The sequence below is a fragment of the Mytilus californianus genome, unplaced genomic scaffold (genome assembly GCF_021869535.1).
Source record: "Mytilus californianus isolate M0D057914Y unplaced genomic scaffold, xbMytCali1.0.p SCAF_25, whole genome shotgun sequence".
NCBI classification, from domain to species: domain Eukaryota; kingdom Metazoa; phylum Mollusca; class Bivalvia; order Mytilida; family Mytilidae; genus Mytilus; species Mytilus californianus.
Genome location: NW_026262674.1, coordinates 738,168 through 882,346, shown reverse-complemented (window position 1 = coordinate 882,346; position 144,179 = coordinate 738,168). Strand labels below are relative to the sequence as shown.

Here is a 144,179-nt window from a genome sequence, read left to right as displayed (position 1 = left end):
TAAATAAAAGCAAATAGCGTTTATATATTTATAAAAAAAAAAAAAAATTTGTTAAGTTTTTGAAAAAAAATATTTTAGAACTTTCTTTCAATATTTCCCGCTCTTAGAACTATCTTCTGCCGACATCTCGCACGACTCACTATAAATTATAATACAGCCTCAGCATATCAAATAACACACCAAGGTAAGCAGGAAAGACGGATGTATATGTGTGTGTGTGTGTGTTTTAATTAACCACCTTTTGGTAAGGAAGTGCTTTTTCCGTATCCACGAAAACTTTTTTGCAAATTTCTGACGTCAGATTTTCAGGGGGACGGAAGGGGGTTCTATAATTTACAAAAACTTTCATACAGATCCAGTTCCTGTGCCATACATAATTTTTCATAAGGAAATAATGACCTTCGGTTCTTTTAACTTGGGGTGGTCCCAACCCTAGTAAAGTAGTCCAAATAATTATGACATACGTCTTGAAAGGCTATTTTAATTTTTTGCTGTGAGCCGTCCCCGTCACAGCAAAAAATGTTAAATAGCCTTTCAAGACATCATAATTATTTGGACTAGACTAGTGAAGATGATAATGACGCCTGTGGCAGAGTTCTCAAAAAGTGGTGGTCCGAAGGCTTTGACCAACAAAATTATTCAAGAACCAACACAATTTTTGTATTTTGCAATAGAAATAATAGTGAGGACCATCAGATTTTAATTCTTCAAGGACCCCCCCCGGTGGATCGCTATCCTTGCCGTGGTCGGGGGGCTTGCGTGTCTCAGTGACCCCAAGAGCTATGCCAGCTGGAGCTTCGTCTCCTGGTAGGGTTACCCATGCTGGACAGGTCGAAGGGTAGAGACCAGACTAAAGTGATCCGAACATCGTACGAGTTGCCCGATGTTTTGAATAAAATAGGCGCTCCAACCCGTTTGCCGTGGGTTGCTACCCGTGTCAGTGGTTGACGAGATCCTTGCGGATGAGGGCTGTAGCCAGACTCCTTACGGTCAGAAAATACCCGGACGGACAAGACTATAGTTCAATAAGCTGCTTTGGCTCCAATATCATCTAAACGGGAGGTCGGATGGACCCGGTTCGATCAATCGGCTGGTCATGTCGAGCCCTTTAGTTAATCCTCAACAATAAGCTTTCTTGTAACAATTTTCATGATATACACATGTGTTTTAAATAAAGCTATTTATATTTCGGATAACTGAAGAAGGCGATGGCTCATGGGTCAATCAAGTGGTACGCTTTCTATTTCGCTTGATGGATACGCTCTGCTTGAGTATACCATTCTTGGAACATCTGGTGCTTTCCGCAGTGGATCTTGGGTGCTAATTTTGGGGACCAGCTACGTTATACATGTTATACTTGGAGCTCGTTTTCAGCATTAGCACTTGACCCCGGCTCGCCACGGAAACACAGCATCGCCCTTGTAGGCACTCCGAGGTGGGTGGATGACAAGAATGGTGAATCTTTCTCATTTCCTATGGCACAACAAAACCAACCCTCTAAATCAGCTTTAATACATAAAAAAAGAAAATGTGATGATTCAGTGCCCTGTCAGGAAGATGACAGTTGGCCCAGATTTATTGTAATAAAAGGAACAGATGAAAAACCAATTTCCAAAATATCTCCCTTTGTGATTCACAAACAAATTCAAAGCGTTGCTGGTACTGTAAAAAAAGTTTCAAAAATGAGATCAGGCAATTTGTTGGTTGAATGTTCCAACAAAAGTCAATCAACAAATTTACTTACACTGACAACAATTACAAACTTTCCCGTTTCTGCCTCTCCTCACAACAGTTTGAACAGCTGTAAGGGGACCATTCGAGACAGAAGTCAATACATTGGTGACCTTACCGTGGAAGAAATCTGTGAGGAACTTTCAAGCCAAGGTGTAACTGATGTTGTTAGATTTCAAATAAAAAAGAATGGAAATATAATCAAATTAAATACATATCTTTTGACATTTAGAACTCCAACTCCTCCTCCATCTATTACTTTAGGTTGCTTCGGAATCAGAGTTGACAGGTTTATCCCTAACCCAATTCGATGCTTCACTTGTCAAAAGTTTGGTCATGGAAGCAAACAATGTCGTGGTACGCAGAGATGCTTCAAGTGTTCTGACGAAGGACACGAGGGAACAACCTGTAGCTCTGAATCTTCTAAATGCGTAAACTGTGGTGAATCCCATTTTTCATCATCTAGGGACTGCCCTGTTTACCTTAAAGAAAAAAATATTATCAAAATTAAAACAGAAAGAAACATCAGTTACCCAGAAGCTAAACAGATAGCTTCTGTTTCGAATGATCTCCTTGTTTCGAACAGACCATCGTACGCCAGCAAAGTTGTCCGCTCATTCAGTCACGAGCATACACAAACTCGCATGACCTGTCCAATTGATGCTGAGACATTTACAATGCTGCCTGTTGAAACAGAACCTAACGATAAAATATTAATTCCAAGAAAACCAACACCTTCTAAAACCAGTACTCAGTCAACTCAATCTTCCTTACAGAGCTCAATGTCATCATCTAAAAAAAATGAAAAAAAGAAATCAAATAAAAAAGATACAGTTAAATCAGACAGTTGGGGCGGTGAATCTGTCTGAGATCTTCCCAGCGACATAGATGATTCTTCCATCTCCAATAGTCCTCCTTCATCTGCATCTAATAAAACTAGTTTATCTTCTGCATCTAGTTCAAAGTCTTCTAAAGCCCCGTCTCCTCTTCGTTCTCCAGAACAGAAGGATGTCCCAAAGAAGCCAGCAAATACATCCTCTCAGAAGTCTTCTGATTCGAGGTCGCGGGGTAGGGGTCGAGGCGGAGTAAAACCAGCTGCGCATGGTCCTGGAGATCGACGACTCTCCTCACACAACAGATTTTGAACACTTAACGACGAATCAGAAATGGAAATCGAAAGTGTTCCGCCACCCGAAAGATTACAATCTCAGGGTGAGCGAAATAAGAATGCTGGCAAACTCGATAGCATTCGCCCGTCTATTAACAAATCATGACTAATATCATCCAATGGAATTGCCGAGGTCTTAAAATAAAATAATTATTTCATGAATAAAATGCGGCGTAAAGCAAACAACAATCAATCAATCAATCTTTTAAAAAATGAAGTAGAACCACAATGTATACCTTGTAACTGCAAGTATACTATTAAACATGTTTTAATCAATTGTATTGACTTTGCTGATATTCGGAAGAAGCATTTCAATGTCAATAATATGTATGATTTATTTAATAATATTCCATTTACAAATATTGTTTCATTCTTAAAAGAAATTGGAGTATATTATAAAATATAAAAATGTTGTTATATTTAAAACGATTTTAATTTTTATCACGTTATCTTAGTGTTGATTTTTATTTGTAAATAATCAATTTGCTTTAGTCTAGAATTTTAGTTTATTGAAAGACCTTTTGTCTGATTTTAAAAATATACCTTAAATTGTTATAATATTCGAATTAGCTCTCGCCGCGATATAGCCTTTCTGTGCTAATGCGGCGTAAAGCAAACAACAATCAATCAATCAATCTTTTATAAAATGAAGTAGAACCACAATGTATACCTTGTAACTGCAAGTATACTATTAAACATGTTTTAATCAATTGTATTGACTTTGCTGATATTCGGAAGAAGCATTTCAATGTCAATAATATGTATGATTTATTTAATAATATTCCCCCCGGTGGATCGCTATCCTTGCCGTGGTCGGGGGGCTTGCGTGTCTCAGTGACCCCAAAAGCTATGCCAGCTGGAGCTTAGTCTCCTGATAGGGTTACCCATGCTGGACAGGTCGAAGGGTAGAGACCAGACTAAAGTGATCCGAACATCGTACGAGTTGCCCGATGTTTTGAATAAAATAGGCTCTCCAACCCGTTGGCCGTGGGTTGCTACCCGTGTCGGTGGTTGACGAGATCCTTGCGGATGAGGGCTGTAGTCAGACTCCTTACGGTCAGAAAATACCCGGACGGACGAGACTATAGTTCAATAAGCTGCTTTGGCTCTGATATCATCTAAACGGGAGGTCGGATGGACCCGGTTCGATCAATCGGCTGGTCATGTCGAGCCCTTCAGTTAATCCTCAACAATAAGCTTTCTTGTAACAATTTTCATTATATACACATGTATTTAAATTAAGCTATTTATATTTCGGATAACTGAAGAAGGCGATGGCTCATGGGTCAATCAAGTGGTACGCTTTCTATTTCGCTTGATGGATACGCTCTGCTTGAGTATACTATTCTTGGAACATCTGGTGCTTTCCGCAGTGGATCTTGGGTGCTAATTTTGGGGACAGGCTGCATTATACTTGCAGCTTGCTTTCAGCATTAGCGCTTGACCCCGGCTCGCCACGGAAACACAGCATCGCCCTTGTAGGCACTCCGAGGTGGGTGGATGACAAGGATAGTGAATCTTTCTCCTTTCATATGGCAAACAAAAACCAAACTTCTCAATTAGCTTCAACAAAAAAAAGAAAATGTGATGACTCTGCGCCCTGTCAGGAAGATGATAGTTGGCCCCGATTTATTGTAATAAAAGGAACAGATGAAAAACCAGTTTCAAAAATATCTCCTTTTGTAATTCATAAACAAATTCAAAGCATTGCTGGTACAGTTAAAAAAGTTTCAAAACTGAGATCAGGGAATTTGTTGGTTGAATGTTCCAACAAAAGTCAATCAACAAATTTGCTGACCATGACAAAAATTACAGACTTTTCTGTTTCTGTCTCTCCTCACAATAGTTTGAACAGTTGCAAAGGAATCATTCGAGACAGAAGTCAATATCTGGGTGATCTTACCGTGGAAGAAATTAGTGATGAATTAACAAACCAAGGTGTATCTGATGTTGTTAGATTTCAAATAAAAAAGAATGGAAATATAACCAAATTAAATACATATCTTTTGACCTTTAAAACTCCAACTCCTCCCTCATCTATTACATTAGGTTGCTTCGGAATCAGAGTTGACAGATTTATCCCTAACCCAATTCGATGCTTCACCTGTCAAAAGTTTGGTCATGGAACCAAACAATGTCGTGGTACGCAGAGATGTTTCAAGTGTTCTGGCGAAGGACACGAGGGAACAACCTGTAGCTCTGAATCTTCAAAATGCGTAAACTGTGGTGAATCCCATTTTTCATCATCTAGGGACTGCCCTGTTTACCTGAAAGAAAAAATATTATTAAAATAAAAACAGAAAGAAACATCAGTTACCCAGAAGCTAAACAGATAGCTTCTGTTTCGAGTGATCCTCTAGTTTCGAACAAACCATCGTACGCCAGCAAAGTTGGCCGCTCATTCAGTCATGAGAATACACAAACTCGCATGACGTGGCCAATTGATGCTGAAACTTTTACAATGTTGCCTGTTCAATTAGAAACTTCCGATAAATTAATTATTCCAAGAAAATCAAAGCCATCTAAAACCAGTACTCAGTCAACTCAATCTTCCTTACAGAGCTCAATGTCATTATCTAAAAAAAATGAAAAAAAGAAATCAGATAAAAAAGATGCAGTTAAATCAGACAGTTGGGGCGGTGAATCTGTCTGGGATCTTCCCAGTGACATAGATGATTCTTCCATCTCAAAAAGTCTTCCTTCATCTGCATCTAAAAAGTTATCTTCTACACCCAGTACAAAGTCTACTAGAGCCCCGTCTCCTCTTCGTTCTCCAGAAAAGAAGGATGTCCCAAAGAAGCCAGTAAATACATCCTCTCAGAAGTCTTCTGATTCGAGGTCGCGGGGTAGGGGTCGAGGCGGAGTAAAAGCAGCCGCGTGTGGTCCTGGAGATCGACGACTCTCCTCACACAACAGATTTTCAACACTTATCGACGAAACTGAAATGGAAATCGAAAGTGTTCCGCCACCCGAAAGATCACAATCTCAGGGTGAGCGAAATAAAAATGCTGGCAAACTCGACAGCATTCGCGTTTCTATTTTCAAATCATGACTAATATCATCCAATGGAATTGCCGAGGTCTTAAAATAAATCTTCTCGAGTTAACGCTTCTAGTTCAGTCATTTTTACCTTCTGCATTTTGTCTTCAAGAAACTCATTTAAAAGAAAGTGACAATGTATCTTTAAAAGGATACAACATGTATAGCACATTTTCTAGGGTAGATGAACGTGCTGCAGGCGGATCATCCATTTTTGTGAAGGACAACGTCATTCATAGCACAGTCCAACTCACCACGGATCTGCAGGCAGTTGCAATTCGTTTATCATTAGATAAGACAATTACATTATGTTCTATATATATTCAACCCAATTCAATTATAGATAAAGCTAAACTCAAAAACCTCACTGATCAATTACCCTCACCATTTATACTTATGGGCGACTTCAATGCCCACAACCCTTTGTGGGGAAGCAAGTCTCATAATATCAAAGGTAAGATCATTGAGGACTTTGTCTCTCAAGAAGGATTATGCATTTTTAATGATGGATCTAATACTTATCTTCATTCTGGAAACGGGTCTTATTCTGCTATTGATATCAGTATTTGCGATCCCTCTCTTCTTCTGGATTATTCATGGCGTGTTCATGATGATTTATGTGGAAGTGATCACTTTCCAATAGTACTTGAACATCTTTTTACTTCTGCCCAACAGAGAGTACCACGTTGGAAACTTGACAAGGCGGACTGGTCCTTGTTTGAGAATCTCTGTCAAGCGGAACTTCAGTCAAAGATGTTTGAGACTGTACAAGATCCAATTTTAACTTTTAATACAGTTTTGTTGTCAATTGCTGACAGAACTATTCCTAAGACCTCGGCAAATCCGAAACATCCCAGCAAACCATGGTTTGATGATGCTTGTGATCAAGCAATAGGTGACCGTAAAAAATCTGAAAGACGGTTCAATCAACAACCAACGACGGAAAACTTGAGTAATTTCCGTGTTTTTCGCGCTAAGGCACGGCGGACTTGCAGGCAAGCACGACGAACGTCTTGGAAGAAATTTGTCTCGGAGATAACATCTCGCACTCCGATGACAAAAGTATGGAACATGATACAAAAGATAAAAGGTAAAAATTCTAAAGCCACAGTTAAACATTTAAAAAATGGCAATGATTTATTAACATCTGAAAAGGATATTGCCAACAAGCTTGGTGAAACTTTTGCGAAATCTTCTTCTTCTAACAACTACAGGGAAGATTTTAAAAAAGTTAAAAAACAAAAAGAAAAAATTAAATTAAACTTCAAATCAAAAAATGGTGAAAATTATAATAAACTCTTTTCTCTTGAAGAACTTAAAACATCTCTGTCAAAAGCCCATGATACAGCTTGTGGGCCTGATAATATTCACTACCAACTGTTAAAACACTTACCAGATTCCTCGCTGGAAGCTCTTTTGCAGCTTATGAATAACATCTGGGAATCTGGTGATTTACCATCAATCTGGAAGTTTGCAACCGTCGTGCCTATTCCAAAACCAAGTAAAGATCACACGGATCCTATTAATTATCGGCCAATTGCTCTTACCAGTTGTGTCTGTAAAACACTAGAACGGATGGTCAATGATCGCCTTGTTTGGTTCCTGGAATCCAATGGGCTTTTAGCCAATATCCAGTGTGGATTCCGCCAAGGTCGCAGTACTCTTGACCATCTTGTTCGATTCGAATCATTTGTCCGTAATGGTTTTGCGAAAAATGAACATGTAGTGTCGGTCTTTTTCGATCTAGAAAAAGCCTATGATACTGCATGGAAGTATGGTATTTTAAAAGATCTCTTTGATATGGGGTTGAAAGGCAATATGCCAAATTTTATTTCGAATTTTCTATCTAACAGACAATTTAATGTTAGAGTAAATTCAACCATGTCTGATCTGTATGATCAAGAGATGGGTGTCCCTCAGGGCAGTATTTTATCTGTTACATTATTTAGTCTTAAAATCAACAGCCTTGTTGAAGTTTTAAAAAGTAATATTGAAGGTTCATTGTATGTTGATGACTTTTTAATATGTAATAGAGGCAAAAATATGAATAACATAGAAAGACAACTACAGTTATGTCTTGGAAGAATTGAAAAATGGGCCTCGGAAAATGGGTTTAAATTTTCCACTTCAAAAACGGTCGGGATGCATTTTTGTAACAAAAGGAAATTGCATCTTGATCCAGAACTCACTTTGTACGGCAACCCAATTAAAATGGTTGATGAAACCAAATTTCTTGGGTTAATTTTCGATAAAAAGTTAACCTTTCTACCCCATATCAAAATGTTAAAATCGAAATGTTTAAAAGCATTAGATATTTTAAAAGTTGTCGGCAGCACCGACTGGGGTGCTGATCGCAACATTTTACTTAATTTATATAGATCTCTAGTTAGATCTAAACTAGATTATGGCTCTATAGTGTATGGCTCTGCAAGGAAGTCCTACATACAGATTCTCGATGCTGTGCATCATCAGGGTTTGCGTCTCTGTCTTGGCGCATTTAAAACCTCACCAGTTGAGAGTCTGTATGTAGAGGCTGATGAGCACTCACTCTCTAACAGACGTTTGAAGCTTGGACTTCAATATGCTGTCAAACTAAAAGCCTACTCAGATAACCCTGCCTACAGCTGTGTTTTTAATCCAATTTATGAAGATATTTTTGCAAAACATGAAAATAAAATTCCTCCGTTAGGTATACGTTTAAAATCACATTTAGCTTCTTTTGATTTAAAATCTGTTGCTCAAGTTGAAACTTGCAAATGTCCTCCATGGGAACTTCCCAAACCAAAAATGATATTTGATCTCCGTGAACACAATAAAAATAAAACAAATCCTCTTTTAATTCAGCAACACTATGCTGAAATCAAAGCCAATTATTCAGATTTTTCAACTGTCTATACTGATGGATCAAAGGATGGTGACAGAGTTGCATCTGCTGCTGTCTTCATGGACAGAGCTGCAACTCTCCGTTTGCCATCTGATGCATCGATCTTTACTGCTGAAGCAGAAGCAATAATTTTGGCTTTGAAATTTATTGCTTCTTCAGATAAATCCAAATTTATTATATGTTCTGATTCACTTTCATGCTTACAAGCTATACAAAATACTGAAATTAAAAACCCAACAATTCTCAAAATCTTATATGTAATGAGGAATTTAAAAATTCTTCTTAAAGAAATATTATTTCTATGGGTGCCGAGTCATGTTGGAATCCTTGGAAACACAGCTGTAGACCTTGAGGCAAAGAATGCCCTGGGTGACCCTTTATCCAACTGTGATATACCATATACCGATTTTAAATCTAATATTAGAGAATATGTTTTTAATATATTGAAAAATGAATGGAGTAAAAAAGATGGCAATAAATTACATGAAATTAAACCTAATTTATGTAAACCTTTCAATAATTTTATGTGCAGAAAAGATCAGTGTGTTATTTCTAGATGTCGTATTGGTCATACTAGAATAACACACGAATATCTTTTAAAAAATGAAGTAGAACCACAATGTATACCTTGTAACTGCAAGTATACTATTAAACATGTTTTAATCAATTGTATTGACTTTGCTGATATTCGGAAGAAGCATTTCAATGTCAATAATATGTATGATTTATTTAATAATATTCCATTTACAAATATTGTTTCATTCTTAAAAGAAATTGGAATATATTATAAAATATAAAAATGTTGTTATATTTAAAACGATTTTAATTTTTATCACGTTATCTTAGTGTTGATTTTTATTTGTAAATAATCAATTTGCTTTAGTCTAGAATTTTAGTTTATTGAAAGACCTTTTGTCTGATTTTAAAAATATACCTTAAATTGTTATAATATTCGAATTAGCTCTCGCCGCGATATAGCCTTTCTGTGCTAATGCGGCGTAAAGCAAACAACAATCAATCAATCAATCAATTTAATAATATTCCATTTACAAATATTGTTTCATTCTTAAAAGAAATTGGAATATATTATAAAATATAAAAATGTTGTTATATTTAAAACGATTTTAATTTTTATCACGTTATCTTAGTGTTGATTTTTATTTGTAAATAATCAATTTGCTTTAGTCTAGAATTTTAGTTTATTGAAAGACCTTTTGTCTGATTTTAAAAATATACCTTAAATTGTTATAATATTCGAATTAGCTCTCGCCGCGATATAGCCTTTCTGTGCTAATGCGGCGTAAAGCAAACAACAATCAATCAATAATTCTTCAAGGACCATCAGGGAAAAAAAGATTTCAAGAACTCTGCTGCGGAGGGTATTTTATATTTTAATTTGATATTTAATATTCCCCAAGTCATTCACAGAAATTAAATTTAAGCCTAAGGCATCAGATCAAAAATTAAAAGAATTCCAAGAAGTCACAACTTGAACTGACACAAAACTGACAAAAGTAAACTCACCCAATTAATTTAGAGTTCTTGAAAAGAGTCAGTCCAAATCAATCAAATATAAATTGGAAATTTAATACTGATATTTCAAACTTTCAGTCCAAACCTCCCACAACCAGACATGAATTAATATATGTATATATATATTTATGTGCCCACAACACAAGAATCCAGTACCTTCATTAACTTGAGGAACTTTAGCAGTAGGGTCAGGTATAGCTCGGTAAGGGTTAGGATTAAAGTTCTTAAGAAATATGGCCATGTGTACACCAGAATTTCTGAAAATATCTGTATATATATATATTAAAAAATAATGAGATGCAGATTGATCTACTCTGCTAAATTTGGGTCTGCAGTATTTAGAAAAACGTGTACACTAAAAACAAATAATTATGTTTGTAATTGTATCAAATTTACAGTGAACAAAAAAAGATTTAACTGTTATTAAATGAAGTATTCAAGTAAAAGTAAAAATTTATTATTTATATATAAGTTTTTGGAAATTTGAAAACTGTCTTTATCAAAAATTCTAATTATATGCAAGCAATGGACTATTGTACACATTGCTTGCTTTGCAAAGTTATTAGCTATATATAATTAAAATTGCATTGTATTAGAGTACATAGTTCCATCATTATTTTGTTGTACATTTTCTGGCTGCAAATTATGTAAATGGTGAACTATTTTAAGTTGAAACAATGTATATAAAATTTTCAACACAAATGTTAAAATGGTTGTATTCTGTCAGTCAAGGAATAATCCTTATATATTTTTTTCATGTAGATTTTACTTGTATATGCATGTTAATTAAGTAAGCTTTAAATAATCTCTTTTTATGCTGAGAACTACAAAAATTTTCTTACAACAAGTACATGTAATTTTTTAAGTAGCACCATTTTGATTGATATCTTTTTCTTTAGGCATCTGCTAAAGAAATATAGGGTGATATCATAGAGTGTAATTTTCCCCCTTTTTTATAGACCCTTGACTGAAAGTGATATGATTTTCCTGAAATAACATAAATTTCACAGAGTGCAACCATTTATACATAATACTTCATTTAGTACTTTTATTAGCTTTTGTTTGTTAGCTCAACCAAGGATCTGTATAGTGAGACAAATCCTTGACTCAACTAGGTAAATTAAAAAGGTCATGTGATCATATGCCATCACTTGGCGTCCTTTGTGATTAAAAAAAAATCTCCTTTGATTTTAACTAAACTTGGACTGAATGATCCTCAGGGTACCTAGTATAAATTATTGTTTTTTATTCCTGTCAGTCAGCAAGTATGCCCACTATGGGTAAAAATAGAACATAAGGGTCAAATGCTTATAGGGTGTTCGCTGATCTTGCTTATGACTTTTTGTCAGATATTCAGAATTCCTCTGGTTTTATCCATGTAGTGCCATTACAATTTTGCGTGCTTACCCCTAATTTTCTATTCATAATTTTATTACATAGACATAAAGATTAAAAAGCCATTGTTTTAAGTCTTATGTTTTTCAAAGTTTTTACACATGTTGAAAGAAAAAAGGTGCCAATGTTAAATATAAAAAAAACAGTTCAATTTGTGGTCTGCGTTAGTTAGGTCAATTTTGTTCAAAAACAAATTCAACGATTGGGAAGGAAAAAAAAAACAATACATTTAAGCTCAATGTTAAATTGCTGGATAAAAACAATTTAGCACAGTGTAGGAATATTGTATATGTACATGATGTATATAACAGTCTTTTAAAAATCTTGTTATTCAGAAACAGAACAGCTGATCGTCTTTTGTCTTGAAAAGCATTACAGACAGAGCAAAAGTATCTAAATGTCAAAATCTACTCACTGTCTTACGTACTTCCTCTTATCAGCAAAATTATCAGATGTCGGATTTATGTTGAGTCAACTTTCTTCGCACTTTTCTTTTCACAAGTACAATTGAACAGAATGACTTTATAATTGGTCAACAAATTAACAGTGAATGAGTGATCATGGTGATGAGTTCTTCTTTTTAGAATGATTTTAAATGTTGTTAGTAGCCTAACAATGATGAGATAAAAGGTGTATGCATGTGCCTTTTGGATCTAGTAGACACCTTCTTCCTGTTTTCCGATACTTTGAATTATGAGTGGGTGTACGCTTCGCTTGAAAATATATACAAAAAATATTTTTGCTTTGCTTTTTTCCCAATACATGTACTAAGCCACAAAAAGTAACATAGATAGGTACTAGAAACTATTATCTGCAAAAATGATCAGCAAAACAAGATCTACAAGATAATATTTAACTAATTTCAATAAAGGTAAAACTAGAATATAAAATGGCATATTTTTTCCAGGTGAGCAATTCAGGCTCTTAAGATTTATTGTGCCCCGCGCGACATAGAAATACCGGGCGTCTGTCCGTCCGATCTTGTTAGCGCTCTCAAGTGTACAATTCTTGCCAGATTTTCATAAAACTTATATCATAGGTTTATAATAACAATGTCTTGGACAAGTTCGAAAATCAGTGCCGATTAATTATTTTTAAAAGAGTTATGCCCCTTTGAAATATTCATTATATTGAAAATTGCATTGTTAGTGCTCTTATGTGAACAATTCTTGCCAGATTTTTATGAAACTTATATCATAGGTTTATATCAGCAATGTCTCGGACAAGTTCGAAAATTGGTCCCGATCAATTATTTTTAAAAGAGTTATGCCCCTTGGAAATATTATGTATTTATTGGAAATTGCATTGTATTTGCTCTCAAGCCTTCATTTCTCTTAAGATATTTATAAAAAATTTAAAGAACCAAACAATAAAATTTTTTTGCCCTTGAATAGATAAAATATGTGCAACGCCGGGGACATTGGAACTGTGTTCTTTTATTAGACTTGATTATTATATAAATGTGGTTTTGGGTTACCTTATAACACTATGATTGTTCATTTTGATGTATATGTATATCTACATATTTTTTATATTTATATTTACACAATATTGGATTGCACCTAAATGAACATTTAAGAACAATGTGTGATGGTTTACCTGTTATAATTATAATTAATTGGTAGAGATTTTACAAGTCATTGATTAATATTAAATTTATCATTACTTGCTTATTTTCTTTTCACTTGCTGTTAGTTAACCATATGGAGCTTGTACTTAAAGTCAGTTACTGATATATATTATCTTACATGTCTTAAATTTGCAGTTTTAATATTTTTCAGATATAAGATTGATTGATTGTTGGTTGCTTAACGTCCAGTAGCAAATATTTCATTCATGTTCAGGACGAGTTCAGATATAAGACAGTTCTGTTAAACCTAAGGCAAGAGTTTTTTTTAATTTGTTGGTTTACATATCCGCCGACCAAATTTTTCCGATTTTCAGAAAAAAAATCAAATAGACATTTCATGCTTTTTTATTCCCACCGACCCTAAGAAATAAATTTTCCCTGAAATATAAATAAAAATATCTGCTTAGCAGGATTTTCCTGAAATAAAATGCATTATTTTAGCATGTTAAAACATTATCAGAAATGATTACACATTGTGTTCTAAAAAAAATAAAATCTTAAAATAATCCGTAGTGTTTGAGTTTCTAAAAGTAGACAATCATTAAACTGACCTTGAAATATTGTTTGTGGATCAAAGCCTATGTTAAAAAGGCCTCACAATAAGTTTGTTTTTCTTTTTTGTCATAATTCCGTACAATTTTTCATCTCATAGATGATGGACCCGTCCAAACGTGAAAGACGTCAAGTTAAAAGAAAGAGATATCCACAAACAATTGGGAATTTTCTAATTTCATAGATTGAAAAAATTTCGTCCATTTGGATATCAAAAATGGATTGCCTACAAAACGATGAAACCGAAATCCTTGTCTTTCCGGTGGACGGGTCTACTTCGTTTATGACACCGATGGTAAGGTGATATTTTCGTTCCATGTGTTTGCAAATTTTTATTTCATGTGTTTTCGTGCTTGAAGCTCATTATTCACCATGTCTCCTGAAAGTTGATTTAAAGCAACGTGTAGCTTGATTTTTTTGTTCGTAAAATGACTATTTTATTTTCCTGTTTTTTCCTGGACATACCCCCCTCTTTGTACAAACTTATTTGATGATGGCATGCATTGTATGTTTAAAACAGCTGAGCAATAATATTTGGAACTAACAAATGATGACTAAAAAGCATACCAAAAATATTGTTAGTAAGCTGAAAGATATATTTTTTTATATACATATTCATGTCTTGTAAGAATTGTTTCTTTTCTTCTCTTTTTTCGACCGACTGACCCAAATTTTTCACATAAAAAATCAGTAAACCAACAAATTAAAAAACTCTGGCCTAAATGAGGATTAATTTAATTTTGATATGAACAAAGTAAACACATTTTATTTAAATATGTTGAAAATAGGAGGTAAACACAAGTAAGACCACAATTACAGCAATCCTACAATTTTAAGGCCAAATAAAAATATATGTATGGTTCCAGTTTTATCCAAATAAAAAAATAAGATAGATTGTAGGTATGGTTTTTTTTAACACAATTGCCCACAAAAGAGCTTAGGTCTGAGTGAAACTGTCAGATCTTGGTATGGCAGTCTAATGAAGATAATTTCAAACAAAAATCTGGAATAATTAAAGTATGCAGAGCCATTGGGGCCAAAAAAACTATATTTGGGTAATTAAAGGCGAGTTGAATTGAAAATGAAAAATTAACATATATATACATTCAAAACTATGTAAAGCACAAATGACTCTACACATTCAAATAATTATTTTTTGTTGTATATTAATAGCTAATAATTGCCTTTATCTTATTTTATACACAAAATGTCTCAGTTATCATGGTTATGATTGAATATACTTTATACTCTCTGAACAATGGCAGAGTCAACATGTACCAGATGTATTACTATTATTATATTGTAAGTTAAATTTAGCTTTTGTTAACTTGTCAAATGCCGAAATATAGATGTGAACCGTGTGGATACAATTATTTCTGACTTTAAAAGAATAGAATATACAAAAAATCATATGAAATTTCCTTGATTTATGGTCAAATGGTAGACAGTCCTTTTACTAGAAATGTGTTAAGCTAGAGAATTTCTCAGCAGAAGTGGATCCGGAAACTATATTCTACTTACGAATCAACTGCTTCTTATAAATTCTCTATTAGAGTCTTAAAACATAAATGTTCTTACCTCCCTAGTATAAGTTTTTTTTAACTTTTATTGTCACAGGATGTCTGATAAGAAGAGGAAGAGGAACGAATACAAAAGAAAATGGATTGCGAATGCTAAGCAGAAAGCAAGAATTTCTGCTGAAAGTCATTTTTCCAGTAGTGACGAAGAATGTGAATTCCTTTCTGCTAGTACATGTAGTAACATGAGTAACTTGGAAGCAAATAAGTGCGCTTTACAAAACTTGCATTCAGTGGATTTACCTTCAACTAGTCAACCAATGACTACCAGGACTACAGAAGGAAATTTATCACCTTCTGATGAAGGTGGTCATGAGCTGGAGTCAGATAATAGTTCAAGTGGTTTACCTGATATAGATTGGGATTCTGTTGAGAAATTTGAAACTTTGTCTGTTGACACTGATACTGATTTTAATCCAGATGAGGATGGTACTCTGTTAGAAGAACTGGCTGTATGGACTAACACATTTCAAGTAAATCATAATGCTGTTGATGCCCTCTTGAAAATTTTAAAAGAGCATGGTCATCAAAACTTGCCAGGAACGTGTCGTACTTTGTTGAAAACAGTTAGAGAAGTTGAGACAACAAATATATCTGGAATGGATTATTATAATTTTGGACTTGAAATTGAACTTTTGAAAACATTTGGACAGTATCCAAAGATGGTAACAGATAATGTTGAATCCGTAGATATTTCCCTGAACATAGATGGTCTTCCTCTTTTTAAAAGTACAAATACAGCATTGTGGCCAATTTTATGTGAAATTCACTAACAACCAAGAAGAGTATTTCCTCATGTTTTAACAATAGGTCCTTCAAAACCTACTAATCTTGATTTTCTACAGGAAGCAATAGATGAATTGGACTCTTTATTACAAAATGGCTTTAAATTTAACGATAAAGAAGTAAGAGTGAAGCTTAGATGTGTAGTATGTGATGCACCTGCAAAAGCAATGATGAAAGGGATAAAGTTATTTAGTGGATATTATGGTTGTGACAGATGTAATCAAACTGGTTTCTGGTGTGGACGTATCACATACCAAGATACTGAGAATATGCAACTTAGAACAGACGTTAGTTTCAGAAATCAAGATCAAGAAGAACACCATCACAGACATTCCCCTTTTTGTCAATTAAATATAGACATGATTAATCAATTCCCTATTGATTACATGCACCAAGCGTGTCTTGGTGTTATGAAACGACTTCTTCTATTGTGGATGAGGGGGAAAGGGTCACGACGCATAAGGATGTCAGCTCAAAACATTCAAGATATAAGTTCAAAGTTGGTACAGTTAGCTGAATTTATTCCAAAACAATTTGCTCGTAAACCCAGAAGCTTGTATGAAATAGACAGATGGAAGGCAACTGAATTCAGGCAATTTTTATTATACACTGGGAAAATAGTTTTAAAAGGAATTTTACGACCTGATTTATATGCTCATTTTATGTCTTTGAGTGTAGCTATATGCATTTTAGTATCTCCACGTTTAGTGAATGAACATGTTAGTTATGCAAGAAATCTATTAAATTTCTTTGTTAATGAAGGCAGAAACCTTTATGGTCAAGAGTTCCTTGTATACAATGTCCATAGTATGCTTCACATTTCTGACGATGCTGAAAAATATGGAGGTCTTGATAATTGTGGAGCCTTTGAATTTGAAAATTATTTGCAAAGGTTAAAAAAGATGGTGCGGTCGGGAAAGAAACCTTTAACCCAGATAGTGAAAAGAATTAAAGAATCACAGACGTATTTAGTCAGCATGGATGCGCAAAGAAAACAAAATGAAATAAAAGTCTCATCTCAGCAATCTGACAATGCTTACTTAATTGGACAAAACAGGTTCTGTCAGTTATTATCAAAAACAAATAATCATGATGAAGACGGCAATGCTTTAATGTTGTGCAGAGTATACTCAAGAAATCAAGCCTATTTCCATACACCATGTGATTCAAGAATGATAGGAGTTTATAGTTTTGACAAAAGATATTCTACTGTTGAACATGTACAATCTAAAAAACAGGGAAAACAAGCAATTTTGATTAATAAGGAAAATGAGAGCAATATTGTTGTCTTAGCTATACTGCATGACTTTTAATATGGTAAGGGATAATCGAAATGTTCTGCTGTTGTCAAATTTAGTGTTCATTTTCTTACTTATTTAGGAAATGACTTATTTTTTTTATTTGTTTAGTGTTCTGAACTTTAGTCAGATTTTCAAAACATACCACTCAGCAAAGTTGAAAAACACATCCAAAATATAAAACAAGCTGATGAACTAAGTACATGCCATACAGTTTTACATAAATTATTAAGAATGAAAAATAATTTGTATATACACAAATGTACATTTTGTCATTTACATGTAGCATTTATACAGCCAACATATTAGACCTTCGACCAAGATTATCTCTATTCACATTTAAATGATATTGTTTAGAATTTTGAATAGAACTCCTGACCAGTTGCTGTCTCAGTCGATTTATTCACTCCATTATGTCATGTATGTTAATATACAACGTAACTTGTTACAAAATTTAGAAAATTAAAACTTACTTACTATATGACATACTTAAATATACACTCCAAAATAAGCAACGTAATTAAAAATTGAATTATTGATAATCTAATTTTTAAGATTTAAAAAACTCGAGCAGAATATAGAAAAAACCTCATACTGACGAATACTTATGTCAATTTACGTTATATGTTGACATGTTGCTTTGAGGCAGCCATGATTTTTTTTTTTTTTATATTTTACAGATCTATGGCTTTTTCATATGCAGTAGTAGAATTCACAAATGATGCTCCACCATCAGTAGCAATTGTACACCAGGGATGGTTGGATAGCAAACCAGATGTAAGTTAAAGTAGACAATTTTAAGGTTTCTTGTGAAGACTGTACATAACTATTTCTCTCTCTAGAAAAAGGGCCATACCTATACTTTTTGTCCAATTTTACGATTCCTAATAAAACCCAACTTAGAGACTAGAGCTTTTAATATTAATTAAAGTTACGCAAGACTAATGCATGATAAACTAGAAAATAAATGTATCTATGAGAAAAGTGTTCTGTTAAACGGTGTAAGTTTCAAAAGCGTATAAGCTATCATATTATGTTTCAAATACCTAATCCACATCTTCAATAATCTTGCAAAACTGGCAAACATTTGGCAAAAGAAGAAGAAAATTGATATGCTATATGTCAGATGAATGACTAAAGGAAAAACCTAAAAACAGTGAAGGGAAATATAATTGAATAGAGGAAGTAGGTAATCATCTTGGAATAAGTAGAATTTAAACAACAAAAACAAAAATAATAATCTGATTTTTATCTAGCAATTTAGAGTAGGTTCATATATTTTTTTGTAGGGTATGTTTTGTTATTGGCCGAGGACAAATGTTTCATTGAAGGCCAGAAAGGCCGAAATTGCAGACAAGGAGAAGTGGGTAAAGTATTCTATTAGAATACTTCACTACACAGGTAACTTAATATAATATAACGATAGTAGTAGGGGCATTATGTTTTCTGGTCTGTGCGTCCGTTCGTTCGTCTGTCTGTCCCGCTTCAGGTTAAGGTTTTTGGTCAAGGTAGTTTTTGATGAAGTTGAAGTCCAATCAACTTGAAACTTAGTACACATGTTCCCTATGATATGATCTTTCTAATTTAAATGCCAAATTAGATTTTTTACCCCAATTTCACGGTCCACTGAACATAGAAAGTGCGAGTGGGGCATCCGTGTACTATGGACACATTCTTGTTTTCTTTTTGATTTTTTCATGGGAGGGGGGCTTGGGGCTTTTCTTGGCTGGATAAAACTTTTAACCTTTTTAGTAATACAAATTATATTGCTCCAGGTTTTGAACGAATAGTATTGAGCACCCTTAAACATGTGGTAAAGAATCAAGAAAACATCCAGGCAGAGCTTGCTCTCATTTCCGGAGCAGCAGTAGATGATGAAATAGAAGACTTGCTTCCCTCTCCAGTAAATTCCCTTGAGGATTTCATCCAATGGGGAATTAAATTGGAGGAGAAGCAGTCCAGAAAGAAATTGGTAAGAGAGTAATTTTTTGAAGGAATAATATACATGGAGATAGATTTTCTGTCATACTTTTATTGATATTAAATTCATTTTTAAGAAACTGGTATAATTATAATAATTCACTTCTTCTGCATGCATTAAACTACTTTTGGCAAGTTGGATAAATTATTTTGATTAAATTGTCTTTATATAATTTCCTGTCAAATTCATACACAATATTTATATCAGAAAAGATTAGAACATCGCCTAATAAAAAAAACTCTATACAGTTTAATTATAAAATTCTTCGCCAGCCTCATACATTGTATTTGAAAATGAACTATTTTAATTGTATTAAGGTAAAATACTCTTTATTTGGCAATATTTTGGATTTTGATGAAAGTTTGTATGCTTTTACAACTCAGTCATATTGAAATATTTCTTATCTATTAAAATAAATAAAATTGTGATAACTCCACAATGCTTTTAATACTTTTTTATCGATAGAAGTGCTATGGATTTAATTTGTGTTGCATGAACTGCTGAAAAGAGCAATCTTGAAAAGCTCTGAGCTTTCTCTTAAGAATAAATTTATGATTAGGGTATCTAGTTTAAAAATTTGTCCGATGACCCCGCCCGTCAACCAAGATGGCCGACATGGCTAAAAATAGAACATAGGGGTAAAATAAACGTCTCTCAGTAACGTAAATATAACATAAAGTTTACGTTATACCAACGTTATACTAACGTTATTTTGTTTGCTGGGTTAGATCTACCACCTTAGTGTGTAGACATTATAAACACAAATTGAAGTCAATAATATATATATATATGAAAACAAATAAATTTTGTATCAAAAAGTATTGATATGCAGATCTATGGTGGCCTCATTTTTCCAGGATTTCCTGGCCTGTTCCCTTTTCATATTCATACGATTTGATACTTCTTCATTTTCACAAGGTGTCCCAGCACGGGGTAATACAGCGTCCAAGGGTGGAATGAAATCTGGATTAACTACGGACATGATGTATATTTCTTCATTGGATTTTATATTAAGAAATGCAAAATTTGTATAAACAGTTCACACATACATGTAATCAATGTTAACAAATGCCAATTCTATTTAAATCATAAAAGCACGACCTATAATTGTTAACTTTTTATACATTGTGACTTGGATGGAGAGTTGTCTTATCGGCACTCATACCACATCTTCTTATTTATACGTATTCGTTTACCTTTACAGTCCTTTAAGCTTTGAATCATTGAGTCAAACTAAATTCAACAGTTAAACACAGATAAAATATAACTTCCAATGAGGTTTCAGACATAGGGTAGGTGCATGGAAATTTAACGGGGTTTGACTATTGTTTGGTAATCTCCATATTCCTTTATTAGAATCTTACACAAAAGGTATACAAATCGAACAAACAAATTCAACTAATATATGTGAAAGTTTATGTGGGGAAAATATCAAGATTTTCTGTATCACACATTATTTCTTGATTTTTTAGAGCAGACTATTCAATACCTTTATTGGACAATGCCGATACCGCTTGATAAATTCCGTGTGTCCGAAGCGAGTTTGTGGATAAATGCTTAAAACTTAATATTTGATAGTGAATGATGTTAAAACACAAGTAACGTTAGGAGCTTTCTGATCAAAAGAACCTTAAATGTATAGCCAAATTTATATTAGATTCCTTTGTCTGAACCTTAGTTTCTAAATGATTTCTTAATCTACCAATAAGATACTGTCATGTAAGTACTGGGCTGATGGTGGAGGTATCAACCAAATACTAGCTGTAAATTGATATTGACACTACTAGTGTATAAATTTGTTGTAGACCAAAATATCTATGTATACATGTAGCCCATTACAGGGTGTGTCCTAAATATATTAGCATCTAATCATTCGTGATTACAGATACATAGAGATATGAACAATTCATATGTATGACTGATAAGGGCAAGTGAAGGAGACAATTACACAATTAAATATACAATTTATTGAAAAAAAATTAAAACTATATAACGTATCATTCATATCTAACACTCATTTATATTTCAAATAATTTCAGTATTATAAATTATCAATAGTAAACGCACACACACTCCAACACACACACATATATACATGCCACCCCCCCCCCCCCCCCTCAATCAATATATAGCCCCAAGGGTGACTGGGGAATAGAAGTATGGTCACTATTGGTCTTCCTCCGACCGGCAGTAAAACCCTTGCTAAAGTGGGGCGTCCGTTTGGCTGTGCGGGATGTACAAATTTGCAGCCACGTCCGGTCAGAATGGGAACGTTAAATCCGATGCCTCGTGTAAAGAGAGTGCCACGCTCTTTGCACGTCAAGAACCCTTGCAACAACTCTTTGAGGGGTCTGTAGGTGACCTTTTGCAAGGCTTAATTTCTGTCCCTATCCAATATACCCTCATTTCCCGTGGCAGTCTAAATTTCTCCGACCTTAATCCCGGACGCCCCTATTACAGAACCTACCTATTGTATTTATTGTTAATTTGTTCTCCTCCTGAATATGCATGAAATATTTGCCACTGGACGTTAAGCAACCAACAATCAATCAATATATTCACAGAAACACACACAAATATAGCAACACACACAGAAACACACATACAAGCACCAAAACACACAAATACATACACATACACTACTGGACGAAAAAACAACTGTCCATACCAGTAACAGTTGTTGTACGACTGTCTTAGTCTGTGGAAGACTGAAGATGACTGTCAAAGAAACTGATACAGTTGATTAATGTCTGTCCCAACACTTTAATGGGTTGTGAAAATCAAAAAATGTTATCAACAGTCATTTAAGGACTGTTGCAGTGGTTTACGGGGTTGTCACAGTCAAATACTATTTATTACAGTCTTTCCAAAAGTTGTGGCAGTTGTATAATGTTTGTCCCAACCTTTTAATAGTTGGGACAGTTGAAATTTGTTTGTGTCAACTTTTCAGACGTTGATGCAGTCAAAAAATGTTTGTTACAACGTTTTTAGAGTTGGGACAGTTGTAAAATGTTTGTTACAATTTTTTAGAGGTTGTTACAGTCATAAAATGTTTATTACAAATTTTAAAAGGTTGCTACAGTCGTTAAATGTTTAAAACAAACATTTCATAGGTTGTTGCAGTCGACAAATATTTTAGCGTCACGGTAGCAACTCAGTGTAAAAAAAAATTACGTTTCACTCGGCTCTCAACATTTGATATAGTTGTGAAATAGCCCATAATTTATACTATTATTATCTATTGTGCGGTTGTTGACTTGTTTTGTTTTTTATTTATTTATTTTGCGATCGTTGTTTGTCTTTTGTCGTTTTCCGTTCCCCCAAGGGTGACTGGGGAATAGAAGTATGGTCACCATTGGTCTTCCTCCGACCGGCAGTAAAACCCGTGCTAAAGTGGGGCGTCCGTTTGGCTGTGCGGGATGTACAAATTTGCAGCCACGTCCGGTCAGAATGGGGACGTTAAATCCGATGCCTCGTGTAAAGAGAGCACGTTAAGAACCCTTGCAACAACTCTTTGAGGGGTCCGTAGGTGACCTGTTGTAAGGCTAAATTTCTGTCCCTATCCAATATATCCTCATTTCCAGTGGCAGTCCAAATTTCTCCGACCTTAATCCCAGACGCCTCTATTACAGAACCTACCTATTGTATTTATTGTTGATTTGTTCTCGTCCTGAATACGCATGAAATATTTGCCACTGGACGTTAAGCAACCAACAATCAATCAATCGTTTTCCGTTTATTGCCATAGCATTGTCCGTTCATCATCGTTTTTGACATGTGCGTTTGACTTTCCTTTAGGTATCTGTACTTTTTATTTTATCTATTCAGATTCGTTCATTATTGGTTTTACATACCAGAAGCCTTCGTTTAATGATTGATTGATTGTTGGTTGCTTAACGTCCAGTGGCAAATATTTCATGCATATTCAGGACGAGAACAAGTTCACAATAAATACAATAGGTAGGTTCTGTAATAGATTAAGGGATTAAGGTCGAAGAAATTTAGACTGCCACGGGAAATGAGGGTATATTGGATAGGGACAGAAATTTAGCCTTGCAACAGATCACCTACGGACCCCTCAAAGAGTTGTTGCAAGGGTTCTTAACGTGCAAACAGCGTGGCACTCTCTTTACACGAGGCATCGGATTTAACGTCCCCATTCTGACCGGACGTGGCTGCAAATTTGTACATCCCGCACAGCCAAACGGACGCCCCACTTTAGCACGGGTTTTACTGCCGGTCGGAGGAAGACCAATGGTGACCATACTTCTATTCCCCAGTCACCCTTGGGGGGCCTTCGTTTAAAAATGGAGTTTTAATATTATTGCAGAAGATGCCAAAGAATTCATTCAAATTGATATTTGAAAAAGTTTTGATAAATTCTGAGGAATAGAAAATGTACCGTCGGTGTAACTGAAGTAAATTTAAAGAATATGACTAAGTTACCAATATTGTACAGCATAATAAAACAGTTTTAATTTGAATTACTCTCCATGAGGGATATTTCCGATGATAAAAAAAAAAATTAAATCTGTCAAGTTTCATTAAAAACGGAAAACAATTCTTCACCGTGAACGATTTACCCTCTTTATTTTCTTGTCGGCAAACTGGACCTGCAGGTCGGCAAACTATATTTTACACAGGAAACTACAGATGTTAGACCACATGTACAATATAAGCTGAGCTGGAAATTACAATCGGTGAGTAGAAATGAACAATATTTTAAAGCATGTCTATCGAATAATCATAGATCCAAGATTTTGAAGGGAAAATGTGCACATTTGTTCTTCCTACAGACAGGCTATGAATCGACGATCTATATATCACCACACTCTTGCATAGTTGCATGTTCCAAGGCAAAGTTAGGATTTGGGCTTGGAAAAGTTGTGCATCATTGAAATTCATGTATAACACCATTCCCCCTCCCCCTTTTATCATGTGTATGTCATTTAATCCCTTATTTACTTTGCATACATCACCACAAGGGTGACAAGGTCAAGGGAATAAAAAAAGGTTACTCTTGATCTTCATCGTCTTACTGTTAAACTCTAACATGTGGGGCATTGGTAAGCTTTTGTTGTGTGGGATGGCCTTTTACAGGACCTATACATCATGTACATATTGTATGTTAATGTATTGTTAACTCTCTGTTCTTAAATTTGCATGAAATACTTGTCACTGGACTATTTATAACCAACAATCAACCATCTTTACATGTACATATCCATATAATTGTGTTACTAATGCTGGATTACAAGTATTTCCCTGGTTTTGCTTTATTAGCTGATAGTTTTCGTTCTATTAAGAATGCATTGTGACGTCACAATTTCCATTGAAAAAACATGCATAGTACAAATTAATATGACAGTGTACAAAAACATATGATATGACCATAAAATTTTATGAAAATTATTAATTTTAGTGACTTATTTAGTAAGTATGCATTTTCATTCAATTTCTAAATAATTCCCAATTCATGGACAACAAAACATGAATATATTTGATAATAATTATTAGGCATTGAAAGTGAATATGTATTAGATGGTTCAAAATAACATTAATCATCAAAATAAAACAATATTTTTAAATAAATGTTCCTAAAATCATGCACAGAGTCATAACAGTTGCCATTTAAACACATTTGATTAAACAAAATGTGCTAATTCAATTAGTAAATGTTTCATCATGTACTTAAGGATTCAAATTGAACAAGGGTTGTGGAGGTTGTTGCATCTTTTCTCAAAATGAATAATTGCAATGAATAAAATATCTATAAATATTTCATCATGTTAATTGCTACATGTACATGGTTTTAAGTTAAAAAGAAATAAAAAAACATATTAAAAGAGCAAAGTTAGCATCATAATTATATTCTTTTTAGATTTAACATAGAATATTAAATCACTATACATTTGTAAATACTTTGAACATAAACTATATATTTTCATGTGAAATTTTTATATAAATTGTGCCCTGTAGCATGGTTAGCAATGGTTAGTCAAAATTCATTTATGCCATAAATGTTATCTAGTAGTAACATTCAAGGGTCTTTTTATTTATTCCACCATTAAAATTATTAAAGGACTTTCTATTCATGAGTCAAATTTGTGTGTTAAATTGTGTTTTGGTTACTTTATTGTTGCCTTACTGTTGGGTTGATGCATCATTGATATATAAGTATATCCCACATCTCCTTTCATCATGTGCATTCACATTTGACTGCAGATTTTTTGCCTTTTCTACATAATTATTTTATGTTTAACATTCAATATGTAGGGAAAACATAACAAAAAAATCTATCTGTAAGCATATTTTTTTTTATCTAAACATGGTATAAACTCTTTTAAAGTATTTTATGAAGCTCAAAATAGTTTTTATAGATATTGTATTATCAAGTAAGTTGTCATAAAATTTTCTGTGTTAACTGCATTGTATGTCTAATAATTTAGTTTAAAAATACCTTTTATTCAAATTCAAAATAAATAATTAAAATATATGTATTTACTGAACATGAATTCATAACCAAGCAAATGTGACATTAAACAATGTTAAAATAGGTAATAATCAGGATGTTAACACTGGATAGGTGATAATCAGGAATTCTTATATACATGCTATAGCTAATATACAGATTAAGACACACAATAGTTTATTGCCTTGGGGAGGAATTTTAAACTGTCATGGGTATATATTGAAGATGATTTTATAATGATGTTCGCAAATTATAATTGTCCTCTTCAAAATTTTGATAAATTTTTCAAAATAAATTATAATTTAAAAAAAATATGAAATAGCAGGATATAATATTATTTTGGATACAAAAAATGCACATTTTAAAAGTTATCTGAGTATTGATTTATCAAAAAAAAATTGGGTAAATAACTAAAATAAAATAAAGAAAGTGTTGTCTGAGCTGCAAAGCATTATTTAATACAACATGTACAAGCTGTAATAAGTAAAAAGTATACCGGGTAACACAAAAGATGTAAAATTAAACTCAAGGATTTAAAACATTAACAGGGAGGGTTAAGCCTTGGAACAGCATATATATTATCCTGATTAACCTTAGGACAAAGATTCTACATTTACATCACAAAGGTTTATTCATTATATGCACTTGACAAAGGGAAAGTCAATAGCATTTATATAGTAACAGTGCATTTATTTATTTAATCATTTTTTTCATTCTTTAAACTTTTCTCTGCAGTATCAATCTATTTCATATTAACATGAACAAAAGCAATAACCTGTTGTGTTTTAGAGAGGAATAACTATGTCCATGATGTCTGACTTTAAAGAATTGATGAAATAAAGTATGGTGTGAGCCTCAATAAGACAGTAACCCTTCAATGAAAGTACACAGTCACACATAAAAAATCATTAATGTAGGAAAAAAGACAACACCATATATATAGAATTTAGACCCCCAAAAAAGATTTATTCTTCTTGCTTAAAATTGGGACTTAAAAATATAATTGTATAAGGCAGATTTTACAATTAAAAGGAAGTATTGTGTTTTTGTATCCACCAAAAAAGGAATTGCTGAAACTGTGAAACAGAGTGTGAAATGAAGTAATGCATTATGTTATTTAATAAAAGGTGTCTTTCTGAGTAAATAAAAATAAAAATCACCCTGTGTTTATGTTTTTTGTTAGAATTAGTGGGTTTTCAATTTCAAAATATTGGACATTGAATAGACATTGTGACCTACTTGACTGACATCTAGCTTATTTGGAGTGGAATTTTAAAGTATTATTCATAAGTGGAGCCTAATAACATGGACTTATATTTTAATAAAAAGTTTTCTTTTGTGTTTTAATTATAATTTTAAGGCACATTTTTATTGGTAAAGGCTAAAAAAGGTAATTTAATAATATTATTGCGAACGTCACATCTTTTTCGTCCATTGTGGTATGTTACAATCGCAATTTTCTTGTTGGTTCTCAGACGGCCCATTGTTATTTTTAACTCGGGTTTTATAAATAATTGATATAAATAGCAATCACATTGAATTTTGATGACGAAAGGGGGTCAAAGGACTTTCGGAATCAATTTCATTGGCTGTTTTAGTTTTTGCGAACGTTACTGCTCTACGTTTCCGTCCAAATCAATGTCACGTGAGCAATATATATTTAGATCTGTAACTCTCCTGTATAGGAGTTACGATATCGCCCTTTGCAGAAATGGATGCGGAGCCGGTTTCCTCACATAATGGGAAAGCAAAGAAGGTAAGTTGTCTGTTATATCGTAACACGAGGTCCTTTATTGTATTCCGTCCATCAAAAAGACATTCGCAACAAAACGTTGAATCAAGTAATGTCATTTAAATGTCACATTAAGAAACTTTTGTTGTGGTTTTTCATCTCCCAACGAGATTTGACCATATTTTACGTACAGTTGAGTCTTCTAGTTCATCAAAATACATTTCTTTAAATAATTTGATGCGAACGGTACAAGATGGACAGATTTTTATGTAGCGATCGTCACTTTGGGACAGTAATTGTTGATGTGTTGTTATATAAGAAAATTAAAACCGCCTAATATAGTAATGAGGGGGGTAGGTCCTTTATCAGGATTCCGGGATCGGGTGTTTTTAAGCTCGGGATTTCATGATTGATCCTTTCGAGATCCGGGAATTCTTTTTTCGAATTTCGGGATGTCGGGATTAAAGTTTTTTTAAATTCGGGACCTCGGGATTTCATGTTTTTAAGCCCGGGATTTCGGGATCAGGACTTCTCCTACCCCCCCTCAGTAAATTATGAAGGGGCGCTCATTACTATATATATTTGCAGGTAATATTCTTTTTCCTTTTCGAAGAGCTTCATACCACATCTTCTATTTTTATAATAACAACTTAGTTCATTAATTGCCAAAATAAGTCCAGTTCTTAAAATTGTCAAAATTGGCATAAAAGTCATTGCTCACAGACAAAATTACCAAATGGTAAACATACATTTGATTTTCAGGCTTATCTTAGCATAATCTCGGGTAATAATTAAAAGAAGATGGTAACTTGAACTGTTCTAGCTACAATTAATGATGACAACATATCTTTAATTACCATATACATGTATACTGAAAGCATTCGGCAAACAATTATGTCTTGATTGAAGTAAATTTGAAGGCAGTACTTCAATACATTTTAAAAATTTTAATAGTCGTTCATTTTTTAAATTGTATTCATATACCAGTAATATTTTCAATTTATTTTCTTTCAGATGAAGTCCTCCAGAACTAACAGAGACGATAAATTTTTCAAACATTAAAATATTTTTAAGCTTCTAGGCAGTATTTTAGACTTTTGAATGCAAATGCATCATGAATTAAATGGGCAAAGCAAGGTGTTCTGAAGACTACAAAAGACTTTCTTTACCACAATCCATGGTGAAAGTCATTGAGGCATTGATCACTATGGTATTTCCATCTTCACTGCGAATTGATTTGAAATTGTTCATTCTTCTGTTGTTTGATTTTAACTTGCCAGACATTACATGGGCATTTTGGCTTGTGCTTCATAAATAATCCATATCCCCCTTTCTGTTTTGAGTGCCAAAGGTTGCAGGTTCAATCCCCAGCCAGATAAAATAAGACATTAAAATGGTCTTTGCTGCTTCTCATCCAAGCCGACAGCATCTAGGAGCAAAAGCAAAGGTCAGCTTACAGAGGCAACAGAGTCTGTATAATGTGTCTTTGTGGAAAATCCTGCTAAGTGTGTCGGTCTAGTACAAAGCAGAGATCATATTACATCAACTTGTTCTCGTCCTGATGTGCACATACTAGTTTGACACTGGACCTTAAACAATAATCAATCCATCCATCCATAAAATATGGTGTGTCAGTCTGGTACAAAGAACAGTTCTTATTGCATTTGGTACTCATATCATATCAACATCTCAGTTCACGACTAAAGATATGAACAGATCTAGAAGAATCATTCAGTTACATCTTAAAACTTTTTCGATAAAGATATCATGAATCTTATTTTTCACCTCCTGTAACAATTTTGGCCCCATTTAGTGCGACCCATCTAGATAGCAAATTTTCTTAATGTATTACTGAAGAAGATGTTGCTAATGTTACTATTACAAATTTGTTTCTTGTGTATTCATTTGATACAAAGTACACCTGCCAATGACATTCTGTATATTAAGATATTCTAAACCAGACTGTACAATTTAATTACTCAAAGCATTTATAAAGCACGACTGTGTGCATACATTTTATTTTTTAAAGATGCTGTTGCTAATGTGACATGTCCAAATGTCGCTAACGTTACTCATTTTTGTCTCCGTCACATTAGCAACAGCCTTAATTCAAAACATGTTTTCTTTCAAGAATTTGGCACAAATTAAACTAGTAAAAAGTAAATATTGGCAACACATGCAACTTTATACTTATTCAATTCTTTTTACTGTGTATTAGATGTCATTTACTTTGAAAAACATAAACTTTTTGTCCCATTTTCCATATGTCACATGTCCATCATCTTAAACATATTTTTTTTCCACTAATATATTAGAAATAGTAATGTGTAAGATGCTGAATATCTTCCTAAATCCTTTACCTTTTAGAATTTATTTTGGTTTTATTGCTGGTTAAAGGCTTTAAACCAAAATTAATGAAAATTTGGTCCAGGGTGCAAAAGGAGAAAATGTGGGTATCCCTGTTTCCTTGGCAAACATTCAATAATCTCTTATATTATTTACTCCTTTTTTGAAGAATTATGATCTACTGATAATAAATTTTCAGAAATTATCATTTTTTTTCGTGTTTTGCCTTCTTTAATTATTTATCATGGAAGTAGGAGGCAGAACACAATACTGTAAAATCTGCCATAAGTCCTAGAAATTTTTTGTCAATCAAATGAGGATTACTAGTTTTCATCAAGGTAAATACAGTTATTGTAATTGACTTTCTTCTAAGTACCGTACAATGTATATAGTATTATGTTAGTTAAAATTTTACTGTACTTTAGTCTCAATGTTTATATTTTTTTGTAGATTCATATTGGCTTGAGCATGATTCCCACTTAGAATATGAAGCCTGCTACATGTGCACTTTGATGCATAGGAAATATACATGTATATGTCACTGAGTCACTCTTATAGCTGCAAATTGTGAAACAGTGGATTAATTCATTATTTTGTGCTAGTTATTTATTGTTTTTGGAAATAATGAATAGCACTTGCAGCATTATTCCATGATGATGATGACTTGTGATGTTAGGATTAAATTGGACAAGAAAAAAATTGTGCATTGTACAAATAGGTAACTTACAAATTGTATTGAAGGAGGACCACAGTACTGGATGACTAAATAACTTGGATAATCGTGATAATTATTCATTTGGTATATCAATAATGAATTTGGAATAACAAGATTTCATAGTTTCAGTGCATATTAATAGTGCAATCATACATTGTATCTGAATTCCATGAATACCTTGGATAATTATTCATTTGAAATAGCCATTTGGAATAATGAAAATTCATAGTTTCAGTGAATATTAATAATAATAGTGCATCATATCTGAATTCATGAGTACTTTAGTGGATAAACAGTCATTTTAATATAATAACAATTTGGATAATGTCAATTTCTAGTTTCAGTGAAATTTACAAAACAGTGTATGTATATCACGTCTGAAGTTTATGTTGGCATTGCAATTGTTAACTACCACCAGGGTGTGTAAAAAGACCTTAACCACCCATGAGGGTCTCTCGTAGTCCGTCACAATTGTTTAGTGTCAAATGACTGCTTGCTGTACTTAAGTCTGAATTAGAATTAAATAAAAATCTAAATTAGTGCCCAAATGCAAGCATATTAAACATGTTAAACAAATAAACCATGTACTTCAAAGTATAATTTTATGGTCCCGCCTGCAACAAAAGTTGAAGTATGCAAGAAATAGGTATTACAATCTGGCAGCGACTACAGCGTAACCTATTTGTATAAAGCTTCACTAGGTACATTATAGAAGCTTAAAGACCTGGATACTTCTTTATGTTATGAAGTTTCTGTTAGTAACTTGTCCGTTGCACTTTACCTTGTTTTCATGGTTCACTGACTGTTTGAAAAAAATATTACTGTTTGAACAGTCATACAGTGAAATACTCTCTTACATGTACATGTATAACATGTGTAATGAGTAATTGGATAAATTTATATGGTATATATATATAGGTATCTTGAAAGGTCTACATGTCTCATTGTCTGTCAGGCAAGGTTAACCTGACCTTGACTTCATTTCATGGATCAGTGATTAAGGTTATTTCAGTTACTTTGTCAAGTTTGTTTCTCAGATAGTACAAGCAGTAGGAATGATAGGTCAACTATATTTGGTTTATGAAATGATTGTAAGGTGAATATATCTGACTGCAAGACTTGCATCAGACTTTGACCTCAATGAAAATGTCATGGTTCATTGAACAATGCTTAGTTTTTGTGGTTTGGTCTATTTCCCAACGTTTCTCAGATGCTATAAACTACATGTACATGTACATGCATGACATGTATAGGATCACTATTTTTGGCGTATTGGATATTTTCGTAAGTTGTACAAGTTTAATTGGGAGGTTTTAAATCTGACCATGACCTCATTTTCATGTTTCATACTCATTGGGCAATGTTTAATTTTCATGGTTTGGATGTTAAGTCTATTTCACAGATACTATAAACCGCTAAATTTTGGTTAATGGAATGTCAGTTTGTAGGTTGTACATCATCTGTCTGGCATGGTTAATTTGACCATGACTTCTTTTTCAAAGGTAATTAATGGAAAGTTTATGTGATACTTGTACATGTAGTAAAACCTTCATACATGTATTACATTTTTTACATTCAACATAAATTCAATTTTACATGTAGGCAAAGCAGATATGACATTTCAGCGTGTGCACAGTAACTCTTGTTACATCACCATTGATCATGTCTACCATGTTGATTATAGCTGCTTTTTGTTAACAAAAGTCAGACAACTATGAACAATTGTTATAATTCATTTGATAATATTGTAGTCTTGTATAACCAGATAAAATGTATAATGTCATGAATGTACAATAACCAGAATAAGGAGATGTGGTATGATTTTCAATGAGACAACCATCAACGGTAGACCAAGTGATGTAATTGTTAGTAACTACACATCCTTCGACAATGAGCAAAATCAGTACCACATAATCATGATAATGAAAAACCTATAACAGGCCTAGCCATATTGGATGATGTAACACAATGTAAACAAGTTTAGATGAGAAACCCAAGTTTGATTTATACTAGTATACAAAAGCAACAAACAATCAGTTGGCAATAAAATTGGGTCAGTTAATAGATATAAGAAGATGTGGTATGATTGCCAATGAGACAACTTTCCATCCAAGTAAAAAAAATTTGAAAAAGTAAACCATTATAGGTCAAAGTACAGTCTTCAACACAGAGCCTTGGCTCACACCGAACAGCAAGCTATATAGGGCCTCAAAATTACAGTTAAGCATGTTTAGAATTTGAAAAAATTGTTCCTGGATGATCATTTCTGATGCCTCCCATTTTATCATGTTTACAGACCCATTGAAACATGATGACAAATGTATTATGGTTTACCAAAGACTTATAGGTGATCCAATATTAACAGGCTTCTGCCCTTATTCATGTTATTCATGTTTTTCTACAAATCCATTTTATCTGTTTTTGAATAAATGCCTTCTAAATATATATCCCAAGATGTTTAGCAACATTTTCAATATACACAATAAGCATTACAAAGGCAAAAATATTGTATTATGCACTATTAGTGAGCTGTTTGTCAGGTTTGTTATAATTTAATTATAATATTTATGTGTGGAAGCATATTTTGGGGTTTTTAATTTGCTATGATTTTAAAAACTTCTAGCAAAAGAAAAAAACCAACCTAAAATGAAAAAAAAATATACAAAAGTGGTTTCAAGAAAGGGATGAGAATTGGACATTTTTTTTTGTGGCTGTACAATTAGAATTAATGTATCGACTATGATTGTCTAAACACGTGAAAACTTTACGACAGAATTTCATCCATTAGAGAACAAGTGATCATTGATGGTGATACACGGCTGAAATCATAATTGCTCAAAATATCGAAACAACAATGTTAAATAGAACTGCAATTTTTTTAATAAGATCATTATTTAATAAATAAAATGATGTGGTACTTGTTTACAAATTAGACAATTTTTCACCGAAAACCCAATGACATAGAAGTTAGCAACTGAATTGGCAAATTTGATAAGGTCAGAATATTAATTTCCAACATATAAGCAGCCAGATTATATATTTTCACTCAGACCAGGGCCAGAATACTTATTTTCAGTCCATCATTCTTTTAAAGTGAGTCAAAAAAAATGTATGATTTAATTAATCAATGATTTTTTTTTCTAAGGGGCGCCCAAATAAATTCTGCTGGTAATACATATGTACTGTTTTCATCACTGTTTTCATCACTGATTGAAGATGAATATAATTAGAATAATGGACCCATTTGCCTAATTTATAAAATGTGACCACTTTAAAATTTCCATTACATCTAGTAAAATTGTTTAAGTTTTCTTTACTGGTTGAATAATATATACAAGCATTTATATGATTAAATAAATTGAATTTAAAAAATGGAAAGTGGAAAATATTTTGGATAAACGTTAGCATGGTTAGTAAGACTTCGTTTCAACTGAAACCACAAAAGAGAATCTGACGTTAGTCTGTAGAATTTAACAAGACAGGAGTCTAAAGAATACAACAAGTTCTAAACCGTTATGTGAATAAATAAAAGAAGATTTGATTTCCTTGTCTGAAACAATGCGAGTTTTCTTGTTTTGAACATTTCAACTTTCACTGGCGCTAGTTATTTTGTCGGTCTTGTATAGTACGTCCATCTATTTATAAATACTTTTGGTAAATTGGTTGAGAAAAAAATCCGGCGAAAATATGAATGATCTCGAGTGATAATATTTTTACCTCAATCAATCATGAATGAATGCCGAAGTGCTATTTATCAAGGACATTTGAACTTCAAATAGACCACTCGTTACAATATACAGTACAAAGTCGAGTCAATATTGAATTATTCAAAAATAAAATATAGTAAAATAAATTAAATTTAGATAGATTTAAGAGTATTTTTGTTTTTCCATAGCTGCAAAAGATGCGTTAAATGTTCATCATAGCTTTGATTTTTTTTTATATGTATAGAAATCAAAATGGTTAATATCGTAACGGCAATATTTTTAATTTTGCAAGAAAAAAATGTAGCCCCAAATAAAAGCTCAAAATAAGTGTGTGAAATAAGCCCTCGGGAAAAAATTAAGCAGTTTAATATGGGGATAAGTTTGACAAGAGTGTATATTCGGAGTTCCCCGCTAGGTTTACAGTATATCATGTATATTGACCGTTATTATGAAGTAATGTGATTCGTAAAACTACGGGTATTGAAGACAACCTTGTATGCATGAATGATTTCACACCTAACTAATTAAAAAAAATTAAAAAGTTTTTATTTAGATAATATTGAAAATTGTCAACTGTTAATACAGTTAAAGATACATTTGGTTACAAATATATTGGGTAACCTTTTTCGATTTATCTGTTAGTAGTTTTTAATGCGAATAAAACCGTCCTGTGTGAAATTGCAGGTATTTAGTGCTGGTTCCGATTTTGTTCGATGAGATGAGAGGAGAGGGAGTGTTAAATAATTATATAAATTTAGCACATTCACTAAAAAGCGGGGAATACCAAAATGTTCAGCGGCAAATATTTCAAAATACTATTTTTTTTTAAATCAATTTCTATCTAAAATTAATGTATTAAATGGGTGTGATATTTGTATCTCTTTGTCACAACCTTATATTGCACACGGTAAAATTGTTTTACAAATAATTTAACCTATCCCTGACTGTCAGAAATTTTGTATCCGTGACTTTTAAGTCTTAATGACGATCAATGTTTGGAAGTTGCTACACTTATAAATTAGCTATGACTATGTAATGGTTTTAGCAATCATATATTTACTGTTACAACCTTTTCAGCGTTTAAACAGTTTATTTATGACTGTTTCAACGTTTTCCGTGTTGGGACAGTTATTAAATAACTGTTACAACTTTCAAATGGTTGCAGCAGTCTTATTATGACTGTGACAACCTTTTAGGCGTTTAATCAATTTATTTATGACTGTTACAACGTTTTTTGAGTTGGGACAGTTGTAAATCAACTGTTACAACTTTGAAATAGATGTATCAGTCCTTTAATGACTGTGACAGTTATTTCTAGCGTTGTTGCAGTCGATTTATGTTATAGACAAACACTTTTAAAGTTGGGACAGTTACAAAATAACTGCAACAGTGAAATTTAACAACTGTTACAACTTTAACAAACATTATCAGTCTTAGAACGACTGTTACTGGTATGGACAGTTGTTTTTTCGTCCAGTAGTGATATTTAGTAATGAACTAGGAAAAGTTATACTATATAATTGTCATTTCTAAATTTCCTTGAATTCCTGCACAGCAAAAGCTGGTGCATCATCTGGTTCTTCACTTGTGCTTACTTCTCCAACAATGCTTTCCTTCAGCGCTACCCCTCCCATTTTCCTTTGCTCCTTCTTCCTTCTACCCTTTTTGTCTAAGATGTTGAACCAATCATTGATATAGTCGGATCTCCATGACAGGGTTGACTTTTTGAAGACGATCTTTTTATTTTCTTCTTCACTGTCTGAACAGCTTATTTCCTCACTTTCCTCGGAAGAAATGAATTCATTGTTGGTCAACACGTTTTTCAAATTTTCCCTGTCCTCTGTCTTTATGGATGACATGTTATTTAAGACACGTTTCCGTCTGATTCGTGCCTGAAATGAGTAAATAGATGATAAATATTTTACTTATTGCTCATCATCAATACAAAAAATTGTGCACTTCTATATATATATTGTATTGAGGAAATCCACATTTATTTTGTTGGTTTGTTCTCTCAGGCTTGTCTCAACTATGGCCTTGATCTTGTTTGCATCATTTATGTTTAACTGGTCAATGTCAAGATTGAATGAAGGACACAAATTTTCTGCAATAAATTGACACTGATCTTTTAATCTTTACACTTTTCGTTTCATTGCTTTTCTTTTATTGTGTGATATTTTTTTCTTTAATAATCCACTTTCACTCCATTCCGGCACGCATTGATCTTTCACCAAATAGTTCCTTATATTTAAGCTCTAAGGTGTTGCATTTTATGATTGTCTCATTTACACTTGCTTGTAATCTGTTAAATTCAGTAAGCATTTTCACATTGAATTGATGATCCACAGAGAAATAAGGTTTAAAAACGATGCGTCCTGTGGAGTCATGTATATTAACTTCATGGTCTCTTATCACTTTGATTAGAGTATCCAGCACACTATCAATACTTTTTCTTTTTTTCTATAAGCGTGACAATAGTTATAATGAAGAGATTAGACTTATAGATATAAAGATAAGAGGCCATAAATCCTTAAACTATTGCTTTGATGACATGAAAATAATTCAGTCACTGATATAACCTATATCAATGTTATTGTCTATTTGATTATATTGTTTAGATGAATTAAATTTTTAAATTTTTCATAAATTAGAATTCAGATATTTATTATTGCTCAGTAGCTGCACCATCTATGACAAAACTATTTTATTTTAGATATATAAATATAACTCTTACAATAAATCATGATAAATTAACAAAAATATGTACAATAGAAAAAAATAGTATATTCACCTTTGAATGGATAATTGATACACAGTCTATGCAATATAATAATTCACAGTCAACACATTTCTTCAAGGCTGGCTCCTGTTCACAATGATCACACCTGAATTATTTATTAATGTAGACAAAGGTTCATTTTACACCATAATCCATTTTTATAATTTTAAATCTTTTTTTGAAAATAAATTTCTATACCATATTGATCAACGAAAGGAATTTAATGTACCCAAGATGAAAACATTATACAAACTTAAATATTAAATGGATTAACAAAAATATAATATTAAACAAGAAAACTATTAAGTATTCTCAATACATGTTTCATAAGTGGAAATTATGCTACAGACATTAATATTGCTTTTATACATACCTATCCATAGTGTTCTCTTCAATATTACAGTCAGAAAAAACACATAATCATAATCCAATATTCCTTAAACAGTCCACAATTATTAAAATGTATATCTATCCAAAAATGAATGTACTTCTACAAACACACTAATGAAATAATATTTGTAAACCACACTATATATAATGTACTATCAATCACTATCTGAATCAGAATCTCCAAAGAATTTCCTGTGTTTCCAGTGTGAAACTGACCTGCCAAATCTATTTACAACCACATGGGGTGCATTTATTGCATCAAAGTCAATCTCTTCCTCTGACACATCTGACATTATGTCACAGTCTTCATCACTGTCAGATTCAATTTCCTTTCCTTGAGGTTCATTTGATTTCTTATTTTGACATTGTTTCATAGCATTTTGTCTGGACAGATATGCTTCAACTAGAGAAACTTTTTCAGACTTTTTTCTGGGAATTGGATTACAAAGTTGTTTGTCTCTAATAAAAATACTTAGAAGGTTTACATTTAATTCTTTAATTTTTCCTTTTGATAGCAAGTCATGCCAATCATATTGGTCAACAGATTTGTCTTTTTCTTCTTGTGTTGTTTTCTTTCTTTTTTCTCTTTTAAATTTTATTAGTTCCATGTGATTTAATTCAGCTTTAATTAATGATTCATCTTGAACAGCATATTTCTGGCTAAATTGTTTAATTTCGTCAGCAGATGACCCATTTTCAAATTGTGAGCGAATTTGGCATCTTGGTTGAAAATCATCAGGCTTGCGTTTTATTCCATCCATGTCAGAAGTTGGTGTTTCTTCATAGCTCTTGTACTTGTAGTATTCATCTGGGTATGGTTTTGGGACTACAGTAATAGGTGATGCTGACTATCCATTTGTACAATATTCACATATTGTCCCATTTTTCTCTTCACATTTGAAATTTACATACTCGATATATAGTTCCCCTTCCTCAAAGTGGCTGTCATAGAAATTTTTTTTTGTAATAATTGTATCCTGGTAGCATGTGTCTTTTAGTTTGTGCAGTATCTTAGTAGTTTTTCAATGAAGCTTCATCACTGAAAAACATTCCATCCTTTGTATTGGACACTAATCCAATCATAAAACCTCCCTTGGTCCTGGTGAATTTCGAACTCGCCTAGCTAAATCTTTGCAAGTTTCTGAAACATTAAATTTATTTATATTATCTTCAAATGACTCTAAATCCTCTAAAGACATGTCTTTTACTTCTTGGCTGTTTATATCCAATATTTTATACTCCCAATGAATAGACCCACCATCAGAAATGGATTTTCCCACAGTAGACTGGGTCCTCTCAACCTCATTCTGACAATCCCCAGTTGCTCTATGAATTCTTGAGTAAAAGTCCAAGTTTTGTATCAGGACCTTTTCAGCAGCTCTAAATCGTACATCCCTGTTCGACTTTCCTACACCTGGACCAGCATCTGTCAGTTCTAGGACACGCGGTTTTAATTTTCGCAAATGAAGTCCATCAAACAGTTTGAGTAGTCCTGTACAATTGTAATCAAATCAAATCAAATAATTTTATTGGTGTAAATTCCAATACAGGAATGATACCAGCTGACATTCACAAAATACAAATACTAAAATTGACTTAAATAAACAAAAACAAATATACAGAGAAATAATTTTTATATCTACATTTCGTGGAGGTGTTATTCATACTATATTAAGTATTCAAGCTATTACAATAAACTTTCATACTACAACAATTCTTAACAACATTATGTTTGATTTAAATGAATGTTCGAATCATACATATCGCTTATTCCAGCTACACATACAGTACAAATGTCAGTATCATTATTTTTCAAATTGAAACTAAATTTATCTTGTTCAGACTTTTTAACAAAATGCGTACTAACGTTGTTTATAATCTTAATAACGTGTTATATTGTTCTTTAATGTGTCTTTATTAATATTACTTTTACTGTTTGGTCTGTGTTTGTTGATATCCGTTTGACGTGGCTCGGTACTTATGCATCCCGTCAATGTGTTGTTTGTTAGCTAGCATTTTTGCTAGTGTGCCTTAAACAACTCTTGATATTGATCATCTTTTCTTGAAAGTTGTTGACGCAATTCGTTTCCTGATTCACCTTGCTCACATATATTCTCTTCTATTGAATTAACTGTCAATTCCAACCTTGAAATTCTGTTGTTCATAGTTTCTCTAAGAACATCAATGTCACTCTGAGTCTGTTTCAAAGTTAACAAACCTACAGTATTGGCTCTCTAGCTGTTGGAGTGAAACATGTATATTCTTCATAGTATCTGACATATTTTGTAATGCCTCACTTTTATCAACTTTATTATTTTGAATTGCTGTAACATTATTTTCTGTTTCGCGATTAACTATATTTTTTGTAATTGTTTCAGATTGTACAGGTAATTTTAGTAGGGTAGTATCGTTCAGGTCTTCCCAAAACTCATCTTCTAGTGAATTTGATGTTAGATCTAGTTTATCTTTCTCATTTGAAGGTTCATCATTACTGCATAAATTTATCACTTCTTTCATCCAACTAAATTCTAGTTTACACCACTGCTCAAAATAATTGCCTTGAATTGTGACTGTGTGAGTATTTAAATATATTTTGATTGTAAATAATTTTGATGTAGTATTTTCTGACATACTGTTGATTTGAATTTGAATTTCATCTATGAGACCTGAATTCTCATCCTCTTTGTTTTGCCAATGACATTCATATTGTTTACTGTTTCCAAATTGTTGGTGGTACCTCACTGCCATCAGTTCAACCCATTTAAAGACATTCTTCGGATGCATACGAAATTAATTCATTTTTGCACTTTCGAGGTATAAACCATTAATAAAATCTTCAATTGGAGCGTCAGCAGCTTTTCCCGAGGAAGGTACGGGGGTTTGAATAATTTTAAGTCTATCTCTTTCATTAAAGTCAATTGTAGGAAGCAGTTCATCAAATTCAGTATCAAGGATGGGACTGAATCCAAAAAAGTCGGCCATTTTTAGCCGGTGCTTTTTGTAGCTTGTTTTTATCGATAATTCTTATGCTATGCTACTTTATCATATGTACTTTGATTATTATTATTGTTCAATTTGTCTTTTCAACTCATGCTGTCTATTTGTTTGGATAACTCTCCATTATATTGACAAATTTAAACCTTTTTTACATCATCTGTAAAACGGCGTGTTTTCTGTTTACACCGGAAGTCTATGTTAATCCCAAAATATGTTTACTAAGTCTTTTCTTGCTAATCAGGGAGTCAAACAAGGAGACAGTTTAAGTCCAACTTTATTTAATATAATTGTTGATGACATAGGAAAATACTTAGATACAAACTCAACTAGTGCAGTTAATTTACATGATCAAAAAGTGAACCATTTATTGTATGCTGATGATTTATTATTGATATCTGAATCTGCAGCTGGTCTCCAGAACTCTCTTGATTCTTTGCTAAAATATAGTATTGAATGGAAACTGGATGTGAACTTTAAGAAAACAAAAATTATAATTTTCTCTAAAAATAAAGTAAATAAAGAAAACTTGTACTTTTATTACAGTTCTTATGCAATTGAAATCGTTGATTGTTATAGATACTTAGGAGTTGATTTTCATAGCTCTGGAAAATGTATACAGGCAGTGTCAAACCTCTCAGATAAAGCTAAAAAAAGCATATTTTGCATTAAAGTCTAAACTCCCATATAGTGAAAACTTGTCTGTTAAAACTTGGCTCCAGCTTTTTAATTCAATGATAATTCCTATTTTAACTTATGGATCAGAAGTATGGATATCAGAATTCAAACCAAATTTTGAAGCATTAGACAAAAGAAAATAAGAAAAAACACAAAACTCCACATTTAAAAACATGCTTGGGGTTCATGGAAAGTCTTCCAATCTAGCAGTGCGGTGCGAATTGGGTAAATTACCTATTAGCATTAAATGTTATCAACTTATGTATAAATACTATGTGCGTCTCAGTGATACTGGTGAACAGTCTGGTAGTCCACATGAAATTCTCAAGGCTGCTTTTGAAGTGGACAACACTCTCACAAATGGAGAAAATTCATGGTCTAATAAATTATGTGAATTATTAAAATATATTGGAATACCCCTAAACAAGCATTGTAATAGTAGTTTCAAGCAGAAACTATAGATTTCTACAAAAATAAAATTATATTGGAACTATCTAAGATAAAAGATGGAAACTGTGGTAAACTTCTATTTTTTAGTAAAATTTATACTAAATTTAAACAACAAGAATATTTGAACTTTAATGTTCCTAAATATCTCATAAAAAACTCACTAAATTAAGAATAAGTGCACACTCATTAGCAATAGAAACTGGTAGGTATGCAAGACCATAATACCCTCTAATGAGAGATTCTGTAAATTTTGCACAAGAAAAATTGAAAATGAGATACACTTCTTGATTGAATGTCCCCAATATAACAAAATTAGATCTAAATATAAAATCAATATTAACTCAAATAATTTGGATGAAAATTTTACCAAAATGTTATATCCTATGTCTGAAAAAGAACTAAATAGATATAAGAAGATGTGGTATGAGTGCCAATGAGACAACTCTCCATCCAAGTCAAAATTTATAAAAGTAAACCATTATAGGTCACAGTACGGTCTTCAACACGGAGCCTCGGCTCACACCGAACAGTAAGCTATAAAGGGCCCCAAAAATTGCTTGTGTAAAACCATTCAAACGGGAAAACCAACGGTCTAATCTAGAAAAAAAAGCGAGAAACGGGAAACACTTATGAACCACATCAACAAACGACAACTACTGAACATCAGATTCCTGACTTAGGACTGCTAATGAGTGCAAATAAATGCAGCGGGTTTAAACGTTTTAATGGTACCAAACCTTCACCCTTTTTCTGAAACAATAGTGTAACATCACAACATAGAAAGACACACTATAAAATATCAACTGAAATAGCTTAACTCAATCAAAGGACATATTAACACCATTGAACATACACTGAACAAATAAATTTGACCTTTGATACAATGTAAATCTATTTGTATGTATATTGAAGAAGCTCTTGATTTGAGAGACCGCCATACTGTTTCATCAGATAATAATCCTTTATAGTAGTTTGTGCATATACACATATATCTTGTATAGGTGATTGTGTGTTTTAAGTAAAATTATGAAAATTTAGAATACTCGTGATGTGTTTGGTATTAAATAATGAGTTTAGAATGTAATGGTATTCATAGAATATACTTAGAATGTTATAGTTTCCATAGAATTTACTTATGACTTGCTGTTACATATATCTATATTTCATTTATATGTTGTTTTAATATTATTATTGTCTGTATCGGATTACGCCTCTATTGTGCTCTTTCCAATAAATATTGAATTGAATTGAATTATTCTTTCCTACCACAAACGACAAAAATATTTTTCCATCTACCTGTGTCGTGACGCAGACTAATATTCATATTATACAAGTACTATTAAATTGTATTTCTCACATGGCATTTGGCCTGCATTATCTTACACTCGTTAACATTTCGTGAGGCACTTCATCTATGTGTAAATAAAAAAGATATTTTGGAATTCAGGACAACTGGAAAAGTGTCAAAGCCCAAATTTTGTAAAAGGCCTAACACATTAAGATTTTTACCCATGACATACCACTTTTTTTCTCAAACATATTACCTTTATCAGCAAATATATGTGATGATTTTCTTAACCAGTTGTGTAGGTATTTAACAGGTTCACACTGATAACTGCCCCTAAAAACACCTCATGTTACGAAGTTTTTCCTTATAATTTTTTCCATCTGGGAAAAATTGAATCAAAATATCTGTAACATTTGATGATTTTAAAAGCAAACTAAATATTAAAATGTAATTTACATCATGTGTCATCTACATCTTGATTGATCTCTACAGTCGTTGTGTCATCTACCGCTTGTTGGATCTCAGCAGAAAATGTTATGCTTTTATTGGTTTATACAGAGGATTGTTCAACAATGTTCTCTTTGGTCAAGATTAGTTAAAAGCGTTGAACTGCGATATTGCCAAAGTTGGGCGTCCGTGCCACGCTCTTTGAACGTTAAGAACCCTTGCAACAACTCTTTGAGGGATCCGTAGGTGGCCTGTTGCAAGGCAAAATTTCTGTCCCTATCCAATATACCCTCATTTTCCAGTGGTAGTCCAAATTTTCCAGTGGTAGTCCAAATGTCCCCGACCATCATCCCGGATGGCATTTATTACTAGACCTACCTATTGTATCTATTGGTTATTTGTACTCGTTCTAAACATGCATGAAATATTTGCCACTGGACGTTAAGCAACCATTAATCTATCAAAAAATATTCTCGTTATCAATTTCGACAACCCCCAAGGGTGACTGGGGAAGAGAAGTATGGTCACCGTTGGTCTTCCTCCGACCGGCCCTATCCAATATACCCTCATTTCCTGTGGCAGTCTAAATTTCTCCGACCTTAATCCCTTAATCTATTACAGAACCTACCTATTGTATTTATTGTTAATTTGTTCTCGTCCTGAATATGCATGAAATATTTGCCACTGGACGTTAAGCAACCATCAATCAATCAATCAATCGACTCTTGAAAGTGCATCGGTAACTTGCATATCGGCGGCAGGCTTGTATTGGATATCAAAATTAAATTGTTGTAACACAACTAACCATCGGTCGTAAATTGCTCCTTTAAATTGATTTTGAAATAACGATCGCAACGCCTGATGGTCACATTCTACGGAGAATCTGTCTCCGCGTAAATAACTAGCACAGTCAACTATACTTGTAACAACTCCTAGTAATTCCAATTTGGTTGGTCCGTACGATTTCTGCCATGAGTTCAATGATTTAGACCCAAACCGTACCACTCGGATTTGTTCACCTGTATCACTTGGGTGTTTTTGATAAAGCATGTAGCCTATACCTGTCGCTGAACTATCTACTGCTAGGAAAAATTGTAAATCAAATCTAGGAAATGCCAAAACTGCGGATGTTAACAATAAATGTTTGATTCTTGTAAATGATGTTTCCTGTTCCTGTGACCACACACATTTAGCAGATTTCTTTAATAATCGAGTAAGCGGTTCGGCCGCTGAGCTGTAGTTTGGAATAAATTTTCGAAACCAATTAAACATACCTAACGCACGACGTAGCTGTTTAACATTCTGTGGAGGAGGAAATTCATTCAAAGCCCTGACACGGTCGGGAGGTGGTCGGATGCCTTCTTTTGAAATATGGTGTCCTAAAAATATTGCTGACGAATTGGCAAAAGTACATTTCTGTGGATTAAGTTTAAGCCCTGCATTACGGAAACGATCAAAAACTTCTTGAAGATCAGACATATGTTGTTCGAAAGTTTCGGAGCAAATGAGAACGTCGTCTAGATAACATGAGCAAGATTTAAATGTCAAACCTCGTAAAATCTTGTCCATTAACAACTGAAATGAGTTGGGAGCTGTGTGTAAACCCATTGGTACTCGCAAAAACTTGCAAGTCCCGAAACATGTATTAAATGCGGTACATTTCGAACTATTTGGTGACAACTTCATTTGAAAAAATCCACTACTCATGTCTATTGACGCTATATAATTTGGAATTCGTTCCGTAAAGGATTCTGTTAGCTCTTGTATATCCGGAATAAATGATTTAAGAGGCTGCGTTTGGGTATTTAAATAACGAAAGTCGACACAAAATCTAAACTGTCTTTTAACTAGTAGTTTTTTCACTTATTTTTTCAAAAGAAGGTTTCGAACGTTTTGCCACTAAAACAACTGGGCTCGTAATCGGTACCTCTTCGGTTGCGTTGAGTTCACAAATAACACCTTGTTGTAGAAGCTCATCAAGATGGTGTCTCAATACCTCCTTTTTGTGAGGAGTTAATCTATACGGTTTTTGATGTAAAGGTCTCTTTATGGTTTAAGTATGATATGGTGTTGAGCAATATCAGTGCAGCCTCCTTATTGTCACATAATAAATGATTTAATGCAATCTTCTGATCGTCCTTTAGATTCGGATTAATTTCAAAATTTTCTAGAAATTCGCAATTTATGCTGTCATCTTGTTCAGCTGGACATTGTTTCACTAAATTAATATTTTGTACAACAGGAACATTGTTCGTGCAATTAACATATCGGACCTGGTACTCTTCGGTCAATTGACTAAATTTGGCAATGATTTTACCTTTCGGAATAACAACAGAATTACTGCCGGGATTCAAAATGTTAACGGGTACGGTTCTGTCTTGTGATACAGTAACTGCGGCTTTACTAGAAATTAAACCATGTGATAATATCTGAGTACTACTTTCACACATTCCTTGATAACCAAAGTGAATATTTCTCGGTAGTCTACCTCATATTATAATTTCGCTGTGTGGATCTAGAGTAATGCGTTTTCGACACCTTATGTTTGCATGTTTTTGAACAACTTCGGACTCTCCAAAAAATCAATAGCAATTTTATTGTCTTTTAAATACGATGTACCCAAAATAAATGGATGGAACGTTTGCTCCAGTATATACACTTGTAAACAATGTTTATCCCCCTTATAGTACATATTTACTGTAGCAGTACCTTTTACCTGCACATTTTGGTCATTAGTCAACTTTATATTGTCACCATTATTTACATCAATCATCGATTTACACCAATCATCGATTTACACCAATCATCGGTTTACACGCTTGTGGAATAGAATTGTATAAACTTGTGGACATAATATTGATTGAACTTCCCTAATCAAGGAGTGCTGCAACTTGTACAGAATGAAATTTAACATGTAAATAGATAAACTTAGAGTCTGTTTGTGCAATCAAAAAATTTTCGTTGTCAGAGTAAAACTCGGATGTATCATTGTCACTATAACTACTGTTCTCACTAAAGCTAGGTACGATGATGTGCTGATGCTGATTGTCTAATTTTCAATGTTTATGTAGGAAAATCTTACTTTGTGTTCATACACTATTATGACGATGATGTATTTAAGTTATTACTAAATTCGGGTCCCTCCACCATCTAGGGAAGCTAGCTCACATTTTCTGGGTAGGCTGAGGCACATATAAAAACAAACGTTTCTCATCAACATTCTTTTCTAATCTCTAAATTCTAATTACAAAACAATATACGGAACATATTGAAGAAACTATACAAAGAACGATAACTCTATGAAAACTCACTGACCATGGCATTCTACATTCTAACACTTGAGGGAAACGATCGGATCCCCAGGAGCTGCAAGACGTATCACTCAATTCACTGTCAAATTCTATGCAAGGAAAACAGTTGTCCGTGGGGGCCCAACTGTGATTGTTGTGTCCACCACACCTACGAAATTCATGTGGTCTTGTGTCACTGTCGGCTGATCTCCACTATCTTCTGTAAAAACATGATTAATATTATATACGCAATATTAAAGAGATGCATGCTTGTCTGACAGGCTGAATTTCATGTAACCCGTCATGTTTAAAAAAAATCAAAATATTACTAAAACAGTTAAATTTACTTATATTTGTTATGTCTTTAAAAACGAATATTCCTTTTCATTTACCTGAGGTCTGGGTATTTATTATTCAGATCTTTCCAGACTTAAGGTATTCAGATATATATCCTCCTGTCCCTCTAAAATTTTGTTCAGGTGGGGTGTTGTTAAAAATAACATGTGCAATTAAATTTTTGACAATTTTGCCAAAATATTAAGATGAGAAAATTCAAATTAAAAATACTTCTACAAGGAAAATACAATATTCAGGTGAATAAACATAACTGTCCTCGACCAATGTACATTTTAATAATTAAGCTATAATAAATATTGAATGTACTATGCTTACAATGCCAATTCATATATGTATTTGTTGAAAACCAATATGTCTAATTTTTTATTTATTTTCCAGAATAACCAGCAGCATGAATAATTTGATGAAGATAAAGAATAAAAAAGGAAAAGCGCCGTATACAACCCCCTGAAGGTCAAAGTAATGAAAGTGTCGCCGAGGAAAAAAATACAAAAGGAGGGGAAAGATAAATCCTGGACCATCATGTAGCTTGGTGATGTTTCATCAGCAGTCAAGGCTATCGTCTATAACTAGTGCCACAAAAATGTCACTGACAGGAGGTATTGGTGACATACCAGAAAACATCAAAGAGGACGCCATGAAAATCATACCAGAAGAGGTTAAAGCACCATGCAAACCATTAGCTGAGACCAAGCTACTCCCAGTGGCATCATTTGTATCAATAAAAGGGAAAATGTCAAAGGTAATATATATTCTCCTAGTTCATTTGTACATGGTAAGATACCCATTCCGCCAGACAAAAGGAATAACACCACCAAATCATAGAACGTCACATCCGGTTGCACACGAAAATAGGTCGAAAAATAATATTCCCTTGAATTTGACAGTTGTAGGTTATTCATTGCAGTAAAAACATTTCGGAGTAATTTCAGTTTTTTGATTGATTGATTTTTGTTTGCTTTACGCCGCATTAGCACAGAAAGGCTATATCGCGGCGAGAGCTAATTCGAATATTATAACAATTTAAGGTATATTTTTAAAATCAGACAAAAGGTCTTTCAATAAACTAAAATTCTAGACTAAAGCAAATTGATTATTTACAAATAAAAATCAACACCAAGATAACGTGATAAAATTTAAATCGTTTTAAATATAACAACATTTTAATATTTTATAATATATTCCAATTTCTTTTAAGAATGAAACAATATTTGTAAATGGAATATTATTAAATAAATCATACATATTATTGACATCAGTTTTTTGAAAAGTACAAATTTAACAAAGACTTAATAGGGGAAAATCAATGGTGGTATAACACCAAAATGACATGGCAGTTAATTTATCATTTCATATATTATACAAGACTTAAATAAAATATCTGATAGCCTATAACAGTTTCAGTTAATGAACTGTTCGCATTGTTAATAATAGATAAAAACAAATATAAACCATGACTAATAAAATACAATTATAAAATTCTAACAGGAAGCAGTAGTCAAATAGAAAAGATGATTTCTAAAAAGTAAAATCACAAAAATACTGAACTCCTAGGAAAATTCAAAACGGAAAGTCCCTAATCAAATGGCAAAATCAAAAGCTCAAACACATCAAACGAATGGATAACAACTGTCATATTGCTGACTTGGTACAGGCATTTTCTTATGTAGAAAATAGTGGATTAAACCTGGTTTTAAAGCGCTAAACCTCTCACTTGTATGACAGTCGCATCAAATTCCTTTATATTGGGAACGATGTGTGAACAAAACAAACAGACACAATAGGTAAAAATGTCACAAATAAGGGTACAGCAGCAACACGAACCCCATCAAAAACCGGGGGTGATCTCATGTGCTCCTGAAGGGCAAGCAGATCCCGCTACACGTGTGGCCTTCGCCGTGTTGCTCATGTTATTACAAAGCCGGTAAAAAGTCTTAATTCGGTGGGTCACATTCATGAAAAGGGAACCGGAATGTAGTTACGACATAAGGAACATATCCGATATCATCTGTGAAACGGATATTCCATAACGGTCAACCTACTCGTGAATGCGTCCGTAAAATTTACGAAGTGATGATTTCAACTTCACCATTTGGAACTCTTGGTTAAGAAAAGGTCACAATTGGGAAGCTACAATCACCTCTTTTGTCGTAAAGTTTTGTTTTCAACCGACCCTCACTGTCAATTTCTAGATGTAAGTCCTAATCAAATGGCAAAATCAAAAGCTCAAACACATTAAACGAATGGATAACATCCTCATTTAATAATAATTTTGTTGGGGAGAATCAAAGATTAGAAGTCTGTAAATTTGTGTTGATAACTACCAAAAACACACCTCATTTATTTGTTTTGCCACAATTTGAAATTTAGACTACTTTGAGAAAGACATGTTATCTTTGAATAATTTTGGGGGTTCGTCTAAGGCTATGATGTTGTCGTCGGCGGCGTCATCGTCTTCCGAAGACACATTTGGTTTCCGGACAATAACTTTAGTTAAAGTGAATGAATATCTGAAATTTTACAAGAAGGTTCAATACCACAAAAGGAATGTCGGGATTGATTTTGGCGGCAATGGTACCAACAGTTAAGGAATTGGGGGTCAAAAACAAACATTTTTGTAGTTTCGAATGGATAACAACTGTCATATTCCTGACTTGGTACATGTATTTTCTTATGTACAATATAATGGATTAAACCTGGTTTCATAAACCCTGACTTGTATGACTGTCGCATCAAATTCCATTATATTGACAACGACACAAGTTTCTATTTACTACTACAAGTTTCAATCAACTACTACATGTATTATATAAGCTTCTATCACCCATAACACAAGTCTCTTTCTACTTCTATTATATAATAACTGACAAAATTGAAGAAAATAATGTTAAGGGTTATTCCAGTAAAAATATCTACTAAACTGGGCTTTGAGGGAAAAACATACCATCATTACTAGGGTCGTTTTGGTAAGCTATACAGAAATTCACCAGGATCGTAGGATGTTGATTGAACCGTCTTTCAGATTTTTTACGGTCATCTATGGCTTGATCACAAGCGTCACCAAACCATGGTTTGCTAGGATGTTTTGGATTTGCCGAGGTCTTAGGAATTGTTCTGTCAGCGATTGATGTTAAAACCGTATTAAAAGTTAAGATTGGATCTTGTACAGTCTCAAACATCTTTGATTGAAGTTCCGCTCGACAGAGATTCTCAAACAAGGACCAGTCCGCCTTGTCGAGTTTCCAACGTGGAACTCTCTGTTGAGCAGAAGTAAAAAGATGTTCTAGAATTATTGGGAAGTGATCACTTCCACATAGATCATCATGGACACGCCATGAATAATCCAGAAGAAGAGACAGGTCGCAAACAGTAATATCAATAGCAGAATTAGACCCGTTTCTAGGGTGAAGATAAGTATTAGATCTATCATTGAAAATGCATAACCCTTCTTGAGAGACAAAGTCTTCAATGATCTTACCTTTGTCATTAGGGATTGTGGGCATTAAAATCTCTCATAAGTATAAAAGGTGAAGGTAATTGATCAGTGAGGTTTTGAGTTTAGCTTTATCTATATTTGAATTAGGTGGAATATATATAGAACATAATGTTATTGTTTTATCTAATGATAAACGAATTGCAACTGCCTGCAGATCTGTAGTGAGTTGGACTATGCTATGAATGACGTTGTCCTTCACAAAAATGGTTGATCCGCCTGCAGCACGTTCGTCTTCCTTAGAAAATGTGTTATAGATGTTGTATCTTCAGACACTTCCGCTAAAATGTTACCAATTCCATTGTTTATTGTCGTATACACTTTAAACATTAAGTTTGTGACATACAAAATAAGTAAACAATATAACTAATTCATATATACAATCATTCAATCAAAGTAAATAGTCCAGTGTCCCCTATCCTCAGTTCTAATGATTTTTTGACACAGGACCCCAATTTATTTACTTGTGATGGTTGTGATGGTCGTGATGGATTGAGTATAAAAATCTACTTTTCTTCATGAGATAAATATTTTAACAGAAAAGTTTAACTCCAAATTGTCAAAAAGTTGTTTCTTAGTTCCCTATTTAATTTACAATCTAATATATAATATTTTCGTTTTCTAATGTGTTACATTTAAGGCATAATTTCTGCTCTCTAGGAATATTATAGTATCTTTTATTAACTAAATCAAAAATCAAAAAATCAAGACAAAAATTCAACAACACAGAATACTAAAAAAAATAGTAACACAAATCCCACTAAAAAACAGGATATAAACAAGGGTATATATACATCTATATATATTTGATATCAATATCATCTTCTCTGGTACCAATCCCATTAAGAGGCTTAGTGGGTTCTTATTATGGTGTCATCTTATTGTAAAATTACCCACCAGTGTATTCCCCAATACAAAAGTTTAATGACTTGAAATAATGATTTTGAACTAGAATTGTCTTATTTAATTGTTGAAAGAAAAACAACATGTATATTGTCTGTAAATATCAAATTCATTCGACAAATCAATATCAAATTTATGATAATGAATGTTCATGCATTTTATATATACGTTTATATGTTGCTTTTTAGCTCACCTGGCCCTAAGGGCCAAGTGAGCTTTTCTCATGACTTGGCGTCCGTCGTCCGTCGTCGTCGTTAACTTTTTACATCTTGAACTTCTTCTAGAGAACCACTGAATGGAATGAAACCAAACATGGCATGAATGTTCCTTATGAGGTGCTGACCAAGTGTTGTTACTTTGTAGCGGATCCATCATCCAAGATGGCCGCCAGCGGGGGACTTAGTTTAACATAGGACCCTATGGGGAATACATACAAATGTCTTCTTTTAGAGAACCACTGAATGGAATGAAACCAAACATGGCATGAATGTTTCTTATGAGGTGCTGACCGAGTGTTGTTACTTTGAAGCCGATCCATAATTCAAGATGGCCGCCAGCGGGGGACTTAGTTTAACATAGGACCCTATGGGAAATACATACAAATGTCTTCTTTTAGAGAACCACTAAATGGAATGAAACCAAACATGGCATGAATGTTCCTTATGAGGTGCTGACCGAGTGTTGTTACTTTGAAGCCGATCCATAATCCAAGATGGCCGCCAGCGGGGGACTTAGTTTAACATGGGACCCTATGGGAAATACATACAAATGTCTTCTTTTAGAGAACCATTGAATGGAATGAAACCAAACATGGTATGAATGTTCCTTATGAGGTGCTGACAGAGAGTTGTTACTTTGAAGCCGATCCATAATCCAAGATGGCCGCCAGCGGGGGACTTAGTTTAACATAGGACCCTACGGGAAATACATACAAATGTCTTCTTTTAGAGAACCACTGAATGGAATAAAACCAAACATGGCATGAATGTTCTTTATGAGGTGCTGACCAAGTGTTGTTACTATGAAGCTGATCCATAATCCAAGATGGCCGCCAGCAGGGGACTTAGTTTAACATGGGACCCTATGGGAAATACATATAAATGTCTTCTTTTAGAGAACCACTGAATGGAATGAAACCAAACATGGCATGAATGTTTCTTATGAGGTGCTGACCGAGTGTTTTTACTTTGAAGCCGATCCATAATCCAAGATGGCCGCCTGCAGGGGACTTGGTTTAACATGGGACCCTATGGGAAATACATACAAACGTCTTCTTTTAGAGAACCACTGAATGGAATGAAACCAAACATGGCAAGAATGTTCAATATGAGGTGCTGACCAAGTGTTGTTACTTTGAAGCTGATCCATCATCCAAGATGGCAGCCAGCGGGGGGACTTAGTTTAACATAGGACCCTATGGGAAATACATACAAATATCTTCTTTTAGAGAACCACTGAATGCAATGAAACCAAACATTGCATGAATGTTCCTTATGAGGTGCTGACCAAGTGTTGTTACTATGAAGCCGATCCATAATCTAAGATGGCCGCCAGCAGAGGACTTAGTTTAACATAGGACCCTATGAGAAATACGTACAAATGTTTTCTTTTAGAGAACCATTGAATGGAATGAAACCAAACATGGCATGCATGTTCCTTTTGAGGTGCTGACCAAGTGTTGTTACTTTGAAGCTGATCCTTCATCCATGATGGCTGCCAGATGGGGACAATGTTTAACAAAGGACCCTATGGACAATACATACAAATGTCTTCTTTTAGAGAACCACATACTGAATGGATTGAAACCAAACATGACATGAATGTTCCTTATGAGGTGCTGACTAAGTTTTGTTACTTTGAAGCTGACCCTTCATCCATGATGGCCGCCAATGGGGGGACTTCCTTTAACATAAGACCCTATGGGAAATACATACAAATACCTCTTCTAGAGGTGCACTGAATGGAATGAAACCAAAACATGGCATGAATGTTTCTTATGAGGTGCTGATTAAGTGTTGCTACTTTGTTGCCGATTTACTGTTCAAGATGGCCACCAGGATTTTTTATTAAATTACAGGACCAATATTAAACCAAATTTGGCCTCACTCATTATTAGGGTATCTGTTATGATTTTAATCTATTTTTACATGATTTCCAAAACCAAAGTAGAATCAGGTGAGCGACACAGGCTCTTGAGAGCCTCTAGTTTTAGAGACTTGTGGCTTTGTGAAGCACATAATATTTACCTTTTGTAAATAAGCGACTTGTAAGATATATGTAGCTAACATTTATATTTATTTATTCTCATTCTTTTGACTCAATAAATCTGACACTATATTTTGTATGCCCCCGCCGGTAGGCGAAGGGGGCATTAAGTGTTACCCTTGACGTTGGTATGTAGATCCCTAAAATTGGTTTCTTCTTGTATATCTCTGCAAAATAAGTTGTTTGGATGATAAAAAAGATATTCTGTTCAATTGATTTACACTGAATGATTTTGTAAAATTTATAATCTGTTTTGCATGTCTTGCCAGGTTATTCGTATGAAATAACATTTCCATAAATTATATAAATAAGATGTGGTATGATTACGAAATATGACAACTTTTCAGCCAAGACCAAAAGTTGTTATCGTAACCAATTATAGGTTGCTCACGTCCTTCAATGTTGAGTCTAAGCTCCTGAATTAGGACAGGAATATTTATGATATAAATGATGCAGGATGTTGTGTTAAGAATAAACAAACATATTACTAAATCAATACCATATAGTTAACAATTAAACCACACTTCCATTATTTTTTTATTAAATTATACAGAACTACATCTCATAGACTCATTATGCTCATTGCTGAGTATTTACTCTTTTACTTCTACATGTTCAGTAGAAGCTTGATCATCTGTTAATTGTTTTCAGGTACAACAGAGGGAGAGAGTTGTTCAACAGAAGAACCAATAATAGAAAAGAGCAACAGGGAGAATATCCCCATGGTCTCCGGACCAGGGTTTAGAAAAAAACTGAAACCCAGAAAAACAAAACCATTCATTAGTAAAAAACAAAACACCCAGGACAAGATTATGGCCTTGAGGGAATCAAAATCAAGAAATATTAAAAACTTAAAAAAAATGCTAAGAATCTACAGCAAAAACAGAGTTATGAACCTGTTGAATGCTTGTTCATAGTGTACAGCAAAGGCAAAACAATATACAAGTATTTTGGTACAGGCCATATGGTCAATCGCTTTGAGAAAGGCCAACCATTGGCTATTGGAACTGACCTAAAAATATCCCGGTCGTCGAAGGATTATAGTTTTATAAGAAAAACAAAATTAAGAGTGATAGTTTCTTGACGCCAAACAAATACAGGTTTAACTTCACAGAAGGGGCAGGAGACAGAAAGAAAAGCTCGAAAATCTGGTATTAAGCAACAAGAATGCAAAGTTGAAACAGCTTTACACTACCGGGGGTACATCAAGGTAAAACAGTCAGCTTAATAATAAATCTTCAATAATATATTGTTCACTAAAACATGATTTATCCAAAAACACATTGCTCCTTATATATTGAACATCTTCTATATTTGCCTCTGTCATATCTTTTACTAGGGATATGCATTAATGAGGTAAGTGAATCTCAGAACAAGAGTTCACATACCACAGTAATTTCAGGTTGAGTGCATATCTTCTTCCTGTTTACACACCTGACAGAAAATACTAATTTTAGATAGTGTAGGTATACTGAGTGAACAGTTGCTCACAAATATCTTGTTTAATCGAATGATCCATTACAAATTTAACAAAATGAACTATGAAAACATGAAAAGTCTTTATTACATTCTACAAGGTGGAACAACTGTATTATGTCACACAATTGACCGTATACTACTCCACATGTGTCACCACATAATATAAAATGATAAACATTTGCAAACATTTTACTCATGATTGTACTAGAAACATTTTATTTGGTAGCAGTTGGAGTATTGTCCACAATATATGTTTAATGTATCACGTAAGGGTCAGTTTGAGGACTGAGGACAAGAAACTTTCTTTATTAATTTTGTTGTTGCATAAGTTTAAAAAAATGTACACTCACCATTAAGATAGCAGGCACAATTGACAAATACCAAATGACAACTGGAAATATGTCTTATAGTGTTCAATCCGTCAATTTCGACTTGTACATGAAATTTTTCATCTTTTTATTTAAGGCGTCCTACATATATACATACATATATATACTTCTATTATGTCGTTATTATTAGGATAACAATTCTACCTTCAAATAACTGATTTGCTTATGATATGAGATATTACACCTTTGAATGAATATTTGATCCTCTTTTTTTTTCGTTTTAGTATTTACGTCATTATTTTAAATTTTGAATAAATGGATAACTACTGTACAACAACCACCGAACAGCAACAATCCCTGGTCCCCAATTAACTACAACAACTACCAGACGAAGAAGAGAAGAACAGCAACCGGTCATCATTGAACCAAGAAGATCTGGTAGAGTTATTGATTGATTGATTGTTGGTTGCTTAACGTCCAGTGGCAAATATTTCATGCATATTCAGGACGAGAACAAATTAACAATAAATACAATAGGTAGGTTCTGTAATGTAGGCCATCCGGGAAGAAGGTCGGGGAAATTTAGACTGCCACTGAAAAATGAGGGTAATTTGGATAGGGACAGCAATTTTGCCTTGCAACAGGTCACCTACGGACCCCTCAAAGAGTTGTTGCAAGGGTTCTTAACGTGCAGAGAGCGTGGCATTCTCTCTACACGAGGCATCGGATTTAACGTCCCCATTCTGACCGGACGTCCCGCACAGCCAAACGGACGCCCCACTTTAGCGAGGGTTTTACCGCCGGTCGGAGGAAGACCAATGGTGACCATATTTCTATTCCCCAGTCACCCTTGGTGGGTGGTAGAGTTATTAAGCCAGTTATAAGATATGGATTTGATAACAACTACTAGTAATATGTATATATAATTTTATATTAGTCCTAATATAATTCATAAGGTTGAATATTTGGAATAAAGAGTAAAGTGCAGGTACAACATGATCAATAATGTACAGAAAAAAAATTAAAGACCTAAATGACAGAAAGCCTGCCGAAACAATAAATGGATCATTTGGCCAAAGGAAAAGACACAGAGACAATTTATATAATTACTAATTAATGTAACAATACAATGGAAATTTTGTCATTGGATTTTTTGTATTTCTTGTTTAATAAAACAAGTTTTTATCTGTGTTTTAAATTGGATTTTGATATTCATAGTACCATTCCTCAACACACAATAGTTATTGAATAAATGAGCCTGCATTACAGAAGCCAAACGAAATATTGAGCGAGGACCTTTATTTGGAAATTGTCAAACTATTGTATTGCCCACAGAACACCAAGTCAGAATTGCTTAGTTTAAACGAGGTCAAGTAAATTTTAATTAAAACTAGAAAGAAAAAAAAAACAATTAGATGCCACCAAAATCTGCACAGAAGCAAGTTTTAAAACTTATCAATTGTCATATCGCCTACTTGTTTACAACTTAGAAGCATAATACAGTTTCGCCAGATTTCCAAAAGACTGGTTGCCAGAGTGGGAATATTCATTATGGCTTTGTGAAAGATGCACGAATTGAAAACATTAAGGACAAATTAGCTATAGATGACAAAGTATTTAAAGGTCAAATGGATGAGGCATCTTTCTGTACTAAACAGAAAAGACTACGGGTACTCAAGTAAAAACCAAGACGGAAGAGAAGGAGTATAAAGTCTCTTCTGTGCAAGTAAATCTAATGCTATCTTTTATTAACTGATGTTGTCATGATATTTTTTTTTCCTATTTTCATATACGATAACACACCAGTTATTGTCCGTAAACTACAAAAAGGCTTGTTTTGGTCCTTTATCCCTAAACTGTGTGGACCACAAACCCCAAAAGGAAACCCAACCCTTCCTTTTGTGGTATTGAACTTCTTGTAAAATGTCATACAGATCAATTCATTTAAACATAAGTAATTGTCCTGAAAACAAATATGTCTTCGGACGACGATGACGACAACATTGTACGAACCCAAAAATTTTGCGGTCGTATAAATTCACCAAAAAATGTGTGGAGTTGACTGTTCTAAAAAATGTTAAAGATAACCCTGAAGCAATGAAGATAGCATTTATTTAAAGTGATGACACCAAACTTGAACAATTTCTACAAATCAATCAAGAAACATGGTCCCTTTCTTGATCTAACAGGCATAAAAGAGAAAAGAAAAAAACCTCATTGGCATGACTAATTGCAAGATTTTGAAGGTAAAGTTTACTGATGATTTTTTTCATGTGATAATTGAACTTAAGATTTGTGTCACAATCATTTAAAAAAACGACTAAATAGAATGACTTAACACTTTGTCAGTTAATTAACAGTGATGAGTTTATGTCTTTGAACTTCAGATTCTTATGATATTTTGATTGCCCAGTTGCAATGTGGGAGGGGAGGAGGGCCGGGTTTTTGAGTTTTCTCACAAAGGTTCTTTAATTTATATCATGTTTAATGAGCTTTAAGGCTATAATATATAAGGCCAATTTCTTTAACATACTTTCTTTGAGTCATGACCGTTAAATGTTCAAGTTCATTTGTTCTAACATTAAAATTTGGCAATCCCCTTTTCAACTTAATAACCTAGCAATTATCATTATTATGTTAATAGAAATAGGTGAATGATATTAGTTTCGTCAATTCTAAAAATGCATCAATTTTGTCATCATATTTGAATACCTTTTAAAGAAAAGAAATTAAAAAGTCATTGAAAGGTGATTGCTTTGTCTTCAATTAACAATTATTGTTATTTTATTTTGTATTTGTATTTTAAATGGGTTGTAATAACAAAATGAAAATCCCCCATTTTACTTAAAGCTTGATATTACTGATTTTGTTTATGGCTATATTTTATAATTTTATTTTTAGAGCAAAGACTTATCACATGTTTCAGACATGTTGATGGAGTCTGCTGAAAGATCTAGATGATGAAGACCAACAATTACATCATACGATAATACGATATGTTTGCGTAAAAAATGATAAATTCGTGCACAGAAGACTTAAGTTTATGATGTATAGATGCATTGGTTCAGAATTGGATAAACATTATTTTTCACCAGCCACTCGTTTCATACGACTTTAACTGGTTTCTGATAGTCTTGAGGTAAATCACAGGGTTTTAACTTATAGTGGAAGAAATAATATTCATTGGAACAGAATGCTGTCAGCGTGCAGATCAATGGAAATACTATTATGCATCTGTTCATTGATATAACTTGTTTTTCATGACATGATGACCTTTATAATGTGTCCTTGTGACTATGTGATACTATGTTGATCTATATTTTAAACTGTAGGAGGGAAAGTTAATGATTCCAAGTTGTAACATACTAAATTTAAAATCCTGGTATCTATGATGAGTTTATTTACCAATTGTGATTTTGTTATAATCAGTTCTATATTACACCCAAATGTAAGGCCTTACCATTACTGGCAGGAGCCTGGAACACTATCTATTTTCAAATAGAGGTATTTTTCTAGATCCCTTGATAGACTTGACAAGTGGATGGATAACAGAACCGAAGGGTGTTTCTATGTGACCTCCAACAATGTACTATGACATAGTGACCTTCATTCATAAAAAAAGACATATCACTGAGGGACAATTTAATGAAAGACTACAAGGAGGGAAAGGCCTACAGTTATTTCACATCTGGATGGCTGAAGGAAGTTTGTTACCATCATATTGCCAACAATAGTCCGTATTGTTTTTTTAAGGCAGAATGTACTGCAACTCAGCGCATAAATGATGTGCCACATACAACATGGGTTCTAATTGAGAAAGTTTCTGGAGAAATTCAGACAGCTTACTGTACGTGTTTTGCTGGGTATGTTAAAATATGCAGTAACCATAGTAATAATTTGGAAAGAAAGAATATTAAAAAAATATATATATATATATATATTTAGGATAATTGAACGGATTTACAAAATTAAAAACATTCAAGGCTATTAAATGCTATAGGAAAACCATTTTAATCTTTTATTGCCCTTTTTTTTTTATCTTAAAGTCGAAATATTCACATGTGTTATACAGAATTTGGGACAATCATATGCATACATTTTCTAGTTCAGACTGTTGCATAAAGGTTTTACTTCCAGACAAATACTGATATAACATGCTATTTATGTTATTTATTTATTCTATTGCGAAGTTTTATCTTTACTTTTTGAATCTTAAATTACGTTGAAATTACTTTTTTTCATTTGTTTTTGAGTTGGATGTTTGTCAGACTTTTGATTTTGAAAGTGTGGAACTTTTGATTGATTGATTGTTGGTTGCTTAACGTCCAGTGGCAAATATTTCATGCATATTCAGGACGAGAACAAATTAACAATAAATACAATAGGTAGGTTCTATAATAGGGGCGTCCGGGATTAAGGTCGGAGAAATTAAGACTGCCACGGGAAATGAGGGTATATTGGATAGGGACAGAAATAAAGCATTGCAACAGGTCACCTATGGACCTCTTAAAGAGTTGTTGCAAGGGTTGGAACTTTTGATGAATTACTCTAGTATGTCTCGAGAATTGTGGGAGACTAAACAAGTAAATTATAGGCAGTTAACGATTCGGAATGTCCTGCTCTGTTGATCAGAAAATAACAGAAGACGTGTTCAGTTAAAACAAGGAGATTACCCCCGTAAATCTAAAAATATTTTACCTTATTCTAATTATGCATCTGCTAAAAATAGTAAAATAATAAAACTATCGATGGCTAAATATACAAAAGACAATTTATATGAAGTAACATTTTTGACTGGTTTTATTTCCAAATGCTAAGGTTGTGAAAACATTTTTTTTTTCATCTGAAGACAAAAATGCCACCTAATGACATTGTTATTCGCCATCAGGAAATCAGGCCAGAATGCAACAGAGAGAAAAATGAATGGTTTTGACAAAATCAAAGTGCTGGATAGCACCTCTGGGAAGTTTGCAACTGTAGATGTGTATTATTTCAAATAGGTTATAGATGTGTATTATTTCAAATAAAATGTATTTAATCACAGCTTTGATGTTTTTAACTAAACCATTTTCTTTTTAGCAATTATCAAAAATCACATTTTTTCATATGTCTGTCATATAACATATTGATATTTTCTATTGTAACCTTAAACTGTTGTTCTAAAATAATCAAATATACAATAAGCTCTGTTAATTTCTTTATATGCCCATGCCATATCTAGGGCCTGTGATTTTATAGTATTGTTTTCCATTTGTAACTGGGCATAATCCTAACCATAACAGTAAAATGACGGCACCAAAATCTCACCTACGTTTGCTGTTAATCGCAGGCTTAACAAAAATGACGAAAAAAAATAATAAAAATATTCCTCTCTATACTATCTTTTACTTGTAAGAAGCTTCAAGTTTGTTAAAAATCCAGGATAGTTTATGAATCTAATAAATGTTTTATTAAAAAAATTTAACTGCAGACTGTATGTAATGTTAACAGGAAGAAAAGTTAGGTCCATTAATAAGTAAAATACAGAAAAACAAGAACAAATTTTAACTAAATTTCCTTCTAGATACTAGCTTTTGATCATAAACAAGCTTCTGTCCAAGTTTGGTACAGATCCAGGATAGTTTAAGAAAGTAATTAAAATTTAAAAAAAAACTTTAGCACAGAGTGAATGTAATGTTTCCTGGCAGAAAAACTAAGTCCATTTATAAGTAAAATACTGCAAAAATGGATTTTTTTTTACAAATTCTACTTCTGGATACTATGTATCATATGATCATAAACGAGCTTCTGTCCAAGTTTGGTAGAAATCCAGGATAGTTAAAGAAAGTTATCAAAATTTCACAAACTTTAACCAAAGAGTGAATATTTGTGGACGCCGCAGACAAAATGTAGGATCGCTATGTCTCGCTTTTTCGGCAAAAGTCGTTGGCTCGACAACAATCACAATTTTTGAATTTGTAAAGGGGCATAACTCTAGAACAGTAAAGCTGACGCCACCAAAACTCAAATTTAATCAGTGTTTTGTGATAATGAGCATTGTGTATAAAAGAGGGACGAAAGATACCAGAGGGACAGTCAAACTCATAGATCGAAAACAAACTGACAACGCTATGGCCAAAAATAAAAAGACAAACGGACAAATAATAGTACAGATGACACAACATAGAAAACTAAAGACTAAGCAACACGAACCCCACCAAAAACTGGGGGTGATCTCAGGTGCTCCGGAAGAGTAAGCAGATCCTGCTCCACATAAGTTTCATGGTTGAGACAAACTAAAGTTAGAGATCGTAAAGAAAAAATATCAAGCAACTTTTCCATTAGTTAAGGAGCATAACTCATAGAATTGTAAAATCGACGCCACCAAAATTCAACTTGACCTGTGTTTTGTGGAATTAAGTATTGCCTATAAGTTTCATACAACTGGGTTTAGGAAAACTAAAGTTGGAGAACAGAAACCAATTTGTTAAGGAGCATACCTCTAGAATTGTAAAATAGACGCCACCAAAATTCAACTTGACGTGTGTTCTGTGGAAATAAGCATTGCGTATATATTGATTGATTGTTGGTTGCTTAACGTCCAGTGGCAAATATTTCATGCATATTCAGGACGAGAACAAGTTCACAATAAATACAATATGTAGGTTCTGTAATAGATTAAGGGATTATGGTCGGAGAAATTTAGACTGCCACGGGAAATGAGGGTATATTGGATAGGGACAGAAATTTAGCCTTGCAACAGGTCACCTACGGACCCCTCAAAGAGTTGTTGCAAGGGTTCTTAACGTGCAAAGAGCGTGGCACTCTCTTTACACGAGGCATCGGATTTAACGTCCCCATTCTGGCCGGACGTGGCTGCAAATTTGTACATCCCGCACAGCCAAACGGACGCCCCACTTTAGCACGGGTTTTACTGCCGGTCGGAGGAAGACCAATGGTGACCATACTTCTATTCCCCAGTCACCCTTGGGGGTCATTGCGTATATATAAATTTCATACAATTTGGTTTAGGAAAACTAAAAGTTAGAGACCAGAAACCAATTTTGTGGATGTACGGACGTATGTACAAGTAAGGGACGTACATACTTACAGAAGAAAAAGGGTTAAACTTAATATGGTGGGGACATAACAATAGCAGTATGACGACAGGAATAAAAAGTTTATATACACTAGATTCATAGAGGTGCTTATAACCCTGTAACACATTTTACAGTTGATGCTAGGAAATTTAACATTTGAGATTTGTGGTTCCTTTGTATCTACGTAATCCAACGTGTGTCGTGAAGGTTGTGATGTTCTGGGATTCTTCTTTTAACTCGAATTTATGATATCCACTTCGAAGGTCCATTTTCGAGAATACTTTGGATCCGTTTAAATCCAAGATCATGTCATCAAGTGTTCGTGTAATATGACGTGAACGTAAAATAGCCTTGTTCGGTTCCCTCATATCCACACATAATCGAATCTCGTTCTCGTTTTTCGGTTAAGGGGCCACAACTACGGGGACACCCAAGGTGTTGGTCCATCCACCTTTTCTATTATATCTTGCTTTTCGAGTTTCTCGAGTTCTGCTTCCACTTGTTTACGTATGTGAAACGGAATACGCCTATGCGGTTGAATGACTGGTTTTACACTTTCATCAATGTGAATTTTCACTTTTTCATCTTTTAATTTTCCAATTCCGTTTTACACATCGCTATATTTATTGCATAATATTTCATGTTTATTTGCTACTGACGAAATGACTGGCACTATGTTTAAATCAAGAGATGTGTCATAGCACAATAAATTGCCGTATCTTCCTTTCATCACATACACCGGTGCGGTTGTTATTTTCTGGTCAGTCTCTAACGTAGCATGAAATTTTCCAATCAACTTCAAGTTTTTATCTGATCCATATGCGAATACTCTGGTGTCGGCGTGAGAAAGTTTTGGTTTACACTTGATGTTCTCGAATGTGCTTTCATCAATAACATTAATACTGGATCCTGTGTCGATTAAAATATCCACATTAGAATTATTGATTTTCCAGTCTGTACTTTATTCACAGTATTTTATCTTAATCCAAAAACGTATCCATCGTCAAAACTGCTATCGTGAGCATCATCATGTTTGTAATTGTCAACTTGATTGACTTTTCTATTGAAAGTGCTAGTTCCTTCCATACGTTTGGATCTACATACAGCGGCGAAATGATTCAACTTTTTACATGAATTACTAGGATTATAATTTAGTACGCCAGACGCGCGTTTCGTCTACATAAGACTCATCAGTGACGCTCATAACTTTTTCCAAGTCACCTCCACAGTTTCTGCAAGTAGAATCTTTCTTTACGTTTTGGTCAGTTTGTGTCTGTAGAAATCGTGATCCGTTGCGACGTTTTCCACCTCCTTTTCTCACAGCATTTGCGGATTGTTTGTCTGATTGTTCAATTTCCGTTGATTGTTTTTCGGAAAGTTCTAACGCTCTAGCTGATGAAATTAATCCTTCAAGGGTCGTGTCTTCCCGAAGAGCCTTATATCTAGTTGAATGACAACCTTAGATTATTTGTGATTTCACTTCTTTAGATGTTTCCGTAAATTCAGTTTACAGCTAGCTGGCGTAATCTCGTGTGAAAACTGTCGATAGTTTCATCAGATGTTTGTTTGGCTTGCCTAAATTTGTAGATTTCATATTCCGTATTCTTTTCCGGAGCAAAGTAAGCGGTTAACTTGTGTTTAGCGGCAGCAAAGTCTTCTCCTGTATTGTCAACGGTATCAAAGACTTCGTTTACAACTTCTCCAGCGTAATGCAACAATAGTGCTCTGTCTTTTGTTGTCCTTTATGTTTAAACCGTTTATGTTTATGTTTCAACGCTGTGTTGAAGATCCACTGGCGGCCTTTGACTTATAAATGCTGGTTGGTCGGGTTGTTTACTCTTTGACGCATTTACCATTTCTAATCTCAATTTTATATCCTCAGACCATACAGTAAGACACAAATTAATCCATTATTGAATTGAGTATTATTCTGGTATGACACTCTTCTTTAACTTTCAGAACAAACACATCTTCTTTTTCAAACACAACATTAACTGCGAGTCTAGTTTATTGAAAAATAACACACTCTTGTCTAATAAATTATAAATGAACATTTATACATATGCATGTCCTCCAATTGCGCAGGTAGATTAAGGTACTTCGTCTCGTAAAAGGTGTTATAAAATAATTACTTCGATTGATTGATTGTTGGTTGCTTAATGTTTAGTGGAAAATATTTCAAGAATGTTCAGGACGAGAACAAGTTAACAATAAATACAATAGGTCGGTTTTGTAATAATAGAGGCCATCCGGGATGATAATCGGGAAAATTTGGACTGCCACTGGAAAATGAGGGTATATTAGATAGGGACAGAAATTTTGCATTGCAAAAAGCCACATACGGACCCTACAACGAGTTGTTGCAAGGGTTCTTAACGTGCAAAGAGGAACATGAACTACTTCATTGATTAGGAAGATAAGCTAATGTTAAACAACATAAGCTTGTTATACGAATGTGTCATTAGCATAATGCATCATTAAGGCTTAATGAAGACTTGATGACCCATACGGTTAATGACATGTTTGTACAACCAACGGCAGGAGTTGTTTATAGCGAAAAGGAACAGTTGAAATGAGGAACTTAGAAACATCTAAAAGGTATACATAAGAAAAACAGACGACATAGAAAAAGGAAAGAGAAATATTTAACTCGTATAGTAATGGGTAGACGAAACTAGCAACACTCAGGAATCAACAAGAGAAATAATCAACATAACAGCTGCTTTACCACCATCTTAAAGGTCATGTCACTAACTGACCTGCTGCAAGGCAAAATGTCTGACCCTATCCAATATACCCTCATTTTCCAGTTGCAATTGTTCAGTGATAACTTTCCTTTTCTTTTGACATCTAATTATTAATAATGTTGAAGTCCTCAACAGGATAATTTTAGCATTAGTAAAAACAGGTTTTATGCCATAAAGGCACATGATATGGGCTCCATATCAAATACAATACATAATGAGAAACATCACTTAATGTTGTGAAAGGGATTTGCAACACCCTTGTGAATGTATTATGAAAGAAGTTCTTAGGATTAACGATAAAAACATAAGTTGCCATGTGCAAACCAGTTGAAGTACCAGAGGCTGTGATTAAGGAGGCACCAAGATTACCTGGTCAAGTAGTGGAAGATAACAGAATGCTGGTTCATATGATTGCGATACTCATCAACTATTGGGGGACCGCCGTCCTATCTTTCAATTTTACTGAAATCTATAATTGTTCCTTTTACAGATGGAAAGACTGGAATGTTTCAAGAGATTTCACCTCTTCAATTGAAAGTTTCATCTACAAATAACCAAATTTTTCTCCATTAAATTTATATTGATAAATTTTAAGCTCGTGCCACTTTTGTGAGAAGATATATCACTGAACTAGTATATATATTTGTTTAGGGGCCAGCTGAAGGACGCCTCCGGGTGCGGGAATTTCTCGCTGCATTGAAGACCTGTTGGTGACCTTCTGCTGTTGTCTGTTCTATGGTCGGGTTGTTGTCTCTTTGACACATTCCCCATTTCCATTCTCAATTTTACTATGTAAGCTCTTTGAAAGATCATAAAGCAAAAGACCAAGTATATTTGATATAACCTTTGTTTTTTTTCTAGACGTTTACGTTACATGTAACATAATTTAAGTGATTATTTTTATATGCTTCTTCGTTACATTTGTTTGTTTTTATAGTGATTAAGATGATAACACAATGTTGACTGCTGTACCCCTATTTTTGACATTTTTACCTAGTGTGTCTGTATGTTTTGTTCACGCATCGTTGTCAATATAATGGAATTTGATGCGACTGTCATACAAGTGAGAGGTTTAGCTAGCTATAAAACCAGGTTCAATCCACCATTTACTACATAAGAAAATGCCTGTACCAAGTCAGGAATATGACAGTTGTTATCCATTCGTTTGATGTGTTTGTTTTTTTGATTTTGCCATTTGATTGGGGACTTTCCTTTTTGAATTTTCCTCGGAGTTCAGTATCTTTGTGATTTTACTTTATACTGTGACTACATGGAATTGTAAACTGTTGTATATATTTGAAGAGAATGATTAAATGATTATATTTTATATACTGTCTTGGTTGTACTAAGCCAAAATTACTACCAAATAAAAGTAGTAATACGGACACGTTACACAATGTTTAATATAACTGTTGTAAGAAGTGTATATGTAATCCGAACAATCTTTAACATCACACGACATGCCATTGTCAGGCGGCCATGGTAATCTTAAAAACTTTGTCTAAGCTCATCATTTCATGATCGTCAACATCTATGATTATTGTGTAAATTTCGGCCATAATGAAGTGAATCTGCAGAGAGAAAAAAAATTTAGTCATTTTTCTCTTTCTTCAAAAGCTGGTACTTAAATTCACAAGCATTATTTTCGATCATATATATGTATTTTTCTTCTACACTAGTCAAATACACAAAATTAAATTGCTAAACCAAATACCCCTACTACTTTCGGAAATTTTGGCTTGAATGATTGATTGTTGATTGCTTAACGTCCAGTGGCAAATATTTCATGCATATTCAGGACGAGAGCAAGTTAACAATAAATACAATAGGTAGGTTCTGTAATGGGGGCTTCCGGGATTTAGGTCGGAGAAATTTAGACTGCCACGGGAAAAGAGGGTATATTGGATAGGGACAGAAATTTAGCCTTGCAACAGGTCACCTACGGACCCCTCAAAGAGTTGTTGCAAGGGTTCTTAACGTGCAAAGAGCGTGGCACTCTCTTTACACGAGGCTATCTGACCGGACGTGGCTGCAAATTTGTACATCCCGCACAGCCAAACGGACGCCCCACTTTAGCAAGGGTTTTACTGCCGGTCGGAGGAAGACCAATGGTGACCATACTTCTACTCGTATTCCCCAGTCACCCTTAGGGGGGGGGGCTTGGTGGAAGAACTTAGAAAGGAAATGACTAATTTTGAAAAGGGGATGAATAACCATCATGCTTAGTTAAGGTCTTCTAGACGAAGTTTGGACTATCGAAAAACCCAACAAAAAATAATAAATATATATGCACAAATTTCTCTCAATTCGGTTTTCTTCTTATGTGCAGTGTATATATTATGAGGTAACAATTCTAAAAAGGCTGTAATACTTGTTTATTGCCTTTTGATATGATAATTTCATATATGTTCCATGACGCATCTTTTTGTCTTGTTAACATTGATAAGCTTCAATCTTTTGTCACACAAAACCTTATCCTTGGTAAGCAAATATTGTAGTCTTAGAGTTGCATGTACAAATATATATCGATATGGTATGTGTGCTAATGAGACAATTCTCAATCCAAGTCATAATTTGTAAAAGTAAATCATTATAGGTCAAAGTACGTCCTTCAACACTGAGCATTGACTATAAGCTATAGAGTCCAAAAAATGACTACTTTAAAACCAAACAAACGCGAATACCAACGGTCTAATATATACCAAAAAAAAAGAGAAACATTTAAGAACCACACCAACACACGACAACCACTGAACATCAGAGTCCTGATTTAGGACAGTTGCGATCAAATGCAGTTGGTGTAAACGTATTCATATGTACCAACCTTTACCTGTACCTGAACCAATAGTGTAACATCACAACATGTATAAAGACACACTGTAAAATATCAATTGAAATGACTTTACTCAATCAAAGACAATTGAAAACAAACAAGCTGATATACACTGAACGAAACCTTGGGGGTTTGGCTTGAATGATATTTCTAGCAATTCTTATAAACATTCAAATATGATTCCCTACTACGTTCGGAAAAAGAATATTTATTGTAATTCAACTTCTAACATAACACTTTAACTATATTACGCACTTTAGTTTATTCTCGGTCTCTACATTAATAGTGTTCAAGAAAAATACATCTCCACTATGAAAAACAATCTTTCCTTGTGTGAGCCCTATTTTGGAAATATAAATTTAATATTACATCCCTATTAACTATCCCGACCGGCAGTAAAACGCTTGCCAAAGTGGGGAGTTCGTTTGGCTGTGCGGGATGTATCAAGTTTGCAGCCACTTCCGGTCAAAATGGGGACGTTAAATCCGATGCCCCGTGTAAAGAGAGTGCCACGCTTGTTGCACGTTAAAAACCCTTGCAACTACTCTTTGAGAGGTCCGTAGGTGTCCTGTTGCAACGAAATATTTCTGTCTCTATCCAATATACCCTCATTTTCCAGTGGCAGTCCAAATTTCCCCGACCATCATCCCGTATGGCCTCTATTAGAAGACCTACCTATTGTATTTATTGTTAACTTGTTCTCGTCCTGAACATGCATGACATATTTGCCACTGGACGTTAAGCAACCAACAACAATCAATCATAAGTCTGATATACATTCATGAATATGCGCCTTAGAACTAATTGAGCTACATTGGATCATTTCATTTACTTTGTAAAGTTGACAAGACTTTTTACTCTATTCTTCCTAGACCCCCAAGGGTGACTGGGGAATAGAAGTATGGTCATCATTGGTCTTCCTCCGACCGGCAGTAAAACCCTTGCTAAAGTGGGGCGTCCGTTTGGCTGTGCGGGATGTACAAATTTGCAGCCACGTCCGGTCAGAATGGGGACGTTATATCCGATGCCTCGTGTAAAGAGAGTGCCACGGTCTTTGCACGTTAAGAACCAATGCAACAACTCTTTGCGGGGTCCGTAGGTGACCTGTTGCAAGGCTAAATTTCTGTCCCTATCCATTATAACCTTATTTCCCGTGGCAATCTAAATTTCTCCGACCTTGATCTCGGACGCCCCTATTACAGAACCCTACCTATTGTGTTTATTGTTAATTTGTTCTCGTCCTGAATATGCATGACATATTTGCCACTGGACGTTAAGCAACCAACTTTCAATATTCTTCCTAGAATGTCAGTTAGTTTAAAAAAGTTGTTTGCATAAGAAACCATTTGTTGCCTCCGAACGCATCTAACGAAGAGTCAATTCTGGGTAATGGATAGGCATCTTTTTTACTTAAAGAATGTAAAGCTTTAAAGTCCACACAGAACCGAACAGAGTTATCTTTCTTAGTAACGAGTAAGAGTGGACTTGACCAAGAACTATTGCTAGGTTCAATAACATCGTTCTTTAACAATTTGACAATTTCGGATTCAATGACTTGTTTTTTTTTACCTAACGGGATTCTACGAGGTCGCACGCGTACAGGTTTTGCATCTCCTGTATCGATAGAGTGTTTCACGGTTCCAGTACGACCTAGTTTACCATCAGGACTAGGAATATCCTGGTATTCAAAAATACATTTTTCTAATTGCTGTTTTTGTTCACAAGTTAACTCTAGTGAAGCATTGTCAATAAGACATTTTAAATATTCTGGAAAGATACTTGTTCTTTAATTTTTTCTATTGTATTTTCCTTTTGAATAGGCTGTATACTGATTACAGTATCTAACTTCCCTAATAAAGTTCCTTTTGGCAAATGTATAGCCTGACTTGTCAAGTTAATTGCATTAACAAAAATATGCCTATCAGATTCATGGCATAAAGTTCTAGTAATTAACAATCCACCTTTATAAAAATCCTTTCTAGGTTCTAAAACAGAAGGTGTATTCTATTTCTGTCCAAAACATGGCCTTCTATAGTTAATTCTGATTCAGGGGGATAACTATTTTTATCTTTTGTTAAATTAATATTAAAATATGTTTAGATTGATGCTTTTGTCACAATTTTATACCCTTTAGTTCTGGTAATGCTGCAAATAAATCACTTCTAAGCAAATCATCATAAAAATCAACGGGTACTCTTTCATCACCATCTGTATGATCTAGTTCATTTTCTTTGTCTTGCTCTTCATCATTCCTGTTTAGCAGGATTAGATCGGGTTCATCTTCGGGTACCATTTCATCACCATCTGTATAATCTGATTCATTTTTATTGTCTTGCTCTTCATCATTCCTGTTTAGCATGTTTAGATCGGGTTTATCTTCGAGTACCCTTTCATCACCATCTGCATGATCTAGTTCATTTTAATTGTCTTGCTCTTTATGATCATTCCTGTTTAGATCGGTTTCATCTTCGGGTACCCTTTCATCACCATCTGCATGATCTAATTTATTTTAATTGTCTTGCTCTTCATGATCATTCCTGTTTAAATCGGGTTAATCTTCGGGTACCCTTTCATCACCATCTGCATGATCTAGTTCATTTTTATTTTCTTGCTCTTCATGATCATTCCTGTTAAGATTGGGTTCATCTTTTGGTACCATTTTTTCCCTCTGTTTCTATTTGCATGATATGATTTTATTGCTCTGCATTATCATTTCTGTTCAAACCATTCAAGTAAACACGTCTCTATGTTCAAACAACTGCCTCATTCTGGCATTTTGAACTTGAACTTGTTCCTTCAGTTGCAGTGCAAAAATAAAACAAAAACAAGTCAGTTTCCCAACTTGAATTTCCGCTGCTCTGATACCCCTCACAGAATATCCGAAAGATATGGGAAAGATCAGAGCAACTGTTCTGAAAAGTGGGGAATATCCTGGTTATCTGTTCCTTTCAATAAATAACAAAAAAAGTTGTAAAGAATAACATTCACAAGATTTAGCTATAACAGCTATAATTTCCGATACTGTAGATACAAAAAACCAAACACCACAATTGTTAATCGGACACTTGATGCTACAAATTACTGAGAGTGAGACCATCAACGTGTTTCTACATAAGAATGGAAAGATATCATCATATCACTTAGAGCTGTGAAGCTCAATATGAGCTATCCGTGCTTTGTTATAAATACAATGAGAGAATGAAATCTAGCCTACTTGAAGAGCTAATTTTCTTCTTTTAACTACCAACATAAAGTAGTGAATCAATTTGCGGGCTGGTATTTTAATAGTCATACGTATATCAAATGAAAAATATGTGTACTTAACTGTTTCTTTATGTTGACTGGTATCTTGTTGAGGTTGGTATTTTGACGTCCAGTTGCAAATGTTTCATGCATATTCAGGGCGAGAACAAGTTAACAGTAAATACAATAGGTCTTGTAAAAATAGAGGCCATTCGGGATGTTGAACGGGGAAATTAGAACTGCCACTGGTAAATGAGGGTATATTTGTTAGGTACAGAAATTTTTCCTTGCAACAGGCCACCTACGGACCTCTCAAAGAGTTGTTGCAAAAAAAAAAACCCTTTATGTTCAAATGAACCTATTTAAAAGCAATTCTAATAATGTGTCCGTAATTTTATGATGTTTACTATTGGATGTGTATATAATTTCATTGATGTGTTGAAATATGTCACAAAAATCTGTTTGTCTTGGGAGATTAAATAATGATTGCAATATGTTTGTTTTGTTTTATTTAATAAACATAATGATTAATGTTGAATGATTTTGTATACTAGTACCAATGTATTCTAAAATTTTATATATGGTTAATTTTTTTAATTTAAATTTCTTTTTCTACAGTTCGAGGGACACTGATTTCCTAGTGGTTTTCCACGTGGATTGTAGGCGAAGGGATTTTTCCTTTTCAAAGTGTGACTAATGCTGTCTTAAGTACAAATAAACAGGTTTTTATTGGTTAATATACTTTCAGCAGAGTTGTGAAGAATGAATTTGAAATACAATTGTCAATGTTCCTGATTAGGAAGAAAAGACTGTGTTTGATTCAACAACAGTAAAGTAAGAGACACGTCAGCAAAGTTGACACTTGGAGGGGAAGTCCCTTTGCTTACAATAAGCTTTCCACGTGCTGAAGATGTTATTCAAATAATGACAATGTTCACTTTGATATGAGTTCATTGCCTTAACGCGACTTTTAAAAGTTTGTATGTGGTCAAATTCATGAGAATTTATTGAATTATGAAACTAGTTCTAAAGAACTGTGTACACGTATCTTGAAATGTTTAGTAGCGTTGTACAGTAATTAAGGAATAATATTTAATAAAAGTGTTGAATATATTTTTGTTTTGAGTATTGGGAATACTATTCCTTAAGGGAAACCCTTGCTAGTGGTGTAATTTGAGATTGGCCTGCAAATATGCTGTATGGACTTATAATAGAGTTTTCGATGCCCATAACTTAACATGAACTGATGCAAGATTATATCAATCACTGAGGATATGGGTATAACCTCATTGGTTGATATCTTTGGCGGAAGTACATGTGATACATCCTCATTCTTTCAATATCCAAGTGGTGGTTGGTACAAGGGCTGTATTTGAAATTGATGTGGAAGAAAAGATGTCTGGTCGTCTTTCGATAACAGACAGGAGAGAGGTTTGAAGTGCCAGGAAATATCTGTTGCCTTATATAAAATTAATATAGGCTTTCCCCTTTTTATGCAGCATAGTACTTTTTGGAATTTTGGGTCCTCAATGCTCTTCAATTTTGTACTTGTTTGGCTTTATAACTATTTTGATCTGAGCGTCATTGATAAGTCTTATGTAGACGAAACACGCGTCTGGCGTATTAAATTATAATCCTGGTACTTTTGATAACTAAATACCACCATATCCGAATCTCTTGGATGGTTTGCCCAGTCCTTTAACAAGCTCTTGTCTCCATCTCTGAATGTATTTACATTTAAATAACCAACTGGTGACATTGCTCCGTGCCTTGACCGCAGCAGAACTTTCTTTTGTAACCAATATCCTGTATTACTCTTGGAAGACACTGAACCAGTATCCGTCTGTCTCTGACATGCAGTTTTTCTCATCCATGTGTAACTTAAGGTCACTGATCCGTGAGAACCTCTTCTAATAGTCGGCCTACATGTGTTCCCTTACTGGCTAAATGTCTTCTGGTCAGGGAATTGCTCTTGATAAATCCAACATTCGTCTAGGTTCAGTGGTGTCTCTGAAAATATATAGATTTGAACCGAAGGGTGTGTACATGGTTTTTTTTTTTTAATTTATGGAAGGAACAGTAATATATCTATCTCTTGGTTCTTGTGTCAGCTTATGAAGTTACATTTTTCAATTGGTAACAGATATCGTATAGCGGGTTATTTTCGCGGGTGTAAAATTCCGCGATTTTCATTGAATAAGGTATATGAAATATTTTGCCGGTTTTGTGGTAGAAAACAGTGTATATAGATATAGGAAGATGTGGTATATGTGCCAATGAGACATCTCTCCATCCAAATAACAATTTATAAAATTAAACCAATAAAGGTCAATACACGGCCTTCAACATGGAGCATTGGGTCACACCGAACAACAAGCTTTAAAGGGCCCCAAAATTACACGTTAAAATATCAGTTGGAAGGCTTAACTCAATAAAAAAAATGTACATTTTTGATGCATGTGTTACCCGACTATGGGAGTGGTTTCCATATAACTTCCTCGCAGTCATTTTTTTCATTTTGTTTTACTATGACAGCATTTCACAAACATGCAAAAATAAAGCACTGGTTGTTCAGTCTCGATATACCGCCATATCTGTGTTTTCTGGTGACAAATAATAATAATTTCAACCAAAGAGTTTCATTAATGTTGGTTACACCATGTGTTATGTCGTGCAATGGTTCGCAGGTTAACATTTCATATCAGGAATGTGAAGCCCTCTGCGCATAGTTTTTATACTTCATACATCAAAGCAAGTGGACTTTGGGTCCCTTCAAATAAGTGTTGTAGTAGGGTTTTTTTTTCTTCATGTGGCTGGTAATGATGCCTCTTGTCTCCAGATCGTCTTTTTTCAGATTGCCAAAGAGATTGACTTTGTATTTTTATAAGTTGGTCCAGTGTAGCCCTTCTACGAAATTGACTCTTCTATGTTACATTTTGGTATGCTCTGCAGAGATGTTTGAGCCCGTATTCCACTAAAATTAGATTAGAATTAAGTCATTTGAAAAAAAAAAAACTTTTTTTCAGTAAATGACGTGGAATTTCCTTCTTTTTGTCCTTTGAAACTTTTAAGTTGTTTATTTTTTTTTAAGTCTTGTGCTTGTTTCCTTCACTGGAACGGCAATTTAGGTCATCTCTCTCTCTACATTTTCTTTTCCTGGTAATTTTTTGTTCAATAATCTCCTCTTAAACACAGGAAAAATTGCAAAATATGTTCAAAAACATATTTCAAACGTATGTTGAAAACCACTCGTGCATGAAAAACATATGTTTTTACCACATGAGAAACATATGTTTAACACGTTTTTCATGCCATCAAATCATGAGGATCTCAACATATGTATATTTATATGTTTATTTATTTTCTAATTTGATACTCATCATGAAATAAATACGAATTTCATGTGAGAGTTAAAGTATGAAATACATATATATTCAATAGAAAGAATACCTTTAATTTACTAGTTAAGTTCTAGACACTATATATAGCACGTCATGTACTTAAATAACACAAGGTAAATATGAGATATAATTTCTGAAGCACTGACCATCATATCAACTGTCAGACATTATGACGACCTTGAGATTTCTCGAGTGCTAACTTTCATATGACTTTTTCATAGTTATGTCTAAGCAATTTTTAGAAAGCAAAATTTCTCGCAAAATCATTATCAACAGAATTATAATTAAGCATGCAGAAAAAAACATCTGTCTATGTACCTTGAACTTGTTAGTTCAATATCAAAATGATTAATAAGGTTGAATAGAAATTTGTAAATTTTTATTATATTAAAAGGTCCATCATAGCTTGCTTATAAGTTGATTTTTACTCCCATTTGAAGGCCAAACAATAACAAATAATCACTTGAGTTGTATCATTTGTAACATATGTACCAGTCATCTTATATAAGCCTAGGTACCCGTGTTGAAAACCGAACCTTGGCCAATAATGTTTTACTTTTAAAAATTGCGACTTTGATGGGGAGTTGTCTCATTGGCATAAAAATCAACTTATGCCAATGTCTTTAATTGAATGAATTAAGAACTGTGTTTATGTTTTTTTAGAAACTGCAAAAACTTTCCATTATTAAATAATTATATAATGGATTAAGTTTATTTAACATTTATTATTTGATGTGTAATGATTTACCAAATCAATCATTATAAAACTGATTTTTATCAATATTTATATGGCATGCTACTACACCACTGTCTTTGGTTTTGTAAAATTTGATGTCAGCTTTGATTGGAATATTGGATTTTGCTCAACCTTGAATGATATTTATTTATCTTTTACTGCTAATATCAAAGACATTTTGTCATTTGTGGAGAGCGGTCTCATCAACAATCCTACCCCATCTTTCTTATTTTTTTATGTAAATACAAATAATTACATTACATGTATGTCATGAGAATCTTACCATTTAATTTGGCAGACAACAATCACCAAAACATTCAAAGATTAATAGCTATTTTAATACATGCAAATGAAAATACAGAAATAAGCTTTATATTTTTATAATAAATCATAGTAATAAATTAAAAACATAATTAAGATATACCTGGTTGCTGTGCTACTTGTCTTTGTGTCATCCTTCTGTTATCTATAAATTTTAACCTATCCAATTTTCTTCTATCGTCTATTTCTACAACTTCCTCATAGTACTCCCCTATCTTAGCCCAAGTCTCCAAAAAAACTCATCACTCCCTTCAACATTAAGTTTCTTGAAGTGCAAGAATGACCTCTAAAAGAAAAAAACATGTTTATAAAAAATGAAATGAATATGAAAGGAAATTATGTTTTCAGGCATGCATATAATGTTGTAAAAGGACACAATTTCCAATTATAAAAGGCATTCATTATCAAAAACTCCCGAATTGTAAAATCAGCAACAAAGGGAAACTTTATTTTTGTGTTCTGTGATAATAACAATTGTGTACAAACACAGCTTTCTTTTTTTTTAATGTATGAAATACGCTAATTAACTTCGGGTAAATCGGTGTAAATGAGTCAGTACTGCATGGATTGATTGACTGTTAGTTGCGTAACGTCCAGTGGCAAATATTTCATGCATATTCAGGACGAGAACAAGTTAACAATAAATACCATAGGTAGGTCTTGTCATAATAGAGGCCATTTGGGATGATGGTCGGGGAAATTTGGACTGCCACTGGAAATTGAGGGTAGATTGGATAGGGACAGAAATTTTGCCTTGCAACAGGCCACCTACGGGCCCTCAAAGAGTTGTTGCAAGGGTTCTTAACGTGCAAAGAGCGTGGCACTATCTTTACACGAGGCATCGGCTTTAACGTCCACATTCTGACCGGATGTGACTGCGAACTTGATACATGCCGCACAGCCAAACGGACGCCCCACTTCGGCATGCGTTTTACTGCCGGTCGGGAGAAGACCAAGTGACCATATTTCGTTTCCCCAGTCATCCTTGGGGTTTACTGAAGAACGCGAAATATTGTAACCGGGGAAAGGTGGGAAAATAGAAAAATAACTTATGGAAAAGGTGAAAAAAAACTCCTGGTGACTAAATCTGGTACCCCGTAGGAATTCCTTGATGAACTTTAAAAGGATGTTTCATTCATGTCTTCACATTTATTTACTGCCATCTGGCAATATAAACAATTCTGTCATATCAAAGAGAAGGCTGGATTGTAATGATAGAGGATTTCGCATAACAAAACAATTTTCCAAGGTGAAATTCAGTCAGCGCACTGGCAGTACGAACAAGCAATTGCCAACCCTGTTGCCACTTATTACAGATGTCCTAGGATGTGAAGAAAATGTCCAATGAAAGCATCGTCTGTCTTTCAGATGACTTGAAACATGATGCAGATGTTGTACATGCATTCAACATTAAATGAACATCTATCTAAGAAAATAAAAGACATTAAACATCAGGTTAAATTTTCAGATGGATGTAGCGCTCAGTATAAGTCAGGAAAACCGTTTAATGGATGCATCCTGTGGTGTGGATGATTATGGTTTTACAGTGGGTAGAAATTACTTTGGCTCTCTGCATGGGAATGGACCTTGTGATAGCCTAGGAGCAGTGGTAAATCAAGCAACCAGAGGAGCTGTTGAAGGAAAGGAAGCAAATATTTATAATGCAAAAGATATATCCAGTCTGCACTACTAGTTAGATTCACTAAACCAGTAAATATTGATTCTGAATAGTGAAAATTTTCATTTTATATAGTCCTGTAAGACCAAGTTTTAATATTTAATTTCTTGTCTAGTACATGAAACAGTTTTTGGCGCAGACTGTTATATCTTTTTACATGTTTTAATACAGTTACAGTGTTAATTTCAACAATTGAATTGATGAAAGAAAATTATTTTCAACAACACATATCTAATGATCTTTTTTTTTTTAGTGAATCCGAAGGCAGCAAGCCAATCCACCAATCAGGGATACCAGTTATCACCAAACGGCTATCACTATCAAGGTCATCAGATTTATTCATTACAAGGTTATCCTCATATACATCAACAGGACCATCAAAGATTACAGATACCAAATCAGTGGGACCACCTATACCCACAGAGGTACATGAATCTAAACCTATGGAACCAGACACAGCCACCAAACAACTATTAGTGAAACCGGACACAGACACCAAACAACTACCAGTGGAACCAGACAGCAATGCCTCAAACTGTCGTACCAACAAGAAGAACCAACCACATTCAACCGGAGTCATGTTAACAAATCCGCGTTTGTCAAACAAAGAGATGTACTTGTGTCCTCTTTAGTGAATAAAGATGCCTCCAGAGAAGTAATAATGTTTTGAATGTAAGTGTCAATAAAAGTTGATGTAATAGTTTTTATTTTCCATCAAGTATTTATGGGTCACTGAGCTTAGAAATGTGGTAGTGTACATTCTCATGTTAGTTTTTAGTAAAGTAGTTTGTGATGAAGATGAAGTCAAATCAACTTGAAGTTAAATACAAATGTCATAATGATATAATATTTCTCATATTTAGGATTTTGACCTCAAAATCATGGTTCTCTAAATAAAGAAAATGATTGTGCATCTTTTTACTGTAGAGACATGTTTCTAGTTTAAATAAGTTGGTCCTGTAATGATAAACTTCTTTAACACCCTTTTAATTTACCAAGCATATTTGGACAGGAATTCAACAATACACACCCGGTTTAGCACCACTGACTCTCACTCACTTAATAAAGAAATAGATGTGTCAGTTATGAAAGCATAAAACAAATATTTATAACAAAATTTGAAGACAACGAAAATCAAAGGAATCCAAAATGTTGAGTTTACAAAATTTAAATTTAAAATGTTTACATTTATTAAAGTTCTTCTACATCTGGCCGTCGTCCTCCAATTTTGGTTCGTGGAATTCTTATAAATCTGATTTTGCATTAAGCAGGAACAGTCACTCGAGTCAATGCTTTATGGGTCTTCGCATCCAGTAAACGGAAACGTCTCCTCGGTCTGTACTACCTCCGTGACGGTTTTAATTAATAAATAGAAATGATTTCCACGGATTCAATTATTTCATCTTTGGTTTCTGAGAAATCACTACTGGTGGATGCCTGGATCTCCTGGTCATCATTGGTAAATTCCTCCAAATTTTCAGACGAGGATATATCCTCATACATGTTTAGATTTATGTTTTTCGGAATATTGTCTGAAACAACTTCATAATCCCTGATTTCCGACACCTCACCTATTGGGTCTTCTAGATTATCAAACTCATTGTGGTTAACTAAAATGTCCAAAACATCTGGAACCTAATAGTTGTTTTCAAATTTAATCTGTGCTTCTGGTGCCGAGTCTGGTACAGCATTTTGAACTTGCGACACTGTACTACGTCACGATCCTTTAAATTCCGTACGCCTTTTTCTGACTACGGGACAGCTTTTTGATCTGCTTTTAGCCTGATCACTAGACATTTTATGTTTAACTTCTAAATGATATGTCATATATTCGATTATATAGTACATTTAGTTACCATCTCAATATGCACAACAACGTCACTGCACAAATTCAGAATGTTTTTGATTCAGATGTCTCTTTAGGATACTAGGGCTAACATATTCCTTCCAACAATTAACACAACCAAACAGTTTTGATCTTGGCATTGGGGCAATAAGATCTCAGCGAAGCAATTTATTAATTAGTATTTTATACTAGTAATCCACTTTAAATTATCTCCCACATCTGAGGTATCTTTGTTGTTCATGTCCCCTTCACTCTGGTTTGTAAGAGTTATCTGCTTTTGGAGGAGCATATTTCTAAATATGCTTCAACCATCTTTGTTTTGTAGTTTTTAAACTGGCGACTGCCAAGTGGGTTGATGGGTTATAAAACCCTCTAATTCGAATGCCTTCTTCGTCCGATGACATGTAAACGGGCTTTAAAGCCTCTGTAATTTTTGCCTTTTTAACTGCACTTATGTCATGAAGTGCCAGTGGTACCAGCGTTCTAGTGTAATGATCATTTATACACAAACAAAAGCTGCGTAATTTTTAGTCTCCGTTCTATAACTTAATATAAAAAAAGATGAGGTATGATAACCAATGAGACAACTCTCCACACGAGAGCAAAGTGACACATAAATTAACAACTATAGGTCACCGTACGGCCTTCAATAATAAGCAAAGCCCATACCGCATAGTCAACTATAAAAAGACCCGAAATGTCAATGTAAAACACCCCCCAAGGGTGACTGGGGAATAGAAGTATGGTCACCATTGGTCTTCCTCCGACCGGCAGTAAAACCCGTGCTAAAGTGGGGCGTCCGTTTGGCTGTGCGGGATGTACAAATTTGCAGCCACGTCCGGTCAGAATGGGGACGTTAAATCCGATGCCTCGTGTAAAGAGAGTGCCACGCTCTTTGCACGTTAAGAACCCTTGCAACAACTCTTTGAGGGGTCCGTAGGTGACCTGTTGCAAGGCTAAATTTCTGTCCCTATCCAATATACCCTCATTTCCCGTGGCAGTCTAAATTTCTCCGACCTTAATCCCTTAATCTATTACAGAACCTACCTATTGTATTTATTGTGAACTTGTTCTCGTCCTGAATATGCATGAAATATTTGCCACTGGACGTTAAGCAACCAACAATCAATCAATCAATCAATGTAAAACAATTCCAACGAGAAAACTAACGGCCTGATTTAAGTACAAAAAATGAACGAAAAACAAATAAGTAACACACAAACAAACGACAACCAGTGAATTACAGGATCCCGACTTTGAAAAGGCACATACATACAGAATGTGGCGGGGTTCAACATGTTTGCGAGATCCCAACCCTCTCCCAAACCTTGGATAGTAATATAACAGTACAACATTAGAAAGAACTACAGAGATCCGTTTAGTTTGCCTCAATCAAATGTTATGAAACTTAAAAACAATTCTTAACACAAAAAACATACATATTATGTTTGAATTTTTGTGGTGGCACTTCTTTCCGTTCTAGAGTTATGCCCCTTTAATACTGAAAAAAATGCCAAATTTTTACTTTCCGTTCTCTTATTTAATTTGCCTCCACCTAATGCTATGACGCTTAAGACAGAATGCTTTTTTTCACAAAACACAGATTAAGTTTTAATTTTAAAGGCGTCACTATTACCGTTCTAGAGTTATGTCCCTTTAAAACTTGACATAATATGTGAGCAGTGGCATCATCTGTGTCCCATGTACACATTCTCCATTATTTTTTTTTAACTTGTGCTGCCTTCCTTCTATGTAGTTTAATTTGTGCTGCCTTCCTTCTATGTAGTTTAATTTGTGCTGCCTTCCTTCTATGTAGTTTAATTTGTGCTGCCTTCCTTCTATGTAGTTTAATTTATATCTGTTTCTGTTTTGTTTCTACTCTCATACTTTCGTTTGATTTTCACTTTTGGAGCTTTTTGAGAAGTTGCCAAATACAATCGAAGCATTGTAATTTTTTTCCTATCTAAATTTCACCTACACTTTCGTTATCGGTGATATCGGAATATTTGTCACAATGGATAACATATATGTGTAAAAAGTTTTTTTGTAAACTAAAATGCATTACACTCCTATCTTAAACAGTCCTAGTAGCTAAGGAATGTAACCCACGTGCTCTGCATACCAATTTTTATATCTGTAGTGCCTGTTGTACCAGGTGTTGTAATGGGAGCTGGTTATGAAGCCTGTGCTACTTAATTTGTCATCTGAATTGTTTGTTGAATGTCTTTTCTTTAGGATGTAGTTATGATGAGTGGGAGTTCTGTGGTAGGACGTTTTGTTGGTTCGCTGGTCGACTTCTTTGTGGATGGATGATTTGTGGTTAGTGTTGGTCCTTTGTTTGTTTCGACAAGGTGGTTTACTTCCCACAGTTGTTGAAAAAATATGACAAGTTGAAAATATTGTGAGTGTTCACAACAATCACACATACACATGTATATATGGTCAGAAATTATTTTCATTACTACTGGTTCTTTTTTTTGACGTTTTTTTTTTATAATGATATTTAATGCATAAACAATGTTTCTTCTCGTCAAACCCCCAAGGGTGACTGGGGAATAGAAGTATGGTCACCATTGGTCTTCCTCCGACCGGGAGTAAAACCCGTGCTAAAGTTGGGTGTCCGTTTGGCTGTGCGGGATGTACAAATTTGCAGCCACGTCCGGTCAGAATGGGGACGTTAAATTTTTTTGGAGTAGGCGGTTTTTTTTGGGGGGGTCGGTCGCGTTCTGGAAAATATACAATATTTATATTTTGGCATAAGATAATATGCATTTTTATCATGATCACTTTGTTCCACATTACTTCACTGTGTATCGTCGCCACCGGAAATTGGGTACTAACGAAGCGGAGAGAAATGGAAAAAAAAGTAAACAAGGTAAGAATTCATTCAATTTAAAGCATTTCTACTGATTTGACGAGGGTACCGCTTAAGAAAAGATTTTCTGATATATAATTCTTTAAATTATTAGGCCGATAAGTACAAAATTAAGACAAGATTTTGTGTTATACTCAAGAACTTGCCACTTAGTACCTGAAAATTTCGAGGTCGATCGTCCTCTGTCGCCCCATTGGCAAGATATTCAACTGTTTTTCATTATTTTTCCAGACACGGTTTTAGATTATGATAGTGTGACATCATATTTACTGAAATTTGTTGTCAAAATGGACGTTTTTAAAGAATATAGACCATAAAAAATAAAGTCTAGGGTACGGCAACTTGCTCATGTTGACAAATTTACTGTATGGCAACTTGTTTTCAACTGCATGGCAACTTGCTAATTTCAAAATATTTCTTTGCCGTCTTTTTAAAGAAAATAAAGTATTAGGTTCAAATATCTAATTATGCATTTGATAAAAATACAATTCGCTTGACACCATTTAAGATGTATACACAATATAAGGCTTGAACACAGTCCTATTACATCTTTTACATACCTGATGTTTACAATATGAATACGGCATATACAAAAGCTGGCAAATGTTGTAACTTTCGGAAAGGCATGTCACTGTTTTACTGACCTGTTGTTCTGCCCTGACGTAGCGTTAAATGTTACCCTTGTCCGTCCGACCCGTCTCTCCCGTCCGTCCAGAAAGTCCCAATAATTGGTTTCCGTTCTCTAACTTTAGTATGCCGTAACCAAACGTTTTGAAACTTACACGAAATGCTTATCACCACAAAACACAGATCAAGTTATAAATTGGGTAGCGTCACTGTTACCGTTCTTTAGTTATGCCCTTTTATAAATGAAAAAAAGCTAAAGCTGACGTTTCTGTTTTCAAACTTTAGATTGCCTCAACCAAATGTTTAAACCATACAACATTAGTCAGCATTTGCATATAAGTTATGAACATTTCGGGGATGGGTTGTGGGTGGAGGGAAGGAAGGAGGTAATGGCAGGAGAATTTTTCCGCATTGAATATTTAGAACCATTAAGTGAATGAATTCTCTTTCAACTTTCAGATAAAATGAAATATAAATGAATTATCATTCTCTGCAAAAAAAATGTTGTATTGCTACACCACGGCACCATGTTAAGGGAGGTTTGAGTGCTCACAAACATGTTTAAGCCCGCCTCAATATATATGTGTCTGTCCCTGGTCAGGAATATGAAATATAGCGGCTGTCGTAAGTTGCTGCCTGACATATTTGTTTATGATTTTGTCATAAATCAGGCAATTATGATACGGTAGGGGTTTTGTTCATTGTGAAGTGTAAAGTAACCAATAGTTGGTCAAATCTATGTCATTTGGACTTTGTTTGAAAGTCCTCTCAGTGAAAACCATTACACGTCTCCTTTTTCAATTAATGTTATTGTCTTATTTGTACCCCCCAAGGGTGACTGGGGAATAGAAGTATGGTCACCATTGGTCTTCCTCCGACCGGCAGTAAAACCCGTGCTAAAGTGGGGCGTCCGTTTGGCTGTGCGGGATGTACAAATTTGCAGCCACGTCCGGTCAGAATGGGGACGTTAAATCCGATGCCTCGTGTAAAGAGAGTGCCACGCTCTTTGCACGTTAAGAACCCTTGCAACAACTCTTTGAGGGGTCCGTAGGTGACCTGTTGCAAGGCTAAATTTCTGTCCCTATCCAATATACCCTCATTTCCCGTGGCAGTCTAAATTTCTCCGACCTTAATCCCTTAATCTATTACAGAACCTACCTATTGTATTTATTGTGAACTTGTTCTCGTCCTGAATATGCATGAAATATTTGCCACTGGACGTTAAGCAACCAACAATCAATCAATCAATCTTATTTGTAAAAGGCAGATACAGCCAATATATAAGAATAAAGAACATTAATTTTCTAAAAAAAAACTTCATCTCTATATAGTAAGAAATGAACAAGCTCGGTGGCTAACACTGTTTAAATTTAAAAAAAATATTAACCTTAGATTAATCATTTTTGGAAAGAATGAAAGAAGAATCCGATACAAGGGATACAAATCCGGCTGTGGCTACGGCATAAACTATTTATATAAACTTTCTACTTGAGAATACAGATGACCTTGTATACAGTTTTTTTTTTGGTTGTCATCTTATATTATATACTTATTAATACAATTCACAAAAGCTAGCATCTTCGACTTGTAAGTTTAAGGAATTATAATGAAATAACATCTAATAAGGACAGGTTGAAATATTTTTGAATCCTGATGGTGCAAACTCATAAATTCTTTTGGAAAAATCCACGTAAATTTAAATGTTGATTTGATAGCGTTCATTTATTTATTTGCCCTCGTAAACAGTTTTGTTAAAATACCGAAATCGGTAAATTCTTATCGTGAACGAATAAGTCGGGTACACCTTTTTACATTCAGGCGTGCTTAAGTTGCACTTTTTTCTTCTTATTAAGAAAAATGATTTTAATTTTAGCATCTATTTTAAGATTAGATTATTTACACACACACACACAAATAGGGCTTACTGTTGATTTTGAAACTCTATGAATTCACATTTAAATTCAACCAAACAGATAGGCCGAGATCCATACCTTTGTCGTACTGACTTTTCTGCTGCGTCTGATGACTTTTAATGCAAGTCTTACTTGTATTAATTATATAATTTTAATTGGCACAATATCACATTAAAATTTACTGAGAAATATTATACATAGTAATTATGAAAATGTACTACTGTAACAATGAAAATTCGGACGAATACACTCCTTTTCACTTCCCCTCCATCTACTCATTTAAGTTTAGGCCAAACAGCCTTAGCAACAGTCTTTTATTATTTTTTCCCTGTGAATAAAAAGATTGATTGAATTTACTTAAACTAAGAAAAAAAATACAATCTTATTTTCAATAAGAAACAAGAAAATTAATTCGAACCACAATTCATGATTTATTTCTCCTAATTTTCAATGAAAACAAAGTATTTTCTTCACTTTTTTTAACAAATTGTTCATTTCAGAAATTTAAAAAATAAACAATAAACAATGTTGAAGACCGTACCTTGACCTTTAATGGTTTACTTTTATAAAGTGTGACTTGGATGGAGAGTTGTCTCATTGGCACTCATACCACATCTTCCTATAGGTTGCAATTCTGTAAATACAGACAATGCAATTTCCCATAGGAACTCCCTTTGCGGCTAAAACTGTGACACTTTTACTATGAAGTTTCGTGAAAAATAATATCCCAGAACGGAAAGTTTATATGCACTACTATTTTATTCAAAGGTCAAAATATAGGGCTGTGCGGCATATTTTCAACATTTATATGCCCTGAACTTCTAAGAGTTTAAACTTATACTAAAATTCTATACTACCCTTACCTCCATTTTTGGACCTCCTAAGAATTAAAATTTAGCCGCTACCATGTTTATCTATACTGGTTACATTCCCAAGTGATGTCTCTATGAGATGAAACACAGAGATCATCAATGGGAACCAGTACGTTAACAAATTAACATACCTATGAATATTAAATATCTCCCCAAAAGAGGCGTGGTTTGAGAAACAGCTGTATTTACAAAGTGCAACCTATACAAACATTTATTCAAATAGAAAACTCTCTAAAAACACTTTTTCTCACAACAATACTTATTTATCAGAATTATAGCCTTAAAGAAATCACTGCATATACTCTAAGTCTCCTTTTATACCCCTACCCCTGTTTCAATTTTTTAAAGATTTTGAAAACAAGACTCTAATTATTGCCAGCTTACCCTATGTGCATGTTTTCTGACATGAACTGTCTAAAACCTGTTTGAAACTATTCTGATAACAAATTGAAAGCATTTTAGAATACTATAAATGTCTTGTTTAGTAGTTAAGCATTCCAACATTCAAGATTATACAAAGTATCCAATCCTGCCTGTGTCTCCAGTCCACATCTTACTGTATGCCTATTTGTCAATGAAAGTTCACAATTTCTGCCTCAAATGGTCAGTTTAGAATTCTTGTCACAACAGTATCATCCCTAACCATATATCTAACATAAGTTAGTTAATATATGTCCTAGAAGTGTTTAAACAAAGGCATATTTGCAAAAGTTGTATTTATGAAGATATCAGTCTGGTGCATAAATTCACTAAAAGTTTGATTGAAATGACTGCTTACATCTGATTTTTGCATAACTTCCTAGCACAGTTATTGTTTACTTTATAAAAGACCTTTAAAATAAAAAAATCATAGCATTTACAAGTTAAATTATCTGTTTTATGACTCAGGGGTAGGCATTTTCCTCTGTTTTTTGCCCCTGGGGCCTCACATTTCCTAATTTTTTTCCCTGTTTCTAGCAATGTGAAATATTTACTACATATTTAGGATAGAACACACTATTGTAAGTTTTACTGAGGTCTTTTTGTAATTCTAGCTTGTACTTTTTTATGCCGCAGTCACAAAAAAGCACATTTAGGCGTTACGGCTTACTTTTGGGTTATCGACAGGACAAAAACACCCCACCAGAAATATTAGGAAGGATCAATGAGTTGCAATTACTGCGAAGAGTAAATATAAGCACTTCTAAACAATTTAAATTACAAATAGGCATATATTATGAATTTATTTTGAATTCAGGGCTTTAAGTAAACCATGCATACTGTAAACTGTGAATTTATGCTGAGTCATCATAGTTAAGGCCCAGGATTTTCTCAATCTTCATGAAATATTTATAAAACTTCATATTTGAGTTAGATTCTTTAAAATCTCTGAGATAAACCAGATTTTGTGAAATTCTGTATGTTCTATTTTTTAACCCTATATAGGTTGCAATTCTGTAAATACAGACAATGCAATTTCCCATAGGAACTCCCTTTGCGGCTAAAACTGTGACACTTTTACTATGAAGTTTCGTGAAAAATAATATCCCAGAACGGAAAGTTTATATGCACTACTATTTTATTCAAAGGTCAAAATATAGGGCTGTGCGGCATATTTTCAACATTTATATGCCCTGAACTTCTAAGAGTTTAAACTTATACTAAAATTCTATACTACCCTTACCTCCATTTTTGGACCTCCTAAGAATTAAAATTTAGCCGCTACCATGTTTATCTATACTGGTTACATTCCCAAGTGATGTCTCTATGAGATGAAACACAGAGATCATCAATGGGAACCAGTACGTTAACAAATTAACATACCTATGAATATTAAATATCTCCCCAAAAGAGGCGTGGTTTGAGAAACAGCTGTATTTACAAAGTGCAACCTATACCTATTTAACCCAGCACATTCTTTATGTGTCTGTCCGAAGCCACGAGCCTGTAGTTTGGTGGTTGTCGTTGGTTCATCATCTATCATATTTGTTATTTTTCGTTAATTGTTTTGTTATGAGTTAGGCCGGTAGTTTCCATGTTGAATCCTTCCACAATTTTCATGTCGGGACTTTTTATAGCCGACTGTAAGGTACGATTTTTCGTTGTTGAAGGCCAAACGATAGCATATAATTGCTTACATACACTTTATTTGACCCTGGTGGATAGTTATCTTATTTACAATCACACATCATCTCCACTGTTTATATTTAAAAAAAAACAGCGCCAACAAAAGATGAATGGTCGGTTTTTTTTTATTGAACTTATAAAATTTCACCCTGACAACAAATAAGACAACAGTCGTTAGTATTATAACGATATATGAATGTATTTAGGATAATATGGTTGAAAAAAACCTTTTTGTCTTTAAAAACACAAAGTCAAATAGAGGTACGCAACGACGACTTCTGAACGAAATTAACGGCATATATTTGATAAGTAGTTTATTTTGTATATTTGTTCTTTAAATTATAAGGCCGATAAGTCCAAAATTTCGTCACTTGATATTATCTAAACAGTGATTAATTTCATCTTTCAATTACAATATACTGCAAGACGCCGTACAGACAAAAGTTGCTATTTTGCAATTCGCCGTACAACGTCCTGCAATTCGCCGTACAATAAACAAACAATGTTTTGGTCCATATTCTTTAAAAACTTCTTTATGACAACAGATTTCAGTCAATATGATGTCACAGATTTCAGTCAATATGATGTCACACTATCATAATCTAAAAACGTGTCTGGAAAAATAATGAAAAACAGTTGAATATCTTGCCAATGGGGCGACAGAGGACGATCGACCTCGAAATTTTCAGGTACTAAGTGGCAAGCTTTGGAGTATAACACAAAATATTGTCTTAATTTTGTACTTATAATTTGTGCCTTATAATTTAAAGAATTATATATCAGAAAATCATTTTTTAAGCGGTACTCTCGTCAAATCAGTAGAAATGCTTTAAATAGAATGAATTCTTACCTTGTTTACTTTTTTTTTTCATTTCTCTCCGCTTCGTTAGTACCCAATTTCCGGTGGGGATGATACACAGTGTACTTGTGCCTTTGATGTTACTATTAGATGGTTCATCTTCAGGCAACATTTATTTCTGCTTAAAATGATAAATGTCTTATGTATGTCACACTTATTAATGATTGTAAAAGATTGATTGATTGATTGTTGGTTGCTTAACGTCCAGTGGCAAATATTTCATGCATATTCAGGACGAGAACAAATTAACAATAAATACAATAAGTAGGTTCTGTAATAGGGGCGTCCGGGATTAAGGTCGGAGAAATTTAGACTGCCACGGGAAATGAGGGTATATTGGATAGGGACAGAAATTTAGCCTTGCAACAGGTCACCTACGGACCCCTCATAGAGTTGTTGCAAGGGTTCTTAACGTGCAATGAGCGAGGCACTCTCTTTACACGAGGCATCGGATTTAACGTCCCCATTCTGACCGGACGTGGCTGCAAATTTGTACATCCCGCACAGCCAAAACGGACGCCCCACTTTAGCAAGGGTTTTACTGCCGGTCGGAGGAAGACCAATGGTGACCATACTTCTATTCCCCAGTCACCCTTGGGGTAGATTGTAAAAGACAGTTTAAATCCAAACGTTAATAATTTGCACATCTTTTATCAAAAAGTAAGTTTGGGTTTATTATTACCTCATTGTAATATGCATCAGAAGAATGACTTTTTTTGAATTCATTATAGTGATTAAAATTGTAAAATGTGAAAATGCATTCTGAGCAATGAAACATTGACATTAACTTTATTATATCAAAAATGTTAAAAAATGTGTGCTAGGATAAACGCATTTGATAGATTTTGAATTTGTTATCTATTTGGAACCTAGTTACATAGGTAAATTTTTCATTAAGTAAAAAAATTAACTTATTATATTTAATTTGTGCAGACTTGCCTTAAATTGTGGAAAACTTTCAAATGCTTTTGAAAAATCTTGAAGATGATCAATCTCTTTTGGCAAAAGTTCTGAATCATTTTCTATTTCATAAAGTGATTTTTTCATAACGGGTACGTCCATTCTCTTCCAATAATATGTTCTAGCTGAATTTGTTTTTTAAAAAAACAAAAAAAATTTGCCATTGGATCCTCAACTTCTGGTCAGTCATTTCTTGAATTTCAGCAGGCTGATTTACTTGATGGTTGCTCCCTTTAAATGGAGGAATGTTCAACGTTACACCTTCTGGCAGAATATCCTCTATTTCAAACCCTCGGTCTGCCATTATATTTTCAGGTTTATCCAGCAATCCTAACAAACCACTGCTTTTTGTAATTTCCTTATCCAACACACGTCCACCCCATAATTCCGAGACAAATGTCACACTTCCAGTTGAGCTTACGCCAATCGAGACCTTTAAGGTATTATGATGCTTGTAGTTCGACCAAGTTCGAGATTGTGCAAAAAAAAAGTAAAATCACAAAAATACTGAACTCCGAGGAAAATCAAATTGGAAAGTCTGTAATCACATGGCAAAATCAAATGACAAAACACATCAAAAACGAATGGACAACAACTATCATATTCCTGACTTGGTACAGGCATTTTCAAATGTAGAAAATGGTGGATTAAACCTGGTTTTATAGCGTTAAACCTCTCATCAAATTCCGTTATATTTACAATGATGCAAGCATAGAGGACGGAATTTCAACAAACACCTCTGTACAGTCAATTATAATTCTGGTAGTCGGATACTACTTGAAGGACTCTGGCATATTTGCGAAAATTTTATCTTGTGAAGGGAAAGGGAAAAGCACTTAAAAAAATATCCGTGTTTTTAATATTTTAGAAAATTGCCCAACTGAAATATCAAACCTCTCAGAAAGGTCTCGAACAAAAAATACAACTTTCAGCCTCATGAGTACTATAAAAAAAACTCGTCTACTAAAGTGAGCTTCCGTTTTGGTCCTGGTCTTTTCCCAGGAGTCTGGTATTGTTTGAAAGCACTATTTGTGTCGCTTTGACCACGCCAATATTGCAACATAGAAGCTTTAACATGTAAGTATTTAAATACGGAATTGAACACTCCATAATTTTGGAATCCTGTATAAAATGAAATGGCATCATTATCATCTTTTATTTTGTCCAAAGGTAAATCGCTTGCCTTCATGATATTCAATTTGCTCCTGTGGATTAGCAGTATTTTGTGATGCTATCTGCACTGTGCAGTACTACATACACATGTACCTACATGATCATTTTAGTATGTACATGTGCATTTATTAAATTTATTTTATTTCACAATGGTCATTTTGGGCTCTTTACAAAATGTATATCCTACATTGTGGTACGGTGTAAGCCTAGACTCCATGAAGAAGGACGTACGTTGACTTATTATTGTTCGTACTTTGACTTATTATTGTTAACAGTAACATCATTTGGTCTTGAATGGAGAGTTGTCTCATATGCAATCATAACGCATCTCCTTATTTTATACTACATGTATATTATTATTTATGAATTTCGAACAGCGGTATACTACTGTTGCCTTTATTATACATTGTTTATCAAATAACTTACATTAGTATCATAGGTTTCTTCAGGAAGGTCCAATGGAACACATGTAAACATATAACCGGAGTCACTTAAGTCTTCTCCTTTAAATGGCGATGCAAAAAGCAACCTTTTCTTTGTCTATTCTTCTTTTTATATATTAGTTGTTTAATTTACTCAAGTCTAATTTGTTCATGCTGGGCTCTTTATAGAAAACTATGTTGTGGGTTTTTTCTCATTGTTAAAGGTTGTGTATCCTAATATTACCAACGGTGTATTATAGTGACAATCCCCTTCATTTGAACTTTGGTGGATAGCTGTCTAATTGTCTCATTGGCAATCATACCACATCTTATTTCTGTATATATATATAAGAATCGTTCTGATGGTAACATTTTTTTTATCTGTAGTCTTTTATAAATACTTACCATCTGAGTTCAGATCATGGTTTGTACTACTGTCTACATATACTGAGTATTTAATATAATCAACAGTGCAATACACTAATTTATTCCTGTAAAGAAATGACAACAAAGGTCAAATATATAGTTATATTTTTATATACCATGTACTTATACATCAAGTAACACTGTAACTTTTCAGTCAAGGCTCCAAGTTGAAGGTTAACAGCCTATACTGTGACCTATGATAGCATGTTTTTTATACTTTGGTTTTGGTTGGAGAGTTATCTCATTGGCAAACCATTGCCAAATCTTCCAATGTTTAGGTAATTAAACTAAAGATAGCTTCAATTTTATTTTGTGTACATGTACAAAACCTATTCCTACTCATGTGTATGATGTTGGAACAAGAAACCTAATCTAGTGTTTATTACACATACAGTTGGCGTGCGTACATTTATTGATTTTCTGCCCTCAACGGCTCAAAGTTGGCGTGAATCCGTGATTGTTAGGGGGAACCCAAATCGTCCAGGTAGTGTAGACTAAACGCGACTTTATTGCACAAAATTAATCCCTTCCTTTTAAAAGCCACACAACATTTCTCTAATCTGCACACAAAAAATGGCATTCACACCTTCCTTTTGCGGTTAATGTTCTCCAGTACAAAATCACGACCTTCTCCTTTAAAATCAGAATCACTCGCACTGCAAGATTCAGGACACATTTTCTTGTTTAAGATTTTTCAGTGATTACAAGTACGCAACCAAAAAATACCTGTCGGAATTGGATAAGAAAGTCAGCAGAAGGATTAAGGAGCTTGAAAATAGGAGTTGATAATACAAAGAATCAGTAATATTGAGCAGTTGTTGCAACTCTAGTTTAACCGCCTACAACAATGAACACTAATGTTTTCACATGAATTGTTTAACGGACACCCTAAAGAAAAATCACACAATGTGAATGACTCGTATTCTTGTCTGCATGTTATATTTCTCAAACTGTTTGATGTGATTACATCAAAAACCCACAGCATAAGTGGACAACCTTCTAACTCAAAATGTGTTGCAAAGCCAACATTTAAATGTCTGAAATACTTACTTGCTTTGCTCTACCTTCCCCAGACAAGACATTGTGACCAAGATATCCGACAGTAATTTTGGTTTGTTTTTGGTTTGTACTTATCCAATTATTTCTATGTAATTGTCTAATCATTGCAGAAAAAGTTTCCAGGTCCTTCGTAGCACATTTGGCTCCAGTCTTCTGGATTGATTGATTTGTGTTGGTTGCTTAACGTCCAGTTTCAAATATGTCATGCATGTTTCAGGACGAGAACAGGTTAACAATAAATACAATAGGTAGGTCTTGCCAAAATAGAGGCCATCCGGGATGATGGTCCGGAAAATTTGGACTGCCACTGTAAAATGAGGGTATATTGGAGAGGGACAGAGGCACGAGGCATCGGATTTAACGTCCCCATTCTGACCGGACGTTACTGCGAACTTGATACATCCCGCACAGCCAAACGGACGCCCCACTTCGGCAAGCGTTTTAGTGCCGGTCGGGAGGAGACCAAGTAAACATATTTCGTTCCCCACCATCCCCTGGTAGCGTTACCCATGCTGGACAGGTCGAAGGGTAGAGACCAGACTAAAGTGATCCGAACATCGTACGAGTTGCCCGATGTTTTGAATAAAATAGGCTCTCCAACCCGTTGGCCGTGGGTTTGCTACCCGTGTCGTTGGTTGACGAGATCCTTGCGGATGAGGGCTGTAGTCAGATTCCTTACGGTCAGAAAATACCCGGACGGACGAGACTATAGCTCAATAAGCTGTTTTGGCTCTGATATCATCTAAACGGGAGGTCGGATGGACCCGGTCCGATCAATCGGCTGGTCATGTCGAGCCCTTCAGTTAATCCTCAACAATAAGCTTTCTTGTAACAATTTTCATTATATACACATGTATTTAAATTAAGCTATTTATATTTCGGATAACTGAAGAAGGCGATGGCTCATGGGTCAATCAAGTGGTACGCTTTCTATTTCGCTTGATGGATACGCTCTGCTTGAGTATACTATTCTTGGAACATCTGGTGCTTTCCGCAGTGGATCTTGGGTGCTAATTTTGGGGACAGGCTGCATTATACTTGCAGCTTGCTTTCAGCATTAGCGCTTGACCCCGGCTCGCCACGGAAACACAGCATCGCCCTTGTAGGCACTCCGTGGTAGGTGGATGACAAGGATAGTGAATCTTTCTCCTTTCATATGGCAAACAAAAACCAAACTTCTCAATTAGCTTCAACAAAAAAAAGAAAATGTGATGACTCTGCGCCCTGTCAGGAAGATGATAGTTGGCCCCGATTTATTGTAATTAAAGGAACAGATGAAAACCCAGTTTCAAAAATATCTCCTTTTGAAATTCATAAACAAATTCAAAGCATTGCTGGTACAGTTAAAAAAAGTTTCAAAAATGAGATCAGGGAATTTGTTGGTTGAATGTTCCAACAAAAGTCAATCAACAAATTTGCTGACTATGACAAAAATTAAAGACTTTTCTGTTTCTGTCTCTCCTCACAATAGTTTGAACAGTTGCAAAGGAATCATTCGAGACAGAAGTCAATATCTGGGTGATCTAACCGTGGAAGAAATTAGTGATGAATTAACAAACCAAGGTGTATCTGATGTTGTTAGATTTCAAATAAAAAAGAATGGAAATATAACCAAATTAAATACATATCTTTTGACCTTTAAAACTCCAACTCCTCCCTCATCTATTACTTTAGGTTGCTTCGGAATCAGAGTTGACAGATTCATCCCTAACCCAATTCGATGCGTCACCTGTCAAAAGTTTGGTCATGGAACCAAACAATGTCGTGGTACCCATAGATGTTTCAAGTGTTCTGGCGAAGGACACGAGGGAACAACCTGTAGCTCTGAATCTTCAAAATGCGTAAACTGTGGTGAATCTCATTTTTCATCATCTAGGGACTGCCCTGTTTACCTGAAAGAAAAAAATATTATTAAAATAAAAACAGAAAGAAACATCAGTTACCCAGAAGCTAAACAGATAGCTTCTGTTTCGAGTGATCCTCTAGTTTCGAACAAACCATCGTACGCCAGCAAAGTTGGCAGCTCATTCAGTCATGAGAATACACAAACTCGCATGACGTGGCCAATTGATGCTGAAACTTTTACAATGTTGCCTGTTCAATTAGAAACTTCCGATAAATTAATTATTCCAAGAAAATCAAAGCCTTCTATTGATTGTTGGTTGCTTTACGCCGCATTAGCACAACAAGGCTATATCGCGGCGAGAGCTAATTCGAATATTTTTTACAATTTAAAGCATATTCTTAAAATCAGACAAAAGGTCCTTCAATAAACTAAAATTCTAGATTAAAGCAAATTGATTATTTACAAATAAAAATGAACATTAAGATAACGTGATAAAATTTTTAAATCGTTTTAAATATAATAACATTTTTATATTTTAGAATATATTCCAACTTCTTTTAAAAATGAAACAATATTTGTAAATGAAACATTATTAAATAAATCATACATATTATTGACATTGAAATGCTTCTTACGAATATCAGCAAAGTCAATACAATTGATTAAAACATGTTTAATAGTATACTTGCAGTTGCAAGGTATACATTGTGGTTCTACTTCATTTTTTAAAAGATATTCGTGTGTTATTCTAGTATGACCAATACGACATCTAGAAATAACACACTGATCTTTTCTGCACATAAAATTATTGAAAGGTTTACATAAATTAGGTTTAATTTCATGTAATTTATTACCATCTATTTTACTCCATTCACTTTTCAATATATTAAAAACATATTCTCTAATATTAGATTTAAAATCGGTATATGGTATATCACAGTTAGATAAAGGGTCACCCAGGGCATTCTTTGCCTCAAGGTCTACAGCTGTGTTTCCAAGGATTCCAACATGACTCGGCACCCATAGAAATAATATTTCTTTAAGAAGAATTTTTAAATTCCTCATTACATATAAAATTTTGAGAATTGTTGGGTTTTTAATTTTAGTATTTTGTATAGCTTGTAAGCATGAAAGTGAATCAGAACATATAATAAATTTGGATTTATCTGAAAAAGCAATAAATTTCAAAGCCAAAATTATTGCTTCTGCTTCAGCAGTAAAGATCGATGCATCAGATGGCAAACGGAGAGTTGCAGCTCTGTCCCTGAAGACAGCAGCAGATGCAACTCTGTCACCATCTTTTGATCCATCAGTATAGACAGTTGAAAAATCTGAATAATTGGCTTTGATTTCAGCATAGTGTTGCTGAATTAAAAGAGGATTTGTTTTATTTTTATTGTGTTCACGGAGATCAAATATCATTTTTGGTTTGGGAAGTTCCCATGGAGGACATTTGCAAGTTTCAACTTGAGCAACAGATTTTAAATCAAAAGAAGCTAAATGTGGTTTTAAACGTATACCTAACGGAGGAATTTTATTTTCATGTTTTGCAAAAATATCTTCATAAATTGGATTAAAAACACAGCTGTAGGCAGGATTATCTGAGTAGGCTTTTAGTTTGACAGCATATTGAAGTCCAAGCTTCAAACGTCTGTTAGAGAGTGAGTGCTCATCAGCCTCTACATACAGACTCTCAATTGGTGAGGTTTTAAATGCGCCAAGACAGAGACGCAAACCCTGATGATGCACAGCATCGATAATCTGTATGTAGGACTTCCTTGCAGAGCCATACACTATAGAGCCATAATCTAGTTTAGATCTAACTAGAGATCTATATAAATTAAGTAAAATGTTGCGATCAGCACCCCAGTCGGTGCTGCCGACAACTTTTAAAATATCTAATGCTTTTAAACATTTCGATTTTAACATTTTGATATGGGGTAGAAAGGTTAACTTTTTATCGAAAATTAACCCAAGAAATTTGGTTTCATCAACCATTTTAATTGGGTTGCAGTACAAAGTGAGTTCTGGATCAAGATGCAATTTCCTTTTGTTACAAAAATGCATCCCGACCGTTTTTGAAATGGAAAATTTAAACCCATTCTCCGAGGCCCATTTTTCAATTCTTCCAAGACATAACTGTAATTGTCTTTCTATGTTATTCATATTTTTGCCTCTATAACATATTAAAAAGTCATCAACATACAATGAACCTTCAATATTACTTTTTAAAACTTCAACAAGGCTGTTGATTTTAAGACTAAATAATGTAACAGATAAAATACTGCCCTGAGGGACACCCATCTCTTGATCATACAGATCAGACATGGTTGAATTTACTCTAACATTAAATTGTCTGTTAGATAAAAAATTCGAAATAAAATTTGGCATATTGCCTTTCAACCCCATATCAAACATCTTTTAAAATACCATACTTCCATGTAGTATCATAGGCTTTTTCTAGATCGAAAAAGACCGACACTACATGTTCATTTTTCGCAAAACCATTACGGACAAATGATTCGAATCGAACAAGATGGTCAAGAGTACTGCGACCTTGGCGGAATCCACACTGGATATTGGCTAAAAGCCCAATGGATTCCAGGAACCAAACAAGGCGATCATTAACCATCCGTTCTAGTGTTTTACAGACACAACTGGTAAGAGCAATTGGCCGATAATTAATAGGATCCGTGTGATCTTTACTTGGTTTTGGAATAGGCACGACGGTTGCAAGCTTCCAGATTGATGGTAAATCACCAGATTCCCAGATGTTATTCATAAGCTGCAAAAGAGCTTCCAGCGAGGAATCTGGCAAGTGTTTTAACAGTTGGTAGTGAATATTATCAGGCCCACAAGCTGTATCATGGGCTTTTGATAGAGATGTTTTAAGTTCTTCAAGAGAAAAGAGTTTATTATAATTTTCACCATTTTTTGATTTAAAGTTTAATTTAATTTTTTCTTTTTGTTTTTTAACTTTTTTAAAATCTTCCCTGTAGTTGTTAGAAGAAGAAGATTTCGCAAAAGTTTCACCAAGCTTGTTGGCAATATCCTTTTCAGATGTTAATAAATCATTGCCATTTTTTAAATGTTTAACTGTGGCTTTAGAATTTTTACCTTTTATCTTTTGTATCATGTTCCATACTTTTGTCATCGGAGTGCGAGATGTTATCTCCGAGACAAATTTCTTCCAAGACGTTCGTCGTGCTTGCCTGCAAGTCCGCCGTGCCTTATATGTGTGGATGAGCCTTCTAAAACCAGTACTTAGTCAACTCAATCTTCCTTACAGAGCTCAATGTCATCATCTAAAAAAAAATGTAAAAAAGAAATCAGATAAAAAAGATGCAGTTAAATCAGACAGTTGGGGCGGTGAATCTGTCTGGGATCTTCCCAGTGACATAGATGATTCTTCCATCTCCAATAGTCTTCCTTCATCTGCATCTAAAAAGTTATCTTCTACATCCAGTACAAAGTCTACTAGAGCCCCGTCTCCTCTTCGTTCTCCAGAAAAGAAGGATGTCCAAAAGAAGCCAGTAAATACTAGTACATCCTCTCAGAAGTCTTCGGATTCGAGGTCGCGGGGTAGGGGTCGAGGCGGAGTCAAAGCAGCCGCGTGTGGTCCTGGAGATCGACGACTCTCCTCACACAACAGATTTTCAACACTTATCGACGAAACTGAAATGGAAATCGAAAGTGTTCCGCCACCCGAAAGATCACAATCTCAGGGTGAGCGAAATAAGAATGCTGGCAAACTCGACAGCATACGCCTTTCTATTATCAAATCATGACTAATATCATCCAATGGAATTGCCGAGGTTTTAAAATAAATCTTCTCGAGTTAACGCTTCTAGTTCAGTCGTTTTTACCTACTGCATTTTGTCTTCAAGAAACTCATTTAAAAGAAAGTGACAATGTATCTTTAAAAGGATACAACATGTATAGCACATTTTCTAAGGTAGATGAACGTGCTGCAGGCGGATCATCCATTTTTGTGAAGGACAACGTCTTTCATAGCACAGTCCAACTCACCACGGATCTGCAGGCAGTTGCAATTCGTTTATCATTAGATAAAACAATTACATTATGTTCTATATATATTCCACCCAATTCAATTATAGATAAAGCTAAACTCAAAAACCTCACTGATCAATTACCCTCACCATTTATACTTATGGGCGACTTCAATGCCCACAACCCTTTGTGGGGAAGCAAGTCTCATAATATCAAAGGTAAGATCATTGAGGACTTTGTCTCTCAAGAAGGATTATGCATTTTTAATGATGGATCTAATACTTATCTTCATCCTGGAAACGGGTCTTATTCTGCTATTGATATCACTATTTGCGATCCCTCTCTTCTTCTGGATTATTCATGGCGTGTTCATGATGATCTATGTGGAAGTGATCACTTTCCAATAGTACTTGAACATCTTTTTACTTCTGCCCAACAGAGAGTACCACGTTGGAAACTTGACAAGGCGGACTGGTCCTTGTTTGAGAATCTCTGTCAAGCGGAACTTCAGTCAAAGATGTTTGAGACTGTACAAGATCCAATTTTAACTTTTAATACAGTTTTAACGTCAATTGCTGACAGAACTATTCCTAAGACCTCGGCAAATCCGAAACATCCCAGCAAACCATGGTTTGATGATGCGTATGATCAATCAATAGGTGACCGTAAAAAATCTGAAAGACGGTTCAATCAACAACCAACGACGGAAAACTTGAGTAATTTCCGTGTTTTTCGCGCTAAGGCACGGCGGACTTGCAGGCAAGCACGACGAACGTCTTGGAAGAAATTTGTCTCGGAGATAACATCTCGCACTCCGATGACAAAAGTATGGAACATGATACAAAAGATAAAAGGTAAAAATTCTAAAGCCACAGTTAAACATTTAAAAAATGGCAATGATTTATTAACATCTGAAAAGGATATTGCCAACAAGCTTGGTGAAACTTTTGCGAAATCTTCTTCTTCTAACAACTACAGGGAAGATTTTAAAAAAGTTAAAAAACATAAAGAAAAAATTAAATTAAACTTTAAATCAAAAAATGGTGAAAATTATAATAAACTCTTCTCTCTTGAAGAACTTAAAACATCTCTGTCAAAAGCCCATGATACAGCTTGTGGGCCTGATAATATTCACTACCAACTGTTAAAACACTTGCCAGATTCCTCGCTGGAAGCTCTTTTGCAGCTTATGAATAACATCTGGGAATCTGATGATTTACCATCAAGCTGGAAGCTTGCAACCGTCGTGCCTATTCCAAAACCAAGTAAAGATCACACGGATCCTTTTATTTATCGGCCAATTGCTCTTACCAGTTGTGTCTGTGAAACACTAGAACGGATGGTCAATAATCGCCTTGTTTGGTTCCTGGAATCCAATGGGCTTTTAGCCAATATCCAGTGTGGATTCCGCCAAGGTCGCAGTACTCTTGACCATCTTGTTCGATTCGAATCATTTGTCCGTAATGGTTTTGCGAAAATTGAACATGTAGTGTCGGTCTTTTTCGATCTTGAAAGGCCTATGATACTGCAGGGAAGTATGGTATTTTAAAAGATCTGTTTGATATGGGGTTGAAAGGCAATATGCCAAATTTTATTTCGAATTTTCTATCTAACAGACAATTTAATGTTACGAGTAAATTCAACCATGTCTGATCTGTATGATCAAGAGATGGGTGTCCCTCAGGGCAGTATTTTATCTGTTACATTATTTAGTCTTAAAATCAACAGCCTTGTTGAAGTTTTAAAAAGTAATATTGAAGGGTCATTGTATGTTGATGACTTTTTAATATGTTATAGAGGCAAAAATATGAATAACATAGAAAGACAATTACAGTTATGTCTTGGAAGAATTGAAAAATGGGCCTCGGAAAATGGGTTTAAATTTTCCACTTCAAAAACGGTCGGGATGCATTTTTGTAACAAAAGGAAATTGCATCTTGATCCAGAACTCACTTTGTACGGCAACCCAATTAAAATGGTTGATGAAACCAAATTTCTTGGGTTAATTTTCGATAAAAAGTTAACCTTTCTACCCCATATCAAAATGTTAAAATCGAAATGTTTAAAAGCATTAGATATTTTAAAAGTTGTCGGCAGCACCGACTGGGGTGCTGATTGCAACATTTTACTTAATTTATATAGATCTCTAGTTAGATCTAAACTAGATTATGGCTCTGCAAGGAAGTCCTACACACAGATTCTCGATGCTGTGCATCATCAGGGTTTGCGTCTCTGTCTTGGCGCATTTAAAACCTCACCAGTTGAGAGTCTGTATGTAGAGGCTGATGAGCACTCACTCTTTAACAGACGTTTGAAGCTTGGACTTCAATATGCTATCGCCCCAAGGGTGACTGGGGAATATAAGTATGGTCACCATTGGTCTCCCTCCGACCGGCAGTAAAACCCTTGCTAAAGTGGGGCGTCCGTTTGTCTGTGCGGGATGTACAAATTTGCAGCCACGTCCGGTCAGAATGGGGACGTTAAATCCGATGCCTCGTGTAAAGAGAGTGCCACGCTCTTTGCACGTTAAGAACCCTTGCAACAACTCTTTGAGGGTTCCGTAGGTGACCAGTTGCAAGGCTAAATTTCTGTCCCTATCCAATATACCCGCCCCCAAGGGTGACTGGGGAATAGAAGTATGGTCACCATTGGTCTTCCTCCGACCGGCAGTAAAACCCTTGCTAAAGTGGGGCGTCCGCTTGGCTGTGCGGGATGTACAAATTTGCAGCCACGTCCGGTCAGAATGGGGACGTTAAATCCGATGCCTCGTGTAAAGAGAGCGCTACGCTCTTTGCACGTTAAGAACCCTTGCAACAACTCTTTGAGGGGTCCGTAGGTGACCTGTTGCATGGCTAAATTACTGTCCCTATCCAATATACCCTCATTTCCCGTGGCAGTCTAAATTTCTCCGACCTTAATCCCGGACGCCCCTATTACAGAACCTACCTATTGTATTTTTTGTTAATTTGTTCTCGTCCTGAATATGCATGAAATATTTGCCACTGGACGTTAAGCAACCAACAATCAATCAATCAATCCAATATACCCTCATTTCCCGTGGCAGTCTAAATTTCTCCGATCTTAATCCCGGACGCCCCTATTAAATAACCTTCCTATTGTATTTATTGTTAATTTGTTCTCGTCCTGAATATGCATGAAAAATTTGCCACTGGACGTTAAGCAACTAACAATCAATCAATCAATCAATATGCTGTCAAAATAAAAGCCTACTCAGATAATCCTGCCTACAGCTGTGTTTTTAATCCAATTTATGAAGATATTTTTGCAAAACATGAAACTAAAATTCCTCCGTTAGGTATACGTTTAAAACCACATTTAGCTTCTTATGATTTAAAATCTGTTGCTCAAGTTGAAACTTGCAAATGTCCTCCATGGGAACTTCCCAAACCAATAATGATATTTGATCTCCGTGAACATAATAAAAATAAAACAAATCCTCTTTTAATTCAGCAACACTATGCTGAAATCAAAGCCAATTATTCAGATTTTTCAACTGTCTATACTGATTGATCAAAAGATGGTGACAGAGTTGCATCTGCTGCTGTCTTCAGGGACAGAGCTGCAACTCTCCGTTTGCCGTCTGATGCATCGATCTTTACTGCTGAAGCAGAAGCAATAATTTTGGCTTTGAAATTTATTGCTTCTTCAGATAAATCCAAATTTATTATATGTTCTGATTCACTTTCATGCTTACAAGCTATACAAAATACTAAAATTAAAAACCCAGTAATTCTCAAAATTTTATATGTAATGACGAATTTAAAAATTCTTCGTAAAGAAATATTATTTCTATGGGTGCCGAGTCATGTTGGAATCCTTGGAAACACAGCTGTAGACCTTGAGGCAAAGAATGCCCTGGGTGACCCTTTATCTAACTGTGATATACCATATACCGATTTTAAATCTAATATTAGAGAATACGTTTTTAATATATTGAAAAATGAATGGAGTAAAAAAAGATCATAATAAATTACATGAAATTAATCCTAATTTAGGTAAACCTTTCAATAATTTTATGTGCAGAAAAGATCAGTGTGTTATTTCTAGATGTCGTATTGGTCATACTAGAATAACACACGAGTATCTTTTAAAAAATGAAGTAGAACCACAATGTATACCTTGTAACTGCAAGTATGCTATATAACATGTTTTAATCAATTGTATTGACTTTGCTGATATTCGTAAGAAGCATTTCAATGTCAATAATATGTATGATTTATTTAATAATGTTCCATTTACAAATATTGTTTCATTCTTAAAAGAAGTTGGAATATATTCTAAACTATAACACCCCAAGGGTGACTGGGGTATAGAAGTATGGTCACCATTGGTCTTCCTCCGACCGGCAGTAAAACCCGTGCAAAAGTGGGGTGTCCGTTTGACTGTGCGGGATGTACAAATTTGCAGCCACGTCCGGTCAGAATGGGGACGTTAAATCCGATGCCTCGTGTAAAGAGAGTGCCACGCTCTTTGCACGTTAAGAACCCTTGCAACAACTCTTTGAGGGGTCCGTAGGTGACCTGTTGCTAGGCTAAATTTCTGTCCCTATCCAATATACCCTCATTTCCCGTGGCAGTCTAAATTTCTCCGACCTTAATCCCTTAATCTATTACAGAACCTACCTATTGTATTTATTGTGAACTTGTTCTCGTCCTGAATATGCATAAAATATTTGCCACTGGACGTTAAGCAACCAACAATCAATCAATCAATCAATTTGCCTTAATCTAGAATTTTAGTTTATTGAAGGGCCTTTTGTCTGATTTTAAGAATATGCTTTAAATTGTAAAAAATATTCGAATTAGCTCTCGCCGCGATATAGCCTTGTTGTGCTAATGCGGCGTAAAGCAACCAACAATTAATCAATCAATCGGCAAGCGTTTTAGTGCCCGTCGGGAGGAGACCAAGTAACCATATTTCGTTCCCCTCCATCCCCTGGTGGTCAAATTCTAGAAGAAACATCATTTATTCTTATTTCCATTTTCTCCCCATTATTCGAGTTAATAAAGGTACGAATAGCTCTTTGAAACTGTCAGATGACAAGCAAAACATTCATTTCAAACTAATAAATATATGTTATTCCCTTATTAATCAATCAAGACTGTCGGCATTCCAATGGGAACCAATTATGCCCCTCTTCTTGCCGACTTGTTTCTTTATTATTATGAGACTGACTTCATACAGGAACTTCTTAGGAAGAAAGATAAGAAGTTAGCAATATCCTTTACCTTTACTTTCCGCTATATAGATGACGTTCTTTCACTAAATAATTTAAATTTTGGTGACTGTGTTGAACGCATCTATCCCATCGAACTAGAGATAAAGGATACAAAAGACACAGTTAAGTCGGCCTCATATGTTGACAATGAGGGTCGGTTGAAAACAAAACTTTACGACAAAAGAGAAGATTTCAGATTTCCGATTGTGAATGTTCCATTTCTAAGTAGCAACATTCCAGTAGCACCTGCATACGGGGTATATGTCTTCCAATTGATACGATATACCCGTACTTGCATTTCCTATCATAATTTTCTTAATAGAGGGTTGCTGCTCACAGGGAAGCTATTAAACCAAGAGTTCCAAATGATGAAGTTGAAAACATCCCTTCGTAAATTTTACGGACGCCATCACGAGTTGGTTGACCGATAAGGAATAACCGTTTCACAAATGATATCGGGTATGTGCCTTACGTCGTAACTACAATCCCCTTCCCTTTCATTAATATGACCTACCGAATTAGACTGTTTACCGGATTTGTTATAACATAAGCAACACGACGGGTGCCACATGTTGAGCAGAATCCCTTCCGAAGCACCCAAGATCACCCCTAGGTTTTGGTGGGGTTCGTGTTGCTTATTCTTTAGTTTAGGGGCATATGTCATGTACATTTAATGTCTGTGACTTTGAAGGAACTTTTGTAGGAAGTAGTGATTTTCGATATGCTATTCTTCGTACTCACAACGTCAACTTTGTTTTCCATTCACTGTCATCCAAGGTTCATTTAGAATGTACTAACTTATTGAAGTGGTCACCGAGCAGACTGATGGTTCTCTCGGAGTACTTTGGCTTCCTCCACCATAATCACAGACTTTGCACGGTGTCCTAATACTCCCTGGTTTTGGTGAGATTGTCCTTGTAAATATTGAACATTGTATATGTTAGTGACACATCTCCATTAATCCCGATAGGGAATGTACACGCATCGTTCGAGGGTCGCTCCTTAGAAGAGAACATGACTGCATACGCTGAAATGTCTTGCCTGTTTAAATTATTCCATACACAGGCATAGTTTCCATGTATAGTTATTGAGAATCTAAACCTATCACAAAAACAAACATTGTCAGTGGACCATGAAAAAGAGATCAGGGTCAGATGACAGGTGTCAGAAGGACATGTATACTATCTGATTATTCCATATACCATATATCATTGACCAACAATGTAAAGTTACTAAGAAATAAACTTGTGTCAAAAATTTAATCCGTTCAGTGGACGTTAAGCAACCAACAATCAATCAATCAATATAGGACACAAAGACATGATGAATAATTTATTGTCATGACTGTGGAAGGAAGAGAAGGGACACACAATGATGTCATCAGAAGATATTGTGTCCTCTAGATTTATTAATATTTACAACCCTATTAGTCATGTTAGTATTAAAACAAAACATGGTCAAGATCAAATTAACATTTTGAATGTGAAAAGTTACTTGCTGTTGTGAGGAGAAAAGTGCACGCAATGATACATGTGTCTTTAAGTACTCCATATGGTGATAAATACTGAATGCCTGGCCTAGACACCAATAATCCACTTTACCCCCTTTTTTCTGTTGAAATGTTAGTCTGAACCCCTAACGCTTTTATCTTTTCCTTTTCCTTTGTAGACCTTAATCCATCATTCCAGGCTTCTTCCAGTAGAGTTAGGGTTTCCTCATCAAATATTTCGCTACTTCTCTTCTAGCATAAAAAAAATTGAATTAAAAGTGTAAATGAATTAATGTCCCGTTTTTTCTTGTTTCTAGTAAAATTACCATGTATTTTAAAATATTTACTTTCTCAAGTTTAACGTTCGTTTTCTTCTACAGGAATTTAAAATAAAGTCTGAAACAAGTTCTGACATTAAGTAAGTACAAGGACCACACGCTTTGCCTTTGGTCTGAAAGCACCGCGTGGTCATATATTTTTAAAGCTATACTTACAACATTATTTGCAGCCTCTGAATCCATTTCTCTGGTACTTAAAGATTCTATGTGTATGTGTACTTCTTTACCTAAACGTGTCACATCTTTCCTCATTAATTCACAATTAATATTGAACCATTATTGTTTTCTCCTGCGTTTCTTCTTTAACTGCTTATTTATTTTAAATTTAACACAAGATGTAGCAGTATCAATAATAATATCTGTAAATTGTTTTGTCATTTGATTTATATCTGTAATACCTCCTGTATCAACATCTGCCATAAAATTGGCGAACTTGCTTATCATTTGCATATGTTTCATGACAATTACTGTCCCAAATAAAATTACCTGGTAAAAATTCCGTATCATTATATTCATTGTCATGATTGACTATTGGGACATTAAATTTTAAAGACATTCTAATAATACAATGACCAGATGTTTCCACTGGAGGTAGTACATTAAAATAAGAAATGTAATGGAAAATATCTTCTGACACACTTATATAATCAATAACACTGCAACCTCCTCTAGCATCAAAGTATGTACAATTTCCCACAGAATCTCCCAATAATCTGCCATTAAGAATTCTTAGCTTGGTTTCAATGCAAGTTTCCAATAAAAGTTTTCCCTGTGAGTTTATAGTTTTGTTACAGTTTTTTCTTACAATTTTCTTATCACAAGTATATGTTTCAGGGAGAATGTTATTATAAGCCCTATTAAATAAAGTATCATTAATATAGTGACCAGCTTGCTCACCTGTTCTGCAATTAAAATCACCAGAAAAAATAATTTTTTCATGATTGGAGTATTCTGTAATATCTTTATTAAGAATATCAAAAATTTCTCCACTGTCTACATTGGGATTCTGGGGCTTAATATATAATACTGAGAAATAAATATCAAAATCAAATCCTGATGAAAAAGGTATCCATATTCCAGTCTTTTTTGCTTACAAGAGTTGATATATTGTAATATAAAATTATTCCTCCTGATCTCCTGACTTTCTTTACTCCCTTTTTCTTAGTTCCAGGTAAGTGAAAAAAAATTGAAACCTGGTAGATTAATGGGTGAGTCAGTTTGGGTCCATGTTTCTACTAGTCCTAAAATGTCATAACTATCAACAAATTCTCAAAATTTATTAATATCAAAGCCTGTAAAGGCTTTAATATTCCAACATGCAAACTTCAACATGTTGTTTTTAGTTGTCAACACTTTGGAAAATGTCCAAAAATAAAATAAAATAAAAAGTAAATAATTTCATTTAACATGAGTGATTTTTAAGGTGCAGGTCGTTTCGTAACCTGGTCGTTTCGTAACTAGTCGATTCGTAACTTTACTAGGTCGTTTCGTACCTGAGACGTTTTGTAACCTTATATCAATATATGATAACAATAAGAGTAGTAGGTTACGCAAAAAGTAATAAAAAGACTTAGTGATGTATGTGTATATATATATCTATATTTATTTATTAAATAATTAATTGCACATAAATTTACACTTTACAAGTACAGTTTTGCACACATGCGAATAGAACAGAAGAATTTGAATTGTCCATCATCATTTAGATGTACCCCGTCTTTATCAAAGTATTGTCTTCTGCCACGTGCTTTGATGTCTCCAATACTTGACACCACTCATCTTTATTTTGCTTAGTTCTTTATTTATCTTCTCTTTTTTTTTCTATCATAAGTTGTTTCTTTCATGTTTCTTGTTTTTAGTCTGATGATGTTGGAGCCTATAACTACAGAAGGAACACCTAAGCGCTTGACATCTTTTGCGAGTTGTACAATCTCTGATGCTGTGTGTGATGCAGATAATTTATGACAGATGTCATTCTCTCCAATCTGTATGAAAACAAAGTCGGGTTTAAATTTCTTCACTATGTGGAGATCAAAATTTCTCAATGACTGTACTTTTCTCCCGCCTACCCCGTGAAGCTTTGTTTCGACAGAACTTGATAAGTCGGATTGCGTTCTTAACATCCAATTTTCCAGTCTTTGGATGAAACTGTGACCGATCACAAGTACTTTGGGCTTATTTACTGTTAGTGACATATTTGGCGTTTATAGATGAATGAAAAAGGAGTAAAAAAACTGCTATTATACCATTAAGTGAACACTTGTCACTTACATTTATTTAATTTAACCACGCCTAGTAATTTATCAATTTAATTCAAATTAAATTTATTCAAAATATTTCACTACTGATTGCTTTTTTGTGTAGTTATTAAACATATATCAGAAAGATTGATTGCCATTATAACTGTAAACTAATTTTCATTAATTAAATTCTTAAACTTTAGATTCATTAAATGGCTTACGTTGTGCAATTGGTAATTGCAAGCAGTAAAAGTTATGATCACATAGCTTGAATGTTAAAACAACAATTAATTTCTCTTCCTATCATACGCTTGGTATACGCAATTGTTAAATTAAAAATGTTGTTTTAAGCAGTTTACACAAATATTTAGACTTCAAAGGGTAAGGATAAAATCAAACGTTTCCATGTATGGTTTCCCAAGCTACTCAAAAAATTAAAAAAATATAAAATCCAAACACAGACAAATTGTATCATTCATGTAGTTATATCTTTAGATTAACGGTATAATAAACGAAAAAGCTATAATTCACAGTTTACAAATGTCAGACAACATCCCTCTGACAGACTTCTGCATTGAATGCATGACTTTCGTCAGACCACGTCAAGAGGCTCTCCAATGTGACGTATGTACCATATGGCAGCATTGTACATGCCAAACAGGCATTACCAGGGATGCATACAGAAAAGCGGTAAAAGCAGAGGCCGATATCGATTGGAGTTGTTCTAACTGCCTTATTGTAGACCAAACTTACCAACTGAGCAACAACCTAGACCACTAAGTCTTTTGCCTACAGTGATTCCGAATCAGATCATGATTTTGCCTCACAGAGACCATCCACACCTGTAGCCCATTTCAACGACTCCGATACAGGTCCGGTGTTAAGCTCGCCAGATACACTTATTAGCAGACCAAACCTTTTTAGTGACAGTGACTCAGATTCAGATCATTATATTGTTAGACGCCGACCACCACCTAGAGTCATAACCGAGGACAACTCCGACTCGGACCATGGTGCAGACGATACATTTGATATCAGCAATCGCTCGTTCGTTATTCCGGTCCCAGTCAACGAAGAGTCTCTGTCTGACAGCTCGGTTGACGACCCTATGGAGGGCATTGATGCAACTGCTACAATTACTTACAAGATATTAGACCAAGGTACCAAACGTGGTAAACATAAGCTTTATTCTAGTGACGGTTTTTCTTTCACTGTTAAAAGGCAGCAAAATGAAAAGACCTGGTGGTGGTGTAGTGTAAGAGGTAAAAACAACAGGTGTCCAGCAGCGGTTAGCCAAATGTGACAAATTCGTTCCAGGCAAATTAACACATAATCATCCTTCTACACCTGGTTCAGTGGTTGCGGCCACAATTTCATCAACTGTCAAGGCACAAGCGGCATTACCAGCCCATGCTTTTACTAGATCATCAGAGATTGTGAAGACAGTTCTAACAACACATGCTAATGTAAACATGCCGGAGGCAAGTCGTCCTGCCATCACTAATTTAAAGAGACAATGTAATCGTAGACGCCAAAAAGATCGTCCTCCTGAGCCAAAACACCTAGATTTCGATCTTGCAGAATACTACCTGCCGGACAACTTCCTGAAAGCTGATATCAAAAAGAATGGTCAAAGATATGTAGTCTTAGCCACAGATCAACAAATTCAATTACTGTCTAAGTCCAAATGTTGGTATATGGACGGCACTTTCAAAGTGGTAAAGGCACCATTCAAGCAGCTATTTACCATCAACTGCTTCCTAAACAGTGGGACAGAAACCAAACAGGTACCTCTAATGTATGTTATCATGTCACGTCGACGCACGAAGGACTATGTCTCAGTTCTTAGGGCTATTTTGCAACTACTGCCACGCACTGCCGTTCAAAAGCTCATAGCAGACTTTGAACGTGGCCTGTGGAATGCTCTACACCGTCTGTTTCCAGGAGTCCCCGTCCAAGGTTGTGCATTTCACTGGAGTCAAGCCATCTTCCGTAAAATCCAAAAGACAGGCCTGGTAGTTTCATACAATTCCAAGGGCAACACTTTTAAATTTTTACGTAAGTTGATGGCCTTACCATTCCTGACAATGGAGCATATCAGTACTGCCTTCAACAAGCTAATGGACACCGCTCCAGCTGGTCGTCTTCACACAGTTCTTAGCAATGTCCAACAACGTTGGATAAACAGTCGCCTGTGGCCAATTGCAAGCTGGTGTGTGTTTATGCAATCCATCCGCACCAATAATGACGTAGAGGGATGGCACAACGACCTTAACACCCAAGCTGTCATCGGCAACCCTCCGTTCTACCTTCTTTGTCGACTTTTACACAGGGAGACATCGTTTCTTTCTCTACAGATCAAGTTGGTATCCGAAGGTAAACTGAAAAGGTATCAGCGTGTAAGGACCCGCTACATACAAGGACGCATTTTCTCATTCTGGGATAAATACACTCAAAACCAGATGTCCAGTAGTACATTATTAAGGAGGTGTGCTTTTGTTTACGGACCAACTGCTGCTGCTGCTCCGGCCCACTAAGACTTTGTTTCATGTTTATACCAGGGTTTTTCTGATGAAAAATCAGGCTTTATGCCAGTATAAGCATGCAAACAAAGGACAACATAGTGATGTATCTGAAAGAAAGAAAAGAATAGAGTAAGATAAAGTGTTTAAAAAAAAAAAAAAAAAAAAAAAACTTTAACTCCGCCAACGCCGGAAAAATTGTTTCAGGTCAAGGATTTATGATTTTTGAAGTTAAGGCAGCTATGGATACTCTATTTTCCAAGATCCATGCTATGAGACAGGAACCTGTTGAAACTCTTTCTGTATTTTATGGAAAAAAATATGTTGAAACTAAAATGTTTGACGGCAGACTTGCACTTAAAGGGAACCTGATTCCTTTCAAAGATGACAAGGATGTTTCCACACTTTTGGAAAAAATTGGAAATTATGTTTTGAAAAGGTTTTCTGATTTTGATATCCCCCTACTATCCCATTTTATTTTTTTTGATTTTTGGGCATGGCCACACAGATTAACACAACTCAGTTTATTTGGTAACTCAGACATTAAAGCACTATGTCAACTTTTCAGTGGTGTAATTTCTGATGAAGAATCTAAAAAAGCACAAGAAGAATGGCAGACATTAAAAGTTCAAGTTTCATTTCAGAAAGACAACTACCCACTCATTGTATATTGTGACCTTTTGAAAAGGCAGCAAGATGACTCCCTTAGAAATATTAAATTTCTCATTGAAATAATGCTGACCATATCTTCCTCATCAGCAACCCCCAAGGGTGACTGGGGAATAGAAGTTTGATCACCATTGGTCTTCCTCCGACCGGCAGTAAAACCCTTGCTAAAGTGGGGCGTCCGTTTGGTTGTGCGGGATGTACAAATTTGCAGCCACGTCCGGTCAGAATGGGGACGTTAAATCCGATGCCTCGTTAAATGAGAGTGCCACCCTTGCAACAACTCTTTGAGGGGTCCGTAGGTGACCTGTTGCAAGGCTAAATTTCTTTCCCTATCCAATATACCCTCATTTCCCGTGGCAGTCTAAATTTCTCCGACCTTAATCCCGGACGCCCCTATTACAAAACCTACCTATTGTATATATTGTTAATTTGTTCTCGTCCTGAATATGCATGACATATTTGCCACTGGACGTTAAGCAACCAACAATCAATCAATCAATCATGTGTATTAGACATATATTATACAAATATTGATTGGATAGTTGAAAATTCTTCACTTCTTATCTCAAAATAATAGTAGTATTCTTATACTAATTTTAAGTATCAGACAAAAAAGAACAATATAACTGTAATAAAAAACAAAACAGAAATTCACAATTAACTTAATACTCGCTGAAATGTTTTTGTACGTGTAACAATGAAATCAAAGATTTCCCAATATGTCACGCAATGCAGCTTTCAGATCAAAGTGTCCCTTTTTAGGTTGGTTTCTATTTTGTTGATAGCGTCTTGGTTGATTTTCTGTACTGGTATGTGTTCGTTGCTGTTGGTGTCCATTAGATGCACCATTGTCCTTGTTTATTATTTAGATAGATGGAAGGCTACTTAGTTCAAACAATTTTTATTGTATACAGGCCCAATAGTTTTGCGCTCACTTGTCTCAAACCAAGTCTATGACCACTTCCTGTCGTTAATAGTTTTAATTTCATTACTCTTGGAATCTAAAGATGAGCGTAGAAATTCACTAGTAGAATATGCAAGAGAACTACTTATTTATTTTGTGCGGAACTGTCTCTTGGTTTATGGAAAGACATTTGTGTCTTACAATGTCCACTCATTAATACAATTGGCTGATGACATTATGAACTACAACAAATATAAGAATGATCTATGTGCTTTTCAATTTGAAAACCATTTGCAAAAACTATAAAAGAAGGTAAAGAGGTAAAGAAAGCTCAATATCATATTGCACAAGTAGCAAAACGATAGCATGAATTGGAAAAAAGCTAAAGGTAATACAAATACAAATACGACAAAAATTCCAGATATATGTATCAACAAGAAAGGACAGATGCTTTTTATTGAAAAACAATAAGTAAGCCTTCTTTAAGGAGAAACGAAATGACAAATTTGTGTGTGATGTCTTCTGACGCCATTATTAAGTAAGTTTTTTTTTCTGAACCATGTGACTCTAAGATATTGGACATTTTATTGCTAAAGGATATTAGGAGAGGTTCACAAAGGGTTTTATTGGACCATAATATTTTCCAGAGAAAGGTTGTGTGTCTACCTTTTGACAGAGGTTATACCTTCTAATACCAATGCTGCACAGCATGGAACGTTTTTGAACACTTCTAGCACATGTAGAAATGTGATTGTCAACTTGGGTAAGTGCGTTTTAATGCATCACTGCATGCTCATTTATGAATGTATTGATTTCTTATAGTTTTTTATTGCATCAGCTAACAAATGTTTAACGTTTAATGTACGGCAACTTGTCCAGAATTGCATGTATTTATAGGTAGTGTATGATGTACATGGAGGTAATCAAAGATACCAAGGGATGATGAAAACTTGACATTTTCTGTAAAAATTTGAACTTAAAGGCCCAAACACAAGTTTACGACTGAGAAACTTCACCTTATCAAAATATATCATTTGTCACAAAGAAAAAAGTTAATCGTGAGCTAAACTGACTTTAATTTCTTTTTTTTCTTGTAAACCATAAAATAAAAATGTATATCAAAAACTATGTGCCCTGCTCCCAACATGTTGGATAAAGGTTCCAACACCAACAGATTTAAGTACTGTATAAACAAAACATTAAATTGAAATGGATCAAAAGATAAGAGAATCTTCAGGGAGAAGAAAAGGAACTTTCACACGAGGAATTTCTTAGAGTTGTTTACTAATAGAGTTGTAAACTTGGTAAACAATTTATATAAGAAGCATTGAGATCAAATAAAATGAAATATTTCAGATATTTTTTTATTTCAATTTCGATCTCGACAAATATGTGGAAATTGTCAATGACAAATAATCATGAGTGATTTACGGAAAAAGCACCTATATTTTGGAAGAGTGTTTGTCCAGAAATCAAAAATAAAGCGGTCTCCTTTCGTTTAAGTATATTGAATTATGTCTTTAGTCCATCTTATCAAGACACAAAAGAAGACACAAAGAAAGCTACGATAAAGCAGAAATAATATCATGACAAACCACCAGTAAAAAGTAAAATAACAAAATACCGAACTCCAGGGAAAATTCAAATCGGAAAGTCCCTCTTGTAAGCATAAATAAAAAAAGTTCAGGTATCAGATGTATAGTGAATCAAACAAAACAACAACATAATAAATATAGAAGTAATTCTTTCGCAAGATGACAGGTGTTTAAACCAAAACATCAGTCTCAGACTCATGGTAGATATGTGTACAGATTACAACATGACCGACAGTATTACGCCTATCCAAAAAAACATTTGAGAAAAGATCCAAAAACTAACAAGTAATAGAGAGAATCAAAGAGCATGCCATTGTTTTCATTGATATAAGTATTATACTTAAAAATAATTCAACTGCACATGTAAAATACCTGTATGGACATTTTCTCCAGTCACCCTTGGGGGTAATAACCTTATACCCTTAAGGAACAATCAATTTAAGTTTGAGAGTATTTGACCCAGTGGTTCTTGGGGTGAAGATCCTTCTAATTGTTTAAGATGAAGGCAAACAGACAATGACGGATGACAACGAACGCCAAGTCGAGAATTGAGATTGCTTAGTCACTTAAAGACACATGGAAAAGAGCTGTTTGAATGGCCCATTTGCTTCATGAAATGCTTTATTTTATACATTATAGAACATGGTAAGGCTTTCTGTATTATGACATATTTACAGTTCCCTTAAAATGAGGAAGGACAATAAAATTTCTTTTTACAGTTACATTTCTGATAAATGTCCAAGTTCCTCACCATTGCTAAGTCGAAAAGTAATTATAATTACAATTTTAAAATTCTTCTGAATGTTTCAAAACTCACATGTACTTACCCCTGTCTAAACATTGAAGAGCTTTCCCAACAGATGTTGTAATCCTCACTGATTCAAGACACTAGTATACATCTCTATTGATGTCCTCACTATGCCCAATGTGTAAATAAAATACTCAGCGTTCTTTTTCTGGGATGTCCATTGCAGCATATAAAGATGCAGCCCTGTGTCAAATATCAGTTGCAGTGATGTTCTAGATACGTTTGGCTTTTTTGCAACATTTTGTAACACAACTCCACCAAATTACGTGTTCATCTTTACCTGCAGTTGTGGAAGATAAAAAAAATATATCCTTACCCAATCCCTGCATCATTTCGAACCTTTTCATCTGCAATGATTCTAATGACATCCCAACAATCCTGAGGTATCAACAGAGACACAAGCTTTCTTATTCCTGCTTGATGCAATCTTTTAATTCGCATAATAATTTTTGCTCAATAGGGTCGTCCACCTTTTTCACTGAATCTTGACAAACACCACGGCATCAACCCATTTTGATAGCAAAAGCCTAGCAGGTTCCCCTCCTCGTCGAGCATTAAATAGTGTTAACCTGTATACAAGTACATCTCTTATCTCACCATATTCATTTGAAGTTATATATTGAAATTTGGATTTCACGTCTTTAATTTTATTTTCTAGTAATCTCTTAACACCTTTACATCAACCTCATCTGGAAGGCGAGCTAGCATCCTCAATTCTTTCTGTCTAAGCACAGTTATTTTATATTCTGCATCCCCAAATATACCTGGCCAGCAAAATTCCAGAAGATTGCCGAAGCTTAATCTCATCAACTTCTGCATCTTTTGTTTTTGTTTTTGGATGAGAAATTCTCCAATGAGATATTTAATAACTCTCTTTTTATAAGATAGCCATATCCAATTTTGAGCCCTGCTTTTGTATGCCCAGTTTCATCATTTATTGTCGGGGCAAAAATGGGCAACACCAACGAATGAAAATTGCCTCTGTCAAAGATAATTACAGCTTATAAAAATTTAGCCTCTGCATTACCATTTATCTCGCATTGTATTTTAAATTCTAACAATAAATGGGCAAGTCTCCTCATATCTGACATGACTGATTTTCTTTTTTTCTTCTTTTTTACTTTTCTTTGCCTCCACATTTCTATACATCTGCAGCCTATATGAAGTTATAAGATTGTCTGTTCTACAATAACTCCCTACTTTAGAATTATAGAACTTTATTAGAATATGAATATTAAATGAAGAGGTTAATTTTGGGGATACAATTTGCACTGGATCTTGGTATACAACGGTTATATATTTCTTGTGTTTTCCTCTAGTAATTTAAGTGACATAACCTCAGCAACCTGTTGATACAGAAATAAATCTATAATGTCTCGAAAATAATTCAAAATAATTATTGATTAATACTCGCTTAAATCAATTAAAGACTTCTTTTCTCTGGGATTTGTAGTTTTCATTTAAAAAAAAATCTGAATTTCATTTCATTGACAGCATAACACAATCTAACTGATGAATCTGAAACAAAGTGCACTATGTTTTGTCATTGGTGCTACTTGGAACTCACTGCTTGTTATCGGTGTTGTCCAGAGCTCTTTTCATCTTTTGGTTACATGATCTTGATACAAAATGATTATTCAATAAATTTACACAGTTGGCCGCTTACGATGATGGTCCATTTAAAAATTCTGGCGGAAGAGAATTTTCCAATTGCTGAAAACGTGACAATATACATCCTCCCCACCTAGTCGTTCGGCAAAAGAAACAATTTCGTCAAAATGGTCCATCATTTCTTTTTGGAGGCAAAATGTTTCATTTCTTTTACATCTTACTTCAATAATACACTATAACCATTATCAAAGTTAGTTTATGCGCCATAATAGGCTCTATTGTCCGGAACTGTTAACTATGTTTTAGCTCGCTCTCTCTCTCTTCGCTCTCCATTGTAAACCAAACATCACTGTATACATGTATTAGACTAAATCAGTATTAAACAAGTAACTTTTAACTGCAGTTACGTAATGACCTAATGCCCTTGTGTAGTTTCACCTTAACTGGCGTGGTGGTAGCGTGATTCGAATTTACGCCTACAAGAAAGGTTATTATTCATCACATTGTTGAGACAAACATCGGGACTGCCTAAAACCTGTCTAGGTCATCCGTAAATAAATATTTACCGTGAAACTTAAACTGCAGTACAAATAATCAAGAACATTTAACACAATGGCTAATACTCACAGAGCACCTAAACAGTGGTGCCTTACTAAAATTGAAACTGTAAATTCATTTGAAAACTGGAGACAAAACATAATATACACATTATCATTAGACCCCCATTTTGCACCATTCTTAGGAGACGGCGTACAATGGGAAAAGAAAACTAGGAATGCCCCGAACCGTGGCTTTTTAAATGATGGTGAAGATGTAGCCGAAGCAAATAGGCGTACACGTGAACAAAAAGTCAACATTTTAGAATTAATGCTAGGTCAAATAGCCAATTATTACCCAGTTATCTCTAGAAACACAATAGTGAAAAAATCTACTTCAATTGAAAATATATGGCAAACCATCCGTTTACATTATGGATTCCAATCCACGGGTGCTCATTTTATAGACTTTGCCGCAATACATTTTGAACCGAACGAACGCCCAGAAGACCTCTATCAACGAATAATGGCTTTTGTTGAAGACAACCTGCTCCGACGCGATACCCAAATAACGCATCACGGGGGTGCAATCGAGGAAGATGAAGAAATGACACCTTCACTTGAAAACTTTGTCGTTCTAACATGGTTAAGACTAATACATACAGACCTACCGAAACTGGTCAAACAAAGATATGGAACAGAATTAAGATCGAGAACATTATCGTCAATAAAACCGGAAGTCTCGCAAGCGATCGAGTCATTACTTGAAGAACTCCGGAATTCGGAGGATGCAAAAGTTATGCGAGCAGCTACTTCTTACTTTCCCGCAAAATCTAAGTTCGTTCATGAAGAAAAACTTAAATTATCTTATCCACGCTCTATTAAAAGCTGTCCGTTATGTAAAGCAGCAGGCAGACCCGCTGCTTTACATAGTAAAAGCCCGACATATTGCCGGAATATTTGATAATTCAGATGACGAATCATCAGACGTAGAAGTCGACACTGTTTCTAAACCTACTCATTCATTCCGAGTCCAAGTCCGTCAGTCTCCGTATCTTGACGTGTTCCATACACATTATGACACTCGTTTAACTATTGATAGTGGTGCAACCGGCAATATGTTACGTGCATCCGTAGCTAAACGAATGGGTATTGAAATAAAATCTAGCTCTCAATCTGCACATCAGGCCGATGGATCTTCACCCCTCAACGTCATTGGGGAAGTGCACACTAATTTCACACGTGATGGACGTGATCTACATTTTGAGGGTTTGGTCGTCGAAACTTTGGACGTGGACATCTTGGCTGGTATTCCTTTTATGGAAAAAAATGCCATTTCTATCCGTCCTGTTAAACACGTCCGAACATCATACAGTCCGTCGGGCACACGTTTTACGTGATCCATCTCAATTTACAACTATTTGGCCGGGCGATTTTCTTGAAATGCAATTACATCTGATATTTGCTTAACTGATGATACATTCGCCATTGAACCATGATCAGAGTCGCATATTTCATCTATGCATGCTGGAAAGGATTCTAACGTGTGGCCCCAACCAAATTTGATTACGAGCGTTGATGGCAGAATTCGTATTCCGAATTTGACACATGAACCCCAGAGTTTAAGACGCAACGAACACTTTTGTCAAATACGTTCAACATATATTCCAGAGTGTAAAAGTGATGCTGTCGAATATACTAAAAACAATAATGAAATAAATCACCCAAGATTGACAAATTATTCAGAATCAGTCAAAATTGACCAAGATAATTTGTTATCTGAAGAGATAAAAGTAAAATTCAGGGATACATTGGGGGTCTTGAAATGTAGTGTTTAAGTACTTGTTTATGTACAAAAGACGTAGAAAAGTATATCAAGAAAGAGACGTACTGTGCAGTGTTGGGCCCTTTCAAAGTTAATCCCTTGGTTATATCTCCGCTTAATTCTGTTCCAAAATCTTGTTCTGCCGAAAGAAGGGTCATTATGGATCTTAGACACCCGAAGGGTCATTGTGTGAATGACTGTATTGAAAAGAATGAATATTTGGGAGATACAGTTGACCTTCATTATCCTAATGTTGATAATCTAGTTGACATTATGAAGAGTCAGGGTAAAACATGAGGTTTCAAGAGGGAACTCCGTCGTGCTTATAGACAGATTCCGTTAGACCTAAGGGACTATAGTTTTGCTGTAGGTCATAGAGAACCCTCTTTAGTAAAATAGTATATTCAGTTACGGAAAAACTTGACATTTCGTCATTTTGATTGTTGGTTGCTTAACGTCCAGTGGCAAATATTTCATGTATGTTCAGGACGAGATTAGGTTAACAATAAATACAATAGGGAGGTCTTGTCATAATAGAGGCCATTTGGGATGATGGTCGGGGAAATTTGAACTGACACTAGAAAATAAGGATACATTGGATAGGGACGGAATTTTTGCCTTGCAACAGGTCACCTACGGACCCCTCAAAGAGTTGTTGCAAGGGTTCTTGCTCTCTTAACACGAGGTATCGGATTTAACGTCCCCATTCTGACCGGACAAGACTGCATACTTGATACATCCCGCAAAGCCAATTGGACATTTCAATGTGGCAAGCGTTTTACTGCCGGTCGGAAGAAGACCAAGTGACCATATTTCTTTTTCCCAAGTCACCCTGGGGGGATGCATAGAATACACGCCTATTGTTGCATTACACTATAATCCAGGCTTATCTTGTTAATGGGTCCACATCTAGTGCTACAATTACATGATCCCAGCTAGGTACTCCTGGTATGGTGGCAGCGAACTTGATACATCCCGCACATCCAAACGGACGCCCCACTTCGGTAAGCGTTTTACTGCCGGTCGGGAGAAGACCAACTGATCATATTTCGTTTCCCCAGTCACCCTTGGGGGATCGTTCATTTTGATTGATTGATTGATTGTTGGTTGCTTAACGTCCAGTGGCAAATATTTCATGCATATTCAGGACGAGAACAAATTAACCATAAACACAATAGGTAGGGTTCTGCAATAGGTGCGTCCGGGATCAAGGTCGGAGAAATTTAGACTGCCACGGGAAATGAGGGTAGATTGGATAGGGACAAAAATTTAGCCTTGCAACAGATCACCTACGGACCCCTCAAAGAGTTGTTGCAAGGGTTCTTAACGTGCAAAGAGCGTGACACTCTCTTTAAACGAGGCATCGGATTTAACGTCCCCATTCTGACCGGACGTGGCTGCAAATTTGTACATCCCGCACAGCCAAACGGACGCCCCACTTTAGCAAGGGTTTTACTGCAGGTCGGAGGAAGACCAATGGTGACCATACTTCTATTCCCCAGTCACCCTTGGGGGGCGGGGGGGGGGGGGGGGGGGGGGTGCGTTCATTTTGAAAGCCTAAAAAAACACATGTATTTTATTATAGTCTCTTTGGAAAGTAATATCTCTTCAGGAATGAAAGCTGAATATAAGGTATTCGATGGGGATTAAAACCTCCTAGTGTTTCAAATATTTACCTATAAATAGTTGAAATATTACAAACTAGATTAAAGCGATATTTTTTTGTCTTTTTTAATTAAATTAAAAACAGATAAAAAATTAAGGGACCTCCTGTTTTGCTTTATATGAAGTTGTTTATTTCTTTGAGACCTTTGATTGGACATATAGAAAAAAACATTATCCCAAAAGTTTTCAAAAATGCTTTGAAAGCAAAGGAGATCCATGTTGAAGTTTCTTTAAAGGAGAAACTATGATTGCAAAGAACTATTAGAAAACCCGCTGCAATTGGCCGAGTATATTACAAAAGATTCGATCCGAAATAGATGAACTGCCTGGACAAGCAAAGTCTTTGTATTTAAAGGGGGTGTTTCAAAAGTTAAGGCGGAGAATGTCCGATCAGATCAAAAAGTTGACGGAGGACGGAGCTACCATTGTCAATGATGAGTTGAAAAACATCGTTGTTAAGATAAAGGAATTGAGACCCGATATTCAGGACAAGCTGGAAATCATTCCAAAGTTATCTGCAAATAGGTACTTAGGGTTAATTTTGACGCATTGTTGGATGTGTTTGATTGGTAGTATCCGTTTTGTTTTAAATTCCCCTTTTATTTCAAATGGCTATCTTGTTGTCATCAAAGATCTGTTTGCTACCATATTCTTTTTTTTACCCAACATTTGAAGTGGCGAGGTATACTGGTATTATGTGATACTCTCATATGTCCGTCCTAATCTGTTCCATAAGAGTTTTTGACCATTTATTCCTAAGAAAAATAGCATAACTTCTTCAATACTTTTTGAACCCACATTGCATTTAAAAAAGTTAAAAATTTCAAGCTCCTTGGAGCCTCGTCTTTTAATCCCTTAATAGATATTTATTGATGAATGCATATTTAATCTATTTCCATTGCAGAGAACTGAACTGTCAGTCAAAATGTAACAACATACATAGGGTGGTTGCATCACTGCCATTTTAATGGGAAATGTGTTATGGTGAAGAACACCAAAAAGCAACAGAATGTAGGGCCCCGCCCTGTAGTACTCAGTAGAAATATTGGAGGGGAACAACTGATGACCTTACTGAGAAAGACTTTTTTTACCAGGGATTGAAGTGTTAAAGGCATGGCATCAAATATGGAATTTGCATTCTGCAACGTGAAAGCCATAGAGATCGCGGATATATCAGATGTGTTATCTCAGAGCAAGCCGCATATTTATCCTGTCCAGAAAAAAGGTAAGTAGATTTAAATGTACTTATAATTACAAAATACAAAACATGTGGTAAGGGAGAGAACCAACTTAGATATTTATGAATTGTAACAAAAGGGTCCTGGTATCATTTTCAAATTATAGTATCTTGTTTGTGACAATGTAAATTAAACAGTAATACTTTGTTGTTATCTTTTCTTATCTTTTATGTAAAACTGCAAAATGAACAAAAAATGACCAAGAGGGGGTCATCTTTTTGTTTTAATTGATAACGAGATAATTGCTCAATTTGTCATTTTTAGTTTTATAATATATATGTTGTTTCCTCAGTTAAAATAAAGTTAAAGTTCAATTTTGGCTATAATACCTTTCAGGTCATGGATCGAGTTTTTAAAAATAAATTAGTCTAAATAAAAAGCTGGTCATTCATGATGGGTTTTAGGATGACCGAGAGAGGACTGCTCAATGTTATATATATTATAGCCTTTGAAAATTTCTTGTAAAAATATGTGAAACCAATACATCGATTCCCATCTGCTACTTATGCAAAGCATTGAAAAAAACAATGAACAAAAAGTTTTGAAAGACAACTTATGACAAGGGATTCAAGCTTGATGAATGCACGAAGATCTGAAATATTGTCATGATTGTGAATCCATTATATTTTCTGAGATCCATGACGAGTTTCGGATCATCTGTTTTCAATAAATATTCTGCTACTCTTTATGTCACCGGATTCCTCTTGTTCATTGGCTGGAGAAAAAGAATGACCAGATAAGTACCTATACATAAAACGCAAAATAAATGTTTATCAAGGTGAATAAAGTGTTAACGAAACTGTAAATGTGTTTATTTATTAATTGTAAGTCTTTAATATCTCATGGCAAATCATTAAGAAAGTGCTCTATATGTGGATGCTGTGTCCTGCAAGTGTCCATTAACGTGTGCTGCAAGAAGAAAAAAATGTGAAAGATTTGCAGTATTTCTCTTTGGAAAATCCAGACAGTTTCAAAATTTTGGTATGATTAGTTATTTCTTCTTCAATCAGTGATCCAGGAAGTTGAAACAATAACATTCTGTTAGTCTGCTTTTACCATTCCAAATCCTTGGCTTTCTATATATTCTAATTCCACAAAAAATAATAAAATTGTCATTCAGTGTTTTCCATTGTATTTATCAATATTTTTTTTTAATTTTAATAAAGTAATATTTAATAATATACAAAGCAAATAAAGTATGCACATTGACACAGACTACGGCGACATGGCCCTCTTTCCTTTTTTGTGTCACTGTCTATGGAAGGAGGAAAGCCAGTTGGAAATTTAAGCATGTCTTTTGCCATTCTCCTCTCTGTATCAATTCATAGTAAAGTATTGAGGATGTACAACTTCATGAACATTTCTTGTATCAGTAAGAGTATCTACATGAACCACCAGAAGTACTTTTATTTTTCCAGCAATTGGGCATGTTGCGTTTAATCACCAACAAGATTATGTTCAGGATATTATACAAAGTAGTAGAAGTGTTGTACTTGGCGATGATGGAAGATGTGACACTCCTGGTCATTGCGCAAAATATGGAAGTTACAATATGATTGATTAAGATGAGGGAACTGTTGCAGATATTCAATTAGTTCAGGTATATATTAACATTTGTATGCTTTGATATTAGTCGTAAAAAATTTATTCCGGAAATCATTTTAATAAATATCATTAAGCGTTATGAAAAAAGTGTTGAAAACTGATAAGGCGGACTGGCAGATAGACAGACTGACGGCAAGCAAGCAAACCAAAACTCCCCTATAGCTTCGCCTAAACTAAAATGAACAACACCATGCATGTATAATATAGAGAGTATTATTTTAAAAAACAGGTAAGGAACACTAGCAGAATACTTTTATTTAGTTATCAGTATTTAAATTTACAACTGTTATTATTTTCAGAGTAATGAAGTTCCAAATAGCCACCATATGGAAAAGGCTGGATTAGTGCAAAGTGTCGAATTTTTCCGTCACCATAATATCCAAATAAAGACAATCCTAACAGATGGACACACAATGATAGCAAAATGGATACGGAGACAGATGCCAGAAACAACACACCACTTGAATGTATAGCATGTTGCCAAAGGTTAGTTTTTTTAAATGCTGTTAAATGAAATTTGCTATAAGTACTTTACTATTATTGGCCTAACCGTTTTTATTTTCTAACCAGTTTTTACTGTGGCATGAATGTACTATAAACACAGTATGTTAAGTAAAATATATAATTAAATTGCTATTTTTCAGGTTTAAAGAAAACGTTTGCTAATCCTGCAATAGAAAAGACTGCAAGGACCTTCAGTCATGGATTAAAAGTATTGTCAACCACCTTTACTGGACTGCTGCCTCTTCCGCAGGACAGGCTCGGATGTTATTGTTGCTAAGTGGTATTCTATTCTGAACCACATCATAAATGTACATGATGGGCATGGTGATGAATTTCCAGCATGGACCCTTAGAGGGCAGAGAAAGGCACTAAGAAATGGCTTTTTAAAATAAAACACAGATTAATTTTGAATTTTGATGGGCGTCACTTTTACCTTCCTCGTGTTATTCCCTTTACAAATAAAAGACTGTACATATATTGTAGAATTTCCGATCTCAAAATATCCGAGTGTTCATCAACAATTCAGAAACAAGGAAGCTGTTGTTAAAGTACGTTAAGGAGGGCTTGGATGAAAAAAATTCTGCAAACTGAAAAACCAAATTGCCATATATCAACCTGTCATGACAGATATATAGAATAACTTCTGGGAATCTGGTTTTGACAAATGTCCTGGGATTTATTCCGATTTTTTATTAGTATTATCCAGTAATTACCCAGTTTGTGGTTTCTTGCATCATAACTACAGAATTTTCGAAATCTTTTCCGATTGGGGGGGAAAAATCAACAATGATGACAGTGCTTTTGGAGAAACAAGTTCCTTTACTTCTAAACTTTTGAAAAAACCTTGAAAGGATAATTCCTGAGTTTATGTATTTAATCATTGAGGAGTTAGTTTTAAAGGCGCAGTCACCATTTGTTAGTGGCAAAGCACACAACACTTCAGATTGTGAATCACGCTGTGTCTGACAATGCCAACTATTTGCCATAGGGGCACCTATGCCCTTGATAACTCCAGGATTATTTAGTCTCGTGTATCCATGGTAAATATAGTTTGAATTTTTAATGGTTAATTCTAGGGAGTAATTATGGGAGGTTGCTGCCCAAAACACCAGCATTAACCTCAGCTGAAAAACTAAAAATTCGCCTAACACTGAATGGTAATTGGTTGGTCATGTTGGAATCGCTTGTTCTGTCGTCCGTTCTTATTTTGTTGCACTTATCTCAACTCAAGCTTGACTGGGTTGAGTTAAAATTCCTGTTATTTTTACTGAACTTTAAAGACTTAAAATAATGTGAGATTTTACAAAATAATTGCTAGTTCGAAAAGAGTGATAAAAGGACATTATATATTTGATGTCGTAGTAGCGGAAGAATTTTCGAGAGACTCAGAGACACCAATGATTTGAGACCACACCTGATCGAAGTTCATATCAGTTATTGTTGATTTCCATCCGTCGTGCATTTATTATTAATGTGTTAAGCTCATCCTCACTAGCGGAAAAAGATCACGACCTTAGTTAATTTAAACCTCGTATAATACATTGAATTCATGTAGTAACCGTATAACTGCACCTCTTCATACAAATAGCGACAAATTTATTTAATATTACCTGTGTGACGTACAAAAATTAATTGTGACTTAATGTCTAGTGTATATGTACACGACAACATTCATTATTCAGACTTATATTAATAAAATGAAATCTATCATATGGGGGAAAGTGACTAAGTGTATATGTAGAATGTAGGACAGAAAGTCACAGGACAAAAAGTCACAATTAATTTTTTTCGGATTATTTTTTTTTTTTTTAAATCGCTTATTTCTACAAAAATATTTTTTTATTTTTCTTAAGCAATTGTGTATAAAGCAACTTTGTAAACACAAATTATCAAAAAAAATATCAAAGATGATCCAGTAATTGTTAAAAAAAAACTATATGTCAAAGTGGCTTGGCACCAAGAAATATATCCCTTGCATGATTAAAATTAAATAAATCTTAATTTTTCAAGCATAAAGACATTTCCTAAACTTTAACATGAATATATGAATAAATAAGTAAATATTTCAAGATATTTCTCTTATATATTCAAACAATACACCTTATCGCTATTCCCGGCTGACCCGGCCGCTTGAACTTTTGACGTCAACAACAATCACTTTTCCATTGTGGCGTCAGATATTTTGTTTAATGACGTCAAAATTTTACGGGAACAAGTGTGATATCCAGTAATGGCGGACAAATAGCGATAAGGTGTATTGTCAACATAATATTTGTGACTTTATGTCCTGTGACTTTCTGTCCGTTTACCTATACGTATTGCCTAATTTCCGCGGTGGAAGAACTACAATGATCCAAAATATTCTCATGCCAGTGGAAAATAAATTTGTCGTTTATAATATAAAGAAGTTCTGATATACAATTTGTGTATAATCGGAGTGTTTGCTAGAGTTGACTTTTATCCGGCTAGGATAAAGTTTACACTATTAAACAATGTTATACGTTTTGAAATCGTACTACATTTGCGCATTAGATAGATATGTATCTTATTTCCTGTACATTTCTAGAAATATGATTGATTAAAAGCGTCCGCGTGGATCCCTGTAAATTCCGAATGTAGGATAGAAAGTCACAATTCAGTTTATAGATTATTGCGTAAACTTGCGTAAACCCCTGAGGGTTTACGCAGTATATATTGGACGACCTCCGTAGTCTTTCGGAACACCGGAAGTCTTTTCGGAATACATCTGTTCTTTCTATGACCACCTGCGTAATAGGTAATTAATTGATATATTGAATATTCATTACCGTTATTCCGTTGTTGAAGAGATAATTGTTTATCGAGACTATATATATATATTTGATATCCTCTGGGACTATTATACTAATATATTTTGTCACAGATATCCTATATCAGTAGTTAATTGATAGAAGATGATGTGTGAAGTTTTCTGAAGTACAAGCTGAGCTCCAATGTGGGATAAGATTTTAAGCAAAAGTGACTGTCAGTGAATATATATAGGGCGTTTTTAGGATTTTAAAATTTGGCCATTTTAGTGAAATAAGAAAAAGAGCGCAGTCCATTTAAGCAGCTTTTAAATTCTTAACAGAATTAAGTACGGCCATACGGTTGCCAGTAATTGCTCACCTCCACTTCATTTGAACCCTAGTGGATATATATATAGACATAGTTGTCTCTTTGGCAATCATACCGTTGCATATGTCCATATTTTTTATCAATGTTATATAGAAACAATGCCAATTAACTCTGGAAATTAAGACGAAATTTAAAATCAGTGAAATATCATAAGTGTCTGGCCAATTAAACGCAAAATTATGTCATATCAATACAGTTGATTGATGAATACGCGTTAGACTAAGTCCTTATAATTATTCTATAGATCTATATTAAACGTTACAAGAACAATGACTTCTTATTCTTTTAAACTTATGGTCATTGCGATAAACAAAAATGGGGTTTGATATATTCTTCGATGTTTGCCATCGAAAACTATTGTAAATTACTACCGCTATGTGGTTTTCGAGAAAAGATTAGCAATATTGTATACGTACTTATTTAGTGATGATTATCTTATCAAGTCAGAGATCCGTTTGTCTTCTCTTTTGTTGTTGTTGTTTGGGGGGGGGGGGGGGGGGGGGTTTCTAACCTGACACAGGTTAGGACTACCCTCTCCAAAAAAATTAATTATAAATGGAAAATCCATTCTTTTGTTTTTGTCATGTGAAACCCCTCCCCAAATAATCTTAGATAAAACATAATGTAGCAGGTGCACAGCTTTGCGTCTTATAAGTCTTATAGATGGAAGTTTTGGGAATTCCGTAAATTCATTTACAAGGAGTTGCGGCAATCTGTATTCATAAGTCAAGTTAGAGGGTCTAGTTGACAGAGGCCCAGAGCGTGTTTGGCGAAAAATTAGGACGAAATGTTATAAGCAAAATAAAAACATACATAAAAAAAACAGCTTAGTACAAATTATTTTTCTTAAAATGAAAATCAATATCCTTATTCAACGGACAGGCGATTTCAAAAAAAACATTTGTTTTTTAATTGCGTACTGGACATGAACTACATGTATACTGCATTGGCCTTTTCATTCCTGCTTCCTTATCAGTTTCTATCACACAGCCGTATAAAAACAACAAAGCTACAGCTTTTTTTTATTTGAACAAATTTTCAAAAAGACAAGCTAGAAATAAGGTTTGAGTTTTTTGCCCGTGCATGGTATTTATAATTTGATAAAAAATATCGTGAATATGATAGCCAATGACCAAACAACAAAACAACACCAATATTAAAAAAAGAAACATTAAATGTAATTATCTAAAAGTATATCGGGGAGGAAAAAACAAAATATATATAAACAAGTTTGATACGTTTAAAAAAAATGGTTTTAGTTTGGGATTATCAAAAAAGAATGCAGCATAGAATTTTTAACAATTTTCAAACTGGCTACAAACACAAATCATTACTTGGTTAAATTTCTTCACATTTGCTTTTGAACTTTAGCCTGAAAATTAATTAACACTTATCTAAAAAAAAAAACAGCACCTTAAAATGGAACATCCAGTGGGTGACTTAGCATGTTGTCTTTCGGGAGAGAGGAGATAAAAAAAAATGATTCCTTTAACAAGAATATTTCACCCCACATTGAACAGTAGTTACATTAAGTAAACAATCAATGTCAGTTTCTAATTCGTGTACAACAAAAATAATATAAAACAATACATCTTTATTAAACAATTATCTGATATTTAATGCAAAACAAGCATTTGGGTTTACGATTGCATTTCTTTTTTTAAAGAAAGCAACTTGTTTTTCTTTAAACAAGAAAACACTAATTTTCAGAGTAAATGTTTTGTTTTTTCTTGAACTATAATATATGAAGCAACTTTGTAATTAAAATTTATTCAATAAATATCAATAATGTTCAAATGATTGTTATGAAAACAAAATGTCAAAGTGGCTTGTTACTTAAATGGCTTCATTGTGACAAGAAATATAAATTTCCATGATCAAATTTAATAAATTTTCCTTTATCAAGGCTTAGGAACAATTTCCTTAACTTAACAATGAATATATGTAATTAAAAGAAATTATTTCAAGATTTTTCTCTTATATTTTCAAACTGTTGTTAACAAATTAATTGTGACTTTATGTCCTATCAAATTTGTGACTTTATGTCCTTTGAATCTTTGTCCTGTGACTTTCTGTCCCATTACCTAAATTCCATAGAAGGTTAGTAAGGAGGCGCGCTTTATTTTGTACTGGCATGATGAAAAACAGTAATCTGAGGGTATTGCATAGTCAGTTTGGTTAAAAACCCTTCATGTGGATCATCTCTTCAATCGATAAATTCGGTTTCACTGGCTTGTGTCTTCCTGCTGACAGTTGTTTTACAATCTCTTGCGCCTCTACCTTAATGGGGTGGGAAAAGCCAGCACTATTCAATATTTACAATTCTATGAACCTTCATCAATGAAAAATATTTTTTTTGTAATAATGGCACACATTAACTGTTAAATGCTAGTAAAAAAAAACGACAGCTCTGGGTACTGATTATTGGACACTGCCTCTGTGAATGTATGGTTGTAGCGTTCGTAGGTGAACATCCAAAAGTTGCGTGGTGGTCTATACAATCTGATGTACTGGGGCAGGTGATGCAACAAGTGGAAGTAAAATGTCTGAAATAATAAAATAGATTCATCATATATTTATGAACATATTTCTAATTCTGGAATCATAGTAATCAATCATTTCACTTAAAGGAATACCACTTTAAAAGAACTGACTAAATACCTATGTGAGTAAAAAAAAATCACTTGTTTAGAGGATAGCAGAAATAGATTCTATTTTTCAGTGTTTAACCTCGCTCTGTTATTATTTTTTGAAACTTGAAAGATCTCTTAATTCCTGAAGACAAGTTTAGAATTATAGAACCAAGTGAAATAGAAATAGTGTTTCATTATAAAATACGTTATTATGTTACCTTTAAGGCAGCTGGGAAATCTGTCTCTACAATATAAAATGCCTCGTGCCATCTTTCCTTATAATTGTCTAATTCATAAAGCAGTTAGAATTACCATTGGCAATTTTGTCTTAGCTTGATCCATTCCATCTATAATTAGATAAAGATATTGATCTGGATCTTCTTGGGCCTTGTTATTGTGTTCATAACACATCTGTCTACATTACCTGTAATAAGAACATGTTTTATCTGATATGGCAATGAGGTCAATCAAGTAAATCCTGAAATATCACAACATTTTAAACTGGAATTCTGATTCAGAATTGAAGAACATAAAACACCAAACCTTTTAAGGAAGTGCCAACAAAGCATCATATCAGAAACACCTAAGCTTCATATATTTATTTTGAATACAATGTGTCCTTTATGTTACAGTGGCAACTGAATGCAAGCGATCGTAACCATCATGAAAGAAACAATTATGCACAAACACATAATATCTCACTAAACTTGTGAAAGTTGTTCCCATAAGTATAGCTGAACACGCTTCTGTTCATAAATGTATCTGAAATATGTGTATGCTTGCATTAAAGAAAGTTTTAAAGTAAACGAGTTAGCCAAAATAATTACCTCTGTAATTCCAAGGGTGACTGGGGAATAGAAGTTTTCTTCTTTAGATTGCTTCTTTAATAATGCTGTCTTGAAGTTTGTACATTCAATACTTTGTGTAAATGTCTGGAACTATTTAAAATAAAAGTTATTCTAAAACAATTTCAAATAGTTCCTTATCATGCTTATTATCGTTCATTTAAAAAATAAGTGATAACCAATTACAGTCTCTAAAGAGCCTGTATCGCTCACCTTGGTCTATATGCATATTCAACAATGGACACTCCAACTCCCTGTTTGTCTTTCCACTTCAAAATATGAAGGATTCCATTTGTCATTTCAACACTTTCCCCCTTCTTCAACTTTACGTTCTTAATGTCATCTGGGACACCTTTTCTGTCCGAACGTAAGTTGCCGCAAGCCCCTGTTCCTAACTGCCTTAGATCATGAAAAAGGATAGGTGATGTGTAGTAGTTGTCAACATATAAGTTGTGACCCTTATTTAGATAGGGCTGCATAAGCCTCATAACCAGATCAAAAATCTTCCCTTTTGGTGATGGGTTCTGGTCGGTTGCATAATAGATCTCCAAACGAGAGCAATAACCATTTGACGAGTCGCAAAGCATAACAAGCTTCACCCAAACGTGTTTGGTTTGTCCGGCATGTAGACGCGAAAGGACAAATTTCACCTCCAAGCCATAATCGTCAATGGCAATGTTTTCCCCTGGAAAATACAATTCTTGAAAGTTAGACCTAAGATGATCATACACAGGTCTTATCTTTGCAATTGGATCATGTCCTGGTTGCCCACGAGGAATATTTATGTGGTTGTTGTTCAAATGAAGGAATGAAAGCATAAGTAAAAAATTATTTCTTAGCATGATTTTCCTAACCAAGGGAGTCTCCAACAGTTCGTCTTTACTCCAGTAATTATGAAGGTCTTGCTATAAGACCATCCCCATGGCAATTATCATACCAATAAAGCGCGACATGTCTTCCCGATTGACATTTTCCAATTGTTTAAAACGAGAGTGTGGCTTCAAATTTTGACCGTCTGGGGTAGCAAAGAAGTCTGTAGCATATCGGTTTGTCTCCTCAACCAATTTGTCAAAGTTCAGGGACTTCTCCTTGTCAAATGGCAGTGTACGTGTGTCTAATTTTCCTCGGATCCAAGTGTCCTCCAACGGCGCGATTTGTTCATCAATTTCGAGGTCATCCTCATCAAAACCTAAAAATTGATCCCATGAATCGTCATTTAAAAATATTTCTCTAACAAAATCATGATTATCAGGTTTACTAACAACAATAACGCGACACCGTCCACAACTTCTTCGACAACATCTATTCTGTACACAAAGCCAATGTGTATTTTCCACACGAATTTATTTCAGAAAGGAATTTCTAAGAGAACCAATGAAAACAGTTCGGTGTAGGGAATTCCTTCCTCTGACACGTTGTTTACTTGTTATATAAATAACTCGACAATTGCATTGGCTATAACCGATCATAAATTGAAAGTCTACATATCGACGACGGCAATGAATGAATTCAGGAAGTAGTCAATATATCGACGACCGGTGTCATATGGTATGTTGAACCCCCCAAAAAGTGACCCCGGGGTCATTTTTTACCATATGGTATTTTGAACCCTACCATGGAAAATTGAACCCCCCTGTTTTAGATAAATAGTATTGCAGATTGGCTTATTTACAATTTGTTGGCTAAAATTTTTAGAGGTCAAAATACCATGGCAAAGTAAAAATTTTAATATATCTTTTCATGCATGTAAAATACTACTTATTGGGGTATAGTATAAGCATTGGTTTATACCAGTGGATCACGCTTGTGTTGACTAGTTCAACAGTGTACAATTTATAAGGAGTTTGAAATATATCGTTCAATTGGCTGTAACATTGACACGGTTTCCAAAACAGTGGTGGATCCTAGACTGTTTTTGGTGATCCTAGGTTTCCCTTCTTTTGAATACTTTTTGTGGGAGGTGAAGACTTGGCACTTGATGAAGGGTTGTGCGTCTTTCTCTCGGAAAATGATCTGAACACACCGATTTATAAGTTGATAGTTTAAAGTCTTTCCGACTAATTGCACGTAGCCATGCCGTTCGTACAGTTCCTTCTTTTGCACATTCATTTGGATATCAGTAACTATACGTACATTTATTGTATTATATATAAGCAGTGGTTTATACCAGTGGATCCCGCTTGTTGACTAGTTCAACAGTGTACAATTTATAAGGTCTTTTGTCTGGCTTTATAACTATTTTGATCTGAGCGTCACTGATGAGTCTAATGTAGACGAAACGCGCGTCTGGCGAATCAAATTATAATCCTGGTACCTCTGATAACTATTTACACCACTGGGTCGATGCCACTGCTGGTGGACGTTTCATCCCAGAGGGTATCACCAGCCCAGTAGTCAGCACTTCGGTGTTAACATGAATATCAATTACTTGGTCATTTTTATAAATTTCCCGTTACAAAACTTTGAATTTTTCGAAAATCTAAGGATTTTCGTATACCAGGAATAGATTACCTTAGACGTATTTGGCACAACTTTTTGGAATTTTGGGTCCTCAATGCTCTTCAACTTTGTACTTGTTTGGCTTTAGAACTATTTTGATCTGAGCGTCACTAATGAGTCTTATGTATACGAAACGCGCGTCTGGCGTATCAAATTATAATCCTGGTACCTTTGATAACTATTTAGTAGTCTATAAAAGTTTAACAGTTCTTTCAAATCTCTCTTTGTCTCCGGACTTTTTGTGACAGTCTTTAATAGCGCAGTAATTAGGTTTTCCCATGGTCTTAATACCGGAAATGGTTTGACACATAATAACAAGAAAGACAACTCAGACAACGAACGATAACTCTTGTAACCGCAAACGGGGAGTATATTTAACCAAGTAGCAATCACTTATAAACAATACATCTGCATATTCATGATATTGAAATCTAAATTATTAACTGTCCAAATATAAAATGTCTTTTAAATTTTCATAAAAAAAATGTTCGGGGGTTAAAATAAGGGCAGATAATAATATTGGTAGGACAATTAGTGTTTTGTTAATACTTAAAGAAAATAAGGCTCTGGCCCTTCAATTTTGTGTGAAATCGATGAAAAATACATCATCCAACACCCCAGCTACCTTAAAAAAAAAGAGTTTAAATATATTATACATTGTTGGGAAAAGGTGTTAATTTATAGACATAAGAAAAATGTAAAGATGCCAAGGTCAGTTCCATACAGACGAATCCTACCTTGAAGCCACTCATGAAAATGTGCTGCATCCAGATATTCGCTTGCATTTTGTTTTGATATTGTTAAAAGAAGGATGGACACGACCTAGATAATTCCTAAAGGGTCTAACAGACCTCAAATCATCAAACATCATAAGTTCGACATCATGATATGATGCATGTGAATGATTTTTACACCGTACTTTCACATCCGAAATTTGATGAAATTATCAAAAACGGATTCAATGCTTGAGAGAGCTCTTGTTTTCTTTGAAATATTATGCATTGATTTACTTGAGAACATATGCTTAATATGCTTTTGGTCAATTTTACTCTGCAAAATCAGCCGGAATATGAGAATCTGTTTTCCCTTGAGTGTTTACAAACATTGAATATACTATCATTGGCACATTTTCACTTAGTCGATATCTGTTAAGTCAGTATCATTATTGGTTATTGATTGCATTAATATATTCATTAAATCAGAGCAGGAATTATCCTCCAGCTCTGTGATACTTATTTCCTCCTGAAAGACCCCATGGGTGATTGGGGAATAGAAGTATGGTCACCATTGGTCTTCCTCCGACCGGCAGTAAAACCCTTGCTAAAGTGAGGCGTCCGTTTGCAGAGTTGGTAAACTGCTAACACCCAATTCTGCCATCATAAATATAATGAATTTGACAACTTCATCGCTCTAAAAAAATATGTTAAAATAGTGATCAATGTCATAAGGTATATATTTGCTGACAATATTCATAATACCATGCTCTTGATCAACATCACCAAGTTAAATGTAACCTATTGAAATTATTGATTAGTTACAGATAATTGTTGGAAGAAAAACAGACACCACTTGGATTCTTTTCTCTTACAGATTTTCATTTGGTCATTTCTCCAAAAATACACTATGAATTAATTATTACTTATTCATCTTTCAAACAAGATTTACAGATCATTTGTTTAATGCAGTGTAAATAAATATATAGGTAAAGAAAAAAATCTAATATAATTAAAGAAATCCCCATTTAGTATTTGTTATTTTCAATTAAACCTGATGACTGACACTGACCAATATAGATCAAATTATATCAGATACTAATGTGGTCAAAGTTTGTGTATTGAGTGGGCTGCCATGTTATGTTAAACTCTAGTTATATCATTTGGTCAATTTTCATTGGCATTATAGAGGAGTCTATAGAATTCAAATTATTGTCCCACATTTTGTGTCTAAATATACCTTGCAAATCAGGTTGTGCAAATAACAGATCATGACAGTTGTCAATCATAATGTTAGTGTATCAATACACTTCAGAAAACATCAATTGACATCAATTCTTATACAGTTCATCAGTATGGTATGCACAAATATACAATTTACAGGTGATAAAGCGTTAACAAACAATAATCTTAAGTAAACAGACAAAACAAAACTAAGTCATTAATAAAAAAAAAACTAATGACAATTAGATTTGAAATTAAGATGTAACCTAATTTCTTTCCAGTTCACTTGTGCATACATTCACAGACATGAGAACAGTTGGGAACTATATGTCAGTGGGTATAGATGTCCACTTTCTGTTTGGTGACTTAGGAAACAAGTTCAAATCTTTTCAAAAACCAATGATTTAGATTAATCAATGTAATGTTTATGAACCTGAAAAAAAGATTGCTTGCAAGATATATATGTACAATGTATACACATGATACAGGTACTAGATTTAAAATAAACAACTTTTCAACTACACTAAATCAAAGAAGTCGATATCTGTTAAGTCAGTATCATTATTGGTTATTGATTGCATTAATATATTCATTAAATCAGAGCAGGAATTATCCTCCAGCTCTGTGATACTTATTTCCTCCTGAAAGACCCCATGGGTGACTGGGGAATAGAAGTATGGTCACCATTGGTCTTCCTCCGACCGGCAGTAAAACCCTTGCTAAAGTGGGGCGTCCGTTTGGCTGTGCGGGATGTACAAACTTGCAGCCACGTCCGGTCAGAATGGGGACGTTAAATCCGATGTCTCGTGTAAAGAAAGTGCCACGTTCTTTGCACAATGAGAACTCTTGCAACAACTCTTTGAGGGGTCAGTAGGAGACCTGTTGCAAGGCTAAATTTCTGTCCCTATCCAATATACCCTCATTTCCCATGGCAGTCTAAATTTCTCCGACCTTAATCCCTTAATCTATTACAAAGCCTACCTATTGTATTTATTGTGAACTTGTTCTCGTCCTGAATATGCATGAAATATTTGCCACTGGACGTTAAGCAATCAATCAATCAATCCTCCTGAAAGAAAGAATGTTGTAAACTGTCATCTAACTCTTCATCAGAATATATGTATAACTCTTCCTCATTTACATTGCCTGAGGTTTCATGTAAATTTTTACACTCGTAACAATAACCTGGTCCACATAGTTGACCCTTTTTCCTACAATTACATCTGTTGTCGGCACAACCTGATTTGCATTTACAGCCTTTTGTTAAACCAGCAACATCCGATCAGGCTGATCGGTAAGACATGCGCAATTAAGATTTGACAGATAAGGTGATGTAGGAGGTACAAGTTGTATATAAACAGCAGCTGATAAATGTAAACAAAACAAATGCACATGCTTGAGGAATTTTTAGCAGACGATTTAATTATCTTATTCACTGTGGTCAAAATAGTTATGGTTTGTAGTAGATATAATAACAAAAATAAAGAAAACAAATATTTACTTACAATTATGTTTTAATGATTTGACTTAAAAATTGTGAGATAAAATATCATAAATCCAAGTAAATTTGAACTAACTGATCCCAGATTTCAGACCACATGTTGTAAGATTTCCTTTTCAAAATTTTTACTTGTACTTGTCTTCGTGGGTTTTTTGCATCTTGAACAGTTTTTAATGATGTGGTTTGCCTATTTACATGTTCATTCCAATCCAATACAGCTAGATTTGTCCGAAGAATATAAACTTGTTTGGAGAAGTTAATTCTCTTGTCATGATATTGAAGAATGGCATTATTGAAACTTTCCACATAATAACTGTCCATACAATGAACATAATCAGTTGGCGATTTATATACCTGGGTGTTCATTAGAGCCCGACCTAATAACATCTCTGCTTTGGGATCCTTGATTAAATATTTAGTTGGTTCATAATTCGAATCAGTTTTACACCTTGATAATTCACTACAGTGTTCGTGATTGTTCTTATAATGTTCAACTATATTCAATAGACTTAGTTTAAGTTTCACTGGATCCTTATTGCAATTTTTCATTGCCCAATAAAGATGAGTTTTTATACTTGCTGCTTTGTCCGATAACTCAGGGTGCCACGTTTGTCCTTCCTTGTATCTAGGTCCAGAACAAATGGTCTTGATTTCTTTGGCTATGTTTTTGGTGGCATGCCATGTATCATTTGTTGATTCTGTGTCAATTCCATTAATACGAATAAATTTGTTAACACTGGTATTTCTGTCATGACAGTGAACGCGAATTTTCACCTCGTACTCATCTCTGAGATTTTTAAAATATTCGTAAATCCTCTCTGTTTCTATAAGTTCATGTTTTTGTGCACTTGTACAATCATTTTTTGAAATTGTTTCAACACGTAAAACTTTGTGTGTTCTGGCACCAAGGCAAACTACGTCTGTGTACATAGAGTTTTTTCTGGTACCATGTCTTGCATCAGTTACAATATCGATACCTTCTTGAAGTTCTTCATAAGAAGCAATTTCCTCCAAAAGAGCAGTTTCATATGACTCTTTCACCAGCTGTGACACTACCGGGGCGTATTTCTGGAAAATACTATTCAGCGTAGTCTCCCCAATAGTACCAATGTTAGATGCCTGACAAAATCTGGAATATTGGTTTGGAAGTATTCCTGACACATAAAATCCGTGAGACATTCTTAAATTACATAGATATTTGTCTCCCATATACGGTGAGCTTGACCACAGTAGTTCATGTTTTTCCTCACATTTAAATTTGCATACTCCAACATGACCCTTAATATCAGTTGAGTAAAGATGCAACTGACTTTTACAAACTTTTCCATGGTTTATCACTCTTTTAATAAGGTTCTCGATTGATGTTTCGGCAGTGACAAAAAGTTTCTGTGTTGATGTTTCCTCATTACATGATGTAAAAGAACAGTCCAAAAATGGTATATTGTTTTCCTCAGCCATATGTTGATCTTCATGTAGTTGTGTTATATTGTTTTTAATGTAGAATGTCATTACTTCAAATAACATGTCTTTATTTGTAGTCCTGTTTGGGTTCCCACCACCCATTGCCTTTTGAATGTCATTGGTCATTTCATATATCAAATTCTTCTCATCAATAGATCCAGAAGAAAAATTTATTTTTCCTTCAATAGGTTTTGGTTTTTCTTTCCTCATATCATTCCTTCTTTTAACACTCTCAACTTTATTTTTTAAATATTTTCTTTTTTCTGCAGGTTGAATATTTTCATTCATATTTACAGCAAGTGCTTCCATGATTATGAAAAATTTAATTTCTAAATTTCCCTCCAAAATTTGATAGCTACTGATGTTGGACATTCCAATTTTTCACTCAAAGCAGGGGTGAATGAAAACTAAGTTTTATTCTTAAAACAGATATATGTTTCTATACTTTTTCTTGAGGGTTTTTGGAAGATATTACTTAATATTTTTGAGATTTTATTTGTATTTGTAATGCAATTATTGAAAACTTTCCCTCAAAAATAAGTTACGTGTGGGTTTCCCCCCACTGTCAAAATGCTAGACTTCACTATTTATCTGGGGTGAACTTGGGAAACAAGAGCAGAATATATATATTTAATAAAATATTGTGTCAATTCAGCAGCTTTTACATTTATCTTAGGTATATATATCACAGGTTATAACACTAATGTGTTTCGTGTAAAGATAAAAAAAACACTTAATTGGACATTAAAAATTTTAACGATCCCCAAACCCCCATCAAAAGTGTGCAAAGTGATACTGGCACACCTAAAACTGTTACACATGACATTTTTGAAATCTATAGTAAAATGGAAAACCAAAATAATCAAAATATTCTTTCTTTGGCTGTAACAGAGGAACAGAAACTTGCAATTCAGGCATTTTTTAGCCACAATGATTGGGACTTTAATGAGATAGCACCATCAAGTACTTCTTCTAACCTTCATTTAGAAGATAATGCAGAAACCAATATTAGTGCAACTGATGAAATTGAGTACCCTGGTCAAAGTGGGTCAGATCAACAAAGTGCTGGAAATGATACCAATGATGAAGATATGTGTCAGGATTGTTTTTGTAGTCCTTGTGTTACACAAAACAGACAAAATTGGTTAGGTGTAGGACAGAGGGCACATGCTAGGAATAGTGGAATTAGAAAACTGAAATATAAATTATTCTGGAGAATGATGCAGGATAGAGGAGCATGGAGCAGTCCTCAATATCTCAGGAAAAAATGCAGGCTTTTGAATAGGGATAGGGTTGATGAAACTGTTGTTATCGTCAGAAGAGAGGTTATCCCCGATTGTGTGTTAAATCTTGTGAGGGAATTGTACCCAAACCCTAAATATAAACCATACATGGGACATAGATGGCACTAATTCATGATATACTTTTTTTATTTCAACCTGTAGTGACTGATATAATTGAACCCTTTTGACCTTTTTTTATTACTTTGCACTCAATGTTTATATACAATTTAACTTATTGGATTAATTAACAAAATAAGTTTTCTGGAAGGAAAGTTTGTGTAATGTTTCAAAGGGATTTAAACATTGGATATCTCTGCAAATTAGGTAGGTGCTGTCTTTATTATGCATGAACATTATTTTCCATGTGCATTTGTTTACAAACAGAATCAGCTGTTGTCAGGCTCCGCCTTCAAAATTCAAATTTGAACTAAAAATCTGTTCACTTCAGATTTTTAAACATGGAATATTTAAAAGGTAGAAAGATTTTTTATTTATTTTTTCACATAATATGTTGAAAATTCTTGAAAGAACATATGTAACAAAAATCATAATAAATTACAAGTGATAATAAAAGTTATTCATAAAACATTGTCTCTGATTTGAACCCTGTCAATTATTTACAGATTTTAAGAATTCAAGGGATGCAACCCTTTTATACTCATGTTGCTGGTTTAAATACGAGATGTTGCTGTTAATTTTATTGATATTGACCTCTGTATCCCATACTACCTTTAAGTAGTTGGTTAATTCATCTATTTGCCACCCAAATTTAAGAGGATCTGGCACTGCCATAAAATTAATTAGAGTCTGTTTCCAAACAATCTACACCCAACAGCTTCTTTGCCAGTGAAGTTGTAATGCTTCAAGACTAGGCATCATGTCTTCTTCAAATATAATTCTGTCCCAAATTTTTTGTCTAATTTCTTCCAGGAAGTCAATATGAGTCTGAAAAGTATCTTTATCTTCTGATAAATGGAAATTAAATAAGCTGTTTGGTGAAGTTTGTTGGGGAAAAGCAGACTTGTGTTTAGCCCAATACAAACATCCAACTAATCTGTAAAAACTGAGAAATACATCATCATTAGCATATGAAATAGAACTAGTAATTCCTGTAATTAATGTACAGTGTCTCCGAAAAACTTCAAAAATAAATCTTTTTGTAAATCCATGGAAAATGAAACATAGTCACAGCCACTAGATATAAATAAAACCTGGAAACATTTTGAAACTTGTGATGTTCCTTGCAGCAACAGGTCATCAGAAATGTTTTGTGAAAGTGTGTTGACTGAAACATATTTTTTTTTAAATTTACTATCTTTCAATTGTATTATTACTGTTTTATCTGAAAAAGAAGCCCCCAAGGGTGACTGGGGAATAGAAGTATGGTCACCATTGGTCTTCCTCCGACCGGCAGTAAAACCCGTGTTAAAGTGGGGCGTCCGTTTGGCTGTGCGGGATGTACAAATTTGCAGCCACGTCCGGTCAGAATGGGGACGTTAAATCCGATGCCTCGTGTAAAGAGAGTGCCACGCTCTTTGCACGTTAAGAACCCTTGCAACAACTCTTTGAGGGGTCCGTAGGTGACCTGTTGCAAGGCTAAATTTCTGTCCCTATCCAATATACCCTCATTTCCCGTGGCAGTCTAAATTTCTCCGACCTTAATCCCTTAATCTATTACAGAACCTACCTATTGTATTTATTGTGAACTTGTTCTCGTCCTGAATATGCATGAAATATTTGCCACTGGACGTTAAGCAACCAACAATCAATCAATCAATCTGAAAAAGAATAAATTTTCTTCAGAAAACAAAGCAATCCAATAAAACAAACATCAGTATCTGGACTGTAAATTAGTACAAAAGTACAAGTGGTTGCTCTGGCATGTAACCAGACTCTGGTGTCTGCCTCTTCATGGTTGCTGCAAGCATTACTAAGTATAAATTCCTCTCCTTCACAAACTTTGACAGCCTTGTCTGACATGTTTCCGTCAAATCCCCCACCTGTAACAAAGCTAAAATTATGATGTTTTGCATAAAATATGAATTTTTCACTCAAATAATTGCTGTGTTTTTAATCCAATTTATGAAGATATTTTTGCAAAACATGAAAATAAAATTCCTCCGTTAGGTATACGTTTAAAACCACATTTAGCTTCTTTTGGTTTAAAATCTGTTGCTCAAGTTGAAACTTGCAAATGTCCTCCATGGGAGCTTCCCAAACTAAAAATGATATTTGATCTCCGTGTACACAATAAAAATAAAACAAATCCTCTTTTAATTCAGCAACACTATGCTGAAATCAAAGCCAATTATTCAGATTTTTCAACTGTCTATACTGATGGATCAAAAGATGGTGACAGGGACAGAGCTGCAACTCTCCGTTTGCCATCTGATGCATCGATCTTTACTGCTGAAGCAGAAGCAATAATTTTGGCTTTGAAATTTATTGCTTCTTCAGATCAATCCAAATTTATTATATGTTCTGATTCACTTTCATGCTTACAAGCTATACAAAATACTAAAATTAAAAACCCAACAATTCTCAAAATTTTATATGTAATGAGGAATTTAAAAATTCTTCTTAAAGAAATATTATTTCTATGGGTGCCGAGTCATGTTGGAATCCTTGGAAACACAGCTGTAGACCTTGAGGCAAAGAATGCCCTGGGTGACCCTTTATCTAACTGTGATGTACCATATACCGATTTTAAATCTAATATTAGAGAATATGTTTTTAATATATTGAAAAATGAATGGAGTAAAAAAGATGGTGATAAATTACATGAAATTAAACCTTATTTATGTAAACCTTTCAATAATTTTATGTGCAGAAAAGATCAGTGTGTTATTTCTAGATGTCGTATTGGTCATACTAGAATAACACACGAATATCTTTTAAAAAATGAAGTAGAACCACAATGTATACCTTGTAACTGCAAGTATACTATTAAACATGTTTTAATCAATTGTATTGACTTTGCTGATATTCGTAAGAAGCATTTCAAAGTCAATAATATGTATGATTTATTTAATAATGTTTCATTCACAAATATTGTTTCATTTTTAAAAGAAGTTGGAATATATTATAAAATATAAAAATGTTATTATATTTAAAACGATTTAAAATTTTATCACGTTATCTTAATGTTCATTTTTATTTGTAAATAATCAATTTGCTTTAATCTAGAATTTTAGTTTATTGAAGGGCCTTTTGTCTGATTTTAAGAATATGCTTTAAATTGTAAAAAATATTCGAATTAGCTCTCGCAGCGATATAGCCTTGTTGTGCTAATGCGGCGTAAAACAACCAACAATCAGTCAATCAATCTTATCAAAATTCGGTTTAAGGCTCTACTCATCAGATAGGCCAGAGCCATGAAAGAAAAAACACACAATTTATTTATCTAACATATATACTGGTGATTTAGTTAGAGTAACAATGTTAGAGTAGATTTAATTCTTTACTTCTTCCCCAAGCTGGGCTGGAACCTGTATTTTTCACTCCATACTTTTCCTCTAACTATAGCTGATATATATATATATATATATATATATATATATATTGTGAACGGACTGATCTGACATTCAAGTAAAAGTAACGTTTTCTGGATACCTTCTTACTTAATGCTAGCGCAGTCACGAAATAACCAAATAAACCCAGGTTCTTTACATAAACAATGAAGACCAGTTCTGCCCTGGACACCTTGTCACACTAGGGGACAAGTGTCTACAACAACCGACATAACGGACAATTCTCTGGGAGGACAAAGCTAATACTTGACCGGGAAATGATTATGACAAGTATAAGCCAGCATTCTAGGAAGGGAAGTCTTAAAGAAATAATACCTAAATTATCATATTTATTTCATACCAAAATAAACAATAAATATTCTTATATTATGACAGTAAGTTGTACAACAATACAGAAGTTAAATAAAGGGGGAAAATGTATTACTTTAAGTAGGGCTTTTAAATTGTACCATTTGAACCATTTTAGTCCCAAGTCCTAACGTTTAAACCCTAATTAGTGCCAACACATTTAATAGACGAAGTGGTCCAGAACAGTAATAGTAAACAGCATGGCTGTAATGACAACTGATAATTACCTTCGAGGAAAGTATGAATTCTGGACAATGCATTAAATGTGAATTCAGTATATAATTAATAACAAAATGACTTAACAAATGGTACTTTCTTAAAATAAGATTTGCAATTTAACCAACACAATCTTACCTTTAACTATTAATAACCGGTTTAGAAAAGGAGTACAGTTATGGTGTACATAAACACAGGTGAAAGTTTTCATGTAAACAATAGTAATTATATAAAATGTAAATATGCTTAAACTTAAAAGGGAGCTAATAAATTACTCTTAATTCCAATATTGCCACATTCCTCCCCACTTAAAGATCAAATGTCATCATTTTATCTAAAAAAAAATAATGAAGAAATATGTAAACGTAATGTAACCTGTATATAAAAAAAAAATATCTCAAAAATGTTCAATAAATATGTATACGAAAATTCAAAATATGTATCAAAATATTAAAAAAAATATGTATCAAAATATGGAATATAAACAAATATTGGTCACCTAATGTCAATGTTTCTTCGCTTTTATTATTGTCCTTGTCAGTGTATTCTTCACGAAATTAAACTTCAAATGTTCGTCCCTTGAATTATAGTATTTGTCCTCTAATTTTGTTTTTTTTCCCTTCTCAACATATTGTTTACGGGTTTCTTGAGCCTCTTCCTTGGCTTTTCGCTTCCTTTCCTCAACTTTCTCCCTCAATTGTTTTGCTTCTTCCCGTTCCTTTACGTCTCCCACTCGATAAGGCAAAACATCCTTCGGGTCAATGAAATTTTTATTGGCAACCTCTATACATCTATATTTATCTTCAGAGCATTTATGGTCCTTAACGAGATGTTTCTTCAGTACCTGTAATTTCCTTCTAGACAAATCACATATCTGGCAGGTATATAAGGTCAACTTTTCTTTATGTACACCTCCAAAGTGTGACTTGTACTCGTTAAATGAGCGGAAGAATTGGTTTTTTCCACATTCTTCTATGTTACAAAATGCTCCCACAGCTGGCCATAAATCTCTCAAGTGATCATTTTGAAAACTTTTATACTCATTATCACATACATGTAATTGCAACTCCATTCTGAAAATACATAATTAATAAACATATAAATTTGCCTATTTTCAATAAATCTTTTCACAGTAATTCACTGAATTCAATCTGCAAAAATCTACAGTAAAGAAAAAAAATATTCATTATTCCTGTATATATTATATACAAACACAAAAATTATGTACATATGCATACCTTCTAACAATACCATTTATGAT

General features: G+C 34.4%; 1 long non-coding RNA gene across 1 annotated transcript; it reads left to right on the top strand.

Moving 5' to 3' along the window:
* Positions 1-27,060: 27,060 nt before the first annotated feature.
* Positions 27,061-28,858, top strand: LOC127732498 (uncharacterized). The gene is made up of 2 exons (XR_007996283.1): positions 27,061-27,802; positions 28,793-28,858. It is a non-coding gene; the product is annotated as an uncharacterized LOC127732498 (long non-coding RNA).
* The last annotated feature ends 115,321 nt before the right edge of the window (positions 28,859-144,179 follow it).